Source organism: Gigantopelta aegis, chromosome 6 (genome assembly GCF_016097555.1).
Source record: "Gigantopelta aegis isolate Gae_Host chromosome 6, Gae_host_genome, whole genome shotgun sequence".
Lineage (NCBI taxonomy): Eukaryota > Metazoa > Mollusca > Gastropoda > Neomphalida > Peltospiridae > Gigantopelta > Gigantopelta aegis.
In genome coordinates, this window is record NC_054704.1 from 49,243,766 (window position 1) to 49,387,621 (window position 143,856).

Consider the following 143,856-nt stretch of genomic DNA (forward strand, 5'->3'; position numbering starts at 1 on the left):
AACAAGAATGCACTTGTCTGGGTAAAAAATTTTGTGTGATAAACATGGTATTATGGGGTGGAGAAAGTGTAAAAGAAGCATTACCCACCTACAGCACTCACTATTTTATTAATTTTAATTTCTTACACTAGTGTTGACACTGGTATATACAAGTTTTATAACCTACGTGATTCAAAGCCAGCAACACAGCAACACATATGCATACATCCACACACATACATCCACACACACAAACACCACATACACATCTGTGAGCAATGACTAAACCTTCGATTCAAAAGAATACTGAACCAAAAATATGTGATTACTGAACAAGTGAAAGACCCTACTTTTCAAACACTAAGCCTATTTTAATAGTCTATTTACCAAATGAATTTTATCAGGAAAAAATATCAAATATGCATGCTTCTTTTGTTGTTCAATGTAATATTGAATTACATGACAAATACTGGATGAAGACAAATTATGTTTTATATACCAAGAAAGATGACATTTCACATACATGTACACACAGGGTCTTTTTTCATTTGTTTTAAAAGCCCCAAGCTTATCATTATACAAAAATAAATATAAAAGTAACAACACACACATATAAAAAGCAGTGGCAAAACATTATATATGAAAATTAAATATAGAAACAACTGATACCCGAGTACATAAGAGAAGGTGGTAGAACAAAGGAATTAAAAGTCAGATGGTGGTAAGAGGGGAAATTTAAATAATAATAATAATAAATATGAAAGAAACTGATGATTGCCATTCCAAAATGTTTTTATGATACTATGATAATGAAAGATTGAAGATATCCTAAAGGATATTTCCTATATTTAGAAAGCACACACTACAGACACACAGACATACATGACAGGAAAAATACAGGAGTGAAAGAAGACAATAACTCTAGACAGAAATGTAGACCTTTCTGAATCTGACGCAAACTAAATGACAAAAACCTTTGGCAAACCCAGACTATTAGCAAATCCTTTCCCCAAAATACCTAGATCATAAATCAGCATCTTTGAAAAAAGAAAAGGCTGGTGTGCTGCAATTCAAACCAACATTTCCACATTTGGTAAAATAAAGGATGTACAGCAAGATGGTTCTTGTTCACGTATTATGCAATAAGCTGCCTAAATTCTGTCCAAATCAGAGGTAAAATCACACCACAGGCACGGAGGAAAATCATTGACGACAAAAACACCACTCTGTGGATTGCCCACCAAGGCTCAGTTTTGAAGACAAAGAACACAGCATACAAGGCCACAGCAAAGAAATGTCCAATCAACACATGAGGTTTAGGCCTCATTCTGAAATAAAATGAAGATTTCTGTCAGAATACTAAATGTAGAGAACAAATAACATGAAATTGAATATCTCACCTATCACATATAGAGATCACGTAAAACAATATTCTATTCACTCCTTCCCCTACATATGAACACAAAATACTTGTGGCAAAATGATTTGGTATTGCAAAATGATTTTTTTTTCTTTTGTGGAACTGCTCTCTTTATTTGAAATTTCTCAACTGATTTCTCACAAGATATTGTTAAAAGAGAAGTACAGGAACTAATGTCAATGCTGCTTCATTTCGTAATTGCTAAAGAATGACAAAGCTATTTTACAGTGGATACATCTTGGCTACTGCTACGAGACAATGGGAACAGGTTAACCAACTTGGATTTAATGAGAAAATTCACTAAAATGTTTGAATGAATCACACTTTAACTGGTAAGTTAGGGGAACTCACTTAGTATTCTCTACATATACACCGGCCTCGGTGGCATAGTGGTTAGGCCATCGGTCTACAGGCTGGTAGGTACTGGGTTCGGATCCCAGTCGAGGCATGGCATTTTTAATCCATATACCGACTCCAAACCCTGAGTGAGTGCTCCGCAAGGCTCAATGGGTAGGTGTAAACCACTTGCACCGACCAGTGATCCATAACTGGTTCAACAAAGGCCATGGTTTGTGCTATCCTGCCTGTGGGAAGCGCAAATAAAAGATCCTTTGCTGCTAATCGGAAGAGTAGCCCATGTAGTGGCGACAGCGGGTTTCCTCTCAAAATATGTGTGGTCCTTAACCATATGTCTGACGCCATATAACCGTAAATAAAATGTGTTGAGTGCGTCGTTAAATAAAACATTTCTTTTTCTTTCTCTACATATACTTACACTGACAGAAGACCAATTGGTCCATCTACACATTCACCACCAAGTTGGAAGTAAGCAAAACAGGCCCTTTTCAGTCGATACAAATGTTCTACAAAAGATAAAGGATGTTAGTATACACACACAAAAACTCCTAAAGAAAGATTTCCTACATTATTTTCTTTTAGAGAGTTGTGTGACAGTGCTTGAAAATGTTAATATGTTTCAAACATATAAAGTACTTACTGAAACAAACCAATTGAAATTTTCAGACAATATAGTGTTGTCATTTATAGTTTAACTGTTTGTAACACTATCTAGTTTTTCTCACCAATATTTGTAATATAAATCCCTGTTATTTAAGTATTTAGATTAAATAGACAAGAAATCATAGCAAATACAAAATTTTACAACAATTATGAGACCTAAAATAAACATCAAATACACAGTAGATCTGTTATACATAAAATATTAATAGTCATCAATAATGCAATTCAAATAACTAAACCTACCATCCTTTGCAGCAAACAGTTCATACAGAGCTTGCGCCAAAATGTTCACAACGAACGAATGGTTGTTTTTTCGTCTCCAGTGAAACTGTCGCATCATCTTCATTGTCTGACCATAGTCTGACAAGTCTTTAACAGGCTTCATCAAATCCTTCAGAATGACGGCGTCATTGAAAACTACGCTCATCCCACCTCCTGTCAGAGGGTGTCTCATGTTCATGGCATCACCAAGGATAAGAACACCAGGCCGTTCCAAGGGAGATGCTGGCAGGAAACTGTTTGGCATCGTACGAACACGGTCATTAACAATAGCATCCTTAAATGGTTCTTGCACATGATCTAAAAAAAAAAATAGCAAGAATTTTGTGGAATTAAATGTCATGGCTGCCATAAACTGATTCTGTGAATAAAGAAATAATTTGAGACCAATTAATCAAGTTTCTAAAAATGGGGAAAAAAATAAATAATAATAATAAAAAAAATATTAAATTTTAAAATAAAGAACAAAATTTAAAGAAGTTCCTACATGTGATTTGATGGTCCTGTATGCATCTGAATGCAAGATATGATTTGGACAAGGATTTACTGTTATGTGCAATAGACCATGAAAGGTAGTAACAGTGACCTGGTAATAGTATGCGACAAACTGCCATCCCATGTTGTTCCTACATGTGAGGTTTGATTGTCCTGTATGCATGTGTATGCAAGATATGGTCCGAACAAGGATTTACTGTTATGTGCAATAGATCGTGAAAAGTAGATCAAAGTGACCTAGTAATAGAATGCAACAAACCGCCATCCCATGTTGTTCCTACATGTGAGGTATGATGGTCCTGTATGCATCTGTATTCAAGATATGGTCCGGACAAGAAAAAGTTAACAGACGGATGTATGTACGGACGGATGAACAACACCATACCATAATATGAGCCATCATTGATGGGCATATAAAAAGTAGTTTTAAAATTCCAGTTATGCTTTAAAAAATTATTATATTACCTGGCAATTGAGGAGCAACTTCTTCCAACAGGTATCCTTTGAGGTCTTTTGGCATTCCTCCCTTTATATCGACAAGAACACGTGTCTGATCAGACGAGATCTGGTAAATGAGAACAGGACTGGGCTGTGCCAGGACCAGCTCTGCATGGTTGTCCTTAATTTGTGGGCAGTCCTTCATCAATGTACCAACAAAGTGCGAGGTTATCTTCACAGTCTCACCAACAAGTTCTTTACGAAATTTAGAAAAGCAACCGTCGGCAACGATAGTGAGAGGAGCAAACACTTCCTGAAATAAAAATCATATTAACAAAATATGTTATGAGAATTGGTACACAATAGTACACAGGCATTGGAAAATGTTACCAGTTGACAGGATGGGTTAGATATTAATTTGCCTGGGGGTGAAGGTGGAGTGGGGTATGCGCCAATGCATAATCTTCATCAGAAGGTAGTGCCCCCTTCTCCCACCTTCCAACATCTATGCAGTAAGTAAGATTAAAATATATTTTCATCAATGATATAATAAAGAATATAAATGTGTTGATATTATAAAACAAGAAAATCAAATTTAAAACGCTCAACAATTTAAATAAATTGTGTGATATTTTTTCTCTCTTTGTAACAGCAGTTAATTATAGTTCATCATAAACACTGACCATATTAGACAGATTGAGATTTTTAGCAAGCCTTATAAAGTGTTCAGATTTAATCAACACTCAAATTTTAATCTTTTTTTTTTTTATTCAGAGCAGGTAAAACATATTCACTTTAAAAACGTTTCCCGAAAACTCCTGAAAATACTGCATATACAATGCTCACCTTTATCTTATCTGAATCCTTGTCTCTGTACTGCACACCAACAACTATGCCGTTATCTTCGATCAATTTGCTGGCTGTCCCCTCAATGTATGTGACACTGAAAAAGTATATCAAGTATGCATGAAATATGATAGATTAATAAAATTATATATTATTTTATCCCCATCAACCAGTTAATAGAAAATGTTTATTTGTGGTACCTACTGGCTATTATTTAGATCACTGAAAGAGTCAAGATCGGTTTTTAAAAAGGATACTTTATTTTTAAACTGTAAACAAGGAAGCACTGAAAATAATTTAGGAAAACTGAAAATACATGCATGTAAATATAAATGTTAACATTCCAGGTATAAATATTGTACATGTAAGTTCATTCATATTTCTTTTTGCGATGAACAGAAAAAAAGAAAAGCATTTACAATATACTGTTTCTGAAGTAAAGTGACGTCACCATATATTTTGCTAAATTTATTAATTAAAACAGTACCGTATGCTGTTTGCCATTTGAAATACACCAATAAGCTCCAAAATCAATACCGCGAGCAGATTTAAAGTTATAATGTAAAATTAAGTTGTTATCAATTCTTAATAATTAATACTTACTTTTTCTCCTTTCTTGCAGCTTCTCTGAGAGCCATAATAAATTTTCCATGGTGAAAAGCACAACCTGTAAATGTAGCACTATTCTCATCTTTCGGATAGGGGATGTGAACCTTTGCTCCAGTTTCTGTGTCATGGATTACATATCCCTTCATTTTGTGAGCATCAAAACCTTCAACACAATCTGTAAGCATAAAGAAACCACAACTATAGTATTTCAATTACCTGTTCTAAAACCAAATATATCCTAATTAGTTATACCAACTGGGTAAACAAACAACTAGTGAACCCAACTAAGACTTAAATCAAACCTGTGGACAAAACACACTTTCAGCTATACATTGGAAAATACACATTTGATCAATGATATAACAGGGCTCGAAATAGCAACCTGCTAAAAACAAAAAAGAGGTCCAGTTTATATACCTAGCAGTTGAAATATATTTTCACTTAAAGCTACAAAAAAATAGCAGGTCGTTTTTCAAGAGAGCGATGTATGTACTATTCTGTGATATTTTAATTCCACAATGCATTAAAATATATCTCGGAGGTGGAGAGAAAACACTGTTCTAATAGAAGCAGGCCTCTATATTACAAATTGGTTGCATATGCGACTATTTTTTTCATTTAGCGACTGAAAAATGACATACTATCTATATAAAAAATACCAGTAGGCGCCATCTGGCTCCCAGATGGAAAAGTTAACTTAGAGGACTGAATGCGAGTCAAAAACTGTAAGCTATATATACTTAAAAAGTTAATTTAAGATACCCCCTCCCCCAACAAAGAAGATATAATATGAACACACAAAATATTGACAAACCTCCTAGACCAAGCTTCTTCAAAGCTTGTAGACCCCCAGGCTGCAATAACTCGCCAACTATTCGATCTGGCTCTTTAAGATCTCTTTCAATTATTGTGACACGCCGACCATCTCGAGCAAGTACAGTACCCATAGTTGAACCAAGGACTCCTGACCCAATAATAATAACTTCTGGCTCACTGCCAGAAAATGTGTGACTGGGTTGACCATGAGAATACTGAAGACAAAAAAAAAAAAAAAAATGTATTAATATATATTTGACTATAGAAATATCTGCATTACTGGTGCCATTTATATTTTTATAGTAAATTAAAAAAACAAAAGCATAATTTCTTAGCCTTTCCCACATTTGTAACATGGTTTTTGAGAATTTAAAAAAAAGGAGAGTAAATCTCAAAAAACTAATTAAATATGGGAAGAACAAATCTGAAGGTACACATGCATTTCACATTTTAAATATTAGACAAAATATTGAAAATCTTCCCTCAGGTATACCTGAGTATTCTACCACCAGAGGCATTTTTAGAGAAATAAACATTCAGTAAAATCTGAGGTGGTGGTGGTGGGCATGCGTCATCTGGGAGTCATTAGGATAGTTAGCACAGAATGACCAGAGGGCCTAACCAACTACAAAATACATATAGGGTGTTTGTTGTGGGTTTTATTTTTACTTACAATTTTATTATTTCTTGTACATACTGGCACACTTAAAACTGTACAAAATATTCAAAAGTTATATGGGTAGTCAGGTCTGATATTATATACAACATAAATTTTGTCCATTAAATTAATTGAACATTTAATATTTATTGTATGTACCTTTGATACTTTTCTCCACCACTGCACAGCTACACAGATAATCACCACTGCTACTGCCCAAGGCAGCATGTTCCCATATCCAGGCAACAACTCCATCAGTTTCGGTTTGCAATTACAAAAACACTCAACCTACATTAAAAAAAAACCCCACATGTATATAAATGGTTGGTTCAAAAGCAAAATGTTAATTCAAAACATATCTTATTAACATTCCTATATGGGATATTTGGTGATTATTGCTGATGCTACTGGAGCAAAATTATTACCGAGTGGAATTTTCAATAACAGGGGGTGGGACAGCCCAGTGGTAAAGTGCTTGCTTTATGCGCGGTCAGTCTAGGATCGATGCCTGTCATTAAGCATATTGGGCTATTTCTCGTTCCAGCCAGTGCACCACAACTGGTATATCAAAGGCCATGGAATGTGCTATCCTGTCTATGGGATGGTGCATATAAAAGATCCCTTGCTATGAACAGAAAAATGGAGCAGGTTTCCTCTCTAATGACTGACATCCAATGGCTGATGCTCTAGTGGTGTCGTTAAACAGGTGAGAAATCCAGCGCAATGATTAAGCTGAAGGTATCTTTATTCTGATGTAGACCTCTTTCTGTCTCTAAAGCAACTGAACATAAGATATAAACAGGGGTGCAAAAATTGAAACTATTTAACTATAGTCTGCCGGATCAGAACCATTTAAAATTTACTAGCCCGCCAGAATTTCTACTAGTCTGCCAACCTATAGAAAATATACTTTTGTTTAGCAATATTTTAATATATATATATTTATATATTTAATGACAAAAACATTAAGACCACTTGGTAAGTTAACAACATCACATGGCAAACGAACGAAATCAAACCTCAAATCTTGACCGACACATTTGTATATAGATTTACAAAATTCAAGCGACATACAGCAGGTATTCAGTAGAAGAATCTATTCAAAACACACCAGCAACAGACTTTCAATGTAAACAGATATCTCTTTGACAGGCCCCGTTTCCTGGGAATTAGGCTAGGCTAAATTGGAACCATTTTTGTTGGTGAAAACGAAACCAATTTGGCTATAATGACTATAAAATGGCGATAATTTCAATGTATTGGTGAAATTGATTGCATTCCACAGACTTCTAGCTACCTGCTAATACTTCTATCTCCCCTATATAGACATAAAAATAAAACGAAATAATAAATGATTTAGCCATACATTTAAATGTCCAATTGGTTCCATTTTCGTTTGGGGCCAGAATGTTCCGCTTGCACAGTTCGGAACTCCCAAGTTGTCAATGCGATGCATGTATGACATCCTAAAGCGTTTGTTTAAATGGTTTGGAATTCTTGCATGGCTGATACGGAGTCGCGGATTCAATGTAAGATTATAAGTTTTTAATATAAAACTAAATAAATAAATAAAATTATAATACAATGAATCAGAAAAAGACAGTTCGGCTGTTGGACCGATAGTTGCATTTTTCAACTCGTCCGTCAGAATTTTTACTCACATTTGGCGAGCGGACGATTACTTTCTGCACCCCTGATAAAATAGACAAATAATATTAAAATAACTATTATATAATATGCATCTTTATAGACAAATATTTGGTCTATTTTGCTCATAGCAAAGACCATTATATATTAATTTAATACTAGTAAACAAAGAATAAATAATGAATGGACATCTGTCTACAGAGCTCACCCCTAGGTAGCACCGTAATTTCATATTATTCACACTATAAAAAAATAAGGTTAAATTAAAATTAACTTTTTAAGTTTGTCACATCATGTTATGGAATCCATGATCATGATGGATTATGATGCCTATCAACAGTTCGTTTTGTGACTTTTTTAATATGTACTTCTATTAATTTACAGATATTTCTACATAAGGAACTGTTATTTATATACAACAAACCTGTACACCTTACATAGCAGCAATGACACTCGTCTGACAACTAGGATCACCAAAATAACAGCTACATGACAAATCACACACACTTTGTGGTCCCATTCGTCTGCTGATTTCGTATTGCTCAATCAAGAACAAGAAAAACTATAACTGCGGATGTAACAAACAAGAAAATTAAATAAAGTAGCGGTTTTTGTTGGTATTTAGGAATATTTTCCTTAAAATATATAGATTTACAACTTTGATTGAAAAGGTTGATTTTTTTCTTCAGATTTTAAGCAAATTATTTAATTTAAAATATTCAGTGCGCAATATGTCAAAAGAAAAATATGTCGGAAGCTATTTTTAAGTTTGAAGCGCGAAGTGTCCCCAGTTCTGCTTCTGATAGGTAATCATAAAACAAAAGGCCATTTTTGGCCCTGAGGTTTTTAAAATTTATTGTAAATCATTTCCTCGAATAAAATAGTGTTTGTGAATAACCACATGTTTTTAAAACTGTATATTAAAGCCAATGAAAACAATGAAAACACCGTAAACGTGCTTTGTAGCAGCCATTTAATGATTAATCCATTTCCATACAAAACGTGTAGTGTGGACACAGCTGTTCAAAGTGTACCAAAGACATATTTTTTTACAAGCGAGAAATGGATGACAAAGGTTAACAATTAACTATTAAATTTGGTACCAAATCAAGCTTCTAATGATTGAAACCACTATTCATTAATGCGTCGATGGATATCCTGTTTCATTGAGAACCTATTTTGGTGAATGAGTTGATTGTGTGCCAGCATGAAGATTTGTAACATTCACAGACATTTTTGTAAATAAAGTTAAATAAGCATTTTTCCCCTTTTGGTGTATTCAATTTGCATGGTGATAACTGATTGTGGATTATAAAATATGTTCTATTCATAAATGAAACCTAACCCTAATATTCATAATATAAATATTAAAATAAAATATTTTAAAATAAACATGTTTTCTCCTTTTTTTGTCCGATTTTAATTTGAACTTTAAAAAAAGTTCTATTTTAATTATATTTTTTATATCGCAAGTCTTACTTAAAAATACTAAAATATCTTTAAACTTTAGTCAAATATGACTAGGGTTAGACTTAGGACTACCAGGTGATGTTCCCTCGTTATATCAATACAATTGGGGTGGGATAACAGGCAGATATTTTTCTGATTAAATACATTTGTTAAAACTGAAAATAATTTTTTTATTTTTAAAGCAATGGAAATACCCTTAAATGGTAGACTAATGCTGGTCTCTATAACAATTACTTCTCAGAGGTATACATGTGCATTTTAAAAAATATACAGGGCGCAATACTGCGAATGAAACACTCCCCTATGTGAGTGAAATTCTGTTATAGCGATTTAAATTTGCAAAACACTCATGTTTGTAAAATACCAGTAATGTAAGCAAAGTATATAAAACAAAGAACATGAAAACGGTGAACAAATGAGTGTTCTATTTCATTTAAAATGTCAGTCAGAATTTTTACCATGCCATGTTAGCATGTTGGGTCTGGAATACTTGGGCAATGTGTCCCCCAGGATTTGAGTTCAGAAGGTTGGCAAAATAATTTGGAAGCGAGAATGCTGGGGATAGCCTCTCCCGAATTTTTTTTTTAATTCAGTTGTCTTTAGATGCATTCTGGAGTACATAATATATGAGTGTTATGTACACATTATAGAAGTCTAAAAGAAAGATACATGTCAAGACATATTTTTGTAATGTTTATTATTATTTTGATAATGTCAAATCTTTGATGAGAAGGTTTTTTTTTAATGAGAAGTATATATATATTTAAAAGTATGTATTATTCGCTATAAGCACAAATACATAATATATAGGCCTACTGTTGATTATTTAACTCAACACAAGTTACATAAAAAGGTATCACTGATTAAAAAAAAAGATAAGCAAGCACAAGTACTTGCACATAATATATAATCTTAATAGTGAATTATTTAACTAGTAGTTATTATTTTATTTTTTGCTTATACTGAAAGTGAAAAATAAACAAATCTGGCTGGATCTGCGGACGATTTTGTCCTGATAAAAACTTACGGAAATTAATATGACGGAAATTGGGCGCCATTTTATAATTCTTGAAATTAACACATCTTTACGTTTTTCAATTTTGACAACTGAGACGAAACATGCTTAAAATGTTATTCTCTTGTCGGATTAATCACTGAGGTCAGTCCTTATTTTGTGAGGTTACAGTTTTTATGGTCCCAGCAAGAAATTTGCGGGTTCTGTGCAAGATCTGAACGAGATCTATCGCACATGCAGACATGTCAGGTTTAAGGGAATCGAATGCTGTGATTGGCCGAAATACTTTACGGGTCATTGGGATTACCAGGAAGGTATGAAAACTTTTATATGTGTACCATTAAAAAAATCGAAATGCACCACAGTTTGCAAATTGGGAAACACTGCACCGAACCGTGAGCCTAAAACCGCAGTTTTCGGTAACATCGAATAATCGTCCCATCCGTAGTAGGGGACATGCACATGTATTGCTTTAGCAGTACTCTCAGAATGCTTGTTTTTATTTAATTTTTAACAGTTAGAATCTGTCCTGGTCAAAACACCTTGTTAAAAGTGGGATTCATGTTTAATAATTATTTGTGAATTTGAAGCCTGAGGGCAAGACCTAGAAGGGGGAAAATTAAGCCATGTTTTAAAAATCATCTCTACTTCTACTTAGTTTTCATATTATATCATTAGCTAGTTTAACAAGGTTATGCATTTCATAATGTTCAGTTCCTTGTTTCTGCCTGGGGATGGGTGAAATTAACTAAAGTTGTACATGTGAATATATAGAAATAATTTTAAACTGTAATTGTTTCATAACTACCAGCCCATTTCCATCTAAATTTAGTGGGCAGCTTAAAAATGGGTGTTGTGCATCTAGGCATATGAGACAAAAATGATGGAAGCATTCGGGCAAAATGAACTGATCTGAAAACCTTTCACTAGGTATTTTCATCATTCTACTCACAATATTAATTGTAATCCATATGAAAATGCATAATGATGATTCATTTTGAACCCTATAATAGCTATATATTGGTAATATAAACGTTATATGAATAAAAGTTATTCCGATTCGGACATTTTAATTTAATTCAAGCAAAAATGGGAACCTAAAACACCTATGGTGTCATGCACTCCATGAGTCTGGTATGTGGTGCGAATTTACTCAGATGACCGTTTAGGTCGAAGGGTCTGAGCAGTGTTTCTGCCAGAAAGAAAATTTTGGTATGGCGCTATAGAATTGAATGCAACCACAGTCAACAAGGGGTATGGGGTGGGGGGCCTCCTCCAGAAAGAAAAGGGTTAACTTTAGGGTTAGGGTTCGGAAAATCATCCAGTAATGCTAAGAGTAATTAATTTTGTCAAAAGGTTAACTTAAAATTTTTTTAAATTTGCAAACAAATTTGGGTATGGTGCCATGTATGTACATTGGCATTGCTGAATGCAAATAAGTCATTTGTGAGGGCTACCGTAATTTCACACGTATAGCCCGCTGCACCTGATAAGCCACATTGTGTAATAAAGGGTTATTGAGTAAAAAAGATGATCAGATAGCCTGCTCCGACACATAGCCTGCATTAGCTTGAGCAGTTAACGCCTGATGATAAAAACACCAGCCATTGTCAGCCAATGATCTTAATAACCGATATGCGCTTGTAGCTTGCATTTATATTTTGCTATGAGTGTAACTTACACTGGCAAATTAGTGAACACAATTAGTGAGTTGTTTTCACCTTTGCAATGCTATGTCTGAATTCGTATCATTTGTGATTGATTAGGTTAGATGTAGATACAGCTGGTGCAGTTTATGTGTTCGTCAATATAAACAGTTCAATTAAATTTTGACATACCTTGCATTTTTTTGTGGGTTTTTTTGTTTCAACACCGGAGAAGACGCTTTTGACAATAAATTGTTATTGAGTTAAAAAAAAAAGATTGTATAACCCGCAGCAGCAGATAAGCCACATGGGGGCAATTTTGAATGTTGAACATATAGCCCGTGGGCTATACACGTGAAATTACGGTATATTTGTGTTTTATGTTTCAGTGGCAGCGGAGAAGGAGATGACATAGACGTTTTTTCTGTTGGTAGTCCTGGCGACACAATGCCAGTCTCGCCTGTGAAACCTCCCAAGAGTCCCACAAAACAGGCGGGCAAGAAGAAAGGAAGGCCGCCGGCAGGGTCATCATCCAAGTCGAAAGCTCGGGTGGTGCACACCGCAACTCGTACCCTGTATACTGCTGGCAGACCTCCATGGTACAACTTCATGGGGCAGATGACCAACACCTTTGTGATAGGTACATCATCTATAATTACATAATACATGGGTGCTAATACATACATAGTATACTCCTTGCTCACGATATCGCAGGTTCCACGATACCGCAGCATTTACATTTTTGCAGTTTAGCACGCGCAATGCCCTCAGGTGGCACATTTGTTACTAGAAATGTAATGACAGACAACACATCGTTTTGTCTGTTTACAAATTTGAAGAAATGTCAAAATTTTGGTTAAGTATTCATGGTTTTACTGTTTGATCATAAAATTACTGACGCCCCATGCTTATAAGTATCCCCAGTACTTAACATACATGCATACAATTCTGTCCAGACAGCTATCCGACTGTCTGGTTGTTGACAATCAAAACGAGGCTATACACGGTCACAGTGTTACTATATTTAGAACGCGCGGCCTCTTAAAAATATGGAAATATTTAAGGGCCATGCCTATATTTATTGACAATTTAAACAAAACACATAACTTTTAATATGTTCTATTCTTGATTTCACTCGATAAATATTGATTATATAACTGCTGAATGTTACTAATATGATGAACAATTTTAAAAAATGCCCACACTGTCTTGCAGAAGAAGAATAATTGTTATTACCGACTTTTCCATGGAAAATATAAATATGTTACTACAATTGAAAAATGAAACATTTTAAGTTGACTTTTCTTCATTGTTGTGTTGAAGTTTGTTTACTAGACATTACTACAAATGAGTTTACAAAAAGAGCCATTTTTGACCCGTGCAGTCCACCGTATTGTAATGTTTGCGATTACTGCGATATCGTGGTAACCTCCCTTGAACGGAAGCCAGTGCTATGGTGTACATGTACTTCCATCAACTGTTTTAATGTTAGAACTGCATTTATTTGTCAACACAATGGCATGGACATATGCAGATCTATATAGCAAAAATTGCAACCCAAGTATATTTACCTTCATATATGTTAGTGCATTTCTTTATTTCTTCCAAATGGTTAAGTACCGCGATATCGTAGTACCCCAGTATACAGTCAATATATTTGTTTAATTGCATATTCCCATTCCATGATGTTTGCTTAGTATGGTATATTATTTTATAACATTTTCCGAATATATGGATCTAATTGAAAAAAAGAAATAACAAAGTCTAAGGTGGGGTAAAGCTTTTTCTTGCAGATGGAAATAAATGATTGAAAATGTGTGTGCCGGTTTCATATTTTAGATTCTATGAAAGGCAAACATTAAAGTTGTTATTTACACCACAGCTATCTGAATTAATACAGGAAATTCTTCATACTATACCAGGTGCCAGGTGTGACTTTATTCTGGAGGTAACAGCTTAATTGTCAGTCAGTCCCAGAATAAAACATATTACATAAGAAGATTACTGCATTTCCATCAAATATTTTTAAAAGCAATACACAGGTGAACAAATATGTTTTTTATGTGCAGCTATTTAATTGTAAACAGGGGTAAAAAATTTCCCCCAAAAGAGACGAAATCTTTATTGACACATACTTACTGCATGGCCTTTTAGCTTGCCAAAAGTATCATCTTCTATCAGTGGGTCATCGCATGTCTTTATGCTTGTCAAATATGATGGCCTGGAATCAAATCACAGTCCAGGCCGATATGACAACAAAGCTTAATAGTTAATTGATTGAATGCATTGTAGCTAATCACAAGTATCCGCTTTGAGGAAATGTTGTTTTAGAATTTTACAAATGCCACGGTAACAACAGACGGTCTACATGGGAGTTTTGCTATCTAGTACATGTACTTCATTTGAATTATGAATCTAGTATATTATTTAATTGGTTTAAACAGTTAATTTGTTATTATTAACTCAAGTAAAATAAGTAGTTTGGGGATTGGCCAGCATGCCTCTCTGTCTACATTTTACTATGAAAAATATTTAAAAAAATATTAATTAATTGCATCACTCACTTAACTGGACTTAAAATTAGCACAAACCCCCTCCCCCAACTTGATGGTCTTAAGCAAAATAAGCAAGGTTGACTATCTTTTATGTCTTTTACAGGAAATGCTGGAAAAGTATGAAAATTATATTAACTTTCTTCGGTACCTGGAAGACATTTTGGGACAAGTGTGAACATTTTCCAGTTTTGACACTGTACACTAGCTGTTTTGTTTTCAATCTGATCAAGTTTATAAGAGAAAACATTAAGGTCTAGTCCAGAAATAAGTAAGTTAGGCATGTACATGTACCATGTATGTTTCTTTCTTTTCAATGGATTTGTGTGTGAAGATGTAAATTTTGCAGTATTGTACACACGCATTAGTGGGATTGTAGTTGCATTACAGCCACTTTGTGACAAATGCAGGTATTTGTGGAGGCAGTGCGTCTGGTAAGACAACGGTTGCTCGCAAGATAATTGAAGCTCTTGATGTTCCATGGGTCAGCCTTCTCAGCATGGATTCATTTTATAAGGTAACATTCAGTATAAAAAGGCATTTAAATCTGCCTGCCTCGACATAATCAACCAATGTGTCCTAGCCTTTTCAGTAATGTTCAGTAGAAAAAGTCATTTATATCTGCCAGCCTCGACATAATGAACCAATGTGTCCTAGCCTTTTCAGTAATGTTCAGTAGAAAAAGTCATTTATATCTGCCAGCCTCGACATAATGAACCAATGTGTCCTAGCCTTTTCAGTAATGTTCAGTAGAAAAAGTCATTTATATCTGCCAGCCTTGACACAATGAACCAGTGTGTCCTAGCCTTTTCAGTAATGTTCAGTAGAAAAAGTCATTTATATCTGCCAGCTTTGACATATGATTATGAAAGTAGAATATATGTGTTAACATTGTGATGGCAAACCATGGTCAGCATTAAACCGCCAATCGGTTGCATGGTGAATTGTTACATTTTAAAATTAGAAGTTTCAAACTTAAGGGCCCAAACTTTATAAGTTTATTCATATATTCAAAAAATGCTTTTTTTTCCTATATTGTTTCAGACAGATTTTTGAGCATTTCATTTTAGCACATGGCAGTAGTCAAATTTTAACTTACTGGTTACATAAATATTTAATTCACATAACTGAGCAATTGGTTACCTAAGTAAAAATCATGTGAATCGACTTCTGGTTGCCTAATATTTTGAAATATTGTCCCATGTAATACACCCTAATGTGCTATGGTCAGAAGTGGAATCGCTGTTCAGTGATTATCTGTGTATGATTTAATATATGTATTTTAAAATAAGTTTAGTGATAGTTATATGTGTTCTAATTAATCTGTACTTTTTTTTTATATGTCTACAGAATTTCACTTTTAACATGTAGTAAACTGAATCTCATCAGTGTTTACATAATTTGTGTAATGTATATTGAATATTTAACAGTCATTTAAATGTTTGACTAGGTGCTGAACCAAGAACAACACGAACAAGCTGCCACCAACGAATACAACTTTGATCATCCGGACGCCTTTGATTTTGAACTGCTTGTGGAAACCTTGTCTCGTTTGAGGGAAGGAAAAAATGTTGAAGTTCCAATTTATAACTTTTCTACACATGCCAGAGAATCTCACATGGTTTGTCAAAAAAACCTCTTTAGTTTTGATAGTGCTATTTATAAAGCAGTGCTTAAAAATAGCCGTTGATTCAGGACCTTAGCTATATTTAAATTGTCATAATTTCAAGCCCTGAAAATGTGTTTTTTGTTTTGTTTTTTTATAATTATTGCCACATTAATAAATTTATCCATGGGGGGACAAACTCACTACATTTTTCTGTTAGTAGCAACGGATCTTTTATATGCACCATCCCACAGATAGGGTAGCACATAACACGGCCTTTGATATACCAGTCATGATGCACTGGCTGGAACGAGAAAAAACCCAATGGTATTTTAACTGAATACTATTACTTTTGGATCGACTGCTTTATGTATTGACACAGGGATTTATTTGCTGTGGATTCTAACATTGAAAGAGAATGTCTTTAGTAGATGTTGAAGACTTATTTTGTTGTTAACATATTGCACTGTAGACTAATAAAGAAATCATTTGCAATCAAGTTGATTAAAGAAGGATAACTGTTCTGAAAGCGAAAAAGTTTTTAGTGATTCCTCATAATTTCATTAATGGCGATCATTCTAAACTCTTTTAGAGGAAGCAGATTCATAATTTATGAAGCTGGATATACATGTGAAGTGCTATGATAAAATGATCAAGTGTTAAGATTTATAGAGTGCAGTCTTTAAAACATTTTAAGACTAAAAGCACAAACATCATCCTTTACACCTAGTTTATGGTATGGATGAGAATATTATTTTGATCCATTACCGTGGGCCAGGATCTGGTTCAGTCGGTAGAGCACTCGCCTGAAGTGTTTTAAGTCGTAGGATTGAACCCTTTCTTGGAATTTTCTTTTTGTCCATCTTGGCCATTGATTGCTCCACGATTGGTATATCAAAGGCAGTGTAGGAAAGTGCTTATAAAATATTCTTTGCTGCTAATGGAAAATTAGAAGGTTTGACATCCAATAGCCCATCTTGTTGCTAATGAATAAGTACAAGTTTTTTTTTTTTTTTTTTTTTTTTTTTTTAAATCCCACTGCTTCCTTTTCTTTCACTCCTTATTTCTCCCAATCTGGCAACTCCTTCCATATTTCAACTTCTTTTGCTGTCTATCTCCACATCCCAGTCCTTGTCTCTCCAACCGCAGCAGGTGCTTGTCTCTTGTGGCTATCCATGCCACACACCTGTCATTCCCCATCAGCTTTTAGCTGTGGGCTTAGTCTGACCACTTCAGAGAGTGTTCAGTAGTTACTACTGGCATTGTTAAGAGGCACTTGAAACCACCTACTATGCTTCCTACTACCTGCGGTCGTAAAGGACGAGGATGCCAGGTGGTTGCAGGGAAGTACACAGAGACTGCACCCATGGAGGAAGTTGAGACAGGTAAGTGATGGTGTGGACAGCTCAAAAGACAGAGTGGGAGGAATAAGTACAAGTACCCTCTGAGGGCAAACACATTGGTTTAGGGTGTATACTACCAAATCAAATCCCATAGACGACAATAGTGGCTAAAACTCCTACCTGCAGCATATCAATTGAAATAAACACTATGGATATAAATACTACCACCCGTCACCCTTAAAGTGAATCAGAAAAATTGGGGAGTCAAGCTGCTCATTTCTGAGATAACGGGTAGCGTCTATGACTACCCTAGTTCTGGACAAAATTTGAGTACTTTTTTTACAGGTACCCCATACATGTTTCAAGCACAAGGCTACTTGACACAGTGGTACTAGATGAAATAAAATTGCATACATTTTTTGCCCAGATAAAACTATTTCTTTTACAACCAACACACTCACATTTATCACCAATCACAGGACATGTGGTGTTCACTTTTCTGTGAAAAGTTGGATGCACCTCGAATTTGACCCAGCCGGAAGTTATTTGGTTTAGTACTGTAGGTTCTAATTAAATGGGGGTGATACTGTCTGGATCATTAGACAAAACTTAATTTTTGAATAGAGTAATATGTTTGAAACTTGATAGTTACTTGTGTTTTTCCTTCTGTTCCATTGTCAATTGTGCAGTGTTTTTATTAACTGTTGAAATTTCATGTAAGTATTTGTTTTAATTTTTCAGAAAACTATATACGGTGCTAATGTTGTCATTTTTGAAGGTATCATGAGTTTTGTATGCAAAGAGCTTTTACAGGTAGGTTCATTTAAAAATTAAACTAGAAACAAAAATTGTAAAATAGTCTGTATATTCCTTTATAATAGTTTGTTACGGAATGTTTGTGATATACATGTAATGATTTATCATTGCTGCTGATAATCCCCCCACTCATCCAAGCATTCGTAGAATGTTGTGTATGAGGAGGATTATTTGAGTAACGAAGCCGAGTGGCTTCAAGGGTTAAATCTGCATTTACCTGCTACTTACTACCGCACAAGTAACATTTAAAGCACAGAAAAAACCACGTAATCATAGTACTATATAACCAACGCACTATGAAACTGAATATCTGTAAACTATAGCATTGATTTCTCTCTCTCCAGCCCCATAAGGGAAACCTACAAAAAGAAAATTATTTTGATAAAACCAGATCAACAAAATTATCAGGTACCACATCTCTCAAATAAAACTTTCTGAATGTATCAACCCTAGACCAATTAGCAGTAGTCCTAATTACATTCCTAGAAACACCAGCATGGTGAGCTGCTGACACTGAGGTCGCTCTAACAGAATGAGCCTTAAACTGCTCTGTGTCAATTCCTGCCAAACACAAACCCTGACAGATCCACATAGAGAGTTGATGAAGATATGCTTTTGAAAGTTTTAAAAGACACTAAAAGATTTCCTCTTATCTTTAACCTGATTTAAATTAAAAACAAGATTCCTTACGACACACATATGCAATTTAATAATAAGCAGAGATTTTCCTGCATGAGATGTCTTCAAGACATTCTGAATTGGTTAAAGCATTACCCCATCTTTAAAAAACATGTCATCTACTGACATTGACACCAAAATCTGACTGCTGGGCTGTAACTAATACAATGTAGACAATGTAGAGGCCACATACTTCGTATGAAATCCAATAATTTTGCTACATCCCATGTGAAAGTATAACAAGCTCTTGGGGTTTCTCAATATAAACAGCCTTCATAACTAGAAATAAGATGACAATCTTTGAAGTCAAAACCCATAACAGACAACGTCTGACTAACTGCTGACCTGTGAGTGTTGACAACACTACAGGAACAACCATAAGCACTCAATCCTGATAAATAATTTATAAAATTGTGGGTAGATGGTCTAAAAGGATTAATCTGCTGTTTACAACAACAAAATACCCATCTTTTCCAGGCATTATTGTATTGATTATTTGTTGATTTTCTCCATGAGCTGACCACCATACTGGCAGCCTTTTCTGAAAATCCTCGATTAATGAGTTTCTACCTGACACAGTACATGCGATCAACCGCAGTGTCTTTTGAAGGTGATGCAACACATTGTTTTGTGGTAAAATCAAAACAAATTTGCCTGCTGGTAACAAAATAGGATTTCGGATCACCATGTTGAGAACAACTGGAAACCAACCCTGTGTTGACCACAAAGAAACAATCAAAATCACCTCTGGAGAATGGTCGTCTTTAATTTTTTTTAGAACTTGTGGAATCAAACTGAAAGGAGGAAAAGCATAAAATTTTATATTGTTCCAAGACAGGGTAAAAGCATCACATGCAATCGCACTGGGATCAGGATGCCAAGCCACATACCTTCCCACCTGTGCAATCAAATGAGATGCAAACATCGACATCTGGTACAAAGACATAATCACAAATTGCACTAAAAATTTCGACATCTAACATCCATTCTTTGGAATCCTTAAAATTTCTAAATAGAAATTCAGTCAAAACATTTTCAGCCCCAGGAACAAACACTGCTGAAAGATAAATCTGTCGACTCTGAGCTCATAGTCAGATTTCTTTGCTTAAATTATGTAATGACAAAACTCTACGATCTAGATTATTAATGTAAGCAACTGCTGTTGTATTGTCAGATTTAACACAAACACATATGTGTACATGACAGCTCCCTACACAAACTCTCCAAAGCCAAAAAACCCAGCTTTGAGTTCCAAAAAATTAATGTGCCTATCCTGGTGAGATGTACTCCACCGTCCACTAGCTGACCTATCATTCAGGGAATACACAGCCCCCCCCCCAACCAAGTAAACTGGCATCTGTTTGTAAGACAATGTCAACACTATTCGGTCTAATGGGTCTCCCATTCTCTTTCTCTACATTTGATTTCCACCATAAAATTTTTGCTCTAGCTTCTTTGCTCAAAACCATTAAAGAATCAAAAGACTTACTGGACTGAAGTGCTAAAACTTTATCTTTAACCAGATATCGATAAAAAAGGAGTCCCATGTGAACTGCTACAGTGGCCGATAATTAATAGACGTCCAATAAGACTAGCTACCATCCGAATAGTGAAATAGTCACAAATCTCCAAAACCATTTGACCTTTTTCACCTGACAAATAAATTTTAAATGCCACTGAATTAATGACATAACCCAAGAAACAAATTTCTTGACTTGGTTTCAAAACTGATTTCTGGTAATTTACTTTGAAACCCAAAGTCTGCAATATGTTCACCATACGACTGGTAGAAGCTGTAGTATCATCCTGACTACATACCAATGAATCATCAATGTAATAAAAGCAGAATATCCCCAAACTTCTAAGAAAGAAAAAAATTGGCTTCATGACCTTCGTAAAGACCCGAGGTGCTGAAGAAAGGCCAAATGGAAGAGCATTAAATTCATACAGAAGTCCTCTCCCGAAAAATCTCAAATATTTCTTGTAATCCTGATGTATCGGAATACTAAAATAAGCATCCTGAAGATCGACTGATGTGAAAAAACAATTTCTACTAATTGAATCAAACACCAACCTCAAAGTTTCTTGTTTAAAATGATACCATATTTGACTGGGAATAAGCCCAGGGGGCCAAGACAACTCATTTGTAGTGTTGTTGGGGGTGGGCTTATTTCCAGACATGGGGCCAATTTTGTTTTAAAAAATTCCAAAGTTCACTAATGAGTAAAAGAACCTGAAAATTATCGATAAATAAAACAAAGCGGAAATAAATTTCATTTCTACATCCAAAGAATATTGTTTTTTCATTTATTTCACAGCGTTGTATGAACACTCACATAATCCAGCACAAAATACAGTACACAAAGTGAAAGTACATAATCACATGTCAAGTTCATCCTGGTCCCACCCAACAAACTTGATGTCCTCGGTGTCATCATCCTCATCGTCGAAATCAACTCCAGATTCGATCTCTTCATGCCTCGATTTCCAGTCCAACATTGTCGACCAAGTGAGAACTTAGCAGATAGTTTCTGCTTTCATGCAATGGTAGAGAAATCCTACAGGACTTTAAAGCCCCCGGATGGTTCTCTCCTCAACAGCTTCCCACGCGGCACTTATCCAGTCTATAATGTTCTGTCTTGTCGGTTGCACATAATTCCCTCTGCAGTTCCGTTTTGCCGACTTGAACCACTCGCACCACTATTGCTTTATTTTATCTTTGAACACCTTGTTTACGTGAGTATCCATTGGCTGGACAAATCCCGTGCAGCCTGAAAAATAAATATTGAATACTATAAACCATCTGTTTACTGCTTCACGCAATTAATGCATTTAAATAATGCTAATTAATGCATCATCAAAATAATAAGACTGACCATCCCCAGCACACACACACACACACACACACAAATCATTACTGGTTAATTTGATTAAAGTCCATAACATACTTAATAGTAGACGACGATTAAAACCGCTGTGGATAAATAAAAAAAACCTGCAACAAACATTGACCAGTTTCCCACTAAATTAAAAATAGAATGTATAAATTAATACTATAAATAAAATAACAAAATACTTTAATTTTAATTTGTATGAATAACCAAAAAAAAAAAAAATGTATATACCTCCTGGTACTGTAACTATGTCGGTCTCGTACTCCTCAAAATGATCTGTTGATGACGTGTAGCTTGTATGCATCCAGTATGAGGAGTCATCGAGTATCATCGTTGTTTGGTCCCCAGACATGTCGAATGAAATGGAGTACTTTCGCTGTTGTCATCCAACCGTTCTCCGTAGCAGTAATCAGTACATTGTCTGGCACTTTCAACGTGGGTAGCACTTGTGTGCCGATATCACCATTTTTCTCCTTGAAGATGATCAAAGCTTTCCGTTTGTCCCCATTAGCACTCTCTGTCAAAGCTACTGTACACCCTTTCTTAGCACCGCAGGTGTGAGAGATTCACACAGTCTGCTCCTTTCACCTCATTTGTGTATTTCGGTACAGTGTCAAATCTAACCATCCATATTCGCTATTTTGTAATCTGTGTAGTCCCATTTCTGTCTTAAAGCGCGGATTGCTGAATGAAAACTGGAAATTTTCTCCTTATAATCACTCGGGATCTTTTGTGCGTCATTTGTCCCCCGTCTGATTCCCACCGAATATCGCTGCTTCCTCCTAAATAGCCACCTGTTCGATGCCTGGAAATTCTATACTCTAAGCTGACTGGCAACTTATCTGGCCTTGCTTTGCAGAAAGTAGTTGGACACGCATCTACCTTCTGCCCGCTCATCCTTGAACAATTTGAAGACAGCTTGGTCCATTTCTGTACTCTTTGCTTCCACTCCACTACCAATATATTTTGGTTTGCTGTCTTAATAAAAACAGGACAAAATTTACCATTTTTCTTTTCTACTAAGAAAATATTTGAAATAAATTCCCCCTGTTTATGAGAAACTTGAGAAATTGCTCTCTTCAAACGTAAAGTTTCAACCTGATCTGTAAATAACTTCTCTTGGTTAGAAAAATTGATAGCTCTTGGCAAAACATTTTGAAAAGGAAGGCTGTTAAACTCAATTCTATAACCACAAACTGTCTGGGTAATCCAAACGTCTGAAGTCAATTTTTTCCATTCATCAGTAAAACTGGCTGAACGTCCTGCCCATAAAATCGAGTTCACCATTTACCTTTTCTACTTTACTCGCACTGGACCATTGTTTACTGGACCACTGTACCATGGCCGTCTGGTGTTGTAGCTTGGCCTCCTGTACCATGGCCGTCTGGTGTTGTAGCTCGGCCTCATGTACCATGGCCATCTGGTGTTGTAGCTCGGCCTCCTGTACCATGGCCGTCAGGTGTTGTAGCTCGGCCTCATGTACCATGGCCGTCTGGTGTTGTAGCTCGGCCTCATGTACCATGGCCGTCTGGTGTTGTAGCTCGGCCTCATGTACCATGGCCGTCTGGTGTTGTAGCTCGGCCTCATGTACCATGGCCGTCTGGTGTTGTAGCTCGGCCTCCTGTACCATGGCCGTCTGGTGTTGTAGCTCGGCCTCCTGTACCATGGCCGTCTGGTGTTGTAGCTCGGCCTCCTGTACCATGGCCGTCTGGTGTTGTAGCTCGGCCTCATGTACCATGGCCGTGTGGGGTTGTAGCTCGGCCTCATGTACCATGGCCGTGTGGGGTTGTAGCTCGGCCTCATGTACCATGGCCGTCTGGTATTGTAGCTCGGCTTCCTGTACCATGGCCGTCTGGGGTTGTAGCTCGGCCTCATGTACCATGGCCGTGTGGGGTTGTAGTTCGGCCTCATGTACCATGGCCGTGTGGGGTTGTAGCTCGGCCTCATGTACCATGGCCGTCTGGTGTTGTAGCTCGGTCTCCTGTACCATGGCCGTCTGGTGTTGTAGCTCGGCCTCATGTACCATGGCCGTCTGGTGTTGTAGCTTGGCCTCCTGTACCATGGTCTTCTGGTGTTGTAGCTCGGCCTCCTGTACCATGGCCGTCTGGTGTTGTAGCTCGGCCTCCTGTACCATGGCCGTCTGGTGTTGTAGCTCGGCCTCCTGTACCATGGCCGTCTGGTGTTGTAGCTCGGCCTCCTGTACCATGGTCTTCTGGTTTTGTAGCTTGGCCTCATGTACCATGGCCGTCTGGTGTTGTAGCTTGGCCTCCTGTACCATGGCCGTCTGGTGTTGTAGCTTGGCCTCCTGTACCATGGCCGTCTGTACCATGGCCGTCTGGTGTTGTAGCTTGGCCTCCTGTACCATGGCCGTCTGGTGTTGTAGCTTGGCCTCCTGTACCATGGCCGTCTGATGTTGTAGCTGGGCCTCCTGTACCATGGCCGTCTGGTGTTGTAGTTTGGCCTCCTGTACCATGGCCGTCTGGTGTTGTAGCTTGGCCTCCTGTACCATGGCCATCTGGTGTTGTAGCTCGACCTCCTGTACCATGGTCTTCTGGTGTTGTAGCTCGGCCTCCTGTACCATGGCCGTCTGGTGTTGTAGCTTGGCCTACTGTACCATGGCCGTCTGGTGTTGTAGCTTGGCCTCCTGTACCATGGCCGTCTGGTGTTGTAGCTCGGCCTCCTGTACCATGGTCTTCTGGTGTTGTAGCTCGGCCTCCTGTACCATGGCCATCTGGTGTTGTAGCTTGGCCTCCTGTACCATGGCAGTCTGGTGTTGTAGCTTGGCCTCCTGTACCATGGCCGTCTGGTGTTGTAGCTTGGCCTCATGTACCATGGTCTTCTGGTGTTGTAGCTTGGCCTCCTGTACCATGGCCGTCTGATGTTGTAGCTGGGCCTCCTGTACCATGGCCGTCTGGTGTTGTAGTTTGGCCTCCTGTACCATGGCCGTCTGGTGTTGTAGCTTGGCCTCCTGTACCATGGCCATCTGGTGTTGTAGCTCGACCTCCTGTACCATGGTCTTCTGGTGTTGTAGCTCGGCCTCCTGTACCATGGTCTTCTGGTCACTCGAACCCTGTATGATCTCTGACTGCGATCTAAAAAAACAAGATCACCCTTTATGTCCCCGTACCATGGTCTTCTGGTCACTCGAACCCTGTATGATCTCTGACTGCGATCTAAAAAAACAAGATCACCCTTTATGTCCCCGTACCATGGTCTTCTGGTCACTCGAACCCTGTATGATCTCTGACTGCGATCTAAAAAAACAAGATCACCCTTTATGTCCCCGTACCATGGTCTTCTGGTCACTCGAACCCTGTATGATCTCTGACTGCGATCTAAAAAAACAAGATCACCCTTTATGTCCCCGTATGACACTGTATCTACTGGCTCCAACAGCCTTGCTAAAATCATTCAATTCTCTTATCTTGGAGACAACATCGTCCCCAAAAAGCTTATCCGTAATTGGATTATCCGAGTTACGCAAACTACCAAGTGACTGAGGTAGCCATGGACGTAAAAATGCCTCCTTTTCTGCAAAAGTTCACAAAATACATTTCCAAAAATAGTGACAGCATCCACCAGCAGTGGCTGAGCCTGTAATAATGGGACAAACCCAACACCAGATAAACTTTGAATTGACTGAACAGCCTTGTCTTGTGATTTAACAATGTTTGGCAACCCAAAATTCTTCGAAATATGATTATTTACCCAAGGGGGAATCAAACGGTTACAATTTTCTGGAATCTTATATTCCCCAGACACATCAGAAATATCGGCTTTCTTGCGACATACTGCGTTAACAACATTGGCTATTGAATCTGGAACACTGGGACCAAAATCACCATCTGCATAAGCTTTAAGCAACTCGAACTCAAACTCATCATCTGGTACTTGCATATCATTATTACCAAAAAATGCCTCTGACACTTGCTCCGCTCCCCCGTAGGAAAATCATCATCATAACCATAATTTACAATAGGTTGGCCTACATCATCACCATAACTCTGATCTGTTGCGCTGAAGACTTCTCTACTAGAAGGTGGAATCTCACCATCATCAACAAAATTAACCCCATCACCATAGGGTCTATCAAATACATTCTGATTTGACAAATTATGTTTGTCTTTAACTTTTTGTACCGTACCTGAATCACCTGTCAACCTAGACTCTACGAGTCCCCTTACCATATCCTCTAATTTTAATAAACCCAACGACTCTTTTAATTCCTCTACATCTACTAAAGTTTTCAGTTTTTTAACAGGCTTAACCTTACCTCCAGTTCCCAATTCTCCATACAACTGTTGACTACGACAACATTTCTGTCGGGACAGGACTGGTGCTGGATCAAACTACTCTGTCATCTCTCTCAATGGAAATGCGCATCAGACAATCCTGTGTTTTGCATGTCATTGCTGTACGCAGCCTGGTTTTAATCAGGTTTTGACGCTGGATACTGGCAGCACACAGCTACTGTTGAGCAACAATGCAACATTTGGAAACAGGCTAACTAGAGCTGCATCCTTCAACAGATCAGTTGGTGTTGCCTGACAGTGGTTTCTTTTTGTGTGTACTTTAAACCCACTCACTCACCAACTTATTGGGGTTCATGGCACCATCAAAATGTCTTGAAAGAATACTGAGCTCAGAAACTCCATAAGAACCCAAGTTGTTATATGCAATTCCATGTTAGGGAGACTTTATGCAACATTCGGTCATGATGTTGGCGATGTTTTGCTGGTGTTTGAACAGACCTGCATCTCACTTTAGACGTTGATAGACTAATCCCGGCCAATATTGGCTCATTACAGTCAATAATTGATACAAATTCCCTCAACAGTGGACCTCAGGTGTGGGAATTCTCCTCGGATCAGCGGTTTTCCTCTCGTGGAACATTGCGTTTACTCGCATTTTAATCGTCCTTGCCCCCGGACCCCTCTAGATTAATTCTTTTTTTACAGTTCACCAATTCCCACCCCTGCATATGGAATGTGTCAACAACAGATGTCACTGCAGGGTTCATCTTGCCATAAACCAAATCACATCACTAAAAACTTGTTGAGCCATGCGACCTGATAAAATATGTCACGTACTTCAGTGGTGAGATGGTAAAGTACGGCGAAACATTGGTCAGGGCATTCGTCATAGAGAGCCATTGGACTTTGTGCATTTGTAGAGGCCTGATTTTGGGGTCGTCAAGAAAGTCTTGCCACATGGCCAATTGCATTAACTGTTTTGGTAAAAGTCTGACAAAAATCGCTGGTTCCATCCACATAATTTCTTTTACAACTTTTGCACTATCAACGACAGCTTGTGCCAACCGGTGTGTGACACAATGCATTTCATTGATATATAGCGAATACACTTTTAACAATGACGCTATACCGCCCTCTTTCCCCAACATCACTGCTGCACCATCTGACCAAAACCCAAATACGTTTCTCATGTTAATTTCATTTGCTTGGAGAAAACTGACGATTTTTGCAGTTAATGAAACTGCATCACACGATGTCAACTTCAGCAGCTGAACATACCGCACACACGTTGACCCCTCCTTTACGTACGTTGCATATATTATAAGGTGCTTTTCGGTTCCCAAATCTGTGCTTTCGTCGACCATTATCCCGATTGCTTTACTCGATTTCAGATCAAACAAAGGAGAAAAATATGTATGATGTAATTTTAAATAATAATACCAAATTAAATTTGTATAACTTACGTTTAAATTAAACTGTTTAATTAACATTGATTTACATGTACGTTCAGTGTGCATTTGACTGGTTTGTATTAATATACGTGGAGTATATTTTATGGTGAAGAATACCAAACTATAATTAATGGCAAATTTACCTTTGATAATGGTTTCCTTGATGATATCCAATGCAATGGTGATAAACTCAGTTGCAGTCCGCCGGTCTTAATACCTCGATGTTGTTATTACACTGTCAGTAAGTCGGGAGTTCCAATTCAGTGATTCGTACTTTTCTAGTGGTAACCAGCCTCGGTGGCATCGTGGCAGGCCATCGGTCTACAGGCTGGTAGGTACTGGGTTCGGATCCCAGTCGAGGCATGGCATTTTTAATCCAGATACCGTCTCCAAACCCTGAGTGAGTGCTCCGCAAGGCTCAATGGGTAGGTATAAACCACTTGCACCGACCAGTGATCCATAACTGGTTCAACAAAGGCCATGGTTTGTGCTATCCTGCCTGTGGGAAGCGCAAATAAAAGATCCCTTGCTGCCAATCGGAAGAGTAGCCCATGTAGTGGCGACAGTGGGTTTCCTCTCAAAATCTGTGTGGTCCTTCACCATATGTCTGACGCCATATAACCGTAAATAAAATGTGTTGAGTGCGTCGTTAAATAAAACACTTCTTTGTTTCTTTCTTTCTAGCAGTAAATCCTCAAATGCCAACAGGTAACTATTTCGTATCGGTGTTGTCATGACGGCGTCTGCTATTTCTGTGGATTTTATCGGGATACTTTCAATTGGTTTTGGCAATTTGATTGTATTCAGCAGTCAAGTGGTCTCTTGATTTGGCATGGTCTGTTAAAGCTGACATCCTGTAGTTTTTGGATCCATTGTTGACGAAACTATTCTTCATTTTATGCAACGTGCATGTGGTACACTGTATAACAGCTCCATCATCACAGATTAGCCACTTAAATTGCTTCAACCACGCCGACTGAAAAGATCGAACTTTAAATTTCTTCTTAGCTGGGGAAGAAACTATGTCCGTAGCCTCTGTGTCGTCCGTATCTACCTCTTGTTTTCGTTTTATATTCTTATTTACCCACGTAAACAATGCCATATTGATATTTTGGTAAAAATCACAAGAATCAGCTTTTCCCAGCAAAATAGTATATACACATTAAACTTAAACTATAGGCATACCTGCAGCATATTAATATTCACATAAATAGTATCCCCTTTGATTAAAAATATCCTGTATTGAACTCTAGGTCTTTGTTTTAATTCATGCATACTTCCTTCATTCATTGTTACCACTAAATGGGATCATCGCTAATAATTAAACCTTTAATATCATGACCATTTGTGACCGATAGGTTTTAGTCCTATTCCCATTGATATTGTTATTTTGTTAATTATGCGCTTGCTTCATGATCACACAGATATTAAACATTACTGCCCTACTTAACAAAACTTATTTTAATCGTGTACCGATCCATACCTGAGTAGGAACAAATTGAGAAGCAACACAAATAGCACATTCACTATGTTCAACGTTTCTATTTTCAGTCATTGATAGGAAAACAAAACATGACTAACAGATTTGTATTAAATCCGTGACCAGTTTAAGTGTATTATGACTCAAAATAAATACCTATTGATGAAGTAGGTAAGTAATGAGTTGCAGTAACATTGATAACAAATTAAAGTTGTTTCCAATAATAAAAATGGACAGATGCTTTGGACCAAAAAAAATAACAAAAGTGGGACCGGCAAACACATGTTGTGAATCAGTCCGAGACCGGTAAAAAGGGCATTTCCTTGATGTTTGTTTGTTTTGGGTTTTTTGTTTATCATCATAAACTAGTTGCAGTAAATGAAAATAGTGAAGTAGATGAATAATAATAATAATAATAGATTTTTATTTCAGATCAGAGATCCATAGAACATACATAAACATCACATACAAAACTGATTACATAATATACAGCAGCTTGTGCCAGCAATTTACACATACAGATTTGACGTACACAGTTGTACACCGCAGGGGGGCAAGTAGGTCATTTGAAGTTGTTTCGATTCTGCTCTTCAGCGAATATGCTGTTGAGCGAAGTAAAGCGCCAAAGCTTTTTACTCGATGACTGACAAACATCTTGCTGGCACTGTATGGTCGTCGTTGTCCGAACATCCATCGGTATGCATTATTATAACATATGTTAAGATCCTTCATGGTATCCTGCGTAAATTTCACACATAATGCACCCGCGTACAAATTACTACAATAATGCTGAAGAATGCTGTCTTCACAGTAAGGATGCCTTTGGATTAAACCAACATTATGGATGAGTGCAGTCATGTTATCGTCTCTCAAAAACAAATCTGCAATATCATTTGCCACTTCTGCTGTTATTGCTGCTTGTTCATTTGACTGCAGTTCATTCTGTTGTTTTCTTGTTTTCAGTTGATGGATATAAAGGTTTTTGTGGACACAGACTCTGATATCAGACTAGCGAGGCGATTAATGAGGGACATATCGGACCGTGGACGAGGCCTTGCAGGTGTTTTGAAACAGTATAACAACTTTGTCAAGCCTGCGTTCGAACACTACATTGAGCCAACAATGTCATGTGCAGACATCATTGTTCCAAGAGGTACATACCGTATATCGCTTTGCATTAGCCAACTTTTCAAGCCTCTAAATATCATCATGAGAAGAGGACAGATACGTGGAGTCGACAAACAAATGTCTAAAAAAAAATTACAACAAAATATCGGCATGTACGAAAATACGATGCTAACGAAAACTCATCAGTCAGTTTAGGCTTCAAAATTTTACCGTTGCATTATTTAACCAGTATTTTTAACACATTAAGCGTCCATTTGTTTGATACACAATAAAAATTATGTTTTATTTGAGAAATAAAATAAAATTTATTTAATTTTTATCATGCTATCAATTTCTGGCAAAAGCCACTCACAAGTAGTATCAATATTTGGAGCCATATATGTCAGTTGATTGGAACGGTCATTAAGAATTTTTATGACCACCAATATTTTGTCCTCAATTGCAGATTTAATTGGTCAGAACTGATGATTTTTACCTGTCATTCTTGATTCTGCAGTTTCTAATAAATTATTATAAACTATGTTTTATTAGAGCTATCACCACTTATAAAAAGAACAGAAGAGGTAGTGTTCATCATTGCAATTATCTGTTGTGGGTATTAAAAAATATTTACACTGCCGTATAAAAGTGAAAGGTTCACCAAAACAAATTCCCGCAATTGACTGTTGCATGAGAACGATATCATCTCGATTGGATATATCAATATTTTTGCCTGTTTCAACTACATAAAAGTTGAGTTGACTAAGAAGTAACAAGGATCCCTTAGCAAACTAAGGGATCAGCTAATACTCGGAATATATACGGTATATAATTATCAAGAATACATGTGTATATATATATATATATATATATATATATATATATATATATTCTGGCAGTAGGAAGTACAATTTTAATACTTATCATTCAATTTGTAGTAATTAAAAAAAAAAAAAAATCTTTCTTTCCAACTTAACCTGAGCTCAAATTAATGGCAAATTGTTATTTCGTATCCGGAACAGGTAACAGGTACTCACTGGAGCTAGTCCTATTTTAGTGTTACTGAAAATGAAGATACTTGAAAATAAAAACATCTTTGTCCTTTATTTTTGTGAGTCAGTTCTTTTCGACTGGTCTATTAGTGACCATGATATGTGCTATGCTGTCTGGAAGAGTATACAGAAAAAAATCACTAGCTAAATACAGGCTGGAGCATTGGTAAACAGAAATTTGATAATACACTACTGGAAAGACAAAAAGGAATCATGCAAATAGTTACTGCAGTCAAAACCTTCAATCCATACTGACAGTCAATTCGACACTACTGACATTCAGTCCCACATTACCGCTGTATGAAATGCAGACATAACTATGCTAGTAGTAAATTAAATTTGGGCTGCAATTTACGAGTTCCCTTATTTCTTTCCACAGATGCAAACAAAATGCACTTGACTCTACAATATTGTGAAATGTTTCATGATTAAATATATATGACAAAATAACACAGGGTTAAAAATGTTTTCCTAAATTAAATATGTGAATGGCTTTTAAATATACTCTCTTTTTTTTTTTTTTCAGGAGGCGAGAATGATGTTGCTATTGACCTGATTGTGAGACATGTTCATACACAGTTGCTCAAGGTGAGTATAATTGTTTGCCAGCGGCCTGTCCCATTTTAATGTAAATATACTGATGGAAAGAAATAAGGGAACACATCGAATTGTAGACCAAATGTATTTCACTACTAGCGTAGTAATGTCTGTATTTCTTACCAAGTTGTAATGTGGGATTGAATGTCTGTAGTGTTGAATGTGCTGCCTATATGTTCTCGGTCAACTTCTGACAATATGAATTGATTTTTGATGCAGTCATTATTTCTTGTTGCTATCTGTGTGATCCTTTATTTCTTTCCATCAGTATACTTTTTGTAGTTAGCTCCTACCAGTTCAGAAAGCAGGATGTTAAAACTTTACATGTCATCACAGACATAGACTTTATAGTGCTAGTTAATATTGTTTCGCTTATGACAAAAGTTGTATAAGAAGAAATAACAGCTGTTATTTTATTCCAACTAGTGCATAGCTTGTACAGTTATATTTAGATCTATTATTGCTAGTTTTTAAGCTAAGTTGACCAAGGCCCATGCTTATAAAACTTTTTTAGAGTCCCAACTCAATCTTTAATGACATCTTACGCATACAAGTTTGTAGAGTCTTATTAGAGTCTTGAGTCTAGACTAAAAGTTTTATAAGCACGAGACCATCTTCTGTTTAGATATACTACTCAAAAGAATTTAAGGGTCAAAAATTTATACACCAAAAATTTAATTTATTGTTCCATATTTACAAAAAAACACAAATAAACGTCACTGTATACAAGAAAGTCACATGACATGCTGTCAAAGTTGAAGGTTGTCAAACATGGATTTTACACATTAGAACATTCGTTTAATAGTGTGTGAATACACTCGACACATCGTTGCCTCATGCTGTTGATCAGACGTCTGAAGAACTCTTGGGGAATGGCCTGCCACTCTGCCATAAGAAGTTGACCCAGATCATGAAGGTTGGCCGGAGGGGCATGGTTATCCCGAACTCATTCGTCCCAGGCGTGCTCTATTGGGGCCAAGTCAGGCGAATATGCTGGCCAATCCATCCTGGCGATACCTTGTTGTCTGAGAAAGTCCGTTACCACCCTGGCGTGGTGGGGTCTGGCATTGTCATCCTGCAGAACTGCCCCGCCGCCAATCTGCTGAAGGCCTGGGAGAACCAATGGCCGGATAATCTCATTCAGATAGCGGATTCCATTCAGATTGCCATCCACCACATAGAGGGGGGTCCTGTGGTGGATAAAGATGCCGCCCCACACCATGACGCTGCCACCACCGAACCGGTGACGTTGTCTAACGTTAACGTCAGCGAAGCGCTCCCCAGGACATCTGTAGACACGAACCCGACCGTCGTTGAACTGGAGACTAAACCTGGACTCATCAGTGAACATCACTCGACCCCACTGAACACGTTGCCACCGCAGATGAAGCATGCACCAGTGACGTCTGGCCGTTCTGTGAAGTGGTAGGAGTGGTGGTCGAACAGCCTGGCGACGGCAGCGTAGATTATTGGCTCTCAGACGATTGCGTATGGTTTGATCAGACACTCGAGTTCCAGTCGCAGTCCGCAGATTGTCACGTAATCGGCGTGCAGTGGTTGTGCGTTGATGTAGAGCCATATTGGTGATGTAGCGGTCCTCTCTATTTGTAGTGCTTCGGGGTCTTCCCGAACGTGGACGATTTCGAACAGAATTCGTTGCTTGGTACCGTTGCCACAGTAGGCCAACGACACTCTGACTGACACCAAGTCTCAGAGCAACATTTCAAGCAATAGCCCTTCCTCGATCTTTGATAGTCAGTTGACGTCGTACCATTGTCGAATTTGGAGTGTGCACCGTACACGAACGCAAGCTCCAATTATACGGAAATTCAGCATTGGGAACAGCAGACCTTTCGCTTTCGCCCTAATTTACGTGCAAATGTAAGCATGTTTTTCGCCATTAGAACTAGTCGACAGTGTCAATGACAGTGGATTTTAATTCATTTATGGGTTGCTTACACCCACTTTTGTCAAAATGGAACAATACCATGCGTGACATTATGGTCTAGCTAATATAATTGACATTCAGAAAATAATGTCGAAAATATCGTCTGACCCTTAAATTCTTTTGAGTAGTATACATTGCTTAATTAAAAAGATGAATGTTGTTTTTTAAATTTTAATTTTTATCCATTAATATTTAGGCAAGTTTTTTTAATAGAAATATTGTTGCCAACATCCAAGTTAAAATATTGCTTTGATAAATAAATTATATTGCTATTTTAATGTTGTTGGTGTGTTTTTTTACAATTTGTTTAGGTTTTTTTACCATCATTGCTATATTACATTTTATTTTATTCTTTGTAGAGAGGTTATAAGCTTAGATCTAAACTGGCTCAGGTAACCATGAATGGAGACGCTATGCCTAACAGTTTATATGTATTGGAAAGCACCTCACAAGTTCAGGGACTTCACACATTTATTAGGTAACCAACATTACGTGGAACTAAGTCAGGTGTTTGAGTCGCCATTTGTCAATTCAACAATACTTTCTTATTATATGGCCAAACAAAATAATAGTTGTTCCGATTACCAGACCGACCCTAGAAACACTGTGACTCTAAACTGTTTTTTAAAAAATCACAACAAAAAGCTGACTTGCCGAGTCTAAATTGATATCACTAACAAGCAGATTTTGTTTGTTTAACTTTTGCAAAATATTCGATTGTGTTCAGTTTGAAGTTTATCACAGCTGTGTTTTGAAATTCCAAAAAATATTAAAACAGAAAGTAGAAATTTCTATTAAGAATATGTTTTATACTTTGGACCGTAAAATAAAATATAATCCTATATCATTCATTTCTTTGCCATTTTCATCACAAAATGAACCCACAAAAGTCTCTGATCCAAGCTGAATACTTTGTAGGACCTAAAGTTGAAAACATTGGTGCACACATGGAAACATGCTTATTCATATGACAATCTGTTTTCTTTGTGTGTATTGTAATGTTAATTTGTTTAAACTTTATTTTATTGTTGGATGTCACCTACCTACCTTAATTTGTCTGGCTTATGTAATCGGAACCACACATATTATTCTATTTGGCCTGAGTAAGCTACTTTGAAGTTTGGCATGTTTAAGTTTAAGCCTTTATTTTGTTGTGAGAGTGGAATTAACTTGGAGCACTGCCTAAGGAGTGATGGGTCACTGGATCGCTTGCCCTCAGTGGACTCTGGGTGGGTGGAGGGAGGTTCCTGTCTGAACCAGTGCTCCATTACTAGTACACCAAAATCCATGGAATGTACTGTCCTGTCTTTTGGAATGTGTATATAAAATGTGCTTTACTGCTTTTTACTGTGTGGTGACAGTGAGGTTTTTTATCTTTAGACATGTTGTAATAACTATTATAGTTTTTAATGTGTTGAGGTGTCATTAAACAACGGTCACTAGAGCACATTGAATCATCGGCTATTGGATGTCAAACATGGTAATTCTGACCCGTAGTCATCCTACAAAACCCGCTACATTTTTGCTAATGCAACAAGTGATATTTTATGTGTCTTTTCCCACAGACAGGAAAGCACATACCACAGCCTTTGACCAGTTGTGGTGCACTGGTTATAACGAGAAAAAAGCCAATCAGCTGAATGGATCCACCAAGATAGATTGATCCTGCAATGCAAGCACCTCAAGCGAATACTCAAAAAACTAAGCTAAATCCTGCCCCCTCCTCTCTCCCCCCACCATTAAAATGAATTCTGGATGTGGAACCCATGCTGGATTTAGCTCAGTCTATGAACACTCGCCTGAGGTGCTTTGGTCATGGGATGGAACCTCCTATGCAGACCCATTACAGTGTGTGCTTTACTGTCTGTGTGAAAGTGCATATAAACAATCATTTGCTACCAATGGCAAAGTGTAACAGATTTCTTCTGAAGACTACGTATCAAAATTACCATTTTGACATGCAGTAGCTGTTGATTAATGAATATACTCTAGTGGTGTCGTTAAACAAAACAAACTTTAACTTTTCTTTAAGGCTGATAGCATTTTATTCAAATAAGGTGCTGAATCATTTCAGTGAAAATAATCATTCTTAAAGTGCTGTGCCAGATGTATGTATTGAGCTATATCAATCAAGATATTATTTAATATGATTAGAAAAAAAGAAGAAAAAAAATGTAAAAAAATTATATACTGGTATATTTTCCATTTAAAAATATTCCCCTGAAAAACAGAACCAGCTGAATTCGTTTCGGGAATTTCCGTAAGATTTGATCCGTGATGTCACGAAGGGAACTCCTTTCGATAGTCAGCGCCATTGTTCATTGCTTCTTTTGTGTTTATTATGGTTAAACGGCGTGTTGTTGGCGGCTGTAGCAATACAAAAGCCGATAAATTTAGTCTTCACACATTTCCTAGTAACGTTGCTGTGAGAAAGCTGTGTGAATTTGATTAAAAAACGTGGAAATACTGGACAGGAAGAAAATGCCGGAGACCGTTGCGACAGCAGACACTTTAGTTTTGATTCGTCCAAACTGGCTTGTCGGCTTAAGCGAGATATGGGAATACCATGTGTTATGGCTTTTAAAAAAAGATGCCGTACCAACAATTTTTCTGCGACACAAAACAAATGACAACAAGCCAACGCCATCCACACCGAAACGACCTTGGGGTGCATATCGTCAATGTCCCAAATTGCGTTATGCTTTCAACTCCGGTCAGTTTGTTTTCTCATGCACGGTTCGTGCAATCATCGAGATCCGATTTGTTGTCATTTGCATCTCGTTCATTTGTGAGATTTTTCTTTACAGTTCGAGAACATTAAAACAATAAAGTACAGACAAGTAGTATCTATAGCCTAGTACGTCCCATCCTACAAAAATGTAGGGGGTTTTTTGGTAAAAAAAAAAAAAAAAAAAAAGAAGCTAATTTTGTATGCATCTTAGAAAACAATCGGCTCAGAAATAAATGACTTGTAAATTCCATTTTATGAAAAAAGGCGTTCCCTGTAAAACAGACTATAAATACATTAAATTAATTTTACTATACCTCCCACAGAGAAAACCTTTTTTCATACTATGGAATGTGCTATAAGTTATTTCTGAGCAGACTGTTTTCACAACTGCACACAAAAAAATAGTATTGTTTTGTTATTTCCAAATCACTTTTACTTCTTTTTTTTATGTCAAACTAAGGCCACATTAAAAAAAAGTTGGTTAGCGTCCTTTTTTTTCAAAAGTTTGGGGAGGGAGGGAGGTTGTTTTTTTTTTTTTTTTTTGGTAATACTTTCCATTGAGTTTTATTGATGAAATAAAGACTGCTTTGTCCTCAAAATGATTTCATTTCTTCACTCTTCTCACAGATTTACAAACATTGCCCAAATCACTATGAAACAGGGTTTGGGTGATGTTTACAGTGCATTCAATTTAGTAAATCATTGCTTTAATACCTGGTCCCAGGTGCCTCACCTGTAGTAGATATCCTGCTAAGTGACCCACTTCTAGTCTACCTGGGACCAGGTTAGACATGATTTACTAAGTAGGATGCACTGTATTATGTCCTAGCTCGTCAGTGAAAGAGAATCCAGCATGACATGGGGAAACAGACCAACACAATGCCCTTGGCACCTTGAAACTATTGAGCATGTTGAACATGATTTCTGCCATGCTTTGGTACTGGCTTTGCAGTGCAAATGTTACATTGAGGGTATTGCCCTGCTTTTTCAACCAAATTTTCTTCAGTACCACAGTGGATGCAGAGCATTTCATAGCAGAACGGCGCCAAATTTGAATGTGAAAAGATCGTCTTTTATGATTTTTTTCAAAATAAAAAATAAAAAAAGTTTCGGGTCGGGTGTGTTTCATAGGGGCGGGCGGGGACGCTAACCAACTTTATTTTTTTATGTGGCCTAAACTGAAATTATTCACACACAAAAAATCTTCATAGATGGATGGGACGGACTAAAAGTCGTTTTTGTTTATTTTTAAAATTAAAATAAGATATTTATTTCTGAGCAGATTGTTTTCACAACTGCACACAAAAAATAGTATTGTTTTGTTATTTCCAAAACACTTTTACTTTTTTTTTTTTACGTCAAACTAAACTGAATTATTCACACAAAAACATCTTCATAGAGGGATGGGACGGTCTAAAAGTTGTTTTTGTTTATTTCTTAAAATCATCTTTTCTACTACATCACAAGTATTAGAACATACAGTGTAGCAAAATAATTCGCACGAAAAGCTAAAGATCAAAACAAGAATAAAAGTTGTAAATTAGTGGTAAGCTGTCTCCACGACCATTTTCATCGTCATCTGTCAGGCCGGTGGTTCGTCGAAAGATGTTCCAGGTTCAAACTGATACGGCATTATTTGTTGTGTTGCACAAATATTAGTCCAGTCGTCATTACTACACTATTCATCATCGAAAGAAGAATCGCATGATCAAGCTTGGCAGTCGCTGTCGGTCCCACTTTCGCTTGCGCTGGAAGTCATCTCGTGGTATGTTTCTGTGAAGCGCGTTCCCTTTGTGACGTCACGGCTATTTACAGGCAAATGTTTTTACCGAGAATTTTACTCGGTCGTTTCCGGCAGTGTTCTACAGAAGTGATGTTTTAATACTTTTATGGGGCATTTTCGTAATTATTGATTTACATATCGGTGTAAAATATTATTGCAATGAATTAAGAAAGCATTTAATTGTGGAATTTGAAATTTTAGTGTATGGTCTGGCACAGCACTTTAAGAACTACATGTATGTCTTAAAATCTGTGTCTAACAATGTGCAAGGGGTAGTTTGTATGCTATAGACTACTTACTAATAGGGCATCATATTCCATTGCCTTTGATATGCTATTCATTCGTTTGGTTGGAATAAGAATGTCATGTTGATTGTCAACCTGCAATATTTAGAAAATGTCCACAGCAAAAAAACATGCTGGTAAAAAAAGATAAAATTTAATGTCATCCGCAGCAAAAAACATGCCATGGAGAATTAAAAACTCACTGGCAATTGCAGGGGTTGAATGGCAAAATGACCATAACTGAATTGAACTTGAATTGTGGTTGCCTCGTCCAAATCAACCATGCAAGTAGATGTGATTAGCTAATTGATAATTTCACTGTGTGTTCAGTTTTGCAATAAGCATAAGAAAGTCAAAACATATCAGTTAAATAGCATTAACAGTTTTATGATATTATCTAATGTTATACATAAAGTTATGTCATGAAATATTAGCTTTTTGTAAGTCCTCACTGAATTTGCTAATATTTGATATAGTTCATGATTTGCAGTGGTGTTTAATTTTTTCAGTGCATGTTGGAGGCGTAATAGACAAGGTTCGTACGCGCCTGGAAAACCCTTAAAAATAAACTAATGTATTCCAGTGCTTGAATACCCTTGAAAATCATCTTGTGGTCTGGAAAACCCTTGAAAATGATAAATTGATGTCAAATAAAATATAAACGCCTAAAACGGAGGCTTTATTTACTTTATTTAACATGTAATTAAATTATTTGTTTCATTTCCGTGGCACAATCAAATGCCAATCATCCGGCCAATCAATGTTTACCGGCTCAGTTGACGTGTGAATGTTTGTTGTTGTTTTTTTATCTCGCGATGCGAGAATCACGCGGCCACAAGATCCAAGCGACAGCTTTGCCATATTGGAAAAGAAAGTTTGTCACTTTTTGCCGCTGGGTATTTAGCAAGTTCAGGGAGCGTGTCAAGTTAATGAATCTGTTGTAAACCCACAAAGATGGTTGGCACTTGCGTGTTTAACGACCTGTGGAAACTCGGTAAGGTCCTGGAATTTTGGTAAAGTTGACCTGGAAAGTGCTTGAAAAACCCTTGAATTTTGACTTCCTTTAAGTGTATGAACCCTGAATAGAAAAATTTGTTCCGTATTAGTTGGCTGGTGTTTATGTTTTCCGCTTTATATTTGTAGAAACAAAGACACCCCTCGGGATGAGTTCATCTTCTATTCGAAAAGACTGATGCGTCTTCTGTTTGAATTAGCCAGATCTTTGCTTCCTTTTAAGGTTAACATACAAATATTAGCAAAAATTAAGGCAGTGTGTAATTTTTAGAAATTATTAAATCCCAAAGCCCCTGTAGTAATAGTTTTTCCCCTTATTCCAGCAAATGTTCCATCACTAAGTCATTAAATGCAGTAGCGTAACCCAGTGGTAAAAGCATTGGTGGGTCCATTGGGCTATTTCTTGTTCCAGCCAATGCTCCATAATTGGTGTATCAAAGGCCATGGTATGTACTACCCTCTCTGTGGGATGGTGCATATCAAAAAGAGTAGCCCATGAAGTGGTAACAGCAGGTTTCATTTCTCAATATCTGTGTGGTTCTTAACCATATGTCTGACCTTAAATAAAATTTGTTGAGTGCGTTGTTAAATAAAACATTTCCTTCCTTCCTAAATGCAGTAGTGTATGTATTGTTTCTTGGGAAAGTGTATATAAAAGGCACCTTGCTGTTAATTGATAATAAGAATAACATATATAAAAGGCTGGTAGATACTGTAATTGTGTCCCACTTGAGGTGTGTATGTGTGTGGGTGGGTGGGTGGGTTTAATTCCAGTACCAGCTGCAGACGTCAGTGGGGAGGTGTAAAACTACATACACTGAATTTCACCCATTTGACAGGTGTGGTTATGGGTGTGCCTCTCCCAAGTAGTTTGTGATTACCCACCAGATTACTACAGGTTATTCTATCCTGGGTTCAGGTTTTTTCAGATAGCTTCACTGACAGCAAATCATGCCAGTCACTTTGTCTCATGTTGAAATGAAAAAACATAAATTTGTGATGTCTGAAAAAAGGTTTTCATCTATGTGTTAAATGTTGTGTTTTTATTTTTTTATTTTTTTAAAAATAATAATAACATGGTGACAGCAGATTTTTCAGTAATTATTTTTAGATCAAACAGCCTGTCAAGTTCTGCCTGTACTTCACAACTGTTAATGAAAAACCTTAGTATCTGCAGTATTGGCAACAGCAGATTTTGATACTGCAGTTTCAATATTTGGTTAATATATCTTAGTTTGTTAAAAAAAAAGTCTTATTACCTTGAAAAAAAAAGAAATATATAGATATATATATTAAATATTTCATTTCAGACAGTAAAACTGGAATCGGGCCATAATCCACCATATGCAGGGAAACGGCTGGCTGCTGTTAAGGTAACTACAGTTCTCCATAATGGATTGTACCATGTAGAAATATCTTACCTTTTCACAGATGTATTTGTTCAAATTGTGTATGTTTTAGCACAGTGCTAGTAGTGGAAGAATTCAGTTAGATACAACGTACGTGTTTTACTGCTATACTTAGTTCATGAGAAGCAAAGAATGGTACCGAACAGAACTTGAATGTTTATAATTATTTCCAACATTTTCATCCAGTTCTGAGTACACCAATACTTTTCAGCAATTAGATTAAATGGCATGGACTTGGAATTTATACACACTGCTGTTAATTAATTTGTTATAAATTGATTGATATTTTAGTTATCTGGAGTGTCGATCTTGCGAGCCGGTGAAACCATGGAACAAGCTCTTTGTGAGGTTTATAAGGAAGTGAATATTGGGAAAATATTAATCCAGACAAACTTTGACACAGGTGAACCAGAGGTATGATTTTAAAAAAACTCAAATTTCTTTTAAATATGTTAAAAGTTAAAGTTAAATTTATTTTGTTAAACTACACCATTATAGCATATTAATTTATTAATCATCGGCTACTGGATGTCAAATACTTAGTAATTTTGACATATAGTCTTAGAAGTAAACCCGCTACATTTTCCCATTAATAGCAAGATATCTTTTATATGCACCATCCCACAGACAGGATAGTACATACCATAGCCTTTCATATATTTAACATGGTTAAATGTCCAAACAATCTTCAATCACTAGTTAGTCCAATAATTAATATTTTGCTACAATGATTTTGCTGCCATTATTTTGTTTTGTCATGAACCATACTTCCAGTAATCCGTTAAGAATCTGATGCTTGTTGCTGGATATGATAATTGGAATTTGTCGCTCACCTTCCAAACAACATACCGGTACTGTTTATTTGTCCTTGTTTATTTCGAGATGGTATATGAAAGGCCATGGTATGTGCTATCCAGTCTGTGGGATGGTGCATGTATAAGATCCCTTGCTGCTAATAGAAAAATGTAGCGGGTTTCCTCTCTAAGATAAATGTCATAATTACCAGATATATGACATCCAATAACTGATGATTGATAAAAAAAGGTGCTCTAATGGTGTCATTAAACAAAACAAACTTTTATATTTATTTCAAGAGGGGATTCTATCTCAGTCCTTAAAACATATAAAAGATGCTTTGCTGCTAATGGGAAAAAGCAGCAAGTTTCCTCTAAAGACTAAAGATTAATTAATCAGGGTCTTCTAGTGTTATTCTGAAAACAACCTTTACCTTCATTTTTTTCAGCTGCACTACCTGAGACTTCCGAAAGACATTAAAGATCACTACATTATGTTGTTGGATGCCACAGTGGCGACGGGGGCGGCGGCCATGATGGCAATCCGCGTGTTGCTCGACCACGATGTGCCAGAGGAAAACATCACACTGTGTTCTTTGTTGATGGCAAAGTCAGGTAAATGTCCATAGATAACATGAAGCACATTTCTACCTTGGTAATAGCTCAGTCGGTCTGGGCCCCCGTTTTATCAAAGCGATCTTGGCGCTTGGTGCTACAATTATTTTAAATACCTAACTACCGTATATGCTATTACGGTGATTTAAGCACTAAGATCGCTTTGTAAAATGGTCAGATGGTCTACCAGGATCTTGGTTTGGGCTTCAGAATATTTAAGCTGCAGTAACCCAACTTATTATTTTAACACTGGGTTAGGTGGGTGGGCATGTAATAATTTCATTAATTTGTTGTTTTTCTAATATTCATTGAGTAAAAAAGCATTATTGTATAATGTATTACATTGATTTTTATTTATTAATCAGGGATCGTAGCGATCTTTAATTTCCTTTGAAAAAAAGTATTGTTAGGTCTTTGAAAGTCTTTGAATTGTAATAAAAGTCTTTAAAAGTCTTGCAAATCATAGCCAAAGCAATGATGATATCTTTTACAGCTGTACGCACTTGATATTTTCCAGTTACAAGGTTTAATATGTCTTTATGCATGTAAAAAAGCTCAATTTTTTTCCCCATGGACAGCGAACTGATTTGGTATTTTTATCGCATTCTATTGTCTTTGTCCACTGTATAAAAGTCTGAAAATGGCAGGTAAAAGTCTTTGAAAGTCTCTGAATTTGTTTGGTCTTTAGGGCTATGAGCCCTGTTACGTTGACTTGACTAGACACATCACAAAACTGATGGGTTGAGAGATGGATAATGGGGTGGATGTTCTTGTTGGGGTTCAGTTATAAATTCGCCACTCCATGCCTCAGCCATCAACTAAATTAAGTATATAAAACTTAAGTGTCTATACTTAAGTCTCTGATAAAGAGAATGGACTCCAACAGCATTCAAATTTCTATTACTAGTAAAGGAAGGAAATGTTTTATTTAACGATGCGCTCAACACATTTTATTTACGGTTATATGGCATCGGACATATGGTTAAGGACCACACAGATATTGAGGAAGGAAACCAGCTGTCGCCACTTCATGGGCTACTCTTTTCGATTAGCAGCAAGGGATCTTTTATATGCACCATCCCATAGACAGGATAGCACATACCACGGCCTTTGATGTACCAGTAGCGCTGCACTGGCTGGAGCGAGAAATAGCGCAATGGGCCAACTAACGAGGATCGATCCCAAACCGACTGTGCATCAAACGAGTACATTACCACTGGGCTACGCTTCGCCCCCCCCCCTTCCCCCCCCCCCCCCCCCCCCCCCCCCCCCGTTACTAGTAATTAAATTTGTTACCCCTTTTTAAGCATGTCATTATATGGATTCCCATACTGTACATTTTACACTGACCTTAAACAGGACTAACTCTGGGTGGGCAGAAAATTTTGCAAAAATATTTTTTTATCTTGAATAATTCCAGAAAGTCAGTTATTTTCTAATAAAATATCTATTATTACATGAAATTATTTTGCCAAATTAAAATAAAATTCACCAATTGTTTTTGAAATTCGCAGTTGGCGAATTTGGGGAGTGCCTGCGCTAGCCCTGCTTAAATAGTGCTAACATACTGACTGGTAAGTACTCAAAATGTTTAATATTGCAGGTGTGTACTCGGTTGCATATGCCTTTCCGAAAGTGAAAATTGTTACAACAGCAGTGGACAATGTCGTGAACGAGAAATTCCATATTCTACCAGGCATAGGTTTGTATCCAGTTATATGGAGTATTTATCAAAGATATTTTCAGTATTTGTTAGAGAAAGAGATTGATCCCCATCGGTGGGCCCATTGGGCTATTTCTCTCTCCAGCCAGTGTACCATGGGCATCGGACCACCCTATTCTAGAACCTCTGCTTTCTAAGACAATGTGTTAAAATTACCAAATGTTTGACATCCAGTAGCCGATGATTAATGCATCAATGTACTCTAGTGGTATTGTTAAACAAAACCATATGTATGAGACAGAGTGAGTGACAGAAAAGACAACGAAATGAAATGTGTTCAGGATATTTTTAAATTATAGCAATGACACCACTAGAGCACATTGATTTATTAATCATTGGCTATTGGATGTCAAACATTTGGTAATTTTTGACATATAGTCTAAGAGGAAACGCACTACATTTTACCATTAGTTGCAATGGAACTTTTATACGCACCATCTCACAAACAGGATAGCACATACAGGGGTTACTGCTGCCACATGTGCTACTCTTATAAAAAAGCAGCAAGGGATATTTTTAGATGCACGTTTCCATAGACAGAAGAGTTAATGCCCTATCCTTTGATATACCTATTAAGAAGTACTGGTTTGGATGGGGGTGGGCACTTGAGTTCATTTCACCTCCGTGAGCACTCTACCACTAAGTTACATCCTGCCCCAAAACAACGGGGGGGAAAAGGGGTAAAGGGTTGAGTGTGACAGTTAATAATATTAAATTTATATCTGTGGTATTTTAATTGCATGCATCACTTGATTTTAATAGCATATATAAATTATTGGACAAAAGTAATTTCAGTTATAAAAGGTGTTTTTATATATATATATATATATATGTATGTATATATATATATATATATATGTATGTATGTATGTATGTATGTATGTATCTATATCTATATCTATATCTATATCTATCAGGGATGTCATTAATAGCCGGCACCCGGTATCGAACTTCCAATAAACAATGCTTGTCGACTTTTTGTTGATTAATGGCCGCCTATAATTTGATTTTCACCGGCGATTTTTATTATTAATGACATCACTGTGTGTATATGTGTGTGTGTGTGTGTGTGTGTATATATATATATATATATATATATATGCATGTTAGATATATATATGCATGTTAGATATATATATGCATGCATACATATATCATATATATGCATGCATACATACATACATACATATATATATATTTTTTGTTTTTTCAGGTAACTTTGGTGATCGCTATTTTGGGACGGACTTAGTAACAGAATCTTACTGAATAATTCTGGACTTGCTATCAGGATAGTTCATGGGACCAAAGATCTCTCTCGTCCATCCACTGTTGCTGTGATGTATTCGTAACATCATTGTCCGTTGCCATTTCATTTTCATATCATTTAGATTGTCAGTATCAATGGCCTTGATTTATTCCTTAACGTCAGTTACCATGATGCATTCATAAAGAGTGCCATCAGTTAACATGATATACTCATATACTCAATGCTGCCACCTGTCGTGATGTATTCCTATTTAGTGTATCAGGGATCATGATATATTCATAACGTACAGATCAGTTGCTATATAGTATTTGATATATTGATAACCATTGCCATGTAATTGCCAGTCCATCGCTCTAATTTTTTCTGATGTGTGTGCAACATTATTACATTGATATCAGTTGCCAAGTTGTATTTACAACATTACAGCACGGATGTCGGCTGTCACAATATATTCTTTACATTGGTATTGATTATCTGTGACATGGTCATAAAATCTGTTCGTTGATGTCAACTTAATCTCTTCATTGATGCATCTTTGGATGATAGTAAACAAAATGTTTGTTGGTGAAAGATGCATGTTAATGTTATGTTCCCAACTGTTTTTCTAAACAACATAAAAATGGTGAGATTAATTGATGAATAACAGAAACTCATGTGACTGTCACACAGGTATGCTTCAATCAGATGTTAATAAGCCAAAATATGTAATGGAGAATGTACAAGGAGATGTAGATTCATGAAAAATAATTCACGAGCCCCATAATTAATTGCTTTTTTCATGAATCTACACTTCCGAGTGCATTCTCCAACTTAATCCATTACTCATTAAAACAAATTACGTCATTGCTAAATTAACTTCTATTTTATCTTTTATAATGAAAATATTGGTTAAAATGGCAAAGAACATTTACAAAACTAATAACCCCAAACCTGTAGGATCCTTTTGGACCTGACCTGAATGATTCAGTCAGGAAATCCCCAGCAGTGGATGGCTGGTGTCAAGTATAATCTCTGATTTCCGATTTAGTTTCCGACAAGCTTCGTTGTGTTCCACTAGAATATATTACTCTCACTGGTATCAGGTTTAAAAGGCTTAAATTACATATTTATTTGATGATGCATATGCTTGGCCTCGTGGGCTAAAGCATTGTACTTTTTTTACAGTGAATATGTTCTGTCAGTAGTGGGTTCGAATCCCTGACCTGAATGCATAAAAAGTTCAAATCGTATTGTTTCGCAGGTGTTAATTCTTGAAAAATAATCTATACTTAGAACAATAGTGTGACGTCTCAGGTATGGATTAATATAAGATATAACACATTAAGTTGTAATGAAGTAAAATTGGCATTTTTTAAGGTCCTGTTGCAATTTTCTAGGTTGGCAAAAAAGTTTATTTTTTTTCATTTGTTTTGCAAGAAGAAACTATGTTTAAATTAGAAATGCTGTGAAAACAATTGGCGACTTAATTCATATGCATTTTCTGTGACAATCATAGGTATTCTTAAATTAGCTTCCAGTTATTGTTCACTGTTTTCTTTTATTTTACATAGCATTTCAAGAGATATGCAATTGTGGAAAAAACAAAGTAGCCAGTTGTGATCCAGTAGTAAGCTACTGATCAGCTTAATTAACAAAATTTTGTCTTGTAACTATTACTGACCTTATGGTAATGTCATTCAAGCCTTGAAATAAGCGGTCGGTCACGGTCATTGTCCGGTACAAATTTGTAACTTGTCAGTAACAATGTCGATTGCATCGGTCACCATGTCCGAAGCTCGCATTGTAGTAAAAGCCGTTGTTTTGGAGTCGAATACACTTAATGCACTGATTAAAAAACAAATTGATTACGAATGAAAAAAACACAAATGTGTACCAGTGGGATTCGAACCGGTTCGCGGGGCACTTGACAGTCCAACATGAAGTTCATCTACAGTCTGTGTACCTGTTTAATAGGATTTTTCATAGTCTCGATTTTGTGGGAACTTACATTGTGAAAAGTGATGTCACGCATATTAGTAATTGACCTTTCGTACTTAGTATATACTTCCTGTGGCGTTTTCGTTTAAAGTTTGCAATTCAATTGCCTCGTGGTTAACAATTAAAAGATGTTGAACAAAATAACTCCAGTCTTTGCTGTAAAAGAACAGACAGGTACCGATAATGACAAAACAACTGCCCCTGTTTCCAGTATCCGCTCAATGCGGCCTCCGATTAAATCGTGCCCCGGAAATTCCCAAACAAATATCTTGCGGAGTAGGATCTTAAAATCTAGCACTGAACTAAAATGGTAAAAGGAGGATTTAGTTAATACAAATGCCTCTTTGTGGCTACAGTTTGAAGAAAACACCGAAGGCGAGGATACACTTATGATGTGTTCGCTCTGCAAAAAATTTCCAAAAGAAATGCAGTATAATTACGATTTTTCGGACGCATGGATCAAAGGGTCCACAAATCCATGTATCAAATGCTAAAAATCACTTGGCAACCAAAAATATAGAATATTACCACAAACAAGACACTGATGACATTGAAAAAAATGGATGAGTCTGAGTCAGATCATCATGAATATGAAAGTTCAACACAAAGTGATAGTGACAGCAGTTTCATGGGTTTCTTAAGCCCTATCCTAACCGGCCGCAAGCGATGCGAGCGATTATTGCCGCATCCTAACTGCGTGCGCGCGACGCGGCATATAAAGGTGTCGCACGCGTGCGGTTAGGATACGACAATTGAAATCCATGATTTCTAAAATTATAGCTTGCGGCCGGTTAGGATACAGCTTTACCAGAGGACATATATTAATAGACTAGTAAGTATGTAACAATAATAAATGTTATCATTTGGTGACTATTGCCTTAATTGCTGCATTGGTTATTTAGTAATTAAATATATCAATTATTATTTCATTTTTATTTACAATGTTTTGTGACAGGTACAATTTCTTTTATGTCGGGCACAAATTGATTGGTGCAGGACATTGTGTCAGGTACACCAATTTTTTTTATTTCAAGGCTTGTCATTCAAGTAAGCATCGTTTTGTTAGCTACTGTGTGGATAGCGAGAATATTACATGAGTGTCCAGTTCATATTATATTTATGACATGAGTGCCTAAATTTCTAATATACCCCAAGCAATAGATATAATATGAGCTGAATGCAAATGGCATTGGAATATTTTAAGCCATCCCATTGGCTGTTGGGATGTTAGGGCCAGTGTAATTTCTTAGGTGGAAAATGCTATTTGTTTGTGGCCAGGCTAAGTATTCATAAAAAGAGAAGAAAAGAAAAGTTTTCTGTAGTTTTATTTTCAGAAACAAATTGTGGAGAAAAAATGGAAATAAAAATTTGGGCTGAGTGACTATAGAAGCCTTTCAAGGACCTAATGAAATAGCCAGTGTACATCACTGGCGTACGTCATATTGAATGTAAATGACAATTAGCTTTTTCATGGATAAATGTGGTTGGTTAGATGACAAAAACTGGAAAAGTCTCCATCAAATTTGTTTGTGTGCGCATGGGTGGGTTGGTGTGTGCATGCATGCATGCATCAAAGCTCTGATGAATGTTATGTTTTGTGCAATAATATGTTGCTTCACAGCGCAGGTGTGGTTTGGTGTCCTGTGTTTTTTATTCCCATTACTTGGCATTTTAAGAAATATACAGTAACCTTTACAACTGTACACATTTGATTCATCAAAATGTATCAGCATCCACTTTATACTAGAGGAGAAAACATTACTGATCAGTGCTTCTTTCTCTGTCTATGTGGATTGAATATTATGTTGTCTGGTTAAAAAGTGAGCATTTAAATATGTATGTATATACGTATGTGTTCCAAATATTTTTTTATAAGTGACACTTCCACAACTTCTACTCAGGTTACAGTGTTACCTTTCAGTCTGTAACTACATTCTGAAAGCACTGCCATTTTCAAAATGTTTTTTTATTTGTTACACGACTGTGTATGGTGCCATTCTTTGTCATTGTAAAGATGTAAAGTATGGATTCTCAGTTTAAAAATCATTTTCATGTTGGATTAACAGGATAAAAAAAGAAAAAAAAGAGGTCAGATTGAGCAGGGTATTTCAATGTTGTAATCAAATATCATCATTCAATGTTGTATCTAATTATTTAGATTCTGCATTTATGGTGCTCTTTAACAATTATGTAATGTATCATTTGGCTGTATTATACCCTTCCTCTCCCCACCCCAATATAACGTTTTCAAGAATTCCTCCCTTTTCTTCCCCATCCCTGTCTAAAATTGTAACACTTGACAATCCCACCTGTCCATTTTTAGAGATGACAAAAAGTTTCTAGATTTTTTCAGAATTCCAGATTTTTAATAGTCTGTATAGTGTTTCTAGTTTTTTTGCTATTTGTCCAAAATGTTCCGTATTTCCATCAAAACTTACAATATGGTTTTTGCTGGTACTTTGCATGCGTTCTGAATGGGGGCCTCCATTTTAGACCATCGTACAACCCTAACCCTAGGGCCAAGATCGGTACACAAACATTAATATTAAAATTTGCTGATTTAAAAAAAAGAGTAAAATTCTGTAACCCACTTTTATCTCTGCATTTTACTGTTACTTAAACATAATTTGACAGTCATTAAGTTTGAGGGGTTTTTTTAATTATCTGTTTGTTTGATATTAATAAGTAAATTTAAAAAATCATATTAATCTAAAAATTGGCCGTTACTGTGTGAATAAAAGTGACACACAACCCCTCCATTTTTAATGCATCTGATATTTCTTACCTCCCTCTTCCTGCTCCAACCACAAGCATTACATAATTGTTGAACTGTCCTGTTTGAACATTGAGCTAGAAAGTTTGAATCTCAACCTAATCAGTACTATTTGCATGGACTTAAGGATCTGAGTTGAGCTCTGAAATCAAACATTTGTAAACTCGGGGACTGTCATAATGCTGGTATTGTCTTCATCTTCAGTGTGAAGTTTAACAAAGGGAATGAAGTGGTCTGTTCTAAAGCTTCCCATTTCATATTTAACAATCCACATTAGCTACTTACATAACTGTTAGTAAGAACAGCATTAATTTATAGGTAACTTTTTGTAAATGGTAGAACTTTTAAATATTGAGCCATTTAAGTAAAACTAGTTAGTAATAATACATTGTTTTGTTAACTTTTGAATTCTCAGATTTCAGTACTGTGGTAAACACGTGTTTGCAATCACACTATGTCTATAGGTGATTTTCATATTAACTGATATGTGTATTGAAGTAAGCTTACATAACTGGTATATGTTTTACTATCCTCTGTTTTTATTGTGCTATATATACTTTTTTTCGGTGAAATGTGCACCAATTGTAAAATCTTTAATAAATAAGTGTATTCAGGGGAGATAATATTATATTGTGTTATAGATGGCGCCACCTGCATCAGACTAGCTTAAGGTTTTGTAAAGTGAAGTCACAGTTGTTGTGTTGATAAAAAAGAAAAAAAATTCATCAAAAATGTTGTTTCTAGATAACTTGTTGGATGTTACTGCTGCCTATAAACTTATGTGATAGTAGACATCTCTTTACTACATGACATTAACCTCAGTAATGTGTTTTTTATCTGCATATTAACACTATTTGTAAATTGATTGACATTGCTAACCTACACTTAATACTTGATTTGGCTTTGGACATGTTTGTTTCAAGTGTGGTGCGTTGACACTGTTTGTAAATGAACTGATATTGCTACGTTATGCTTGATACTTGGTTTGACCTGGGCCGAGTATCAAGCATGCTGATTATTCGTGGTTAGACAGTTATTTGTCGAAGTATCAAGTCTGCTGGTTATTCCTGATTGAACAGTATTTGGCTAAGTTCCGTGTATGCCGATTGTTTGTGATGAGACAGTATTTACAAACTACTATGACTGCTATCTTTGGCAAACAGCTTAAGACTTGCACTCATAGCGAGATCTTTGCTAGCTTGATGTATTTTGGTTAATTATATAAATGTTTAGATTACAATTAGATGTGACTGGATAATAAAGAAATTTCAGGACTACCTAGCCTAGATGAATGAATGAATGAATGAATGTTTAATGAAACCCAAGCACAAAAAATACGTTGATTGTTCATTCTATAAAATGACGGACTGCAGTAAAATAAAGAATCTGGGTTAGGTAATATAGCATAATATCCAGTTAAGATAGAAATGGACCTTTTTTAGACAAGTTAAGTAATTGTCTGCCCTTCCCAACTAATTATGGCTTTGGTCTTGCATTTAAAATTATATATCTGGCTAATAAAAAAGGTACAGGTCGTTTTTGGGTTGTCATTTTAGCTGGACTATTGCCTAAACTATTGCATAAGTTGATGTATTTTTAGGATGTGTGTTTCAAGTTTAACGTCAAAAGAAATTGAAGTATTTTCTTTCATTCCTGTGGGTTTGGACCAATCTCATTTGATTTAAAACAAAATAATGTTTCCACCACAGTATGCATTTCTTTATTTTGATCTCACATCATGCTACGGCAATGGTAGGAAAATCAGTGTGCATGTGTGAGTTGCTTGTATGTGGAGTGCTTGTATATGGTGGTGGTGTGTGTGCGCGCGCACGCATGTGTATGGTTTAATTAACATAATGCTTACATCTAGTAAGGTTCTAGCACATTTACTCTAGGGATATTTTTTATTCACAGGACAAGGTATCGTACATAGGCGGATGGTTCCATTATTGCTAGGCAAGCTATACGTGTACACTTGTATTGCTCTGAATGACTTTTACTTTTTGTTATGCTACCATAACTCAACATTTTAAAGCTGGTACAGGAAGATTTCTGTAAAAAATTTTTTTTTGACATGTACTTTATAATTGTTTTTATGAATTTTGTTTTTTGTTTTGTCTCCACATTAGAATGTATGTGGGTGATGCTATGTGTTAGCAGGGTGTTTGTAAAATGCTGTATTGTTTTGTGTCTCAAGAACCAAGTAGATTGTTGTCTACGATGGGAAAAACCCAGTGAGGAGAAAAAGTTGCAATTTTTTTTGTAATGCAATAGCAGCTTATTGTTTATAGTGCAATTAGTGTTTTTTTAGAAAATGTTTTAATTTCTTTGTTATTTTTTTCTTTGTTGCCTCAATTTTATTTTTTGATATAATGTTCGCCTACTAAACTGGTATAATTTTTTTTATTTCATTTAGTCCTCTTTTTTTTCTCTTTTCTTTTCTTTCTCTTTTTTTTTTTAATCATTAAATGTTATCATTATGTAAACCGCTAATATTGTGCAGAAGCTAGTGCAATGCTGTTCACCTTTTTAACCCTTATTATGTTTTAACCAGTATTATTTGTTTCTGGTTGTGTTTTTTAAGGGTTTGTTGTCAGAAGAATGACAGTTTTTTCACATTAACAAAAGTAGTCACTCTGGTAACGTTTCTTTTCTCCTTTTGTTTTTTTGTCCCTCGATTATTTTGTCACTGCACTTGACTGGTTCAGTGTGTAATGTTTCTCCTTTTTTTCTTTCTCTTGTGTTTTTTTTAAAGTTATATTCTTAATGATGAAATTTAAATGCTTTTATTGTTCACAGAAAATTGGTATGTCATTGTGCATGAATTCCAACCAGTAGTTAGAAATTCCTCTATTAATCAGTCAATTTAAGTATTTTGTTTGGGTTCTGCCATAGCTACTAGAAAAGTTGCTATTTTAGATCTTTTAAAAAAATGCTTAAATAGGACTTGGGAGTTATTATGTTTGCTTTAGTATTATTTTTTATCGATAAAATAATTGCTAGAATAGACCATGGCATTGCAATGTTTTATTTGTTCAATATAAACAATATTTCTGATTTTTGGAATGCGATTTTCAAATGGGCAAGTGCCTATATTAACGTCTTTTTCCCTATGTCTGCATTATTCTCTTCGCATTAGATAGTGTTACAACGATGTGCTGTGCTAGTTCCCTAAAAAAATAATATCCTACAGTTAGAACTTGTTTTGTGATTTTACCCCAGTTGCATTCTTTAGTCCCTCACTATACTGGTCTCATAATAACATATACTTGTATGCTGAACACCAAAAGAAACGCATATCAGGGTTATGATTACAGATGCTCAATTCTGTGAAATGATAAACAGTATATCATTGTGTATTTCTTCTGAATCTCAATATGTGTTGATCCCTATTTTAAAAAACACAAAACTTAAGGTTTTAGCTGAAAATTATATTCACATTTCTTTTGGTGTTTGGTATACATGAAATATACTGTACATACTAATAATATACTATTCATACTGTACTACCATATACATATATTAATATTGTACTGAAAATAGCACTGTTTCACTGGTGCTGTATTGGTAAAATTAATATGTGGTCGACATAATTATCTGCAATATACTCTTTATGTTGGTGATAGACCTGTAGTCCTTCCAAACAGGGAACGCCTTTTGTCATGCTATGGAATTTACTACAAGTTGTTTAGTTCTGAGCCAAGTTATTTATTTCTGAGAGGTTTAAAAAAAAAAATTATTCAAAACAATTTTACTGTTCTAATTACGTCAAACAAAACTGAAATTATTTACAAAAAACATTTTTGTATGAGGATGGGACGGACTGCAATTAATTCTCAATTGAAAGTTTGTGTGTTTACTAATAGATGCAACTAGGGTAAGATTAGAATAAGTTAAGACAGAGGCATGTTGCTAAATTAAAACTAGTGGCAGTTTAGAATTCCCGTTCTGTATTCTACAATAATTGATTACAGTTATTTTGTAGAGTGAATCTTTGTTCATTTTAGAATGTCGGTGCCCAATCAAAAAGTGACTAGTCAAATATTTACCTCATTTTGGTTTTGGCACAGGAAAATTACAAGCTGTAGGATACAGTCCCACCTGTTTACTAGTATATTCGACAATCAGGAGACCTCTATAACCGTCATCTTTGTCAGACAGTGGTCTTTGTATGCGAGTTTCAAGTTCTGCTATTTAAACAATTGTTATTAGGTTTCTTTTTATAACAGGTTCAGCTGTGTGTAATTATATGTGTTTGTCTTTTTGTTTGTTTTATTACTGTACTTTTTGTGCATCATTAAATGAAGTTTAAATGTCAGAATTAGACACATGTAACTACCAAGTAATGTTTATCTTCTAATATTATTGTATTAGTAGTGGTGATAGTAGTAATAATGTTCTAACTTCACAGGAAAGGTTAACTGAATATACTACAGATCTAAAATCTTTTTGAATGTCATTACTAATGAAATATATGTTTATATGATTCGAATTTAATGGTAGTTAATGTTGTCGGTATTAGAGTTTTAATTGTTTTGGGGTTTTACATAATCCTGGCATTAATAAATGTAAATCTTCTTTTTTTGTCCATTTAAAAATATAGTATATTTTTAAAAGCAACACCTGATAAAAGTAAAAATAAACTGAACAGACTATAGTTGGCCTTCAGCTAATTCAGTTTTTAGGATTACAGAACTGACGTGTTATTTTTACAGGAATTCCACATACGTTTAAGGACAAGAAGCTTAATGTTTTGTTTTGTTGTGGAATGAATCTGCAATTCTCACAATCACGAATATGCTTACATGTCACATTAATGAACAAGCCAAATTTCCATTGTCAAATTGTGATTAAATTATTTTTATATTGTATAATTATTAAGATATTGCTTATATCATGGAAATTTCTAATTAATATGTTTTCAGAAATATTCCATGAAAATGTACCTGATTTCTGTGCAAGATAACAGCTATGAAATCTGATGTACATTTGAACTTTATTGGTCGAAGTGTATGTATATGATTCTCAATTTTTTGGATATGGGGAATTTTATGTTTAGTGCTATTGTATTGCTGCAGATGGGGCCAATAAACATGTACCGGTATTAAAATTGTGTTTTTATTTTTTAATACATATTTTGGATAGAGAAAAAGACATTGCAATGTTGGTAATATTTATAAAATAGAAGTATTAGTTCCTTTACCAGTCCAACTATAGGGGACTATAGGGAAAGAGTTCGCCCAGTACCCCTCTATATCAAAGGCTCTAAAGACTAACCCCAACCCTATACCTAAAACTACCCAAACCATTGATTTAGAGGGGGGGGTGTTTACGGATCGAACCCATGCCGACTACAGGTTTTGTCTTATCTTGTCCCATATTTATTTTTACTTATAATTTTCAGGACTTTTTTTTTTCTGCACCGATTCGATATTGAACTTGAATTTTGTGCATAGCTTTATCAGGTACTGCTTCAAATCCAGTTTGATTTTACGGTGATTTACACATTTTTTTTTGACAGAGTTATGGCTCTTGAACTTGGGAGATACAAAAAATTGTTTTCCCAGACTTGTTTTTTGCAGGGCCCCCAAGATATTGACCTGAAATTATGTATAAATCAGGTTTTACTGTTTATGGTGATTTACCCATTTTTCATTGTTATGGGCCTTGAGCTTAGGAGATAAGAAAATTTGTTGGGGCCCAGTAGGGAAGCTGGAAGGGTTTAGCAGTACTCAGAATGCTGGTTTACACAATTGTATAACTACAGTGAAAGGTGATGTGCAAAATTCTGCAAAGACATGAATATTGACTTGAATGAAAGATACCATGCATTTTTAGGCTGATCCAGTGGAAAACACTTGTTCTTTGGAAGCTTTTTATTTGAATGATTTATTTAAGGAATCACATTTTGATGAATAACCATAACACATTGGAGATGAATTATCTAAAATTTTATTGTATATGCGAGGTGAATAATTATCAAATTTTTTATTGTGGTCTGCAACATGTTGGAAAAAATATACAACAATTAATAATCTCTGAACAAAAAAAACAAATCAACAATTTTGCCTTTATGAATATGTTTTAATATTTTAAATGTATGAATAACATTAAGAGTTTAATTTGTATGTATGACCACATTTGCCATTTAGTTACATTCACATTTGAAAAGAGATTTTCATTTGTCATTTTATGAATCCATCTTTCCCAAATTTTCATGTTGATGAAGTTCATATATCATCATATTTAGATGTAGAAGCTAGTTCTTTTACAATTCTCATTTTGTCTAGGTAGATGTCAGTGAAGTCTGTGCACAGAGTCGATGAATGATCACATTTACATATAAAAGTTCAGAATGCTTTCAAAATTCTCTTGCTGTCCAGACCGCATTTCAGGTTCCCCATGTTCCATGACATATTTCTAAAACGAAGAGCAAAATATATAGTATTATAGTGATTATACTGCAAAAGAAATGTCCAAATCTAAGTTGTTTATAAGTAGAAGAAATTTCCAATGAAAACTTGATAAGGAGAAAAAAATCAAGTGGATCATTTAAATTATTTTGCATTTATTAATTCTACTGCAGAATTCAACAATTTCTGCCCTTATTATCATTTTGTATAGATAGAAAAAATGTATGTATTTATCATGTATGCATTTATCATATTCTTATACTTAACTGTGTTTGACACCCAATAGCTGATATATAATTTTGTGCTGTTGAACATCCATTTGTTTGTTTGTTCGTTTGCTCGTTCGTTTATGCATTTATACCTGGAATTAAGGGATGTTTGAAGTGGTCTTCAAAGGTGATATATACAAGGTGCTTTTCATAGCAGGTGTGACTGTATTTTTATGGATTAATGACTTTATGCAGGGATTTGTTTATATGCATTTTTCATAAACAGGACTACATACCATGGTCTTTGGTGTACCAGTTGTGGAGCACTGGTTGGAACTGGTGGGGGGGAGGGGGGGAGGGGAACAGTCCATTAAGGGCAATCGATCATATGTCCCACCATATCTCAGGCAAACACTCTACCACTGAGCTTCTTCCCACCTCTGAATATATAACAAAGTCCAGGCCATCATAATTCAAAATACTGGTAGTGATATTTTAAAATAATGTGCCTTCTATGTTTTGTTTAATGGATGGATCCACTGTCCTTGGGAGGGAGTGCAACTTAAAAAAGGTCACCGCTGAAGGGTCAGGTTTTTTTGCTTGTTTAATATGTCGAACCTCAAGTTCTTCAAATGATGCATCTCCTTTAGCAATCTTTGCTCCAATTCCATTTTTGTAACTGCTGTATCTCTCCTTGATACATTTCGCCATTACTCCATCTTCAATAACCTTGGCTGCAATTTTCAAACCTTTGGCAAAGGTGTCCATAGCTCCTGCAACAAAAACAGTTATTGAAAAATACTTTATTAACATTTTAAAAATGTTTTTTAGGCAACATTTTTAGATTCTGGTACATGCTTGTGTACATGTATATACTACTCACCATTTGCTAGGATATACTAATTACATGCCATGATAAACAATTTGTGCACCACTTAAATTTATGCAACATGTGATCACTATATGCAGTTTGGATGTCCCATAGTAATACATGACTACATCAGACAGAATTAATGCAGTAAATTTACTTGATATATTTTCCCCAAACATTGCTACTGAAAGATGAGAGGTATATATAAAAATTAATATAAAAACCAAAAAACATTCAGTACACGATTTTGTTTATTAATATATTTTTTTTTGTTCATTCATTGATAAATTGTTCATTCATTTGTTCATTCATTATTTTACTACTGTGATGTCAGTAATTTATCAAAACAATATTCTGTGAACTCTGAAATACAGAAACTTTGTAAGTATGAAATTCTGCCATCAGTCCCACTGACTCTCGCCTTACTTTATATTTTAACTAACCAATGTGAGAGATGAACATGTCTCTCAAGTCGGTTGATTCTCGTCTCACTTTACAGTCGAAGTTCAGTCCACCAGGTTCTATTCCTCCTTGGCTGATTACAACCTGAAAATTAGTTTAAAAAAATACTTAGTTAAATAGATAATAATATATGAGTGGCTGTTAGATACCATTTATCTCACGAGTTGCCATATCCCCCCTCCCTCTCCTTTTTCATGTTACTGTATTTTAACACCTGAAATTCACAATCTTCTCTGAAGAGAATATTACCCCGAACCCACTGTAAAAAGGTTCGGACCCTCAAATACATGTATTTCAATCCCACAGACCGTTGAACTGACAGTGCCCCTCCCCCTCCCACACACACTTTCAAATACAAACAGTGCCGAGTTTGTTGAAAATTATATACAAACGATTCCTCTCTGCTTACTAATAAGAGTAGAGTATGTGCTGGTAGCATATATCTTCTTTCACGGTCTAGCTAGTCTCAGTCTCTATGTGTTAAATAGAGAATAATATACTCTTCAAAAGAAGAAACGCAAAACCACATTGTCGTAACATTTGGAGAATTGATTTAATTATTGAATGGTGAGTCCGATAATTACCAAATGTTGCAGGATTGTTCACAATTCACTCTAGTCCATTGTGAGTAAGTGATAGGACACACCACCAAGGTCAAGGTCATCTGGAGTCAATACCGGGTGTGGCCTCCGCGTGTGTTGACAACTGCCTGGCACCGCCTGCCCATTGAAGCAACCAGAGTACGGATGACGTCCCGGGGGATGGTGGCCCACTCGGCCTGCAAGGCTGCTGCCAGCTCGGGCAGGGTCTGGGGCTGTGGTTGTCGCTGTCGGAGGCGTCGGTCCAACTCGTCCCATAGATGCTCAATTGGGTTCAAATCCGGTGATATCGATGGCCAAGGAAGGACATTAATGTTGTTGTTCTGTAGGAAAGCCATTGTGAGATGAGCTGTGTGAGGCCTGGCGTTGTCATGTTGGAACACTGCGTTGGCGTTGGCCATAACTGGAACGATGTGTGGCCGGAGGATCTGGTCAATGTAGCCCTGTGCATTCAGGTTGCCCTGCACGTGGACCAGGTCAGTTCTGCCAGTGTGTGAGATGGCTGCCCACACCATGACACTACCCCCGCCGAATCTGTCCACTTCCTGCACGCAGTTTGCCGCATAACGTTCACCACGACGCCTATACACGCGACATCTTCCATCATGACGTCGGAGCAGAAATCGGGACTCGTCACTGAACCACACCTGTCTCCATCGCAGTTGAGGCCATTGTCGATGAATCTGGCACCACTGCAGTCGGAGTCGACGGTGTTGTGGTGTTAAGATGACACCTCGAACTGAACGTCTGGCACGAATTCCTACCTCACGTGTTCCGTACGGTCTGGTCGGATATCCTGCGCAAACCTGGTATTGCTGCGGCTGTGGAGGTGGCAGTAGTCAATCGTTCCCGAAGGTGGTGTACCCGGATGTAGCGGTCCTGCCCGGGGGTAGTGACCCGTGGTCGACCGAATCTAGGGAGGTCACGTGTTGATCCATGTTGCTGGTAACGGTCCCACAGTCTGGAGATGGTGCTTGGGGACACATGGAATGCCCTGGCAACGGCCGTTCTGGATTCACCTGCGTCTAGTCGGCCGATGGCATTGTTTCTCTGCGGTTCACTGAGACGTGGCATGTCCTGGATTGTCAACTGTCGGCCAGATACAGAGGCCAGGCAAGCGAACACCCTGCACTTTTATACTGTCGGTGTTCATGTTGCACGTGCAGACAACGCACGTGCAGTGGTGACATGGTTTGCACGTGGCTGCGTTTTTGCGAATATTCACATTTTGGAACTTTATTGTACAGTAGCTGCGTTTTATCGAATGTAACCGTGGGAATGTGTTTGGGACATGCAATGACCTTATATTCACAAAGCATGAACCGGTAGGAAACATAAAATCGGAGTTATAACCCATTTGTACCCTTTTGCGTTTCTTTTTTTGAAGAGTATACATGAGTGGCTGTTAGATACCATTTATCTCACGACAAGTTATTTTAAAATGTATCTAATGAGCAAAAGTGACTTTGATATGTTTTTAAACAACTTGTGAGATAAATGGTATCTAACGGACACGAATATATTATTCTATTTCTTACATATCCTCAAAATCAGGTTTTAAGCAAATTTTAACATCTTTATCGACTACAAGATATTTACAACCCTTTGCACTTGTAGCTGACTTATGTGTCACAGACACATGATTGCCAGGTTAACTATACGTCACAGTGTAATCAGTTTCCACTATGCTGTTTTTTTATTGGACGTATGGCATTGGTGACCTGGTCATCACCTAGGAGCAGCCAGTCGTATGTCTTGAAATTGTTAACACAAACACACGTGCGTGTGTAAACAACTATGTGTTATCAAAAATAACGCATGGTGTTCTCACCAAAAGGGTGTGTAAGAAAGCATGTTACATTTTATACCTCACAAGGACATGTCTGTGTTATGCAGTTTATATAAAAGAGTATTAAAAAGTGGCCTTTTAAGATAGGTGGCTGTTTAATGCAGGTCAGTTTGTACTATATCAGATGATTTGGGAGTACCAAAATATGGTCTATAAACAGGTGGCTGTGTAATATAGGTGATTGCTAAAACAGGTTTTACTATTCAGGAATCTGAATATATATTTGCTTTTGCTTATAAACCTAGAGTCTGAACTTTACTAAAATTTCTTTTAAGATTTTTGTTTGCTTTTTGGAATTTCCTCGTTTTTTTTTAAAGACAGAAACCAAAGTGCATTGCATTTAATATCATTACAATTGAAACACTAATTTCCATCACTGAAAAACTTATATTGTTTTACTTTTTAATTATATATTGTATAGAAAACTAACAAATTCTTAAATATCATTTATATTCACATATTTTATCATTTAACCTGAAAAGTATGTAATGTTTTTGTTTCTTCTTTTTTTGTCTAATGATAATGTTACCATTCAACAGCATAAGCTCATTACAATAACAGATCTTTGTCCAACCAACCTTCATAACATGTGATGCATGTTTGTGGTCCATAGGGAACTGGTCTGTGTCCCAGCCTAGGTCTGGCGATCCCGTGTTGGAGTCGATGGAACCAAGTAAGCCAAACCTGATGGAAATACAATGCTACTGCAGACACATGTACATGTATTGATAGTACAATTTAATGTGTTAATATTTACTGTAATACTATTTTTACAGGTAGGATATTCAGCTGTCATATTCTTCCAGCTTTTGTTTCAGATTGACATTTAGATGCCTTAAATCAACATTTACATGTATTTACTATTCATCCTTCAGCTTAAAAACATATTTTAAAGATGCATCTTTTTTTCAACGTAATTAAAAATATACATTATATTTCATTCAGATATGTACCTTTCATATAATAAATACTTTATTCTGGTGTAACAATTTCAGTTTTTAAAAAGTTAAATCTGGATGAAATAGAAAAACTGTTGCTGCTAGTTGTAAAACCTTATAGCATTTTTTTCCTTCTCAAAAAACCGGCCTCGGTGGCGTCGTGGTTAGGCCATCGGTCTACAGGCTGGTAGGTACTGGGTTCGGATCCCAGTCGAGGCATGGGATTTTTAATCCAGATACCGACTCCAAACCCTGAGTGAGTGCTCCGCAAGGCTCAGTGGGTAGGTGTAAACCACTTGCACCGACCAGTGATCCATAACTGGTTCAACAAAGGCCATGGTTTGTGCTATCCTGCCTGTGGGAAGCGCAAATAAAAGATCCCTTGCTGCCTGTCGTAAAAAGAGTAGCCTATGTGGCGACAGCGGGTTTCCTCTAAAAAAAAGTGTCAGAATGACCATATGTTTGACGTCCAATAGCCGATGATAAGATAAAAAATCAATGTGCTCTAGTGGCGTCCTTAAATAAAACAAACTTTACTTTTACTTTTTCCTTCTCAAAATGGCTGTTGCTGCACATTTCTAAATTGATAAAAAATCTTACTTATGTTTTGTGTTTTTCACAGAGGCTTACACATGTTTACAGAAATGATTAACTTACGCTGATGCTAGTACAACGTCATGTTCATAGGCATGGCCAGCAAGTGTGGTGTGATTCGGCTCAATATTCAGCTGAAAGTATTAGCATTCAGTAAAAGTAGTGTATTTTAGTGAGACCAAGTGTCTGAGTAACCATATGCTACATTGTAGATATCAAATAGATGTAATTTCAAATATACTGAGATGTGATGAGACATACATTCGTTTTTTTATATATATATACTAGTGATATTTTAATCATCTATTATAATCAAACATTGATTGGTTGGCTCTACCAATATGATGGTTGATTATAAAAGTCCATAAATGTGATGGTTGATTATAAAAGTCCATAAATGTGATGGTTGATTATAAAAGTCCATAAATGTGATGGTTGATTATAAAAGTCCATAAATGTGATGGTTGATTATAAAAGTCCATAAATGTGATGGTTGATTATAAAAGTCCATAAATGTGATGGTTGATTATAAAAGTTCATAAATGTGATGGTTGATTATAAAAGTCCATAATTGATTGTGTTGTAAAATGTTAACTGCAATTGTTGATTATTCCATAAATGTGAAGTTGATTATAAAAATAATTGATTGTGTTGTTTTTTTTTTTTGAAGTGATGTAAATGGGTTGGGTTTTTTTTTGGGGGGGGGGGTTTCAAGTATAACTAAAAGAAAAAGATATTAAATTGTTATTAAATTAAAAGTTAAATTGGTTATTTGTAGGATGTCCTGGTGAGTACAACATGATCCTTATAGTTTAAATCCTTCTCAAGCTCATATTATTGTAACCGATTAATTATATAATCAGAAGTTGATCGGTTGGTGCAAGCCGCTTATAGCTGATGATTGGAGATGTCCTTTACTACTACAATTTTGACTATCTAAATGCAAACATTATGGGGAAAATTATTTCATCTCATGATGATGATAACTCGTTAATGGCATACCTTGAAATCTTTATCCAGTCCATAGTTCTTCAGAAAACCAATCACAGTCATAGCATCTGGCAAAAGAATTGAAAACACATTTGTATTAGGTACTACAAGTTAAAAAAGATGCTATGCAAATTATAATTTATAACACTAGTACATAGAAATAGGTTAACGGTTTAGTTTATTTAGTACTTGGACATATGACCATTTGACCACAGACATACTAAAAAGAATCATGGCTCTGTAATATTGGGTTCTTTTCCAGCTAAACAAGCACTTCTAACCTAACATGGCACCTTATCTTATCCACATACATTCAATAGTTATGATCTACATTTTTGACACACTGTGTTACTGATAACTCACCATAATCATACTGGTGTTTTGTGGGCTCCTTGGGTTTTGGTTCAATAAGCAGTGTTCCCGTAAACCCTATTTTCTTCTTATATGCTGCAAACAGAATCATGAACTATTTAACATTAGCTGTTACTCATTGACTATCTTCAAATTCTACAATACAAAATGTATTTTTACTTGAAACCTTGTGAGAATTGATAAATTTGCAAAAAAACCTCATCATGATAAAGAAAAGAATGCCCCCCTAACTCCAAAAGATATTTGGTATTAAATCTGAATGACAAAAACATAATATTTAAAATTGCATTTGCATAAAGAAAGTCAAAAGAATGTTTTGACAAGGTTGTGTTGCCTTTCATGAATCACTTTCAGATGATTCATCTATAGAAAGACTGCCACTCCCATGATAGTTGGAATATGTCATAAGCACAGTTTATAGTTGTCATTATTTGCTTTAATCTAAACTATAAAAATTGTTTCCACTATTAAAATAGTTGAATATGTCATAAGCAAAGTTTATAGTTGCTTTTATGTAAACAATAAAAATTGTTTACACCAAAAAGATGAAATAGTTTGCACACTATTAAAATAGTGTATATCTCCCTTTTAACCAATGATGTGTTATTTCTGCAAAACTGATGGTCGATAATTTTACTGATGACAAGATATGACATTTTTTATAGGGATACATTGATTCAGTTTGGTCTTCATATAGTTTAGACAATCAAAATATAATAACAGCCAAATAAGTATTCATGTATCGTTTCTCAAAACACGAAAACCATTACCCAATGCCATTTTAAAGAACATGGCCATGTGGTCCAGCTCTGACCTCACATCGGTGTTGAGAAGAGAATGGAAACCTTCTCGTCCTCCCCAGAACACTGTAACAAGACAAGCATTTATACAGGTGAATTTCAAATTAAAGGCATACTGTCACAGATTTTAAGGACCATATTTCAATAATAAATAATAAATCAAAATTACATTAATTTTTACAGACCAAACCTAGCTATTGCATTACTTTAACTACACCATGATGGAGTGAAATCCATGTCAACCCTCTCAGCAATGTTAGTTTTTGAATTATGGACCATTGCCATAATTCAATTATTTTTACAAAATATCTTTAATAAGTGGAGTATGGTGGTTACGTAGATTGTTGAATAAAGTACATTTAGGGACAAATCAAATACATATATATTTTAAGTAATACTTTGTTAGGCCATGTAATATGTCAGTGGTCTGACAATATGCCTTTAAAAGTAAAATAATTTAAATAAACCAACTTGAAAACAATAAATTCTTTATTATTATTTCATTCTTTTAAAAAATTTTTAAAGATTAAAGAGCCAAATTTTACAAAGTTTGTTTTTGACTTGCTACATTTAGGGGCAGAATTTAGCTCAGTCAGTTGAGTGCTCGCTTGAGGTGCTTGCATAATGGGATTGAACCACCTCAGTGGATCCATTCAACTGATTTGAGTTTTTTCTCATTCCAACCAGTGTACCACAACTGGTTAAAGGTTGTGGTATGTGCTTTCCTGTCTGGAAAAAGTGTATAAAAGATCCCTTGCTGCATTAGGAAAAATATAGCTGGTTTCCTGTTGACTACAGGTCAGAATTACAAAATGTTTGACTTCCAATAGTCGATCGGCCTCGGTGGCGTCGTGGTAGGCCATCAGTCTACAGGCTGGTAGGTACTGGGTTCGGATCCCAGTCGAGGCATGGGATTTTTAATCCAGATACTGACTCCAAACCCTGAGTGAGTGCTCCGCAAGGCTCAATGGGTTGGTGTAAACCACTTGCACCGACTAGTGATCCATAACTGGTTCAACAAAGGCCATGGTTTGTGCTATCCTGCCTGTGGGAAGCGCAAATAAAAGATCCCTTGCTGCTAATCGGAAGAGTAGCTCATGTAGTGGCAACAGCGGGTTTCCTCTCAAAATCTGTGTGGTCCTTAACCACATGTCTGACGCCATATAACCGTCAATAAAATATGTTGAGTGCATCATTAAATAAAACATTTCTTTCTTTCTTTCTTTTTTCCAATAGCCGATGATTAATTAAACAATGTATTCTAGTGCTGTCATTAAACAAAACAAACAAACTTTTGCATACATTTACCCTGTATGAACAATGCTTAAACACTTGTCTTTAAATATAAAAAAAAACCCTTGCTTCGTAAATTCAGCCCAAAATGTTTGGAATGTACTAATAAAGAAAGTTATTTCTAGGTACAGTGAAACCTCTCAAGACCGGACCCTCTGTAAACCGGAATTCCATCAAAACCAGACGTTTTACAGAGTCCCTCTTTAAAAACTAGTACAGAACTTAACCTCTCTAAAGCGGATCTCTCAATACCAGACATTTATATTGGTACCATGGGTGTCCGGTTTAGAGGGATTTTACTGTTTGTATTTTACATAATTTATAAATATATTTTAAATTTAAGCTGCAATCCTATGTGCAACATGATAAATAACTGATTCTGATTAACTGTCTCAAACTCAGAACTTTAGTTAAGTATATAACTATTATAAGTGTAGCTCACCAAAGTTCTCAGCATTGAGTTTCTTGGCCACTTCCATACATTTCTTTACCTGAGCAGCAGCACAGGCAAACACATGGGCGTCAGGATTAGTGCTGGCACCATTCATGTACCTATGAAGTGTTAATAAATATTGTGCAAACACTATATAATTATAACAAAAGTTTTCCGTAAAATGAATTGGACATTGAAACACCGTAAATGGGGTGGGGGGTGGGGAGGGGTAGAGTGATAAATGTGTATAAATCTTTTAGTGTTCATGCTCACAAGTCACAAAATTTATAAGCATGCAGTATTTTAATTGCAGATACCAATGGTTATTAACAAAATTTACACATTGCCAGTGTGCGCTAAGGTGCATTGTACAAGATACAGAAATATTTATTTTTTATAAATGTTTATTTTGTTTAACGACACCACTAGAGCACATTGATTTATTAATCATCAGCTATTGGATGTCAAACATATGGTTGTTTTGACACAGTCAAAGAAATGAAACCCGCTATGTTTTTCCATTCACTAATACTTATTTATTCCGACATATCTCTGTTCTCATTGTATTGATACTTGTACATGAATGTGTATTATTATTTAGAAAATCACAATTGATTATTTTAAGTGTGTGTGGTTAATAAAGAAGTACAATTCTTGAATTAATTGCCATGTGGTAGCCTTCTGGTACCTGAACGACCATTCTAAGCTTATTTTGATGCCTGATATTTTTAGTTGTCATTTTTCTTGCAGTTTATTGTACTGATAACATATAAGGTAAGAAAAGTTAGGAATTTAAATAACCGTATATATTGTGTATATTGTATCACTTATTTATGCAGTATACAGGGCCGTAGTTAGGATTTTTTGTTTTGGGGAGGGGGCCAACTGAGTAGTTAATAGTCTAAAACTCCTTAACCGGTTAAAAAGAGAATTTTGTTTCTATAATTTTTTCCAGATTTTTTTCCGCTAGCTACGGCCCTGGTATATATTGAGAGAGATTGGGTAAGTGCATAGATATATTAATATACATGTATTCTGACAACAGAAATTTTGAATACTTAATAAAATAAATCACCTTGGGTGTGCAAAAAGGTTTGATGTGGCCCACAGCAGTTTCACTCCAGTCTTAGTCTGTAATTGCTGAACTAGTTCAACAATCTCATCTAAATTCTTGTTCGTCTCAGCAAGGTTGTTTCCTTCAGGGGCAATATCTCTAAGAGACAAGAATAAAATAAATCTTATAAATATACAATATACTAATATCAGTACAGCATCATTATTTAATAATATACTGTCATTCTTATTGCTTAATTTTAGTATTGCTTACTTTCAACATTATTAAGGTTAAATCAGGTCATGATATTCAATTTTAAAAGAAAACCTTAAAAGGATTACAAATGTCATGGCACATATAACCGTTTTAGCCTCTGGTGTAATATTCTAAACAAATATTATCACTGAAATTACATTAAGATATTAGTCATCAGTATTGTTAAAATTTTATTTCATTGACCATAAGTCTTAACAAAAAATATAGCAAAGCTTTAGTTTCCAGATCATCACTGTGAAGTTGTCAAACAGATGTCTTTAAGTTAATAACCCACATACGTATATGGAAACAGCAGGTATGTTAGAAAATAACAAATCTACAAACCTGTCGTGGAATGTCCAGTGTTTGATGCCAAGTTTTGTGAAGAACTCGAACGCCGCTCTTACTCGTCTCTTGGCATTCGCCATGCTGTTGCTGCCATCATCCCAAGGTCTTTTTAGGGTCGGGAACCCAAACGGATCAGCTCCTGGTTAAACGTATATACAATGTACTGTATACAGCAAAATAATGTGAGTAATAGTGTTGAGTGAATATAGTTGCCTCTATCCATCTGTTTCAAATAGTCTTAAACCATCCTACTATTCTTACAATTTTTTTAATATAACAGTACAATCTGGCCTGTATTTAAGAGGCCCTTTTTGGTACTCTTTTTCTGGACCAATTGAGAACAATATTCGTCTGTAGTCTCATATACATTCTATATATATAATGGTCTGTAGTCTCATATACATTCTATATATATAATAGTTGTTAGTATTAAAAATATACGGCATCAAACAACTCACAAGTGCTAGGAATATGTTGTCCAGTTAGGCTATTTTAAAGGAACATTCCATAAGTTTGGATTAATATAACCTTTTAAATGCTTTTCTGAATTTTCCAAAATTGAAGAGTGAGCCGGATGAACGTAAGCTCGTATGTTTGTGATAATTATATAGATAATAATAAATACCAATATAAATTGAGACATATTTACACATTTTCACTGAACTGACAATTTACAAGGACATAACAAATTGAAAAATATTAATTACCTGTCCCTCTGAAGGTATGCCAAAAGCAGACAGAAAATCTCAACCATTCCTCTATAGTTCGGCCCATAATTACCTAAGAAAACCAAAACTGTGTTGTTTAAAAATATTTTCACAGAAAAACTCTTTATAAACGTCGCAAGATTACTTAAACTTAAAATTAGGCAAGCAGCAACCATGCTTTAATTAGATTATTTAAGTATTTAATTAAAATTGCGTGCATGTTTAAGATAAAAGTAAGTTAGTTAAAAGAGATTGGTATTTCTCCTTTACATTATCTTATTATAATAGCCCTATTAGAAGTATTTGAACATTTTTTTTAACACTGTAGTCTGTACACGGATATCTTAGGAAGGAAGGAAATGTTTTATTTAACGACACACTCAACACATTTTATTTACGGTTATTTGTCGTCGGACACAGATATTGAGAGAGAAAACCCGCTGTCGCTACTTTATGGGCTACTCTTTCTCGATTAGCAGCAAGGGATCTTTTATATGCACCATCCCACAGACATGATAGCACATACCACGGCCTTTGATATACCAGTCGTGGTGCACTGGCTGGAACGAGAAATAGCCAAATGGGACCACCGACGGGGATCGATCCTAGACCGACTGGGCATCAGGCGAGCGCTTTACCACTGGGCTACGTCCCGCCCCTCGGAGATCTTAGATGCTCAGCAGCGGTAATACATGAAGAATTATTAATTTTGAAAAAAACCTAGAGATTCATTGCCTGTGAAGGCCGTGTCTGTTAGTTAAAACTTGGGAAGCGTTGACGCTTTTATATTCATTAATTAACATTATAAATAGGATGGAGCCTGAGAGAGGTCGGCATGTCCCCTTCACCCCAACTTACTGCCCTGTGTTTTGATGTGCTTGACAAGCAAATACCTGGGTAACTTTCGTTTCGCAATCAACGCACGCTCAGAGTTCAAAAGTGTTAAGTTTAAGTAAACAATCATCAACAAAAAAACAGTAAGCAGGATACAGATAGATAGAATTGACAAAATGATCATCCAAGTCTTTACTATTACGTGTTTTAACATAGTACAAGTATGAAAAAGTTACAGTTTGTTTTGTTAAACGACATCACTATCTAAAGCACACTGATGTATTAATAATCGGTATTGGATGTCAAACATTTTGACATATAGTCTGAGAGAAAAATCCGCTAAATTTTTCCATTAGTAGCAAGGGCTCTTTTATACGCACTATCCCAAAGACAGGATAGCACATTCCACGACGTTTGATATAGTAATCGTGGTGAACTGGCTGGAACGAGAAATAGTTAGCCCAATGGGCCCACAGACGGGGATCGAACCCCAGAGCGCATTTCTCCTTTACATTATCTTATTATAATAGCCCTATTAGAAGTATTTGAACATTTTTTTTAACACTGTAGTCTGTACACGGATATCTTAGGATGGAAGGAAATGTTTTATTTAACGACACACTCAACACATTTTATTTACGGTTATTTGGCGTCGGACACACAGATATTGAGAGAGAAAACCCGCTGTCGCTACTTTATGGGCTACTCTTTCTCGATTAGCAGCAAGGGATCTTTTATATGCACCATCCCACAGACATGATAGCACATACCACGGCCTTTGATATACCAGTCGTGGTGCACTGGCTGGAACGAGAAATAGCCAAATGGGACCACCGACGGGGATCGATCCTAGACCGACCACGTATCAGGCGAGCGCTTTACCACTGGGCTACGTCCCGCCCCTCGGAGATCTTAGATGCTCAGCAGCGGTAATACATGAAGAATTATTAATTTTGAAAAAAACCTAGAGATTCATTGCCTGTGAAGGCCGTGTCTGTTAGTTAAAACTTAGGAAGCGTTGACGCTTTTGTATTCATTAATTAACATTATAAATTGTTTTTTCTATCATTTAAAAAAATAATAGGTTGGAGCATGAGAAAGGTCGGCATGTCCCTTTCACCCCAACTTACTGCCCTGTGTTTTGATGTGCTTGACAAGCAAATACCTGGGTAACTTTCGTTTCGCAATCAACGCACGCTCAGAGTTCAAAAGTGTTAAGTTTAAGTAAACAGTCATCAACAAAAAAGCAGTCAGCAGGATACAGATAGATAGAATTGACAAAATGATCATCCAAGTCTTTACTATTACGTGTTTTAACATAGTACAAGTATGAAAAAGTTACAGTTTGTTTTGTTAAACGACATCACTATCTAAAGCACACTGATGTATTAATAATCGGTATTGGATGTCAAACATTTTGACATATAGTCTGAGAGAAAAATCCGCTACATTTTTCCATTAGTAGCAAGGGATCTTTTATACGCACTATCCCAAAGACAGGACAGCACATTCCACGACGTTTGATATAGTAATCGTGGTGAACTGGCTGGAACGAGAAATAGTTAGCCCAATGGGCCCACAGACGGGGATCGAACCCCAGAGCGCATCAGGCTAGCGCTCTCAAGGATAATGTAAATATATAGAGGATATTTCATGTTTTTCGTCAAATATGATTTATATCTCGTCGAGTGAAGTTTGCAATCATATCTCACGAGTCGCGCTTGCACGACGAGTGTGATATGATTGCAAACTTCACGAGATACATAAATCATATCTGACAAAAAACATGAAATTTTCTATTTATTATATAACTTTTAGCAATTTACCTTTATTTTTAAAATGCCAGCAGCAAAATAGACCCAGCTTTCTTACAGTGAAAATAACACTTTCTACAGTGACGATAACAATAGTGAAATTTTTACTCTAAAATGTGTTATCGTCACTGAGTGACTGATAACACTTTTATTCCACTGATATTTTAAGATATTTCACTAAATGTTATATAATAAATATATTTCTTACACACCCGTGAGAACATCATTCGTTATTTTTGATAACACATACTTCTTTACACATGTACGTATTAACCATTTCAAGACATACGACTGGCTGCTGCTAGGTGATGACCAGGTTATCAATGGCATACATCCAATGAAAAAACAGCACTATCGAAATCGATTACACTGTGACGTATCGTTAACCTGTTAATCATTTGTCTATGACGCGTAAGTTAGCTGCAAGTGTAAAGGCTGTAAATAACTTTTAGTCGAAAAAGATGTAAAACTTTGCTTAAAACCTGGTTTTTGAGGGTATGTTAAAAATAGAATAATACAGTCGTGTCCGTTAGATACCATTTATCTTACAACTCGTTGTTTTAAAACGTATCAAACTCGCTTTCGCTCGTTAGTTACATTTTAAAACAACTCGTTGTAAGATGAATGGTATCAAACGGCCACTCGTGTATTATTCTCTATATATGGTTGCATGAGCGGAAGTGTCATACGGAATTTATGAAACGAGTTTAGGAATATTTTATTCTCTGAGCGGGAGCAAGGGATATAAAACATTTTCCAAATAAGTTTTATAATTATGTATGGCATTTCGACGAATGTTATAATTTATTTATTATTCACAAAACTAGGATTTATAATTTAAACAAAAACCCCGTTAAATATGATTACAATCGCTTCACAATCGATGTTAATAACATTCAGCGGTGTCAATTACAGTGACGTTGAATGCTATCAATATCATAGCCGCGACTGTCGTAAGCTTTCAGCTACTACAACAACTACAATGACGTAAGAAGTGTGTCATAACAGTTTTCAATATATTATTATGACCCATGCCATAAAGATAGCGTGTGTGTGTGTGTGTGTGGGGGGGGGTGTACGATATCAATGTAACCGTTTATTGTAGACCATATGGATAGTAAACTGTAATACATGTATAAACATTAATATACACGTGTATTTTCATCATATATTTATTTTTACATGATGGCTAAAACATACCATAGCCTTTTATATACCAGACAGTCGTGGTGCACTAGTTGGGACGGGGGAATACTATCTGAGAATGAGGTGATTCGATCCTACGATGCAAGATGTAGAACTATTTTTTAAAACACAATATCTCCAACGATAACTTATTATTATCATACAGACATTATATCTTGACTAAATATACCAGATTGCGTGCATTTAGCCTGAACCTAGTAAATGCAGTACATTACAAGTTGTTGTTACTACCTCAGTTGGGTTATACTGCTTAAATACCAAGGTCTCTGAAGGACCCGCCATCGACTTTGAAAGGTATCTTGGGAATGCCTGCAAATAAATAAATAAATAAAAGCAAAAGAAAGGAATTATATTAATGAAGAACATTTTAGCATATTTTCTGTTTCTGTTACTTTGACATGCCGGAGACACACACACACACACACACACACACACACACACGCAAACACACGCCACACAGAAAGAGAGAGAGAGAGAGAGAGAGAGAGAGAGAGAGAGAGAGAGAGAGAGAGAGAGAGAGAGAGAGAGAGAGATAAGGGGTGGAAGGGGACAGCTTTCGTCACATAGGTTACCCCTACCAAAAATCAGCAAGGAATATTTTATATGACAACATATACCACGATCATTGAAACACGAAGTACGGGTTAAGACGAGTTAACTGATGAACATCAATTTTATGATCCATCGCACCTTAGGCATGCGCTATACCATTGAGATAACCCCCCCCCCCCCCCCCCCCCCTCCACTCCGCGAGCGTTTCCCAAAAGATAATAAATAAAGATCGGACCACAGACCACGTTATGTCGCGAACTACACTTTCAGTATCTGTTCATAAAGGCGTAGACAAAATCTGCTGTAATTTAATTAATAATTAAGATGAATTTTTTATGATGAAAGTTTAAATTAACTCTTATATTATAAAAAAAATTTAAATGTAATACAAAATGTCCGTTTTTCAAAATGTCATTTTAATCATTGACAAATGAAACTGACGAAAAATTTGAACTTATTCTTTTCAAATGGAATACATTTTTTTACTATACACAGTTTTCTAAGAAAAGTGTATTGAAAACATACATGTACCTTCTGCCAATTTTGAGTAAGCTAATGCAATGTGGGGGCAGTAGATGTATTTTTAAATATTGTAAGCAAGGTACAAAAAATACTTGTTAATTAAATTATGCATTTAATTGTCGTTAAAGAACACTCCTTTATGATATATATGCATGACTGATACATAGTATACTTGGTGACACTGCGTTCATATCAGTAATACGATAGTATAGATACAATGACTGCTACACCTCTTACACACACACATACACACACACACACACACAGAGAGAGAGAGAGAGAGAGAGAGAGAGAGAGAGAGAGAGAGAGAGAGAGAGAGAGAGAGAGAGAGAGAGAGAGAGAGAGAGAGAGAGAGAGAGAGAGAGAGAGAGAGAGAGAGAGAGAGAGATACAAAAAGAGAAATAGGGGGTGGTTGATGGGGACAGCTATCGCCACATAGGTTACCCCTACCGAAAATCAGCAAGGTATATTTTATATGCATTTATCTATGTACTAGACAACATATACCACGATTCTTGAAATACGATGCACTGGTTGAGACGAGTTAACTGATGAACCTCAATTTTATGATCCACCGCACCTTAGGCATGCGCTGTACCATTGAGATACCCACCCACGTTATGTCGCGAACTACACTTTCAGTATCTGTTCATGAAAGCGTAGACGAAATCTGTTGTAATTTAATTAATAATTAAGATGACATTTTTATGATGAAAGTTTAAATGAACTCTTATGTTGTAAAAGTGTTTTAAATGTAATACAAAAATGTCCTTTTCAAAATGTCATCTAATTCATTAACTGGCAAAAAATTGGAACTTATTCTTTTCATATGGGATATATTTTTTACTATATACAGTTCTTAAAGGAAAGTGTATGGAAAAAATACATGTACCTTCTGCCAATCTATCGAGTAGGGTAATTTTTTAAAAAGCCGCTATGTGGAGGCAGTAGATGTATTTTTAAATATTGTAGACCAGGTACAAGAAATACATGTTAATTAAATTATGCACTTAATTGTCGTTGAACAACACTCCTTTATGATATATGCATGACTGATACAAAGTATACTTGGTGACACTGCGTTCATATCAGTAATACGATAGTACAGATACAATGACTGTTACGCCTCTTTTACACACACACACACACACACACACACACACATACACATACACACACACACACATACACAGACACACACACACACACATACATTGTTTAACGAGACCACTAGAGCACATTGATTTATTAATGATCGGCTATATTAGATGTCAAACATTTAGTAATTTGGAATTATAGTCTTAGAGAGGAAACCCGCTACATTTGTCCATTAGTAGCAAGAGATCTGTTATATGCACCATCCCACGGACAGGATAGCATACACCACGGCCTTTGGTGCACTGGGTGGGACGAGAAATAACTCAGTGAGCCCATCGATGGGGGGGAGAGAGAGAGAGAGAGAGAGAGAGAGAGAGAGAGAGAGAGAGAGAGAGAGAGAGAGAGAGAGAGAGAGAGAGAGAGAGAGAGAGAGAGAGAGAGAAAGAGAGAGAGACAGACAGACAGACAGACAGACAGAGACAGAGACAGAAAACATGTAATCATTTTATTTTCAGTATGACCTAAATGCAAGTGTAACATTATATGGCTTGGGAAAACAATCACTTCTGTTTAATCTGATACAGGGGTCGAAACTGGCTGAAATTTTTACAGGACATTCGGTCCGGCATGTTGCAAATTCTGCAGGCCCGAATAAAAACATGCCTGACCAAACATCTATACTATAGTATGCAAGGTGTTTTTAACAGTTTCCGATCGTTCTGACCGTGTTTTCTTTTTGTGGCTGTTTTGAAGAAACTAAAAAGAAAAAACCCAGAACAGGACAGGACAAGAAAAAGGGTACGATGTATAATGCATAATTTTTTAGTGAATTTATTTTTATACGTTATCTTTTGAAATCCATTTCATAGCCTGGTGGGACGTAGCCCTCTGGTAAAGCGTTCGCCTGATGCGCGGTCGGTCTAGGACCAATCCCCGTCGGTGGGCCAATTCCAGCCAGTACACCACGACTGGTATATCAAATGCCGTGGTATGTGCTATCCTGTCTGTGGAATGATGCGTATAAAAGATCCCTTGCTACCAATGAAAACATGTAGCGGGTTTCATCTCTAAGACTATATTATATGTCAAAATTACCAAATGTTTTGACATCCAACAGCCGATGATTAGTAACTCAATGTGCTCTAGTGGTGTCGTTAAACAAAACAAACTTTAACTTTTTACAACTTGTCAATAGCGGGACAAAGATACATGAAATCTATTGTATTCATACATATTCATACGACATTACACATGGCAGTGGGCGTGTTACGGCCGCATCCTATGCGGCTTGTTTGATCATACAACGCAGCCTACGTACCTGGGAAAAACTCGGCGTCGTCAGCATCGTACTTGGTGGCGGCTGAGGTCCCAGGGTTGGCAGACGTTGGAGCAAACGAAGACATTGCTGGTCAGAACAGTCACCTCTCGAGACACTAACAAAAAAAGGCCTACACAGCCTTGCACAGCAAAGGGAGCATGACCAAGGTCACTGGACTGCGAGATACGACAGTGTAATGTGATCAGGTCACGTTGACCTCGTGTAGTTATTATTTTACATGCATGAGTTGATTGTTGTGGAGTTTCTCATGCATTTCCTTTTAACTTATTGCTCTGTGCATATATCCAATTATTAAGGTTCAAGAACGCTGTCCTGGACAAACACCTATATTGGTTATTCTTTTGTCCCAATCAACCAGTGTTCCATGACTTGTATATCGAAGGCCGTGGTATATGCTGTCCTGTCTTTGACAAAATGCCGATTCAAAACAAAAGCCGGGGCGGAAATCTAGCTCAGTCGGCAGAGGTCTCGCCCGAGGTGTTTTGGTCATAGGTCAACACCCCTTGGTGAACCTATTGGATTTTCCTCGTCCCAACAAGTACACTACCACTGGTATATCAAATACCGTGGTATGAGTTGTCATGCTTGTGGGAATGTGCATATAAAAGATAAGTTACTGCTATGAAGGCTGTATGTCAATGTGTTTTAGTAGTATCGTTGGTTTTTGCTCGTCCTAACCAGTGACCCACGACTGGTATATCAAAAACCGTGGCATGTGTTGTCCTGTCTGTGGGAAAGTGCAAATAAAATATCCCTTACTGCTAATGAAAATAATTATAACGGGTTTCTTCTAAAGACTATGTTTCACAATTACCATATGTTGGACATCCAATAACGGATGATTCATTAATCAATGTGCTCTAGTGGTGACGTTAAACAAAACAAACTTTTGTAGTAGTGTCTCTTTAAAATAATAAGAATTATAAAACACATCTTGCTGTTTTTCGGTAGGCGTAGCCTATGTGGTGGTTTGTCGTTCATTATATAGACAAAGTGTCCATGGGAATAATCATATTAATTTTTTTTTAACCAACATCTGATATAAAGTTTGTATCCGATCCATCAGTGCCCCCCCCCCCCCCCCCCCGCCCACACACACTCCCAAATTCGTTCCTACGGGCCTGTGATGCTGTCGTTAAACAATCCCGCTTTTTTCAGTTTTCTGACTAGAAGTGGCGGATCTAGGGGGGGGGGGAGAGAGGGGCGGTAGGGGCATTTATATTTTTATTTCATTTTTTATGTTGGAGAATCCGACAGAAATCCCTTCGGCCACATGTCATTGGGGCTCCCCTAAATGGATTTTCTGGATCCGCCACTGACTAATTAAGGTCTGACAGTTTGATTTTAATCATATATACTAAAACGCAAAAGAAACGCAGGTCCTGAAAATGCGAAAGAATTGCACTTTGTAAAGCAGTATCTTTGGTGGAATTGAACCTCAACTGTGTTAAAGGACATGGCACACACCCACACCGCAGTCCCACCTGCGTGTCAATTTCATTACCTGTGTGACGTCACGAATTCTCAAAACACGTTGTTTGCACGTGCTGGATCATCCGTATCATGAATCCAGTGCAAACACACTCATTGAAATGCTTATAAAGCCTACACACCTGGATTTAATCGCATAAATTCAATTTGAGTAGTGACAGACAACAGAATCACATTTTAAAAATGCCGCGACTGACGCAACTCCAGCGAGGGATGGCCATCGGGATGTTGCAAGCCGGACAGACCCGTACTGCTGTAGCCAGACAATTGGGATGTCATGTTTCGACAATCGCACGCCTTTCTCAACGTCACCAAATCACTGGATCTGTGAACGATCGACCACGCACCGGCCGCCCGAGGGTGACAACCGCAGCCCTAGACCGGTACATCCGGGTGACCCACCTTAGGAATCGGATGCTGCCAGCAGCTAACACCGCTCACCAGGTGCGTGGTCCACGTGGTCCAGTGTCCGCCGATACCGTCCGACGCCGTCTGAGGGCAGCAGGACTCCGTAACCGCCGTCCTTATGTGGGACCAATATTGACCCCTCGGCACCGCCAACAACGTCAACAGTGGGCGCAACAACATCAAAGATGGCGACGTGGCCAGTGGCAACAAGTTCTGTTTACTGATGAGAGCCGTTACAATCTTTCCAACGCTGATGGCCGAATCCGAGTATGGCGACGTCGACATGAACGTTACTCCGACTGCTGCGTTCTGCAGGCCGACCGATGGGGCGGGGGTAGTGTGATGGTGTGGGGTGGGTTCTCATTCAACCACAGAACACAACTTCATGTGTTCAGACAACGCGTTAATGCCGCCGTGTACCAAAATGACGTCATCAACAATCACGTCGTTCCCTTCTTTGCCGCTCACCCACGTGTGCGCTTGCTGCAGCAAGACAATGCCAGGCCGCACACTGCCAGGGCAACACAGGCGTTGCTGGCTCAGCACAACATCCCAACGTTTGCCGTGGCCAGCCTTATCACCGGACATGGCGCCTATCGAACACGTCTGGGATGAAATCGGACGTCGCCTTCAGGCTCGCGGACAACCTCAGAATATGCAGGTGCTGGAGGCAGCATTGGTCCATGAATGGAACTCACTCCCTCAGGCATTCTTTCAACGGCTTGTCAACTCAATGAGGAGACGTTGCACTGCCTGTTTGAATGCCCAGGGTGGTCACACGCGATACTGACTTTGACAATGCTACAGGTCGTCTCTTTCACATTTTTAACATGGACCCCCACCCTACTTTATGACATGAAACAATAGCCAAAAAGGAATTCAATCAAACATTTCCAACACCAATGTGTGCCGAATTGGTGTAGCTCCAAAATAAATGTTGAAATCTTCATTTCGTTTTGTTTTTTTAATATTTTATATCCAATTTAATGAGAACCTGCGTTTCTTTTGCGTTTTAGTATATTTACAGTAGGCCTAAGTTGCAACAGGACGTGACACGCGTTACAAACAATATGCTGAGTTGTTATCCGGTTTCCCTTTTCCTGTCACTGGTCTCTTCGTGACATGCATATTATGTTTTAAAAGCAAACAGAACATTTCGTGGATTTTTGTTAGTAAATACAATACACTTTACTTCAGGAAATTCAGTGTTGTCGTAAAGTGCGGATGCAAGACTGTCGCTTCAGTTGTTATTGTAAGAGGGACTAGAATCAGTCACGCACATAGGTGTGTCATTAAAGGACTGCTAAAATAAGTATTTAGGTAAACATTATATGAGAAAAGAATACTGAAATAAAAAAACTGTTTACCAAATATATTCAAATCCCCCAACCACCCACCGAAAAAAACCCACTTTGCAAATGTAAAATTTTGTAACTAAAAAACATTGGGGGCGGGACGTAGACCAGTGGTACAGTGCTCGCCTGATGCTCGATCGATCTAGGATCGATTTCCGGGTAGCGTCTACTCATATCTTAAAAAGAAAATCCTTTGGTTTTTGCAGAAATTGTGTATCGATTTGTATATGTGTAGGCGCATATGCAGGCGGAGGGTTTTGGAGTCGAAAGCCCTTCCTGCGCAAGGAAATTTTCTTCTTTTTTCTCCAATATATTTTCAGGGGGAGCATGATTCGACCCCCCCCCCCCCTCCCCCCACCTACAAACTTCGCTTGTCAAAATTAAGACCCCTCTGCTATCATCCCTACACACGCGCTTGGGGCGATACCCAAAATGGCCTCACCAAACAGTCTAAACTATATAGGGGGAGGAAGTACAAAATGAACAAGAGTATCTTCTACAGCTGGACAAAAAGGGAGACTTCTAAACTAAAAACCGGCCTCGGTGGCGTCGTGGGAGGCCATCGGTGTACAGGCTGGTAGGTACTGGGTTCGGATCCCAGTCGAGGCATGGGATTTTTAATCCAGATACCGACTCCAAACCCTGAGTGAGTGCTCCGCAAGGCTCAATGGGTAGGTGTAAACCACTTGCACCGACCAGTGATCCATAACTGGTTCAACAAAGGCCATGGTTTGTGCTATCCTGCCTGTGGGAAGCGCAAATAAAAGATCCCTTGCTGCTAATCGGAAGAGTAGCCCATGTAGTGGCGACAGCGGGTTTCCTCTCAAAATCTGTGTGGTCCTTAACCATGTGTCTGACGCCATATAACCGTAAATAAAATTTCTTTCTTTCTAAACTAAAAAAAATAACTTTTTCATACTTTTCGGGTTGAAGACAGCTGGACCTCCTCCCGCACCTCTAACCCCTTTCCTCCAGAGTTACTGCCCGCTTTAAACCCTACCATTAACGTACAGTTAATCACTGCAGCCAGTATAACGATTTACGATCATTAATAAACTCAAAAACTGTTAATTAAAAAAAAAACACTAAAAAAAAACACCCCATAAAACCACACAAAAAACCCGCACCAAAAAAACCCCTTGATGCGCGGTCAATCTAGGATCGATCCCTGTCTGTGGCCCAAAGGACTATTTCTCGTTCCAGCCAGTACACCACGACTGATATATCAAATGCCGTGGTATGTGCTATCCTGTCTGTGGGATGGTGCATATAAAAGATCCCTTGCTACAAATAGAAAAATGTAGCGGGTTTATGTCGAAATAACCAAATGTTTGACATTTAACAGCCGATGATTAATATAGCAATGTACTCTAGTGGTGTCGTTAAACAAAAAAGACTCTCTTCTGGCGAGAAATCCCGGGAGATAAATGTTTTGACTGGTTAAATGAATAGAGACGTCACAAAGATAAAGCAAATATCAAGCTCGGATTTGAAAGTACATCGAGTACAGTAAACATTGATTTAACCTAAACAGCATGCTGGTGCATGATGCAGGAGTTAGATCGAATGAATGAGTGAATGAACGGGTAGATGATCCAGTAAACAAACAAATGAACGAATATATATGGATGGATGGAAGGATGGTTGGATGGATGGATGAATGGAAAGATGAATGGAAAGATGTTTAAAAGAGTTTTGTTTTTGTTGGTTACATAAAAATCTGGATTTCCATATCTTACCTTTATGCCCGGCGCAGACGAGCGTTTTTTAACGCATACGTCTGCGTTAAAAAACGCAGACGGGTGCGTCTCGTGTGCGCCAACCTGCGATTCGTTCCTGCGATCCACTGACGATTTCTTTAATTAATTAATTTATTTATACTTTACTCTAGGAAAAATAACAAAGATTAAATGTAATTTATTAATACATTTTAAAACATAATAAACTTTATTTAAAACATTATGTACAATATACTATTGCGATATAAATCTTTCTTATTTCACAATTGTTTGTTTTAATTATTATTATTAGGCATAGTACAATGAATGCAATAATTTATATTTTTTAATTTCATCTATTTAGAAATGTCATTAATTACACATGCCTAGTCTTTGTTTCAAAGATGAGCAGTTGGAAATTATTTGTGTTGAAACATTTACATCTTAATAATTTTTAATGGTCGGGTCTGTTTTCACAGTTCTATTCATCACTGAAACCAATAATGGTTAATATCGTTATATGCTGATATATGACATTGGATTGTTGGTTTTTTCATAAATGTGAACGCAACGCAGACGCAAGTAGGCGCACACGTGCGTTTTTAGACGGATGCGGCAGGAGACGGATGCGTTTGTGCGTCTAAAATCATATTTCAAAAATCGACGCAGCGCTAAAAAACGCAACGCAGAGGGGGTCGCACAGAATGCGCTTTTACTGCGTTCGTACGGATGCGTTTTTTAACGCAAGACGCATGCGTTAAAAAACGCTCGTCTGCGCCGGGCATTACAGGCCCGGTATGGAAAGATCTTTAACAGAGTTTTGTTTTTGTTGTTTACATAAAAATCTGGATTTCCATCTTACCGTTACAGGCCCGAATGCAGAGTGTGTGTGTGTGTGTGTGGGGGGGGGGGGGGGGGCGGGTTTTTTCATCGACTTTACATACATTTTTGGGGCTGTCGAATACATTATCGATCGCCAAGTTTAGATACCATGCCTGGGTGAGATATTGAGGCCTTCCCCAGAAAACTTTAAAAATTAAATGTTTGAAATGCCGTTTCAAGACATTTGTTTTGCCCTGGTCTCAGTCGCTGGCTATCCAGAGGTTGGGACCAGGGTGGACGTGCCTGAAACCTCTGATGGGCACGTTAATAGGGTTCCACGATCCACTTTTTAATTTGTTGGTGCCATGACCAGAATGTCAAATACGTATATGACATATGTTATCTGATACGCATTCAGATTTCAAGAAATATTAATTTAAAAAAATAGATTTAATGTTTTAAAGTGGGGAAGTGGGTACAAACATATCTTTAAATTTGAAACAGCACACGCCCCACTCTTTACCCTTCCTACGCTAGTGTTAGTAGGTCTATTGTTTCTTTTTATTATTCTATTTTAATATTAAACAATGATACGATATATGTCCAGTTTAGGACTTTAAATTCATAAACAGGACATACCAGTATGGACAATGTTGAGTGCCTTGCTGAAGCCGATAACCTACAAGCGAACAATAACGTTAACACTATATAGCCTACACGGATCTTGAAGCAAAATACCAATGCTATAATCATATTAGCGAGAAATAATTGTGTTCACGATCTCTGATTGGTTAGCTTAGTACTTTGGAAATATCAATAGTATATGACCCGGATACTACAAATTCCAGGTGTGTGTATCGAACATAATATTGACTTGACCTGAATACAGAACCAAACACATGGTCGAGAAGTTCAAATTCGTCTCATGGAGGAGAAGTAGAAGAAGAAATGTTTTATTTAAAAGAAAGAAAGAAATGTTTTATTTAACGACGCACTCAACACATTTTATTTACGGTTATATGACGTCAGACATATGGTTAAGGACCACACAGATTTTGAGAGGAAACCCGCTGTCGCCATTACATGGGCTACTCTTCCGATTGGCAGCAAGGGATCTTTTATTTGCGCTTCCCACAGGCAGGATAGCACAAACCATGGCCTTTGTCGAACCAGTTATGGATCACTGGTCGGTGCAAGTGGTTTACACCTACCCATTGAGCCTTGCGGGTTTGGAGTCGGTATCTGGATTAAAAATCCCATGCCTCGACTGGGATCCGAACCCAGTACCTACCAGCCTGTAGACCGATGGCCTGCCACGACGCCACCGAGGCCGGTGCCGTGGTATGTATTATCCTGTGCATATAAAAGATCCCCTGCTGCTCTATCTATATGGTCCTTAAACATATGCCTGACGCCATATAACCGTAAATAAAATGTGTTGAGTGCGTCGTTAAAGAAAACATTTCCTTCCTTTCTTCCATGGGCCCATTGGACTATTTCTCATTCCAGCCAGTGCACCACGACTGGCATATCAAAGGCCGTGGTATGTACTACCCTGTCTGTGGGATGGTGCATATAAAAGATCCCTTGCTGCTTATCGAAAAAGAGTAGCCCATGAAGTGGCGACACCGGGTTTCCTCTCTCAATATTTGTGTGGTTCTTAACTATATATGTCTGACGCCATATAACCGTAAATGAAATGTGCTGAGTGCGTCGTTAAATACAAAAATGTCCTTCCTCCCTTCCTTCCAATAGCCAACGATTAATAAATCAATGTACTCTAGTGGTGTCGTTAAACATATATTCCTTTCCTTTTCTTCCATCATAATCAACAGCCAATCTGCGCTCTAAGTAAATGTCAGTGTGAACATCATGCCGTTTTCCTGTTTATCGACATGTCCGCGTGTTCGTTATTTAATCAAACCGGCAGGTAACACACACAATCTACCAGCAGTCACCTGAACTTCGAACCTACAGGTACTTGCCCGCTTTATATTTAAATCGCTTACAGTCACTGTGAATTGTGTTTATGCAAGGCCACATTGTGGGGTTTGTCAGGAAACGCAATGACGTGAGGCCACGTGACTGAGAAGGAATAAACGTATATATAAAACACGTGCATGGAAGGCTGTCGCTTAATTCTGAGAGACAAAAAGGTAAACAATGTTTACAGTAGACTGACAGCGAAAATTGATCAACTTTGAGTGGAGATTTGTTTTGTTTCATTGGCCAGAACTTTACACTGCTAATACAACAAAAGAAGAAAGCAGACGATACAGTAAATATGAATTGGCGAAACATGTTGATAACGTTCATGCGACGAGGAAAAGTCGACACAGTTGGAATAATTGACTTGGAAGAATCAAATCTGCACATATTGGTCTGCACTGCAAACTGGGAAGCCAAGAACGCCGAAATCCTCGGCTTGGTTGGAGTCATCTCCAGTCCTTACTCCGCCATGACGAAGCTGAAGTTCTGTAACACGATCTACACGTGCTTTCGACCCGATGATGACGTAGAGACGGTTGTTGGACGAGCAGACGATAAAATTCTAGTGGCTGTCAAGTGTGAACATTGTCTCGTTGTTGGTCTCAAGGATCTGGAAGCCCCAGGTTCGTGTCTCTACGAAGTGACAGAGTTGAGCAAACATCTTCGATTGAAGGGGTTTTGAGATCTGTTCTCCCATGTTTCTTGATCTCACTAAAATACTTAATCGTTACACCATTGTGCAATATGTGAACATGCTATTAATTGCTACAGCAAGGAAATCCGCCCAGTTTCTTTGGATCTGGTCCTCTACAAATACGACTTTACAATAGTGCTTGTGACTGTTATTTTTAAGTATACATTTTAGTGCATAACTTTATATTTACACATGACTTAAATGTGATACTTTTAAATATTATCAGTGCATTAGAAAACCATGAATGACATTGACAACGGCTACTGTGGAAGACCTACATGTATACCTGACTGGTGATTTAATGCAAGACTTTTATGTTGACTTTCAACAAATGCATGCTTCTTTCCAATTTTTTAAAACAATATTTTATTTGTATTTTTTTTTTTATAATACATTAAAGGTATAAAGAACAAAATAATTTTCAAAATCATTTCACACACACACACACAAATGTTTTCTGTTCTGTGAAGTTTATATCAGCACCACAGGATGACCAAAGAATTAATTTGTTTTTGGATGTCAAATATCTGGTAATTTTGACATAGTCTTAGAGAGGAAACCCACTACATTTGTCCATTAGTAGCAAGGGATCTTTTATATGCACAATCACACAAACATGATGGCACATACCACTGCCTTTGATATACCAGTCAAGATGCACTGTCGCAAATGATGACCAGGATGACTAAGTAACCATCAGACATGATATTGGTATATTACTGGTATTATATATACAATGCTTTTGTTTTGTTTAACAACATCACTAGAGCACATTAATTTATTAATCATTGGCTTCTGGATATAAAGCATTTGGTAATTTTGACATATAGTCTCAGAGGAAACCTACATTTTTCCATTAGTGGCAAGGAATCTTTTATAATTATGCACAATCCCACAGACAAAGTAGCACATACCACAGCCTTTGATATACCAGTTGTGGTGCACAAGCTGGAACGAGAAATAGCCCAATGGATATATACAATGATACATGATACTGGTATTGTATATATAATGTGATGAATGAAGCAATACCATGAAAATGGGGACCAGAATCTGGTAAGTCCTATAACCACTAACTTCTTTCACGGTTTGTCCCATAGTTCTTTGAAAAGAAAGGAATGTTTGTTTAGTGTTAAACCTTCATTTAATGGGCGCCATTAGATATCCATGTTTAACATGATAAAGGTGATACTTGGTTTCGTGCTATTACTTTATGCAATTGTCTTCCCATGAAGAGGCTGGAACACCCCATGATCTTTAATAGAATCACCAATTGGAAAGTGAGTCATGGACAACTGTATCAGCCATAAAGAAAACGAGGCCAGAGTAAATAGCCATTTGGACAGTTATGGCGCATCATAACTGTGCCACTTGCTCTCTTGCAGTCAATGAAATGAAATGTTTCATTTAACGACGCACTCAACACATTTTATTTACGGTATTATGGAATAGGACATATGGTTAAGGACCACACAGATACTGAGGGAGGAAACCCACTGTCACCACTTTATGGGCTACTCTTTTTCGATTAGCAGTAAGGGATGTTTTATATACACCATCCCATACAGGATAGCACATACCACAGCCCTTGATGTACCAGTCATGGTGCACTAGCTGGAGCGAGATATAGCCCAACAGGCCCACTGACGAGGTTTGATCCTAAACCAACCGCGCATCAAGCGAGCACTTTACCACTGGACTATGTCTCGCCCTCTCTTACAGTCAAAGTACTCGGGGCTACCATTTATCAGACTCATGGAGTGCTCGACACTCATTTTTGGAGGGTGTCAGAATGACCAAAATTCATGATTTTATTTATCCATGGGTCAATGAAACTTCCCACCAAATCTGGTTGGAAATTGTCTAGTTGTTGTGAAGAAATTACCATATTCACCATTTTGTTTCTACATGGGACAATGAAGCTTCCCACCAAATTTAACTGGAAATGGTCTAGTTGAAGATATATGAAGAAATTAAGTTTCTCTACACATGTACGTTTCTCTACATAAATATAGTAAACTTCACCCTCATCCTGGGGACGAACTGGAGATCTGACATTGAAAACATTCACAGATTAGATATTTAAATTATCTGTTGACATTTACACACACACACACACACACATCTATATATATGAAGCTATGTGGTTACAGCATTTCTGGAAGTAGAGATGTTGTTTTTTCAAAATTGGCATAATTGTTCCCTTTTGGGCCCCACCTCTCAAGTTACTGTGTTAGTCAGAATGTTCCCCAAGTGCTAAGGAATAAAATTTGCTTGGAATTGGTCAAGTAGTTTGAGAAGACATAGAAGAATTTTTTTTTGAAGGACTTATTTCCCCCCTTTCAGGCCCCTTGAGCCTCAAAAACACAAAATTCACAAATTTGTGTCTCAATGTGCCATAGAAGCTTCCCACAAAATTCGAATGGAATTGATCAAGTAGTTTTGAAGATATCTAAAATGTGAAAAATTAACACCCAGAGCACATTGGATATTGCACCACAACGGCTGAAAACGAATCACAGTAACTTGTGGCTTTGGTTCAGGTGACCTAAAAAATCAAAACGTAACAACAAAGAACTTAAAAAAATAAAAAAAATAAAAAACCCACAAAAAATTCCAATTACCCCCTCTTTCATCCCAAGAACCTTTACTTAAGTAAATAAGACACAAACAAAAGAGCTGAAGACTAAGTTTATCTTAATACTCGTAACTATGACCAACACAGGTTATACATTTGTTTGTAATGAAATACGGAGGCAAACAACCATAAACATCACACCAATTTATAACTATATGCAGTTCCAAGAAGCGAATACAAAAGTAAAGAAAATATAGGTTATCTGTCAAAAACAAAACAAGTGTTAATGAAAATATAATGAAGGAATACACAACAGAGATATATTGTGTGGCTTATAAAATAAATATATATCTATTTTTATATCCTGAGAAATAATTGCCATTTTTATACTGTACTGTTGTGTAACTGAAATCCATACCTCCACCCCCACCCCCACCCCCAAAACAAAAGAAGAATTGAATTCTTAGACATAGCTGACAACTGATAATTTCTGAAGATCCTATTATAGCTTCGGCTTCACATATATATTATCTTTAAAAGTGGCAGACCCTAGTTTAAACACTATGGTATATTTTTGACTATTAAAGCTGTTTTTAAGAAATGAAACCAGACATTATTTAGATTTGATGTTTAGATTATCTGGTCATCTTGGTGTTTCTAAAACATGTACCCCGAAATGCATCTTTCATATTGTTGAAAGAGAAGAAAACATTACGGATATGTAAGCCTATTTTTAAAGAGTATTTCCCCATTTCAACATCACAGAATCTCGTTTCACTATATTGTAACTTTATCCAAATGTGATACAGGTTCGCAGATTAACCAAATGTGGTGTCCATTTTTAGGGACTGAAACTATGGTCTGCGGCTTTAAAGGCAGCCTATCACAGTAGTTAGCCTACTAAATGGCCAACAAAATACTGCCTTAAAACATAACATTTAATGAAAGTTAAATTATTCAACTAGCTACATACATGTGGTCATCATATCCCTATGGATATCAATATTTGGAATAAGCAGTTATAAATAAGAATTTTAAATCAATTAATCCAAGCTAGTCTAACTTTAGTTGGTCAAATGCGACCAGGCCTCACATGAGATCAAAATCATAGAACGAAGTCACTTCTCTCTCAAACTTTTGATAGGGCAAAGTTTTTAACAGGAGGGAGACTTAAAAAAATAAAATATGCAAAAAGAGTTATATTAACCCAATACAGTCAAACCTGTCCTAAACGGCAACAATAAGTAGTCAAAAGCGACCACTTAAGACAAGTGGCTGCTAAATACAGGTGAAACTTTTACTGTTTGTAATTTTGTTCTTTTCTTTTTTTACTGTCAAGACTGCTAATTGATGGAAGTCCTCTAAAGTTTTCTAAAAATCACCTTTCCACATGTAACCTTCTTCAAAAATAATGAAATGTAACTGAAAAACACTAATTTAACCATTTGGAATTCAATACTTCACAAGTTTGTCTTCTCTTTTCATTTAATTACTACTCAATGCAGAGTATTGTCCTAGTGGATTAATCTTCCAATGTCAAGCTTAGATGGTTCCCTTCCATTCTGCCTACAACCCACTTTGCCTCCACCCATTTTGCCCACAACCCAGTATGCCTACAGTATGAAAAACGTGACATCCCCAGTTAATATTGGGACATTCTCTATTATTTTGTGTCTCAAACCAATATAAAAACATTGTATTATATAAACAATTAAGATTACAATGAACATAAGTAATGTAATTGGGGCTTAGTTGCGCAAAGGTGATTTCATGCTCTTTATGGTGATTAGTAGTAGTTCAAAGATCCCATTTTAATAGTTTAATTGTTTTTGTTGTGTTGCGTAACTTTTTAACATGCTCATATACCGCAGAGGTTTCGAGCATTTTTATGTCATGTCATGTCATAGGGTTTTAGTGCACTAGCATTTTTATTGTGTAATGTTATTTTTATACATAGGGACCATACATGGAATGTTCCACTTTTAACTGGGGATGTCATCGTTTCATACTGAGAGTAGGCAAAATGGGAGGACACTGGTTCTTTCTTAATTGATACAAGGTGGAGATGTCAGACTGAATGGTTACAGCACCTTATTGCTGTTTAATTTCACAGTTTTAATTTACAGTGGCCGCTTAACATAGGCATTTTAACGACTTGGGATCCAATTTAGGTGGCCGCTAGGTGCGCAAGACAAGTGACCATTTATTACATGTGCATTTACATTAAAAATCTTTTAGTAGGGAAAATGGCCACTTACTGCAGGAGACCACTGATTATGGTATCCTCCCATTTCTTACACACCTCATAACAACATAGGTCATGGTTGAGTGAAATGCTAATCCTATACCTTCTACCTAGTATGCAATAATGTTAATATTCTATTAACAATTAAGATACAAGAATGGAACATATATTTACATTTATTTATTACAAATTATCTATTTACTATCATATGTGATGACAATCGGTCAGACATTATTAGGCTACCATAAAAACACAAATTATCATATATGTAAGTATCATAAACTACAGATTCAATGTCTGTTAAAATTAAAGATGCAATATCATAGTTGCAAGTTGCACATTTTGCTAAACATATATACATAAAACCCCTGCCGACAACTATGTTAGCTTGTCTGTGTTATTTTTACATTATTTCGAGTTTCATTTCTGATTTGTACTGGCCATATATGCAATATTCACACTGTAAATGTTTATCACATGCGCTTGGATTTTTTATAGTTTAAACATGTTATTTTCCCCGATTTACAGTATGCATATCAATTTACAAATGTATTATGTACCAATGTGATTGGTTTGATGGAATAAAGTTTAATTGAATTGAACAGTTGAACTGACTAGACTGTTCCACTAAGGTTATAGGGGTTTGCTTAATTAGTCCCTAAGCTGACTGTAAGAACTGGGAATATGCAGGTGTAACAAATGGGATGTGTAACAAATGGGAGACAACCCTGATTATAGGTGGCTGTTAGGACAGGTCTGCCTGTATTAGTTTATAATATTGACATCTTTGTTTGTATGTTTAATTTATTCATTATGAAAAAATCTGTGTGAAATTAGTTAATCATTCCCATTTGTTTTTGACGTAATTTTTTTTTTTCAATATATTTTCCAGTGAAGCATAACCCATCCTCCCTAAAACATTCGCTCACCATTCATCCGTGATTGTGTACAATGCAAGTGGTCACCATTTCAAAAAAGCAACAATGATTTTGCCTTACAGTGACTAGCAATGTGAAGTGTAGCTAGTGAAAGCGTTGTTTCGGCTCACTTCGCCCACTCGCGTAATCCCCAGCAACACTGCCAAGATATAATTGTACAATGAACTTATCAGTGACATACACAAGTAATATACTTCATGATTTCTGTGATTATAAATTAAGGTTGACCAATGTCCAAATCAGTATGTTAACTGTTGCCATACAAATAACATAAATAACATGAACAAATAGAAGGCACAATCACTGGAAACTAAACAAAAGAATTGTCAGATATATGCAAGTCATTACTTAAACAGAGGAACTAGTAAGTGGCGAAGGCTTAGTATTTTGGTACATGTGCGCTTAATCCATTTGATTTTCAAAATTAGCAATAAAATGTTTCAAACAGAAGAATACATGTACAGATGAATATGCTACAATGAACACCTTGTACAACAACTACCCATCTATAGAGACTACTTCAATTATGTCCTTTCCATACAACCTCAAAATTTAGACATGTCACCCAGTGCCATAGCGTGGGTTGCCAGTGCCTGGGGCAAGGCAGGTATTGCACCCCCTAACCAACGGACCGTTAACACTCCCAGAGTCCCTTCCACCAGTCCAGAATTTTGTGTCCAGGCAACCGCCCCCATGGCCCCACCTATGCTATGCCACTGAATTATCACCCACTTGCTTCTGGCTGAGACAAAGCAACAATTTCAGTGTTACAGTAAGACTAGTAAAGTATGAGATAACAATGTTCAGTCACTTGTGATCGAAGTGGACTCAGGATTAAAAACAGATTAGCGCAAGGATCAAAGAAAGAAAGAAGTATTTTATTTAACGACGCACTCAACACATTTTATTTACGGTTATATGGCGTCAGACATATGGTTAAGGACCACACATATTTTGAGAGGAAACCCGCTGTCGCCACTACATGGGCTACTCTTCCGATTGGCAGCAAGGGATCTTTTATTTGCGCTTCCCACAGGCAGGATAGCACAAACCATGGCCTTTGTTGAACCAGTTATGGATCACTGGTCGGTGCAAGTGGTTTACACCTACCCATTGAGCCTTGCGGAGCACTCACTCAGGGTTTGGAGTCGGTATCTGGATTAAAAATTCCACGCCTCGACTGGGATCCGAACCCAGTACCTACCAGCCTGTAGACCGATGGCCTGCCACGACGCCACCGAGGCCGATCGCAAGGATCAGGGCACATGAATGATCCAAAATAGTCACCAGTTTAAAAAACCCTATAAAGTTAACATTCAACATGGTTGCCAAAAAGAATTCAACCATTAATAAAACATGGTTAATTTGGAGCCAATTTTTAAAAATATCTCAGGCACACAACACATTGCTGAGGTACTTATCTCATTTATAATTTTTTACATTTTTTTTTTTTTGGATTTCAAATTATGCAAATATTTTATTTAAAGTAAAAAGTATATGCTTATTCAACAATTCACATCATAAAAGTATAAATACATAGAAATGTCACATTTATTCACGACAGTCATAATTAACAACACACATTAATACAGAATAAAAAGTTAAATATTTCACAACTGTTACAGTAAACTACAAATGCTAAATAAAACAACTAATTATAACAAAGGTGAATGCTTTCGTATATATACAATTGTAATTGTCTGTCAACGTATGTCTCTGACAAATTTAATAATCATTTGTAAATCAGAAACAATAGAATTCATGTTTAAGCCACAACACACCAATGTTTCAATTTATGTCTTGAAAACCAACAAAGAATACATTTTTATCTGGTCATCCTCCATGTAAAACCAAATTAAACTTTTCTCCAATCCAACCGACAGACACCAAAAAAAAAAGAAGAAGAAAGCTAGATTTACTTTTAACCAGATAGGCTGGGCAGTAAACCACATTTAATATATATATTATACATACATGTACTTTTTAAAAATAATTAATGATTGTTATTATTATTGTTATAATTAGTAAGAAGGCCTCAGGGGAGAATAATCTAGAACTAACTGAGCTACGTTCTATAAATAAAGATTTTATTATTATTATTATGATGATTAAATCATTATTAAACACCAATGATACCCTAAAGTAACATTTCTCAACTGATGTGTATAGGGTTCTACCTAGAAATTTATTAGGAATGGAAATAGCCAATAAATTATTGTTCTTTAAAACATGACTTTATAACCTGACAGTACTATAAGTGGTTAATGACAGCAATTACGGTAAGCAGCAACAATGCTGGTCGGTAGTTTGAAGTGCCAGTCATGCCAGACCAGCATCAACCACAACCCTTTGTGGACTTTATTATGCTTTGATGCCGACAAATGTGTGCAGCGACATTTTAAAAATACATGTTTCAAGTTTTCATTATTATATTTCAACTATGCTTCGAAATGCTAAGCCACATTTGAGTGTGCCACCGGACAGAAATTGTTGAAAAACACTTCTCTACAAAAATGGGCTCATTTACATGATAATCAACAATAAGAAAAAAAAAACCCTACTCACATGTTTTATTCTTATTCAGTTTGACATATTTAACTTTATTAATGAAAATTAAACAATATGGTACGTTACAAGCATTTAATGACCCAATGTTAAAATGCACATAAACCAAAGTCCAATAGTATGCATATAAATATTAAAAGGATTTAAAATGTTTATATTTTTTCGTTGTGGTAGAAATAAGCAGAATTTTTCACTAGTCCACCGGACAAACACATTCAAAAATCTACTTGTCTGCCAATATTTTCACTTGTTCAAATATAAAAGGAATGTGATAGTCGAGAACAAGGATGATGTTTTTGATTGCTCAAAATGAAACTCATTGAACATTTTCACTTGTCCACTGGACAACCATTGAAGTACATTTTACTTGTCAGAGCTGAGTTTTATTTGTCAGGATAAACGGACAAGTGCTTATTTCGAATGCTAAATAACTGTCAACCTGTAGCTGTTTATACCATTTAAATATTGGTAGTTGGCTTTCAGTGCAGACAAGAATAAAATACTCTGCACAATAAGGTGCCCTCAAACTTAACATACTAAGTGACTAATAAGTAAAACTAGATATGAAAAAGTGTCTGTCAGTTGTCTTGCTTAGTATTAATGGTGTGTAAATATACCATTAAATATAAAATATAAAGAACTATTTTAGAATTTAAAAAAAAAAAAAATGTTATTCATGCATGGTGGGGCAACTAGAAGCTATATACAAACCTATAGCAAGTTACATGCTCAAAGAGCACCAAAATGTTTTCTTGATACTATACATGTAGCTGATGATTTGGTAGACTAGTAAGACAGTCAATTAAGACAGGTGGCTGTTTAATACAGGTCACCCACCAAGAACCATATTAGACAGGAGAATTGTAAAGTGGTTTCTTAACTTAGCATAAACTTTGCCAGATTATTTTTATTTAATGAGAAGGAATAGCCACAAAGAAAATGGCCTTCAACTCTACCAGTATTTTGATCCTTTTCTAGATCACCCTGTATGTGGTTTTACCAAATAATGAATGTAATGTAAATAATTGTGAACATGGTTCTGAGCAAGTTGGGATAAAACAGTTGACTTAATTAACTGTCACAGATGACGCTACAGATGAATCCTCCAATGTTGAAGACTTTTTAACCTGGAAAAAAAGAAATTATACATATATTTATTACCTTTTAGATAAATTTCATGCATTTTGATTGGTCAATAGCTAATGCATACCACAAGTACACCGTGTCATTTGCAGGAAAATTCAGGATTTGCCCGGGGTATACGAAATGTCATGTGATTAGATGGACTGGTTGTATGAAAATACAAACTGCGGATGAAACAGATAAAATTTTCTCCAACATGCCTCACTAATTAAATTTGTTAAAAGTCTTGAATTCATTATGAATGAGAATACAACTCGGTCAAATGTATTTTTACTAGTTTTTAAAAAGATTTTTTTAGCATGTTTGGCAAACATTTTTTGCTAGATTGTAGTTTTTCGCGTATTAAAAGCTAATGCTAGAATATAGCATTTCGTAATCAGTTACCGTGTTAGAACTTCTGCTAATTATCACAAACACATTTTAAGTAATAATATGACATGCTTTTTTACATGTTCTACAAGTTAGTACAATATGACAAATATTTTTGTTTGGCTGCAGGTGTTCAATTTTGTTTTCCCAATATGATTACAACACAATTATAAATGTTTAAAACACGCAAGATAATAAGTCACTAAGTTATCTCCCTTTACAAAACAGGGTTCGAAATGGTTTCAGGGTAAACAACCCGGAATCCTTGTTGACACTCTTAATACCCAAACAGCTAACAAAAAAGCAGTAAATACCTTGCATAGTTATTTGTTAACACAAAAAATCCAATACATTAAATTCAAACTCAAAATGTGTGTGTACTTTATTTAAAAGTTTGACTGTTTTAGTGTAATTTTAGTTTAATTATAAAACAAAGATCTAAAAGGTAATAAATTTGTTGCAATTTTTTTGACAGGGCGTGCAGGATTGTACGCCCTGTCAAAAAAATGAGTAATATATATATATATATATATATATATATATATATATATATATATTTTTATATATATATACAGTCATCTCCACTTATTTGCACATCGGTTTATAGCATAATTCGGTTAATCGACTATTTTCACCCAACACGGAACCATTTGCCCTTATAACACTACAAAACATCCGGTTAATTGCACAGACTACAGGCTATATATCGGTTATTTGCACATATAAATAATGTTTTTTTTTGTTTTGTTTTTGTGCTAAATTAATGTCACAAATGACTGAGAATGTCTATCAAACTTTGGCAAAAAAACTCAAATAAATCACCGATTAATCTGTTTTGTTTGAGCTCACTGTGTGGTAAGCCGACTGTAATTGCTGTTTACAGAGTCGATGTGTGACATGCAAATGAGATGGTGTGCACGTTACTACTGGTGAATCACAATACCCGACTACAAGATTTAAGAATGACATAATTAAATTGAATAAACCTAAGACCTATTGCAATATATTGCTGTTAATCAGAGGCCATCTCAATAACAGGTAACTCTCCAACTATTATTTTTAGAAGTACCGCCTGTGCGCTTGTACGCATGCGCACTCAACTATTGAGGCCCTATTCGATTGACGTGTTCAGGGCAATCATTGTTCTGTATCAATTATTACGTTATGTTGACAAGCCTTGTTAATAATTAAAAGATTACAGATCAATCGTCCTAGGCGGTTATGTTTTTAATAAATGTGACTGAGAAAGGGTTGTTGTTCACTTATTCATTAGATGCAGTGTACGCTATATCTGTAAACGCAAAAGAAACGATTTATCACTTGCTTCCCAGAAAATGTAGCGGGGAAAAGAAAAGACTGGTGGGGGAGGTCGTCAAAAAAAACAAACACAACAAAGACCGTTATTTATGGATCGTCCCTAAGTTTCTGCTATATTGTTAGACACCAATCAGTCGGACCGCACCATGAAGGTCAGTCAATTGTGTTAGACCGGTCATGCATGCAATGCAGACTGCTGGAACTGATAACGACTCACTAGCCGAGCTTAACTTTAATTGCTTAACAATTGCAAAGTCATTATTTGGGGATCACAAATATATACCAAAGCTTGCCATATCTTTTGGGATGGAAAGAACACCATACCAACAAATTCATACAAGTTCACGTAATTCTATTTGGTCAATCGGTAATTCCGGAAACTGACGTCATTTTGTAAACACGTGCACCGATGAAACGTGAACTTTTTTATGGTTCTGTTGTTTCAAGTTTATCTCATTAACTACATGGCTAATACACTTTGTTTACACTTGTGGATGGTCAGTGTTTTTTTTTTTTAATGCACAAAGTTTGTATTTTTAGAAAACGTCGCCCAGTGATGGACGTTGTTGGTTTTTTTAAAAATTATTTCTGGCCTGGCAGATTAAAACAAAAACGTCATGCTAATTATATATATATATATCGATAGATATATTTTTTTACATTTATATATATCCAACTGCATGTGACATGTGTTAACTGTAATAGTTCCGGTATGAAGTACCGCATTATGCTAGACTGTCTCCCATGCCACTTTGTAGTTGGATGGCTGTTACAAAGTGAAAGTCGGTACTCTATCGGTTAATCGACTAACCCGGTTAATTGCATAAAATCGAGTAGCACCGAGGGTATGCAAATAAGCGGGTTTGACTGTATATATATATATAGAAAAAAAAAAAAAACTTCCGCTAACTTTGCTTAAACATAACTTGATGAAAACAAACCGGGGGAATAATTGTTATATATGCGTTTAAAGAGTGTTCCATGATGCATCGTTTGGTACAAAAATCATGGCCACAGGTTAACAGAAACTGGGAGAAATTTTGACCAAGTGTGGTAGGGGTTAAAAAAAAAAACACCCACTTAATAACGGGTATGACCACCTCTTGAATTGACCACTGCAGTGCATCGCAGGTGCATAGAATTGACTAAAGTGTTGATTTTTGCCTGTGGAATATTGTCCATTCCTGAATGAGCGTTTGACGAAGTTCGTTGACGTTAGCGGGTGGGTTGGGACGACGCCTCAATCGTCTGTCCAGACTATCCCAGACATGCTCGATGGGGTTGAGATCAGGACTTTTAGAGGGCCAGTCATCAATGAAATCAATGTTATTTGTCCTAAGAAAATTTACAGTGTCTCTAGCTGTATGAGAGGTGGCATTATCATGCTGAAAAATCGAGATGTTGGCATTGTTATAGAACAGAGGAATGACGTGATGAGCGAGAATGTCATCGCGGTAACGTTGAGCATTTAAATTGCCATCAATGACTACTAGTGGTGAACGATAACCATGGGCAATGGCTGCCCAGACCATGACACAACCCCCACCCCCAAAACGATCTCGTTCAAGAACACAACAGTCAGCATAGCGTTCATTTCTCCTACGGTAGACACGCACCCTGCCATCACCACGTTGTAAAGAAAATCTGGATTCATCCGAAAAAAGAACGGTATTCCAGCGTCGCCGTATCCAACAAGTGTGTACACGTGCCCAATTAAGATAATTTAGACGATGACGTTGCGTTAAAACGCATCTGACGTAAGGACGTCGTGCATGTAAACCGTTCTCCTGCAGACGATTATGAACAGTTTGCCCACTGATTTGGTTATTATGAAGCCCAGGTGTGTTAGCAGCAGTAGCAGTGGCAGTTTGGAATCGATTTCGCAAATGCGTGTTCATGATATAGCGGTATTGACCACGCGTTGTAACACGCGGACGTCCACGACGTGGCAAGTCGTTGGTGCTTCCTGTCGTTCGAAATCTTACGCGAAGATTTCGTATCGCTCGACTACAACTCCCAGCATGCCTTGCAATGTCTTCTGTCGACATGCCAGCATCAAGCATGCCAATCGCCCATTCGCGTAAATTATTGGGTATTCTTGGCATACTAAAAATGCTACAATGTAAAAAACGTTAATTTTTTTTACAAATTTTGAAGCGTTTTCGTTCACTTGACAACAATGTCAGTAAGAGAAGTAAAACAAATTGACCGAATACTACACGGGACATGTCGAACCATGCATGCACGTGCAAATTGAATTTCACGTTGTCGACGATTAACAGTGCAAACATAATCGATAAAATTCATAAATCCTGATAATACAGCTCAAGGCTAATACTACCTATATAATTTCATTACACAATGAATTCTTTAACACAACAAATACTATATGTACAAATCGGAAGTTTCTTTTTTTGTTCAGTATATATATATATATATATATATATATATATATATATATATATATATATATATGTGTGTGGCTGCACGACAAAAGGTGCCGGATGTCGCGCATTGTAATATCGCGTAACAGCCAATTACAATAAAATACATGAATTTTTTTTTTTTTTTCCTTTTTAGCACAAACAGTTTTTAAAACAACTTAACTTTCATACTAATACATAGTTTTTCCTAAAATAAAACAATAAAACATGTTATTTGGTGATTGTGTACAACCTGTCAAATTCTAATTGTCTTTAATTACGCAAGAATTAATCACTTATTTGGCCGAGTTTATTATAAAACTTGGACTTTTCAACGCCAAGTATTGCATGCCACTGGAAAGGTCGTGAACTCTACTTTCTAAAGATAGCAAGTGCGCAGATATATTTGTCATGTAGGAGTAATGCGCATTGAGACAATTTCCGTGGCAAAATTCAACAATTACTTTTTCCCAAACTACGAAATAAGAAAAACGTGCGATCGTCTGTTCAATTTATGAAGTAAAAATGCATTTGAAGTAGTACTAAGACTGTATATGTTGTAATGCGAGACGTGAAACGTATTTAAATCGAGCTAAATCGAGACGAGCATGTAAAAAAACAAGTGCCTGCTCGATTCACGGTATCAATTGAGAAAATGGCGGCGCCCGTGAGACCAGCATGTGTAATAACAAAGGAAGCTGAGGTGGCTCGCCAGTTGATTTCGCTGTTAAACATCAATGCCAGTATGAGAAACATTGCTTCTGACGATGTGTTACAAGACATTATTATGGACTACTTTGTAATTAGGGATCAGAGTGAGTCGGAATCGGATTTCGAATCAAACTAATCAAACGAATCTATTTACTGAAATCGAGGTGGTCATCGGGCTCATTACCCTGGCCGTGTTACAACCTGGTATGTGAGAACTTACTGTATGTTCAAAGCTGGAGAACTATTGACTTATGTTTGACTAAATATTCCTGTCTAATCATAGCATTCATATTTGGTGTGAGCACTGATAGTTTCTCATTTTATTGATGGTGGATACTATTGTGCATTTTGTTTTTTTTGTTTTTAAAATGTATAATGGAGGTTCAATATAAATTCTTGTCAATGGCATATACTGTTAAAACAAATATTACGTGGTTACAGAGTACAGAATAACTTGGTTGGCATATATTATTATTATTAATGAAGATTTCAAGCAATAATGAATCAGGTTTTTTGTGTAAAACTTCGGACTTCATTTTCTCAAAGATGGTCCTTTGAAAAAAATCATAATTGTCTGTACAAAAAGTTCAATATTTCGGAAAGTTTTCATCAGATTTTCATAATTAAAACAGAATTATGCTCTGTAGAATGTGCTTTATCTTATTCCTTCAAAAACACCTTCTTCTTTTTTTTGACCATGTGGCACCTTTTGTCATGCAGCCACACACACATATATATATATATATATATATATATATATATATATATCATATCATATCTTACATTTTCAGCGCAATCAAAGTATGTGATATTTTTCAGATCACATACATTGTGTACTTTAAGAATTTGATAACTTTGCAAATTAGATGTAAATTAGTCGAGGTCTCGGCACTAGGTTTATTGACCTTTAAGCAAACATACTCGGGTGACACTCCATTATAGACGTATGCATTCATAATCATCAAATAAAAACATTTTAATGGCAATTTGACACTGACACCTGTCCAGCATTCAGAAAACAAAAAACGTTAGGCATAACTTTATTTTGATGTAAGGACATCCAAAATGACGTCATTTGAGTTTGACGTCATTTCCATTCAAAAATACACCATGCCACATATTCTTACGTCATTTGAATATCTAGTAATGGCGGACTGGAATTAAAATTGCTTGTACAGTTTACAAAAACACGTTGTATTAAGCTTGATGTAATACAATTTTTATTCCTAATATATGATATTGACGATACTGAAAAACACTCTGGTAATAATCTATATATATATATATATATATATATATATATACATATATACATATATACATATATACATACATACATTGAGGCCAGAAAGGATTTAATTATCCCCTGCGCCTGTGCGTTAATATCTATGTATGTAATAGTCAACCTCGACATACATACAATATATAAATATTCATACATCAATACATACTAGCCAGTGCCAGGTCTGCCCACTGTTTCATGCACGTAAGCGGAATCGACCGCGTAGATTGTAGGCCCCATGCATATGGTTGAGTTAAAGAAGCTTCCTTCGATAGCTCAGAGTGTATCGTGGTTAGTCTTGCAATTTGCGGGCAAATCGGTGCCACAGGTTCGAGTCCCAGCAACGGCATGGGACAATTTTTGAGGCCAGAAAGGATTTAATTATCCCCTGCGCCAGTGCGTTAATATCTATGTATGTAATAGTCAACCTCGACATACATACAATATATAAATATTCATACATCAATACATACATACATACATACATAGATACAGTCAAACCCGCTTATTTGCATACCCTCGGTGCTGCTCGATTTTGTGCAATTAACCGGGTTAGTCGATTAACCGATAGAGTACCGACTTTCACTTTGTAACAGCCATCCAACTACAAAGTGGCATGGGAGACAGTCTAGCATAATGCGGTACTTCATACCGGAACTATTACAGTTAACACATGTCACATGCAGTTGGATATATATAAATGTAAAAATATATATCTATTGATATACATATAATTAGCATGACGTTTTTGTTTTAATCCAGAAATCATTTTAAAAAAACCAAAAACCAACAACGTCCGTTTTCTAAAAACACAAACTTTGTGCATTAAAAAAAACCCCACTGACCATCCACTAGTGTAAACAAAGTGTATTAGCCATTTAGTTAATTAGATAAACTTCAAACAACAGAACCATCAAAAAGTTCACGTTTCATCGGTGCACGAGTTTACAAAATGACGTCAGTTTCCGGAATTACCGGGCTGTTGATTGACCGAATGCGCCGTACCATAGAATTACGTGAACTTGTATGAATTTGCTGGTATGGTGTTCTTTCCATCCCAAAAGATATGGCAAGCTTTGGTATTATTTGTGATCCCCAAATAATGACTTTGCTATTGTTAAGTAATTAAAGTTAAGCTCGGCTAGTGAGTCGTTATCAGTTCCAGCAGCCTGCATTGCATGCATGACCAGTCTAACACCATTGACTGACCTTCATGGCGCGGTCCGACTGATTGGTGTCTAACAATATAGCAGAAACTTAGGGACGATCCATAAATAACGGTCTTTGTTATGTTTGTTTTTTGACGACCTCCCCCACCAGTCTTTTTTTTTTCGCTACATTTTCCGGGAAGCAAGTGATAAATCGTTTCTTTTGCGTTTTAACAGATATAGCGTACACTGCATCTAATGAATAAGTGAAAAACAACCCTTTCTCGGTCACATTTATTAAAAACATAACCGCCTAGGACGATTGATCTGTAATCTTTTAATTACTAACAAGGCTTCTCAACATAACGTAATTGATACAGAACAATGATTGCCCTGAACACGTCAATCGAATAGGGCCTCAATAGTTGAGTGCGCATGCGTACAAGCGCACAGGCGGTACTTCTAAAAATAATAGTCAGAGAGTTACCTGTTATTGAGATGGCCGCTGATTAACAGCAATATATTGCAAACAAAACATTAGGTCTTAGGTTTATTCAACTTAATTATGTCATTCTTAAATCTTGTAGTCAGGTATTGTGATTCACCAGTAGTAACGTGCACACCATCTCATTTGCATGCCACACGTCGACTCTGTAAACAGCGATTACAGTCGGCTTGCCACACAGTGAGCTCAAACAAAACAGATTAATCGGTGATTTATTTGAGTTTTTTTGCCAAAGTTTGATAGACTTTCTCAGTCATTTGTGACATTAATTTAGCACACAAAAAAAAAAATCGTTATTTATATGTGCAAATAACCGATATATAGCCTGTAGTCTGTGCAATTAACCGGATGTTTTGTAGTGTTATAAGGGCAAATGGTTCAGTGTTGGGTGAAAATAGTCGATTAACCGAATTATGCTATAAACCGATGTATATATATATATATATAAAAAACCCAGTGATATTTACATGAGTGGATCTATTTACAGTAAACTGTATCTTTTTTAAGATTGGGTTCAGCCAGATACACATGTTGTAGAGGATGTACTATTCAAAGCTGTCCTTACACAGCTATTAAAATGGAGGAAGGAACGAATATTTTATTTAATGACGCAAACTCAACAATTTAATTACGGTTATATGGCATCGATATGGTTACGGACAACCTATATAAGGACAGAGGAAACTCGCTGCCACGCAATGGGCTACTCTTTCCGATTAACTGCAAAGCATCTTTTATATGCAGCAGCAAGCTTTAGACAAGGTTCAAAACCAAGCTCTGCGAATCATAACGGGATCCATGAAGTCTACACCCATTAAAGACATGGAAAAAAATGCAGCAATACAACCCCTTGGTGAGAGGAGAGATGCCAAGATCATGATCCAGGCAGAGAAATTCAGGTACCTGCCCAATCATCCAATGAAACAAAGAATGGATGGTCTGACAAAGAATCGTCTCAAACGTAGCAGTTTCATCCACCAAAGCAGAAGACTTACTAGAGAACACCAAGCTAACCCGTTACCAAAGACACTTCCATTTTGCCCAACAGATCTTCCACAACCATGGAATGATGAACAAGCCAATCTACAGATCAGCATGTCTGTCCCACAGTTGGCTTCAGCAGACTCCCAAAACGACCTGGTCAAACGGTCACTGGCAATGGCTATGATCAGTGACCGGTACCCAGAAGAATCTTGGATCCATGCATACACTGATGGTTCGTCAACAAATGCTGTGGCCAATGGAGGGGCAGGCATATTTATCAAGCTCCCTTCAAGAAATACCCTAACTGCAAAAGTACCAACCGGCACCCACAGTTCCAACTACAATGCAGAAACCCATGCACTTATTCAGGCTGCTACAATGATCAAGGATGCAAAAGAAGACTGTCAACAAGTTGTCTTCCTCACAGATGCTCTCTCAGTCCTACAAGCCTTGCAAGGGGAAAAACTTCCTCACCTGAATGAAGCCATGCAAGAGGTAGCAAAGGAAAGACGAGTAGCTCTACAGTGGATCCCAGCACATTGTGGGATTCCAGGAAATGAGGAAGCAGACAGGCTAGCCAAGCTAGGAGCTAATCATGTACAGCCCAGCAACAACATTAGCTTCTCAGAGAAGAAAACCTTGATAAAGGCAGCCAACAGACCCAGGACAGAACAAGATGATTACCACCTTCTCAGTCGCTTGGAACAAGTAACTCTGTTGAGACTCCGGACAGGCCACAACCGACTGAATGCTCACATGTTCAGAAAGTTTAAACTTGCAGCAACACCAACCTGCAGTTGTGGCCTGGAAGACCAAACAGCAGAACACATCTTACAGGCGTGTTCAATTCATCAAGACCTGAGACAAGCTGAGTGGCCAATCGAAACTGCCATACACACCAAACTCTATGGAAAGAGAGGCGAACTGGAAAAAACAGCTCATTTTATCTTACAGACTGGACTATTGGTCTAAATTGTGAAAGAGAAAAAAAAAAAAATGCAGCATCCCATAGACAGAATAGAACACTTCAGCCTTTATTACATCAGTTGTAGAGCACTGGCTGGAATGAGAAATAGACCAATGGTACCACCGATGGGGATCAATCCTAAACTAACCACGCATCAGGTCAGTGCTTTACCACTGGGCCACATCCCATCCCTCTTGTAAAATGAAGTATTTAATACGTACATCAGAAGCTTGTATTGATGCATCGTCACCTACAGGGTACACTCGTTCATACTTTCTCCTGTGCATGCTGTCCACCTCGGAAAGATACCAAGTACCCGGAAACAGAGTTTCAACTGGACCCACCGGGATGTATGGAGCTGCAAGACAAACATCATAAACTTGAAATATACTGATGAAAAAAAATAAAGGAACACATGGTATTTAAGAGCAAAATTTTCTTTTCTTAATGTTTGTATAAAATACAGAGATGTAACGTGGGACTAGGACTACATGTCAGTAGGTAGTACTAAACAAATAACTTCCGGCTGGGTCAAAGTTCGAGGTGCACCCAACTTTTGATAGAGAAATATACTGAAGGAAAAAAATAAGGGAATACATGGTATTTGAGAACAAAACTTTATTCACTACTGAAGTAGCTACGTCTGTATAAAATACAGAGATGTAATATAGCACTGAAAGTCAGTAACACAGTTAACTTTGTGACATTGTGGACAAGGGATTTAGTTACAGTCAATACTATTAGGCTCTTATTATTTATGTGTTCCCTTATTTATTTTTATTTATTTATTTTAAATTTACACTTTGTTTGTTTAACAACACCAATAGAGCACATTTACTTATTAATCATCAGCTATTGGATGTCAAACATTTGGTAATATTTTTATAATTATTTTAAAAAAAAATATGTTTCCTCATTTCTTTCCATCAGTATATGTGACACATCTGACAACTAAATGGAAAGGAATATTTGCTTAATGACATATCTCAGCAGAATTTTGGGGTATGGTTATACGAACACTTGGTCATGAGTTATGGAAGTAGTCGGAGGAAATCAAGCTTTCTGCGAGTACTGCTAAAGCAATACATATCCCCTGTCGGGCTCAACACATTGTCATATATCATAACTTTAAGGATCATAACTCTGTGAAAAACAGCTAAACCGCTATGAAACTTGATCTGTAACAGTACATTGTACAGCTATACACAAAATTTCAGCTCAATATCTTGAGGCATTCCAAACAAAATGTCCGGAATGTTGTTTCTCTGATATCTTTGTATCAAGGGCCATAACTCCATCAAAAATGGGTATCATCAGAAAAGTCAAATTTGATCTGTGACAGTACATGCTAAAGCTATGCACAAAATTTCAGCTCAATATTTTGAGGCATTCCCCAAAAAAGGTCAGGAAAACTATATGCGAGACAGACAAATGGACAGACAGACAGACAGAGACTAAACCTACAGTCCTCTGCAGCATTGACAAAGTAACAATGCAGAAATAGCCTTAGCTGTCAGTGATCCCACTGGTGAAATGAACTTAATGGTTTTTTTTACCTAAGTGATGTGTCTGCTCTCGCAGTTTCATGGTCTTGTCAAAATCGACAGGATCAACTTTCATTCGGCCATCCAAGCGGGATTTCAAGTCGCTAAGGCTGGTGACGAGTTTGTGAATGCCTGAACTGGGTGACAAATCATCTGTCACACGAACAGAAAACATAGACGAGGCCAGGCCAGAACCGTATGAAAACAGGACGGCTCTCTTCCCAGCTATCTGTTCCACAGTGTGACTGAAATAATAAAGAGAAAAATTTCTTTTCAAATAAATTCCTTGTACAATTCTGACAACACTGTTAAATTATTATTATTATTATTATTTTTTTTTTTTTAATTTATTTCCCCAGATCATTTTGGCAAAGTCAAGGTTGGGGTGCCTTGCCTCAATGCCGTACAGAATTTATATGCATAGAAAATATTCAAATATATTCAACATACGCACACATTTAAATAGATATATAAAATGTACACAGTTTGTTTAATTGTACAGTACATTAATTTTTTTTATAAACTAAATCATGGATATTAAAATGCACTCAATATACACCCGTAAGCTATTTATTATGGTTATTTGTTCTGAGGACAGGCTAGTACAGAGAAAACAAGGTTGAAAAAAAAGAAGAAAAAAAATGTGGTTGTAGTATTACAAAGGTGGACAACGATGAGAAAAACAAAGGAAAAAAAGAAGAGAAAAGACAAAAAAAAAGAAGAGAGAGAAGATATTAGTTAGTTTGAAATATCGTGATTGTAACACTATCATAATAGAGATGGAGTAATGAGATTTAAAAATAGAGATAAAAAAACCCAAGAATTATAATACAGGCTATGAAAACAAAAAACACGAAAATGTATGCTGAACAAATTTTTTTAATATCTTTATGAAAAGTGTATTAAAACAATTGATTCCAAGAGTTTAAAAAAGTATGTACACTAAGATAACTTTTTAAATACCCCCCCCCCCCCAAAAAAAAAGTCAGATAAAGTTCTTTAAATAACTAAAATGTCATTTCCAATTTATTTATTATATAAAAAATACTACTACTAGTTTACATAAAATACTAGTCATTTTAATTCGTGTTACATTTAAAAAAAAAAAAAAAGCTAAACATTTTAATTTTACCCGATGTATGGAGGACAAGTGGTTAAAACACAAACACATATAAAACATTATGTATGTTATGCAAAGTATTAAAAGTATCCATTTTAACAATAGTACTCTAATACATAATTCGGGCAAAATACCTGAAGAAACTTAAGGTTACTTACTGGCTAATGAAGGAGGCCAAACCACCATATAAGGAAGGTGTGTACATGTTGCCAACTTGGTTGGCAAGCATAAGTGATGGTTTCGTTTTCTTCTCAAATATCGGTTTACTAGCGTTCACAAATGCCGTCTCCACAGACTTGTCAAAATATGATCCCTCTAACTTGACTTCTCTGCAAAATTAAAAAAAGAAAATCATTAAAATGTATTTTTATTGCAAAATATTTATTTTTTGTTTTTAAATAATACATGAAATAATTATATTTATGTTATAAATCACCACTGTAATTGATCTCATGGTTTAAGGGGTGCAACTGCTGGGAGTTATAAAATTTATCTCTCTACCTTTTTTAAAAATGTATTTTTCGAAAGACACACTTTGTTAAAAATATAAATACCATAAACAATCTTAGTCATTAATTGCAGTGATTTTGTGCAACTTTTGTAAAAAGTTTCAGTATTTTGTATGTTCACTGTAACCAATATTTTCAATCACAAAATTGTCATCACATGCATTTTGATTACTGTATAAATCCTGTTTGCAATAACTGTCCAGGGCCCCGTTCCGCAAAGCGATCTTAGCCCTAAGATCACCTTAAGTGCAGAGCTACCTTATGCACTAAGGTGATCTTAGTGCTAAGATTGCTTCATGGAATGGTGCCCTGGTACACACAGCTTTTGACGATGGCTGACAAAATATAAAGATGTAATGTGTGTGCGGACACTATCAAGGACATGTTGATGGATTTCCATACAAAATGGACACAATCTTGGTCATGAAAAATAAAGTTATGAGGCATCTATCAAGTTTAATCCCAATCCAGTCTACTTATAAATTGTAGTATAACATGACAGCCCCCCCCCCCCCCCCCCCCCCAAAAGTACCTTGGGGTCCAGTGTCTGAACAGAACAGAGATAACTTTATTATTCTTAAGGTCACCATTTGGTGCCCTAAGACTTGTTTAAACTAATAAAAAAGGACAGAGGGCAGATGTAATGTATACGCACTATAATGTATATACACGTAAATGTGAAATACTTCAAATCTCTGAAGTGCAGTACATATATATTAAAAAACACATGTTATTGCAAAAGACCAAGAAAATACCTACTTGAATCCTTCAAGGCCAGCATATTTTCCACTGAAGTCTGGATTTGGATCATTCAGGAAATCATTGAGCATAAGTCGAGCAAGAGATTTCTGTACCAGCTTACAGTAAGGTGAATGAAAAAGAAATGCATCTACTGAATCCAGAGTGCTTGGTCCAGCTATAATAGAAAAAACAGGAAGAAATAATCTAAATGGTAATTATCTTGAGAATGAAATAAATGGCAACGGAAAGACATGTTTGGTTAAATGGTCATGATCCTCATAACTGATGGAAACTAGCACATTCATTTTTAGCTCATCTGGTTTGTCCTCAGTTGCTTTATTATTTACAGAAGTTCAACACAGTGTTTTGGTGTAACAGTATGCGAAAACAATCACTAGAGGTTGGATACAGGACAAATGTGTCCTCTGAAATATATTTCATGTAACCAGATGTGAAGAAATTAACATGTCAAGCTAAAAACAAAGTTTAGTAAGAACTAACCTGCAATGTTGTAAGAAGTATAAGTACTTTAACACCCTTTAAGTAATAGATCTCTATTAGGCGTCTGATTGTAAAATGAACTTAAAAAAATAAACAAGTTTGTTATTAAAGTTAAAATGTGAAATAAAAGTTAAAAGAAGGGAAATAGGTAAGTTTGTTGTGAATGTTACAAGGGGAAAAGACAAGTTTGTTGTGAAAGATATCTAAGAAATAGACAAGTTTATTGTTTAAGTTACAAGGTAAATAGACAAGTTTACTGTTTAAGTTACAAGGTAAATAGACAAGTTTACTGTTTAAGTTACAAGGTAAATAGACAAGTTTACTGTTTAAGTTACAAGGTAAATAGACAAGCTTACTGTTTAAGTTACAAGGTAAATAGACAAGCTTACTGTTTAAGTTACAAGGTAAATAGACAAGCTTACTGTTTAAGTTACAAGGTAAATAGACAAGCTTACTGTTTAAGTTACAAGGTAAATAGACAAGTTTACTGTTTAAGTTACAAGGTAAATAGACAAGTTTACTGTTTAAGTTACAAGGTAAATAGACAAGTTTACTGTTTAAGTTACAAGGTAAATAGACGTTTATTGTTTAAGTTACAAGGTAAATAGACAAGTTTACTGTTTAAGTTACAAGGTAAATAGACACGTTTATTGTTTAAGTTACCAGTTAGACCAGCTGTCCTTGCTTTTGCACTGTATATCTGAAAGCATTTGTCGAGTGAGTGCAGGTAACACTGGATCGACAGCTTCCCATCCACCACAGGGTACTCAGATGCCATGTCTGGTTTGTAGAAGTCATACACATGCTGCATGTGAGTTCCTCTGATACCTGGAAACAAGTCAAATGTTTAACAAAAGTACCGGTAAGGTACATGATATGCCCATCAAGAGTTTGATGGAAAACTGTATCTATTTTAATGAATATGTTACGGATTTGATTCAATTGTAATTATGTGAATTTTTTGCAATGGGATGGATGAACAGTTTGTTTTGGACTAACCACCATCCCAAGTTGTTCCTACATGTGGTTTGATGGTCCAGTATGCATCTGTATGCATGATATGATCTAGACAAGGATTTACTGTTATGTGCAGTAAACCATGAAAAGTAGGTCACAGTGAACCATCCAAAGTTGTTCTTACGTGTAATGTTGTTTGATGGTCCTGTATGCATCTGTATTCAAGATATAATCCGGACAAGGATTTACTATTATATGCAGTAGACCATGAAAAGTAAGTCACAGTGACCTAGTAATAGTATGCGACACACTGCCATCCCAAGTTGTTCCTACATGTGAGGGATTGATGGTCCTGTATGCATCTGTATGCAAGATATGATACGGACAAGCATTTACTGTTATGTGCAGTATACCGTGAAAACTAGGTCATACTCACTTAGTAATAGTATGCGACACACTGCCATCCCAAGTTGTTCCTATATGTGAGGTTTGATAGTCCTGTATGCATGAGTACGCAAGATATGGTCCGGACAAGAAAACGTTAACAGACGGATGCACGGACAACACCAAACCATAATATGACCCATAGATGGGCATATAAAAATGGGATAAAAAGGATTTAAATCAATCTCCCCAAAACTCTAAAGATTATTCAGAAGTGTCAGTGAAGCTTTTAATACATGTAGTTCTTGATACCAAGCAACTTTGTTGTGTTATTAGCTGTATGTTTCTAGCTTACTACCAATAAGTACCTATAAATGATTCTATGGACTCTCCCCACCACCCACCCCCCATGTCCAGTGATACAATATTTTAAGTTACCTCTATCCAGGATAAGACTAGCATTTGGCCCAACAAGCATAGCCACTGCCCCTGCACCTCCAGTGCATCTTGCATTCCCTGTAGCGTAGACAGCAATATCTCCAGCAACCACAACTGCATAGCGGCCTGCAAAAACCAACCAACAAACATCCTAGTTATCTATGCATGAGGTGTCTAGCATACATTAATTATCAAGAAAACATTTCACTACATTAATCAGTGGCGTAGGAAGGAAGGAAATGTTTTATTTAACGACGCACTCAACACATTTTATTTACGGTTATATGGCGTCAGTGGTGTAGGAAGATGCCAAAAAGTGGGGCGGGGGGCGGGGCACACTTTTACACTATTATAAAGCAAATATAAAGCAAAACATCTGAAAAGGGGGGGGGGGCAGACACATGCCACCTTGCTCCCCCCCTCTTCCTATGCCAGTGTTAATTTCAGACTTTGTGCTTAACAGTTTATTTGATCATTGATTAAATTTGTGTTTTTAAACAATATGTATTCAATAAATGAAGTGTGCCTACATGTATATAAATGCCTCTCCATGTGATGACGTTACATATTGTATAAAATTAAACAAATGATAAAACATAAAATAAATTTACAACAAAATAACAAAAGTGGAGATGGAGGGAGAATATCTACAATATCTGGTACACAATTATTTCCTCTTAATCTCAAAATGTTTCATCCAGTACTTTTAACAGTAGTCTGTTACAAAGAATACCAAAACAGGATACATGTATATTCAATGTCACAATAAACAGCTGTTACTAATACTACCAATGCTCGTAATCTATGGATTAATGCAAATACAGTGAAAACTCTCAAAATCGGACCCTCTGTAAACCGGTTCCCCCCCAAACCGGACATTTTTAACGGTTCATTTTTTAAAAATCAGTACATAACTTAACCTCTCTAAACCAGATACCCCTAGAAACTGGACATTTTATTTGGTCCCGAGGGTGTCCGGTTTAGAGGGGTTTCACTGTATATCATATGTAATTTGTATTATATAATGTTTCCCCTATATGTACTGGTTGTCTTTTATTTCTTTTGCAAACTAAAATATTTTATACTATATATAAATATACAAAAATAGCAGTAGGTGCCATCTGGTTCCTAGACGGAAATGTTAACATAGAGGGCTGTATTAAATATTCAGTATATTATGACATACCATCCCAGGAACTCGATTCAATCCAGTTGATTGCATTAAAGAGAGCCGATGTACCACCATAACAGGCATTCGTTGTATCGATACCTTCAACGTTCGAGTTACCGCTGTTCTCAAAAAGCTGCATTAAAATAGTCTTCACACTTTTTGATTTATCTATCAATGTTTCTGTGCCCACTTCTAACCTCCCAATATCTGAGTACGAAATGCTGTTTTTGTCCATCAGTTTCTGCACAACCGTAAGACACAGCGTGCTGATGTCCTCGCGGTCTGTACAGAAACCCATCTTTGACTGGCCCAGTCCAATTGTGTACTTCCCCGTGGAGACACCATCAAACTGTTCCAGCTCAGTCTGGTCCACGTACTGTGATGGGAAGTACACCTCCATAGCAACAATCCCAACATCTTCAGGCCAACCCTGGTGATCTTTGGCTGAGAAACTAGGCATTCTTCTTAGTAGTTTGAAGATTTCACCTAAAAGAGTAAACCAAAAACAAATATGAGCCATCACATAGAAAAACAAACAACTTGGTAATATATTGCAAATAACAGGTACCGTAGTAACACTAAAAAACTAAATCTCAGGTATTAGCACTTTATCCTATGGTAACAATAACTATATCTTGGTTTCTAACGTCATGCTAAGTGGTAGGTTTTTGCATGTGATAACTCATATTTTGTCTATAATTTTCTAATAAATCAGTCATAACTTTTAGGTTACCAGATTCATATTTAATTTTAACGTCTTTATGGGTTACCAGATATTACTAATTTCAATGCCTCTGGTAAGCAGAATTTGTATCTCAAACTGATTCTGCTATGTGTTATCAAGGGCAGATCCAGGATTTCGTGAGAGGTGGGTGGGTGAGGCACATGTAGAGAAATAATACTTCCTGGTCAATATTTTTGCCAGCTAAGAAATATTTGGGTATGGCACTATGAAACTGAATACTGAATGCAACCACAGTTGATAGGGGTTATGGTTCAGGGATAGGGTTAAAAAAAAATCATACAGTAATGATAAGAGTCATTAAGTTTGTCGAAAGGTCAAATTAAATTTTTTTTTTTTAAATCTGCCAAAAGATGTGGTTATGGTGCCATACCCATTTTACCCTCTGAACAACCTTTCGGTAAGTAATACATAATTTTTCACCAATACCAAATTCAAGGGTCCACTCATAAAGCCCACTGATTAAAACAAAACTTGAAAATGATAACTGTTCATTATGTGTGCTTCCAATATCTATAAAAAGGTTTAGAATTGCCGAAGGCAAAAGCTACATCTACCCAGTTCAGCAAGCCATTTTTCACTAATGTTTGTTACTATTTTGACTGTTTCCCGAAATGGTCAATCGGTTTAACTTAGTTTGACACCCAATAGCCGATGTATTTTTTTTGCTGGGGTGTCGTTAAACATTCATTCATTCATTCATTCATTCATTCGGTTTAACTAGCCCGAGTACTCTGCCATTCGAGAACTAAACAGACATTTAGACGGTTATTGTAATGTACAGGCAGAATGTGTTATTTACGGCGGGGAATATTTGTTATGACGTCAACCTCAGGAGGACTTATGATGTCAACGGGATGACGTCACTAACTTTTGGTGTCGGCGGTTTGGAAAGAAAATAGAAAACAGCTGTTCTTACTGGCAGGGCCGTAAATCAATTCATATAAACACTGATTTTATTAAGAAAAGGATACATTGTGCAGGCGAGACCTGAGAAAATTAATTATTATAGTTTATTTTTATTTCTCCGTAGACTGTTTTTATACTAGTCTACGAGTTACTTTATAATTCTACTGCAGAGATATTAATCATTATAACCAATAAATGTAATTTAATTATAAACAGTGTGTTATTCTATCCACTCAGAATGATTGGTAAACTGTGCTTGTGGGTGGGTAGGGTGGTTTGGCGGGGAGAGAAACCCACCACGCTACCTGTAGATATTTATAACCTCCCTCATACCCCCTAAACCGTCACAGTTATGATAGCTCTCACAGTTATGATAGCTCAGTCAGAAATTACTCTATAGTGAAAACACAAAATGGCTGACTACCTCAAGGTAGACTCTAGTACAACAAAAATTCTAAGTTTGATGCTAAATACATTGATCATTTTTGAGTTTGCTGATAACAAATATTCCACTTATTCACTACTACTACACACATTACAGGAAGAAACCTGTCAGCTCCTACACATTCAACTGGAACATTCTTCCTGTAGTGTGTGTAAAATACTTGAGCAGGGTAAAATCTTAAAATATAGGCTTTACTGAATGTGCAACATTAATAAAACACCATCCCATTTGGCAACATCATTTGTTGCTGCTGTACATGCTAGAACATCTGGGAAGGGATCAACGGTCACTATAATTGGTTGTGGTAATCCACTATGACAACAAAGTCCATCTTATTTTGTCTTTTCACCTTGTACTAGTGATACAGTCAGTAAAAAAAGGCTGGTCATTTTGAAGAATTTTAACAAAACCCGTCCTTATTTTTTTTTTTAATGGCAATAGATTTGTAAATGCTGTAAGCCAATTATTCCAGCCAGGGGATCACTATGTGAGTTTGTGTTATCATGTGACAAGGTTTATGAAATCACGTGAAATTTTTGAAATCACCAATTCTTGTTTTAAATGACAACATCCTAAATGTTGGTTCAGTTACTGCATCTTCAAAGCTAGTGCACGGGGCACATTAAGGCAATACTTTTCTTAACATGCACAGCGAGTTACTTCCCTCTATGTAGCAAATTTAAAATGGCATGGATATTTTTTAAGGTTGTCGTTGAAGATTTATTTTGTTAATAATGATGCAAGTACTTCAATCAGGATTTTGTGAGTACAGTAGGTTATACATATATTTGACTTGTGTGTCCATTTGTTGCACTATTTCGGTTCAGAAACAGTTGAAACATGGTGCCACAAGTTTTTAATACCAGCTATATTAAGGGAATTTAAGGAGATAAAACCACACTTACACATATCTCTGGATTACTTCAAGAGTAAAAATTCTGATGGACAAGTTAAAAAATGCAACTACCAGTCCGACGGGCAATCTGTCTTTTTGATTTTGTTTGACATATGATGCTGATCACTTACCAGGTGTTCTTATTAATGTTTTGTCAATATATCTATATATATCATTTGAAGTGAAGACACTGTATATTATATTATTATTAATAATATATTATTCTATAGACTGGTGGACTTGTGGGCTAGTAAATTTTAGTTGGTTCTGGTCTGGCAAGCTAGTGAAATATGTTCCATTTCTGCACCCCTGCAACTGTAATGCTGATAATTTAAATAAACCTCTGAACACCAGTTTACTTTCATTTGCTAGACCTGCTACCTAATGACAAATGCCATTAGGTACAAGGTCTAACATTGTTACTACTATATAAATTATAATTATGCTAGGTGATTGACATGTCTTGTTTTTCATTTTGTGCAGTTTGATATTATTGTTCATGTCTGTATGAGTCACATACAGAAATAAATGATTGATTGATGAATGATATTGTTCCCCATGAGCAAAATCAAGGCAATCAATCTCCTGAAATGGTGCTAGGCGAGCAATCACATGAAGTAGTTTCAAATAAAATGCATTAAAGATTGTAATGCAAGGTGATCAATTTGTCACTATCCTAAAACTTTCCAGATCACTCCCTCTCATCTCCACACTCGCCTTTACTCAAAATTACTGGTGAAGATTGAAACACCGCAACCAAATTAAATGAAACATAACTAATACAATGACAGTTCTTTCAATTAAACATAAACTTAAAGACTGATTAAACATTATTATAGCTAGTTTATATACTTACGACAACCATAAAAACTTTAAAACATACAAAATGTTTGTAAAAACACTCTGAGATCATCAGCTGTCTGCTAACATCAAAACACCGGAAGTACACGTGCTTTGGCTTTGCGAGCTAACAGCCAATTGAAAGGTTTCTTACTAATATAACTGCAATCGGCTCACGTTATCGTGCGATGGCCAAGCACCAATGAAGGACCCCGACAACCTGTTATCGCACATGATTACGAATGGTTCGAAGTGTCGGCCTGGCGACCATGAGCAGCAGGGTTAAACATTGGTCACGCCATAGCGACGATATGACAAATCAAGTAAACTGTATGGACCCTTCAGACTGCTCATGAAAGTTATGTGCAATGAAACTTGAACACTGCGTTGTCAAAATGTTTTTTTCTTTCTGGCAAAATGGGGTCACAGCGACTCAGCCTCTAGCACTGGAGTGGGGTAGGGGGATCTATATTTTTTAAATCTTTATTTATTTAGAGTCGGGAGGGGCGTTTTCGTTTCGGTTCCCTTCAGTTTGAAACACGCACACTCATAAAAATAAAAATTATACATGGGCCACATATCATGGGTGAACCAGTTTCGGTGAGCATAAGTATTCGGCTCTAAACTATCTCAATATTTATAAACAGACCGTTTTATTCTAATACATTTTTAGTAGTATTTCCACGCTTCAAATAAGCAGTAAACTGGCCGTTATGTAGCAATTTTCACCGCACGTGAGTCAAACACTAGTTAGGAGTACATAATCATAGGTCGAGTGCGTAGGGTCGATGCTCCGCACCATGGAACGTACAGGCAGGGTGGAGATGGGCAGTAAACTAATTTAGATCTGGTTATAGTTGGTCAAGTCCCTTCCTTCGGTAATCGTTTGATTTGGGGGTGTATAATCGGTTCGAGTTCATAGTGTCGCTACCCCGCCTCAGAGGAATGCCAGCTGGTTGGGAGTTTGACCCATGTCTCTGTTTTATGACTGCCGGTTTTTGACAGGAGCCCATTATTATTAGCGTCACCCCCCCCCCCCCCCCCCCCCCCCCGCCAACCGGCCGTCTGTCATCCGATTTGGAGTGCATATCGTGGTCGAGTGCTTAGGGTGGCTGCTCCGCCTCGGGCAACTGTTGGCGTGGGGGTGGTGGTGGTGGACTGCATTAGAGTTTAGGTGCACCATCCCACAGACAGGGTAATACATACCACGGCCTTTGATATAGGGCCTACCAGTCTTGGTGCACTGGCACCGGCCTCGGTGGCGTCGTGGTTAGGCCATCGGTCTACAGGCTGGTAGGTACTGGGTTCGGATCCCAGTCGAGGCATGGGCTTTTTAATCCAAAAAACCATTTGGGGGAGGGGGGGAAACCACAATGACATGTGGCTGAAGAACATAAACATTCCCGAAGGGATTCCTCGGATTCTCCAACGTAAACAATAAAAAAATAAAATAAAAATATGACTGTCTTAAAATTTAGTGGGTGGGCGGGCCCCCGGCCCCCCCCCCCCTCCGACCCGCCACTGAAAACAATCTACACCCAGAACATCGTTCAACTCACTCCGCACGTCAACAATACTTACAAAACTGAAAGGAAACCACTGACGTATTTGACTATTTGGCTCTTCTAGGCCATTATTATGGTTTTCGCCCCTCCTCCCCCGCCCCCAAACCAGTGGCGGATCCAGAAAATCCATTATTGGGGGGTGGGTGGGGTGGGGGCAGTGACATGAGGTGGAATGCCAAGGGAACTTTGGCGGAGGTTTGGAAGGGGATTGTAAAAAAAATGAAAATTAATATATAATAAAATTATAACTATCACACAATTTGGGGGGGGGGGGGTCTGGGCCCCCTAGATCCGCCCTGTAATCATATTATTAGGATACTCAAAGAATGCTCGTTTTACAGCACCTTTATACATGAAATAGAGTACTGTTAAAAGAGATAACCGTTATAACAGTTGAGGCTGCTGTAACTTTTAGAATATTAAATATTTTCTGTACCTCCAAAGTGTTTTTGTTTTTCCTAAATAATAATAATAATAATAATAATAATAATGTATAGGCTATAAGGTACGTGTGCAGAAAATTATGCAGGAGGGCTATACTGTTGCGATCGGAGTTTCTACGGCGTTCAAGTCGTGCTTGCGTGAAAAATATATTGAAAAAAAAAACAACCCCAGAAGAAAGTTCGCATGGGGGGGGGGGGGTCAACCGCCAAAACCCTCCCCCGCACACGCACCTGTGGCGTAACGTGACATTTATTCGTTTCCACATAAGGCTTAAAAAGTTTGGATTGTGAATTCGTAGGTGATTATGCACTCAAAAATAAATCTTACATGACAAAATGTTTGAAAACAAATCTATTCAAGCAACGAACAACGTTTAAATTAACTGAAATATCAACAACGCTGTAACTTTAAATAAATACACGTACATGTATGTGAAGAGGACCACCCATTATAAAGAAAGAAATGTTTTATTTAACGACGCACTCAACAAATTGTATTTACGGTTATATGGCGTCAGACGTGGAGGAAACCCGCTGTCGCCACTTCATGGGCTACTCTTTTCGATTAGCAGCAAGGGATCTTTTATATGCACCATCCCACAGACGGCCTTTGATATACCAGTCGTGGTGCACTGGCTGGAACGAGAAATGGCTCAACGTTGATCGATCCCAGACCGACCGCACATCGAACGAGCGCTGTACCTCTGGGCTACGTACCGCCCCTACCCCTTATAAAAGCAAATTTTCTTCTCTTTAAATTTTTAAAATATATTTTCGAGAATCACCCCCCCCCCCCCGCCCCAGAAACTTCGCTCGCCACACTGTAGACCCCTGCATAGTTTCTTACCTAGCTAGTTGTACATATGTCCACCCTTAATGTATATTACATACGCACACTTACCTTCTGATAACCAGTAATATATTAATTTGTAAGTACCTTTTTGACAATTTAAGTGTAGTTAGGTTAAGCTGATAACTGAACAAGTGTTGAACTCGAGACGATGATATATAGAGATAGTGTGTTCACGAGCCTGGATTAATTTGTACGTCGAGCGTCTGGCTCCAGCTGTCGTGGTATTACAATGACGATGTGTAACACGTTGCCAAACATGTTGCATACCGGGCTGTTCTCTTACAGGACAGCACTGGCAACACATTTCAGCAAAGTAACATGCTTACATAATTGCCAAAACTCGTTTAGGAAATGTTTTATTTAACGACGCGCGCAACACATTTTATTTACGGTTATATGGCGTCAGGCATATGGTTAAGGACCACACAGATATAGAGAGGAAACCCGCTGTCGCCACTTCATGGGTTACTCTTTTCGATTAGCAATAAGGGATCTTTTATATGCACCATCCCACAGACAGGATAACACATACCACGGCCTTTGATGTACCAGTCGTGGTGTACTGGCTGGAGCGAGAAATAGCCCAATGAGCCCACCGACGAGGATCGATCCCAGACCGACCGCGCATCAAGCGAACGCTTTACCATTGGGCTACGTTCCGCCCCTAAACTCGTTTAGAGTCTGCTAGCTATTTCTAAAAGCGCTCATACAATAATGGTTATTACTTAGGCGTCGAAGGCGTTGCCCCCTCCCACCCACGGAGTTCAAAGGCGATCTAGATATGGCACTGAATGAATTAGGGGGGATTGGGGGGGGGGGGGTCCCTTCGTCAGCTCAGAAGAATATGACTAGAGTTGATTAGAAACAATCTAAATTAATAGATTAATAGTACTAAGCAAGTGGTTTTATATTAAGAAAACATTAAAATCTTACAACGTTTTTTAAAAAAAAAACACACAAAAAACAACACGAATCTAAAGAACAAAAGTGAGTTAGACACGCTTTCGAGTTAAAAGATAAATATATTTAACGGATACGAGTGTAGTATTCTATTTCTTACATATCTTCAAAAACGAAATTTAAAAGAAAGTTAAATGTATTTTCTAACTAAAACTTATTTACATTGGTTGGTGTGGCTTTTGGTGCGTCCGAGTCACTGCAGTGGAGCAATCGGATGTCTTTAAATCCTCAAGAATCATTGATACACCGATACACACGCGCGCGCGCGCACACACACACACACACGGTCGAACCTGTTCTAGCGGCCACTTGTAATCAGAGGTCGCCTAACGCAAGCGGCTACTCTTTCCCCGAGCAAATAATTTTTAATGTAAATGCACTCGTAATAAGTAGTCACCTGTCTAACGCAGCCAGTGGCCACCTAAATTGGATCCCAAAATGCTAATACCAGTATAAGTGGCCACGTTCAGTAAATGTCTACTGTTCTACTATGCAATCTTCATACCTTCATACCTTCACGGATCTATTCAGTCCGACACTCCCACTTTGTATCAATTAAGAAATCTATGTCGGATGATTAAATATAAAAACAAAAATGTCTCTCTTTTTTAAGTTGAATAGCGGAAAAAGTGTGTAATGCTGAATTTAGAATTTTTTTTCACAAAATCAGTTTATTATCTTGGGTATAGATGGTAAAATTTACAAGTTGATACATGTCTTGCAATACAAACCGTAATGTCACCCCCCCCAAAAAAAAAACCCCAACCCCCCCCCAAAACACCCCCAACAAAACAAAACAAAACAACCACACACCAAAACCCCCCCACCAAAACAACAACCAGAGATTAACAAGTTGATACATGGCTTGCAATAAAAAAAAACGTAGTCACCCCCAAACCCCCCCCCCAAACAAACAAACAACAACACCCCCCCCCCACCACCAAAAACATAATAAAAAAAATAGCCTAAATAATAAAAAAATCCCAATCCAACCCAAAACAACTCAGCATTACGTACTAAACGATGGTCGTACCGCATCTTTCTATTATGCTAAGCGCACACCGGCCAGACAAGACGGTCTTGTCGGCGATAACGCCAACTCGAAAAAAAATCGGCGCTCAATAAAATTGGGGTGGAAATACTTTTGTGCGATTGCGAATAGAGTTTCGAACATGTCCGTCCCGGGGCCTGTCTCTGGATAGCCAGTGACAGAAAAAATTAAGGGGACAATTTTGAAATTTACATCCAAAAATTAAAAAGTGCGCCTTTAAAATTTTGATGCGCATCTCGAAATAATTTAATTAATAAAACAAAATTCTGCTCATTAAATTTGGTCACTAGATTAGATCGGGCGATCAAAAAGAAATTAGATAGATAACTAGTTTAACGTGTTCGTGCACCACCAGGGCCTCGAACACGCTCATCCCGAGTCCGACCTCCGATAAGATCGGTGGCCTGACTCGGGATGGGGAGGGCAAGGGTAGTGTTGAAAACGGGCAGAATTTTGAAAATAGCAATTACTAAAAAAGTTAGTAGAATAAAAAAAAAATGTTACGAGCCAAAAATAAAAAGAATTGACTGCTCGGCGAATATTTATATAATTTTGAGCATTTTAGGACAGTCCAAAAATAAATAAGAGAAAGAAGAGAGGATCGGACTATTTAAAGGAGAGGACAATTAAGGCATTTGGCCTGGTATGCATATTCAACGATATATAATGCACATTATTGCTTAATATCAACAAGTATAATCGTATAGTTAATTAATAAAACGGTTAAATGTGACGGCTATTATATTTAACGGGCGCAGCCATTTTGTACCATCCCAGTGAATACGCCCTCTGGCGAGCTAGTGGTTACGTAATACCTAACGTGTCACGTCAGGAATTAGTATTCGAACTGAAGAAACAAAACATACCTGCTTTTTGCGAATGCATCGCAATGTTCTGTAATAATAGTCATCCCAGTAAGCCAACAACAATTTTATATTATTTTTCAATACAAAATAAACTACCATTGTCAAAGTGTTGAAATAACTGTATTATGGCTTACTTAAATTAATTCATGTACTGAAATAATAATCGGAGTGTTTTCTTGGTTAATTGGTATTTTCTTTCCGTGGCCTGTACCTGTGGTTCCTGATTGGCTGGTGTACATATAGACGGTCCCAAGACACTGTGTCTAGACACACTAAAAAGACGTGCCTCTTTTATTAAGATCACAGGGTATTGTGTGGTAACCGCACGGATACCCCTCCAATCGCAATGGGCATTATCAGCCGCCTGCTTTATTACTGTAATTCTGTAAAACCCTCTATTAAGTGGACTTTCCCATCTAAAATCACAAAACTGACCAATTACGTCGTCCCAAAGAAAAGAAAAGTATCATTTGGGTATCGTGAGTGGTCGTTTTTGCTCGAACGTTCCCTACCCAGGGCCGTACCCTGACCAAAATCCATGGGGGGGGGGGGGGGGGGGGGGGCACTAAATTTTATAAATAATTTTTAACATACTATAAAGATTAAACATTTCTATGCTATTACTGGAGATATATATATAAAAAAAAAAGGACAAGATTCCCCGGAGGGTACGGCCCTGCTACCAATAGGCCTAATAATATGCATTTTTTCTTTGGATTTTAAAAAAAAGAAAAATACTATAACTCCAATTCGTTCTATTCATGCAAATTGAAATATATTTAGTGAAATAGTTTATTATACTATCAAGTCATTTATGTTGTTTTACAAATCAGGTTAATGAAAGCGAAGCGCCTTGTAAATTAATGCGTTTGTTTACACTGTGCATAAGAGGAGATGGACGGAGCTGACGTCACTTCGCCCCAAGCTATACTACCGGTCGTCACAAAAAAGAAACAAAACGGCTGCCCCCAGTTAGCAGGAATAATCATGGCTTTTTATCAACTCTAAAATTACGCGTTTTTCGTTTGTTAAAGTGTCAGTATGTGTTGGTGGTCCGGGTATGCATCTTTCCAACACATAAGGCTCTTGTTTGAGTTGACCCTACCTTTAATAATATATTAAAAAAAGAAGTAATTGCGACATAAAATTTTGAACGAAGGTCTAAAAGTTTAAAATCCGATCTATATGTCCTGAGAAAGGTTGACGTCTACGGCGAGCTGACGAGGAGTCCGGTGGTAAAGTTCGGGACTTCGTGCTTCCTGTCCATGATAGCTGGTATGATCTGGTGGTAGCCGACGCCGAAGATAGCCTTGAGGATCCTGTGGATGGTCTGGCTATCCATCTCTCGTAGCAGGATCGCTTGTAGGTAGCAGTCTCGGCGACGGTGGGTCACAAGGAGTCCCGAGTGACCTTCCTTGGTCCGGAGATGGTGAAGTTCGAAGTCTGTTCCATCCTGTTATGGTCTCCAGGCCTGGTTGAGAAATTTCCCCATCAGCTTGCCGGAGTCGGTGGTGTCCCCCCCCCCCCCCCCCGCACGCAATGCCGCGGAATGCTGGCTTGATCTTCTTGACTTGAAGCTTCCATGCGTCTTCCGTCCGGGCTGGGGGGGGGGGGGGGTAAGTTGGCGGCTCGGCGGCTTGTCCGTGTCTGGCTAGATGGCAGGTGTAGTGGCCTTACGCTTCGCCGCAGCAACAACAACAGGGTCCCTTGGCTGCTCAACGGGAGCGGTCGGTAAAATTGACCGCTGCACCGGTACAGGCGTAGAAGTCGACGTAGGAGGCGGTGGCGGCGACTGAATCATGGCGGTGTTCAGTAGGCCTGCCGTAACGTCTAAGATGGTCTCCGCTGGTGGCGTCGTCCTCCTCTTCGGCGAAGTTGTAATGGGGGGGGGGGGGGGGCGGCGACGCAGACGGGAACCGCCGCTGGTGGTTGAGCCGCCCGCTTTGGTCCCTCCTGAGCCGCCCCTGGCGCACGAACCTTCCTCCTTCCTCCTCTTCTTGCCTTCTTCCTGGAGTCCGCGTCGCCGTAAACCAAAGTCACGGTCTCCCGTGACCCGGTGTATGCTACGCGGAACTCCACAAGCATTCCGAAGCTTGCCATAAGTCCCCCCAGATGAGGGGGGGGGGGGGGGGCAAGTTAAGAGCGCACGGTGAAACGTCTAGCTTCATAGCGATCTAACAGCGGAATGGAATACTTTTGTGTTGTTCAAAATGGCGCGATTTGCGAGAAAACTGCTTCTGCTTCGTATTTCACTTCTTGCTATGCTGGTGGTACGGAGGCGGCGTCGTCGACAACAGTCGAAAAGGAAAGTGTGGGTGCGGTCACGCATTTTAATGAGAAGAAGATCCATAAATATTATAAGACTCTAATCCCTGGGTTAAAACACCATAAGATCCCAGCATATACTAACATTTTTAAAATATCCCCTGACATTTTTGAATGCTTAGCAAATTCTATCTCCCCAGTAGTAGAGAAGTCTGACACAAACTACAGAGCAGCTATTCAGAATTGAACCAGGCCGCCATCATGACTGATATCACCAGGGGCGTAGGCTAAGGGAGTTCGGGGGGTTCAATATTTTAATCGGCCCAAAACAAGTGATTAGTGACGTCAATTTAGTCGGCTGCTAGCACACACCAACCCGACAAGACGATCGAGTTGGCATTATCGCCGACTAGACCGTCTTGTCGGGCCGGTGTGCGCTTAGCATTAGGGATAAAAGCTCTTCTTTATTCCTTCGAGAGTAACTTTTACCCCAACGTTTCGAAATCTCTTTTTTTATGTCTATTCAGATTCCTGTATCCACTATGGAGTAATTTCATATTTTGTTGGTGTCGTACTGTCGAACGATATCGTTTCATTCTTCGGTTGGTAGTGGGCATGTTGTAACCTGGTATTTGGGGCGGACATAGGGTCGAATGGTTTTATATTTAGTTTTGTTTCTGTTGTGACAAGTGTTCTCGCTGCTTCATTTAAGCGGGGCGGCCGGCCCGCTATTGCATTTTGCCGCCCCGCTTTCGTGTTTTGCCACCCCCTTTATTTTTCTCCATCCCTCTTTATTTTTCCGCATCCTACTATATTTTACCTAATCCAGCTCCGCTATTTCATACTGGACACTTTTTTCCACACTGAAAAAAAAAAATCGATCAGTCGGCACACTCGACATCAAAGAAAACAAGCCGCGGTGTGGAAAAACTTCAGTAGCTTACGATAGTTACCGTAACGTAATTTAACACTATTTTGTATACTAACATTTTTATTTTTGCAGCGCGCAATATTAAAACAAGGGGTATGTCTTTTCGCAAAGTCGACGAATACCCAACGATAGGCCTACACGTAGCCAAAGTACACGGGCTAGCCTATACGGTAACCATGTTTCCCACCCCTTTTTTTTCTTTTTCTCTTCTGGTTTTTTTGGGGTGGGGTGGGGGTGGAAGGGGGGGGGTATGGGCTTCCGCCCTCCTTTAATTTTTACTTAGCGAGAATATTATGTAGGCTTACATTTCCTTCTGCTCTTTTTCCATTTCCCTCAACTTCAAAATATGGTCATAAATTTGATTTTCAGATTATTTTCTAAAAAACAATCCACTGCATCCTTTCTGTAACTTGTGCTAACTGGATCAGATTCAGTGTCATTCTGCTCACTGGTGTTATCATCATATAAGTGTTTGATTCTATGTTCAGTGTTATTGTCAACATCTACTGGACTGTATTTATCATATTCATCCAATACAGTTAAAGTTAAAGTTAGAGAACATTGATTTATTAATCATCGGCTATTGGAATGAATGAATGAATGAATGAATGGATGAATGTTTAACGACACCCCAGCACGAAAAATACATCGGCTATTGGGTGTCAAACTATGGTAATGCAAACAAAGTGATGATCAACATCAATATAAAAATTCAAGATTTAAATAAAAACATTGTAAAGAACTGTGCAAAAACACAAATATCACAGATAGATACTGACTTTTACTCAAAATTTCAATTGTATCTCGAAGAAAACAAGGGGATTTGTGCTGTATTGGCCATTCTCAAAGACAATGTTACACCCCTGCACCACGGTGAGGTTACAGCACACGCAGGGGCGGCTATTGGATGTCAAACATTTGGTAATATTGACCTATAGTCTTACAGAGAAAACCCGCTACATTTTTCATTAGTAGCAACGGATGTTTTATATGAACCATCCCACAGACAGGATAGCACATACCACGGCCTTTGATATGCCAGTCGTTGTGCATTGGATGGGACGAGAAATGGCCCAATGGCTCCTCCGACGGGGATCGATCCCAGACCTACCGCGCATCAGGCGGGCGCTTTTCCACTGGACTACGTCCCGCTCGTCGTCTAATAAAGATACTGTCCCTTCCGTTTCCACTGTTCTTAGTTTTGGTCTTCTATTTTGAATTCCAAAATGTGCCTCAAAGAGTAGGCCTACTTCAGGCTCTTGTAAAATTAAAATATACATCTGTAAGGAAAGAAAACCAACTCCTTCTATACAAATGATGTGAAGTGAGTAAAGTGAACAGATATTATAATAATTTAATAATTATTACACACACGCACGCACATACACACACAGCAATAATAATAATAATAATAATAATAATAATAATAAAATTGGTTGAGGGAGAAACAACCTTTCGAGAATTGATCTACTATACCTCCGCATGTTAATCTCTAGGCCAGCTTATGCAATGACATCATGACGTATAATAAGAGTATATAAATGAAACGTTTCTTTTACCGTACCGCAATGTGTGTGCAGACGACAGTAAATTTATTTGCAAACGATGGTAAAATAAATATCTAAACATGTAGTATTGTTACAGATATATATATGTTCTGTGGACTACAATCAACACCACTATTTCTACTCCTATTTCTACTTATAATCTAAATACTGAAAACTAAATAATTTATATATATTTTGTAGGAAATTATTTAGTTTTCAGTATTTAGATTATAAATAGAAATAGGAGTAGAAATGGTGGTGTTGATTGTAGTCCACAGAACAGGTAGGCCTAACCGAGTGGTAGACCCGTGCAACCCGATACGATCCTAATTTGATGTTTGGTCTAACTTATGAATATTGAATATAACTTCTGGAAAAGTTGCTGAACTTTATGTTATGTACGTTATAAAAACGTGTGATACTTATATACCATATCGATATATAGGACTTCTCCCTATGCTTGTAAATGTGTATCAAAGTACTGATGGTATCACTAATGATCTCGACCGATGTTCTCAGGTACAAAATACAAAATAGTAACCAAACACTATTGTACATATATAAAATTTACAAATCCGATATTCAGAAGGCATTTGGTTATATGTCAGTTTCACACAAAAGACGATGAGAATTTAAAGGGACACGCCCTAGTTGTTAACCATTACGCCGTTTTTTTTCGCTATTAAACGCATTTTCTCACAAATAAAATTGCACTTTACTTAAATTTTATTTTTTAGAATATACATTTCCATTCACCTGAAGTGTTTTTTGGTAATCCTGGTAATCCTGGTGTTTGTAATACCACAAAATGCATTTTTCGTATTTCTTAAAAACGCACGTGCGTCTGAGAAAAAACCGTTGAGCAGACAAGGTCTAATCAATTTTGGTTCGGTTTGCTTTCTCGTGCACGGTTCGCGCAATCAACATCCGATTTGTTGTCGTTTGCTTGTCGTTCATTTGTGAGGTTTTTCTTCACAGTTCGTGAACATTTTCATTAACAATAAAGTTCAGACAAGTAAGTATCTCAATACAAAACGTTACAAACCCTTAAAACCAATAATTTTACTAAGTCTTACGATATCTGGAGAGGGGATACAACCTTGCGGGGGTTGGGGGCACAAGCTATATTGTTACCTTTATTTAAATAGAGTAGGACAAAAAAAACCCTTACATTTTCGTCGTGGGGAGGGGAAGTGCCTCCCCACATCTGGTTCCTACAGACTGTACTACTACTACTACTACTACTACTACTACTACTACTACTACTACTACCACTACCACTACCACTACCACTACTACCACTACCAACAATAATAAACGGCGCATCTAATTGCTAATAACAATAGGTTAGCCACTAGTACCCGGTACCGAATAGCAAATGTAGGCTAATTGCGGTTTATATATATAATTTATTATTTCAAACACTGTAGTATAGTCAACATGGTCAGTGACGGACTATCATTGTCGTCTTATTCCGATTCAAGTATCATGATTGCTGCAGCAGCCACTTCAACAGAAGCACCCACGTTGGTAAAGTGACTTTCTGTTCCAAACTCATTCCTTTCGCTGTCCAGGACAGAACAGGTGGAACATGCCCAGGAGAGGTGAAAGGAACGCACCCCAAGTCTGTGTGCACTCTGGGAAATTTGTCGTGACATAGGCATTTCTGTGCTTCGAGCGACATCTACCGGTGACATCAGAATACTAACTTTCAAAATTATTTCAAGTAATTGGGTCACGGGGATTCCCATGGTATTTATCGATATAAAACCTGCTTTTCCACTCTATTTTATAAAAACGTGATCTAAGTGTGTTACAGTTTTGTAGATTAACCAAAATTAGAATTAATTTTCGCGGACTGAAACTAGGGCGTGCGACTTTAACCTCAGTTTACACAAAGCAATCTGTAATATTGATGTTGAAATGAATGATACATAATTTTCATACAGAAAAGCTGAGTTGTCAACATATGAACAAAACACATCTTTATTTACACTCAGATCACACAACTAGTGATACATGAGCATATAGTTACAGTATGTGCAATATAATAATACAGCAGTTTTACATATATAATATAATAATACAAGATTAACGTGGGGATATAAATGTTCTTATAATGTTATCTAAAAATGTACAAGTATTATTTAATAAAGTAATATTCGTGCTACAGAATAGATCATGATATTTAATAGCATTTGGTCTTATATAGTAATATTTTGGTATGTACTTGCATCTTTCGTTTCGGAAAAAAATAGCATTCAAATAGAAAGTGATATTCGTCACCAACAACATCGTGACATAAACAATATTTCGGTTCACACCTGGGAATATTTTCCCATCTACCAACTTCTACCGGGATCCTGTGATTAGCAGTGCGATAATTAGTGAAAATAGACCTATGCTTTGTATTTAAAAATAATAAATATGGTTCCAAATTTATGATTTTTTCAAAGATCCTATAGTCAGTACCTTTGCTTGAATGATAAATGTTGTCTCTCCATAACTGCAAGTACTGGTCTTTAAAGTCTCTCAAGAATAATATCGCTAACTTTTCCATAATTAACTAAATTTTGAGATAACCATACGTAAGCAAATCCAGTTTCATTAAAAATATTTTCCACCAAATTAAACCATTTATATACATGTGTTCCATAAACACAATCAGATAAAAGGGCATTGTATATTCTAAAGGATAGCTTATTTTTATTATCACTGTTTAACTTCCTACACCAATGGTTAATCATTCTACCTTTTACATAAACAAGTGGGAACCTTCCAAGCTCATCGTAAATCATATAAAGTGGTGTGCTATGTTTCACACCAAGAATACTTCGCAAAAATAGTATATGTACACTTTCAATAATAGAATAATTTTCAAAACCCCATGTCTCACAGTAATAAAGTAAAATAGGTAAAATAGTCTGGTCGAAAAGTTTAAGCTGACAGTCAATTGGTAAGTTGAGGTTACTTATTCGAGATTTAAGTAAAAAACAGCTTTAATGACTTGTTCTTTAATACATTTCTTTGTTAGTGAGTATGTACAGTTCTTTGAAAAACACAACCCTAGGTACTTATAACAATCAGTAACTTCTAGTATGTTATCGAATAGTTTAAAAACTGGGTGTCTACGACTCAACCTACTTACTCAACAGTAAGTGATGCAGTCCAATACAGCAACATGCTCAACAGGAATGACAAAAACAGTTTCCACAACTACGTAACTAACATGCTCAAGAAAAACACTTGCTATAGCAGAAATCAGCGTTATTTTAAAGAAACCGAAAACACTAAAGAAAATAATAACTGAACAATTACAACATAACTACAGACAACATTATCTACAGAAACTGAAAAAAATCTGAAAAACTTGTATTTTGCAAGCATATTACACAACCATATAGACTTGCAACATATCTAGAAAAACTTGTATTTTACAAGCATATTACACAACCATATAGACTTGCAACATATCTGGAAAAACTTAACAACTGTAATCTAAGACGACATTCCACCAAAATAAGAATACTTTCTAATAAAGAACAATAACTTCATTAATCAGACAGCGCCTTCTCCAATGGATACAGTATCATTAGTAGTTGGTCCAAAACAAACTGTTCATCCATCCCATTGCGAAAAGTTCACATAATTAGAATTGAATCATACTCGTAACATTGATTAATATATATGGTTTTCCCATTTAACTCCTGACGGGCGTATCATGTACCTTACAGGTATGAAAGGAATGCAAGTCTGTAGGAACCGAGGTCTCCCCGGACTCTATCTTCTAGGAATACATGTCCTAGGATTAACATAACCAGGACGTACATTCCTTGGGAATACTGGTCTGACTGCCAGGATTTCTAGTCCGAGTCGGACTTGCATTCCCGGATAACCCAAATACAAGTCCGATGGCTTACATCGAAAATATAATGCAATGAAAACAAAACTAAAAACAGTTAATTTTTTAATTATTATTAAATTTATTCAGTGAATTTGGCCATTTTAGCAGCTGGTGCTTCCTGCCATTCTTTAAAATTCACACCATTAATACCGCTTTTCAGCGCTAGTCCATCCATAGTCAACAGATAGGTTCCACTTTTTGTTAACCCTCTAATTATGTATGGCCCTAGCCAAGGCCTCTCATCTTTGCCTCCTTTGCGATACTGTCGCCGCCGGGTTTTTAAAAAAACACTTTAGTACCGACAGACAAGTCCTGAAAAAATACAATAAATATTTTAGACATGTATGACAAGAGCTTTGTTGATACTGCAATTATAACCTGCTAATGTAGACACATAAACATTATCCGTTAGATATGTGTATTTAAAAATATTTTAATTCGGTTTTTCCAATTAACATGTCCTATCAAAGAAATATGCAGTATTATCTCTTCACTAGTTGTTTCAAGATTTAAGAACATAAATAATATTCGTTACGTTTTATCTTTTTAAAAAAACACTATAGTGTTAATTTATATTTTTCAATACACCCACGAACGATGACTCACAATTTATAGTTTATCTACCTATACTTAATCAAACAGTTACAAAAACCCTATGACCTGACCTCAAACAGTCATTTCTCAATTTGTTATAAACGCTTTCAAACCTGTTGAGAAACACGTCTTTGGTCGTAATTTCTTTTCTGTCGATGTTGTGCTTCCTTGATATTTGTGACTGCCTTCTTTCCAACGACGTTAGCCATATTCAAAACTCTTACTGATTTCAGCCTGGAAAGTTTCGTTGGGGTCTGGTTGCTCCGTCACTTCGTTGTCGGAATCACAAACATCATTTGGTAAAACTGGTTCCCTATAATATAAATATATGTTGAAGGGTTTATGTTTTATTTAACGACGCACTCAAAACATTTTATTTATGGTTATACTGGTGTCAGACATATGGTTAAGGACCACAAAGTTAATGACAGATGAAATCCGCTGCCGCCACTCCATGGGTTACTCCTACCGAAAAAGCAGAAAGGAATCTTAAATGCATTTCCCATATACAGGACAGTACATACCACGGCCTTTGGTATACCAGTCGTGGAGCACTGGTTGGAACTACAAAAACCCAATGGGTTGAGGAGGTTCAATTCCAAACAATAACTGCATTTACTTAAGAACCAATTTAGAGTTATCTCATTACCATTACCATTGGGTGTATCTTTGAAGAGCTCACCTTCCGTACCGTAAAAAGGGGGAAAACTTGGTGCTTGCATGCTTTGATGTGTTGTAGCCAAAGACAACTTGTGGGATCAGAGTATCCCATTCCGCATCCTCGTCCAACTTTAACAGCATGTTCTCCAACGTTTGATTGAACTTCTCTGAAATAAAAATAATAGGAGCCTTGCCTTAGGAAAAACATACATTAAGACGTCGTAGGTAGTAATGCTGCATAGAAAATGTATAATATATATAAACTTTGATGTCTAGCAAGTAGCAACTTGTAAACATTTATTGAGGGGCTGTAACAGTTTATTATGTTAAATTATATAGGTTCAGTTTCAATTGTAGCGTTGTATGCGTTGACACCAGATAGAGATCTACCTGTCAGTCCATTGCATTGCGGGTGGTAGGCTGTGGTTCGACGATGAATAATGTTTAGCGCATCCGTAATGCCATCAACCACATCCAGGGGCGTAACGTGAGCTGGACCTGGGGGGGGGGGGTCGAATATGAACCAAGTGGACCTTTTCTATTTTGTTTTTGCACCACCAGAAACTCCATATGTATAAACCTGTATGTTTTAGTTCTGAAAGCGGACCATTTGCTTCAGCGCGGGGGGGGGGGGGGGGGGGGGGGGGGGGGGGGGGGGGGGGTGGGTGGAGAGGGGGGGTCCGTCCGAACCCCCCCGAACCCCCAGCCTACGCCCCTGACATCATTGTTAAATTTACGACCCTGGTCGCTAATGAGCTTGTGGAGGAAACCAAAACTACAAATGAAATCATGAACATGAATTACGTGCTATAAATATGACATGTACAAATCATGACAATTTCCATATGTTCAGTGTGAAATTGTTAAAAAAATTATATGAAACTAAACTTAGACGTAAGTGCAAAAAACTATATAAATATATATGTGTGTGCATGTGCGTGTGTGCGTGTTAAAGTGAGAAATACAAATGTTGTTTCAATGTTGTTAATTATAATTATTAACAATTGTACAAAATAATGTAAAAATTAGTTTACCATTAGAATAGCTCCATTAAAAATTGGGCCACACCCGATGCATGTTTGGTTGGTAGAGCCTTTGCCTGTGCCCACTTGGTGTAGTAACAGGTGACTATGCCATGGGTCATATAAGGACAACATTATTATTAATATTTTCAAGTGTCTTAACAATTGTTTATAGATTTTTTTAAATTTATAGATGTATAGCATTCACACATTTAGTATAAAATTCACACATTTAGTATAAAATTAATTTTATACATCGATAAATTCCAAACAAATTATGAACATTTGTTATACAACTTACTGATCCCCAGGCTTGTGGCTTTGTAACTGGAATAGGCTGTAACGGTGGGGCGACTTTGTTGGCCTTTCTATTAACCCTCTGGCATCTCTCGCAAGTCTGAAGATTTGGCCACCAATAGCGTTTCTGTATTTTGTCCAAGTCCTATCGCGGCCAAAGTGTCCACCTAAAAACAAAAATATTTTTTGTTTTGTTTTACTTATGATGTAATGTATTGTAATGAATGGATGATTGAATGAATGTTTAACGAAACCCCACTAATGAAAAACAACCACATCGGCAAGTGGATTCCAAACAAAGCAAGCATATGTAAATTATTATTTACATTCAAGTAAACGTACATTTGAACACTTTAAAACGGCATAAAGAGGTGTGGGGGGAAATATATATGACAGGTATATATATAAGTGTGTGTGTGTGTGTGTGTGTGGATGTGTGTGTGTATGTGTGTATGTGTGTGTGTGTGTGTGCGTGTGTTCGTGTGTGTGAACTTGACATTAACTTGCTGCAAGTACATACCCAATGGGCTCGAATGCATGGCATTCAGAGCTTCATCAATAGCATCAGTTGTCATTTGAACTTTTCACCAGTTTTCCTGCGTATCGGACGTTGAGCCACTATTAGGAAGGATGTCTGTCGATGGTCGTTTTTTTTTTTACTGTTTTATCAACCTGAAAATAAGTACTAATATCTTTTAAAAACACCAAAATATCTTAGGTGATGTATTTTAGATTATATCATAAATGACATATGTACTTTAAAGCATGTTAATGGCATTATTAAAGAAAGGGCACATATGGGTAGAGATGAAAGTCTAGAAGTTTCAGGAATGAAATACAAGCGAATAAGGAGTACTAGGAATACAGGTATCACGGACTAAGAGTACTAGGAATAAAAGTCCCACGGACTAAGAGTACTAGGAATAAAAGTCCATCGGACTTGATCTTCCAGGAACACATGTCCCGCAGGCTAGAATTCCGAGGAACGGAGGTCCGACGGACAAAATATTAAAAATTATACAATGTACACGAAGTATAAGATGGTGTAAAAACATAAACTTGTTAAAAACAATAACTTATATTAATTTACTTTGAAGTTGTCCTTTGCAGTGCGTCGAATGGCACGCTTCTTCGAATGACTTATTCTTTTTCATATTCTCCACTTTGTAAATCTCTGAAATCTTCGGCTTGTTGCGTTTTTACAGTCGTCCGACATATTGAATGCACGAACATGTTTGTACAAATTATCTGTTTTATATACGTTCGGCAGAAGCAAGATGCACGTACTTGTTTTATCTTCCAATGAAAATGTAACGCGGTTACAAACATGCGCTCACGTGTTAAATGGACGAGCCTATTGCTTTAAAAAATTACTTGATTTTAAAGGAAAAAAATATGTGCGACATAGAGATTTGAACCAACAACAATCTGAATCTGAAACGTACAGTTATTCACAACACTACGAGAGAAGGCCGCTAGAAGCCAAATTTTAACGCATGCCTTTCAGACAACTCGTGCACACCGTGGAATATAACACACGGACGTCTATTAATATGTCGGACTAGTATTTCTGTCACTGCACTGCACTGTAGAAGGAATTTAAGTCCGGTAGGAATACAAGTCCTAAGCTTACTATATGTAAAAAATATTAAAATAAATCCGGAATGCAAGTCTGGGTAGGACTAATATTCCCAAGGAATGAAAGTCCGATAGGACCATTGTTCCTACGGACTTGCGTTCCTTTTACACCGGTACTCTTGTTAACATTTCGTCAGCAACACTGAACACCCCACCCAGGCCAAGTAAGATCCGGTCACTGATTGGTCGCAGCTGTCAATTCGATCACGTGATTTGTCGCCTAGCTAGCTGCTCTTCCGGTTTGCGTTCCTAAAATGACACAGACGGGTTCATCAACAATAATTGTATCACAATCTGAAACACAACATCATGATCCTGTCAGTGTTTTCTTTTAATTTTTCATTTCAGTATCATTCATGTTGGTATCTTTGCTATCTAGAAGTGGTTCTTCAAATTAATAATATTTTTTATTGAAGCACATTTCTAATGCTTACTTAAACATTTTCGTATAAAACCTGAAATATGAATAGTTCGTGTTTGGGCTACCTAAAGCAAATTTGGGCCACTGAAAATGAAATTTTAGTGGGCCAAATATTGTTTTTGAGGCCACCATATTTTCTGGCGAGTTTCTTGCCCTGCAACAGTGTATATGACATTCTGCATTGCAATTTAAACATTATTCAAATTACGAGAGGGGCGGGACATAGCCCAGTAGTAAAACACTCACCTGGGCTGAGTGCAGCCAGATTGAGCAGAAATGTCCTCTATACTGGTTTATTTCGCGAACTTGGGCTTGATCTGGGATTGACCTCCATTGGTGGGCTCATTGGGCCATTTCTTGTTCCAGCTGGTGATCCACTGGTTTAACAAAGGCTGTGGTATGTACTGTCCTGTTTGGGATAATGCACATAAAAGATCCTTTGCTGCCAATCGAAAAAAAGTAGCCTATGGAGTGGTGGCAGCGGGTTTCCTCTCTAATTATCTCTGTGGTCCTTAAAGGAGGGGACAATTACGGCATTTGGCCTGGTATGCATATTCAACGATATATAATGCACATTATTGCTTAATATCAACAAGTATAATCGTATAGTTAATTAATAAAACGGTTAAATGTGACGGCTATTATATATATAACGGGCGCAGCCATTTTGTACCATCCCAGTGGCGAGCTGGTGGTTACGTAATACCTAACGTGTCACGTCAGGAATTAGTCTTCGAAATGAAGAAACAAAACATACCTGATTTTTGAAGATGCATCGCAATGTTCTGTAATAATATCCATCCTAGTAAGCCAGCACCAATTATATATTATTTTTCAATACAAAATAAACCACCATTGTCAAAGCGTGGAAATAACTGTATTATGTTTCGTACATAAATTAGCCCACGTACTGAAACAATAATCGGAGTGTTTTCTTGGTTAATTGGTATTTTCTTTCCGTGGCCTGTACCTGTGGTTCCTGATTGGCAGGTGTATATTTAGACGGTCCCCAGACACTGTGTCTAGACACACTAAAAATACGTGCCTCCTTTATGAAGATCACAGGGTATTGTGTGGTAACAGCACGGATACACCTCAAATCGCAATAGACATTACCAACCGCCCTGCTTTATTACTGTAAGTAATTATGTCTGCAACATGAATGTACTAGAAGACGAATATCACTTTGTTCTAGTTTGTCCGTTCTACTATACTATAAGAGATAAATATATTAAAACTTATTATTATAATAAACCATCAACTCTGAAATTAACACAACTACTGTCCACCGATAACTCAAGAGAGTTAATTAAACTGTGTAAATACTTGATAACTGCTACCACACATAGAACAGACAACCTTGATTTATGAGTATGTTTTTATTTATGTATTTATTTCATTACTGTATTTTACTATCGACTGTGATAACTTTTAATAGGTCTATCCTGTAGACCTCACCATTCCCCGCAATGTGTACAATGTATTATTTTATTGTAAATATGTTTGTATGCCTATAAAATGTATATTTTTTGGCAAATAATAAACTACTGTATGTAAAACCCTTGATTAAGTAGACTTTCCCATCTAAAATCACAAAACTGACCAATTACGTCGTCCCAAAGAAAAGAAAAGTATCACTTGGGTATCGTGAGTGGTCGTTTTTGCTCGAACGAGCCCTACCAATAGGCCTAATAGTATGCATTTTTTCTTTGGATTTAAAAATAAACAAATACTATAATTCCATTTCGTTCTATTGATGTAACCTGAAATATATTTAGTTAAATAGTTTATTATACTATCAAGTCATTTATGTTGTTTTACAAGTCAGGTTGATGAAAGCGAAGCGCCTTGTCGTAAATTAGAGCGTTTGTTTACACTATGCATAGAGAAGATGGACGGAACTGACGTCACTTGGCCTCAGACCACAATTAATTTCACTATGTTTTCTCATGTAGCCCCAGTGGCTGTAGGACTTTTATTAATTTCACCAGGCCATTAGCATTTCACAGGAAACATTACCTGCCTGGGCCCAATGAACACTCAAAAGGACGACCTCTGTTGTCCAGCTCTTTTTTGCGTTATATCAATGTAAACAAACACACGTGGGCTAAGGAACCGAATCACACCCATTTCTGTGCATTTTACACAAATTTTGCATGACTTCAAGGTGCTCTGGGGGACAGTATGCAGTATCCAGTGTAAACCAAGTGCACATATTCACTAACTGTCAAACCCAGTGTAACAATCCAGTATACAAAGCAGCTCCCCAGCCATTAATCACATAACATAACTCTAGTCTCATGCCTATCAGACCAAAATTGTTTTCACCATGATGGCATTTAAATACATATGTCAAGTTGCATACAGGCAATAAAAAGAATATTTGATACCAAATATGGCTATTGGAGCCTGTGAAATGGCGGACTGCATGTGCCGCAAATTATTCCAAATAGTGGACTAGTAATTATGCAATAACTTTAAAAGTTACAGGCATTTTTCTGAACAACAAAAAGAAGCTTGCTCCTTATTGTGTTCTCTGCAATTGAAATATAGCAGTTGGCAGGAATATGATTTTTTCAACAACAAAAAAATTCAATTTAATTTAAATTGATACATTTTCAACAAACAAAAAAATCCCACAAAGTTTTTTTTTTTAAAAACAAATTTTTTTTTAAAACTGTAAAATTTTGGATACTGCACAGTCAACATATGCCAATTACAAATTAGGACTGCTCGAGTGTCATTCTGGTTAGGGTAATTAGCAAGGTGTCTGCACACCGTAACAGGCCACACCTGAATGCAGAGGAAATGGCACCCGCCTGCAAAGATGCAGTACAGAATATACAGTGAACCAAAAAAGCTGTCAACTGCCACTGCACTGAAATATTTTAATGTATCAGAACTGAAGGTGACATCACACATGACCTGATATATATAAGGGTGGACATGCATACCACAATAAGTATTTCACTGTTTTATACACTACGAGTCACATCCATGGAAGGCAATACAAGACGAAAGACACAGTTCAAGAAGGGACATACACCTTGGAATAAGGATAAAACTCTGCTGCATGAACATGCAAGTCCAGAATCTCACACTGAGAACTTGCGACCAGTAGTCCGGATGAATCTAGACGAGTTTGCCTTGGTTACGAAGTCGAGTTCCACTTAGCCATCATCTCCACTCCAGATTGCGAAGGTGCGTCACAGCCAGTCCGCCTGCTACGTCCCATTAGGAGTACATGTACTGCGTCTGAAATGAAAGAAGAACAACAGTCTAAAGACAAAGAAGGCATGATAATAATGGACAATGATAGAATGGTAGATGCATGGAATGCAGCGTTCAGATACCACTCAACAGCTTCCCCTAAGTGCGACGAGCCTGAAATGCAAATATTAAAAGAGGTTAAGTGGGGTCTTTGTTGGAAAGTCACACTACACTGTATGAAATGTGACTTCACTGCTCCTGAAAGCAAATTGTACAATGAGGTGAAGACAAATAAACCTGGCCCAAATGCAGCAAAAACTAATGTGGGTCTTGCTATTGGTCTCCAAGATACTCCCGTCGGCAATACGAGAGCAAGAGTGCTATTGGCAAGCATGGACATTCCACCACCGTGTCGGAGCAGCATGCAGAGAACATCATACAAGGTATCAACGGCTGTAACAGATCTAAATGAAAAAGATATGGCACAAAAAGTTGAGCTACTGAAAGACATTAACATGAAACGTGGAAATGAACGTCATGAAATTAACATAGCCATGGATGGGAGATACAACTCCTCGACAATAACAAGTCGGAAGAAACCGGGCCAGAATGCATCACAAGCTATAGGACTTGCGTGTTAAACAATGACTGAAAGAAAATTCATTGTAAGTGCCTGCTTCCAGAATAAACTTTATTGGACCGGAGCCTGGTTAAGAAACAAAGGTATTCATGTGACGTGTCCCGGTGGTCATCCTGACTGCACAACAAACTTGCCGCCATTTGCTCCGCTGTCAGAATACGAGATGGGAAAAGATATTGGAACAGACTTGGCTCTACAAGGTATTCTCATAAAATACGTCACAACAGATGGAGATTCCAGATCATCTGCTGGAGTTGATAGTGCTTTGAAACTTCTAGATCCAATGTGGAAAGTACAGCGGCTAGCTGATCCAACCCACTTAGGTCAGAGTCAGTTTCGTAAGTGTTACAAAGCTAACTTCAGTCCCGACATGTTTACTGGGTCCACCCGTGAACAAAAGCGTGAAGCACAGAAGGTATTCTGCCAGGATATGAAAGCAAGGTGCAGTTTAATTCTTAAGGAACTGATGAAACTACACACTGGTGATATCAGTATACTGAAACGAAATTTACCAAAGGTCCTGCAATCGACACTTTCGTGCTACGGTGGTGACTGTTCAAAGTGTTCGCGGTACTCAGTCGTCTGCAGTGAAGGAATAACGAACAACTGGTGGCACGGATCCATGTTCCTGGGTACACACAGAATCACAAAGCTGAATATGAATGACAAAATGTTAGTACTGGAACTTCTGAAGATTAAACTAAGTCTTTCAGCTGTAGAGCAAATGAAACTGTATACAGACACACAGAAATGTGAGGCTGCGAACCGTTCTCTCAGTGTTTCCTTACCTAAGAATGTGAACTATTCACGAACGATGACTGGGAGAGCTGCATCCACCATCCACAGGCTGAACAACGCCCCGGGAACATCGACGATAGAAAAGTGCAAGTACTGTGGCATCGAACTGTCAGCTCGGGTGAGGCGTTCATTGCATCAGATGGACAAAGAGTCGGACCATCAAAAAAGATATCAAAACAATCCAAGGTGGTTAAAAGGCACTTAGTTCAGCAAGGAAGTAAAATTAGAGATCACTTACAATATAGAAAATTGCACAGAGATCAACAAGCCGACTACAAGAAAAGATTATTAGATATTGACAGTCAAAGAGCAGATAACTCCTGTGACCAGCGTTATTCAAAGTAATTTTTGTCACAAAGTTTCAAGTGATACATATAATATAGGAACTATCAGTTTGCATGATAGCATTTCTGCTGTGGACATGAACCCTAGACATTGAAGATTGACTTTAAACAATAAAAAAAACAGTAATGTGAATAAATGTATGCTTTTGAATAAATGTATCATGTGATATTTATATGTGATTTTAAATTAACCTTTGTTATTGTTTTACATTCTTATATGTTATGCATTCTGAGATGCAAGAGGCAGGTGGTATTGTCCATGTCCCTGACAGACATCCCTGTTCACACATTGTACGCGCGAGATGTTAATTACATGTGGCTCAGCAGATAAGTGATCTTTAAACATACAAAGACGGTTGTGCACAGGTGACTGATGTCACTGCCAACTATGTCCATCTCCTTATTAAAGACCATGCCACTTAATCTGTGAGCATTTACTGTACGATACTGGCCTGTGATTGGTGATTTGAATTTAATAGCACCATATCCATTTGGTGGGGGGGGGGGGGGGGGGGGGGGGGGGGGGGGGGGGGGGGCATTACATATTATACATTCACCATTTGGCCCAGGATCACATTTTGAAAAAATTACCCTCTGGTATTTTTGAAAGAAAGCCTCCATTTTGACTTATTCAGTTAACCTTAATACTGAAAGTGAGGCTGTCACAGGGTGTAGGGATACATTCTGATTGAAAAGAATGACATATGACCTGATAGGGGTACAATGCAGGTCAAATCATGTTATAATTTGTGAAATTACAAATTTCAATATATAAATATAATAAAATTTAATTTAATTAAAAAAATATATATGTTCATCACCCAAACTGATATCTTGACAATAAGCATGTACATTTTGAGTCCTGTAACTGTCATAGTTACCTCACAATTAGGTATCAAAGTGTGTCACCCTGTGTCAAACATCCTACTATATCAGGCCTCGGACCACAATTAATTTCACTATGTTTTCTCATGTAGCCCCAGTGGCTGTAGCACTTTTATTAATTTCACCAGGCCATTAGCATTTCACAGGAAACATTACCTGCCTGGGCCCAATGAACACTCAAAAGGACAACCTCTGTTGTCCAGCTCTTTACCGCGTTATATCAATGTAAACAAACACACGTGGGCTAAGGGACCGAATCACACCCATTTCTGTGCATTTTACACAAATTTTGCATGACTTCAAGGTGCTCTGGGGGGACAGTATGCAGTATCCAGTGTAAACCGAGTGCACATATTCACTAAATGCATCCTTGTACCTGTCAAACCCAGTGTAACAATCCAGTATACAAAGCAGCTCCCCAGCCATTAATCACATAACAAGAAAACTATATTTTCTCGCATTCGTTTCCAAAGGGGTGGATAACTCTAGTCTGATGCCACTTCGCCCCAAGTTATACCACCGGACGTCACAAAAACGAAACAAAATCGATAAAAATAACTTTTTTTTCTTTCTTCAAAGAACATTTGTAATAATTGTAAGCGCGGTTTCTTTTTTATAACTAATGCTTTTAAATTATTTTTCTTATTTAAAATAATTAAAATACTTTTAAATAATTTTGTGAAAAACAAATGTATTGAGTGTTATTCGGCATTCAGTGTTTTATTTGTTAGTTATCATATTTGTTATCATATTTTAACATCTGCAAATACATCAACGTTCATTATATCATTTACTTCCTTCATCTGGGTTATCTCTTCTTTTTTTGTTATTTACTTACTTTTATAATATACACAAAATAAATGTATCACAGGCGTCGGAAGATGCCAACAAAAGGGGTGACAGTTGTATATTAATTCGTCATTCAACTGGGGATGTGTAGTTTTCAGTTTAGAGGTAGGCAGGGAAGCGCACGCTTCTTACAATATTAAAGGGACATTCCTGAATTTGCTGCAATGTTTTAAGATGTTATCGACTAATAAAATATTTCTACGATTAAACTTACATATTAAATATATTTTCTTGTTTAGAATATTAGTGGCTGTATATTAAAAGTGTTTCTGATCGTTCTAATATTTGTACTTGGTTAATTTTCATTTTATTTCCTAAACAATATTTTTTCGTACGTACGAAATTATTTGAAGACAAAATCCAGTTTGGGCTTCTTACAAATATTAAGACGACCAGAAACACATTGAATATACAGACACTGATATTCTAAAGCAGAAAATATATTTAATATGTAAGTTTAATCGTAGAAATATTTTATTAGTCGGAAACATCTTACAATGCAGCAAACTCAGGAATGTCCCTTTAAAGATATTGTGTTGTTCATTTAATACACTATTACTGTTATCAGCAGATGTTGTGTTGTTCAGTAGGAAAGGTTGAGATGTATATGACAGAGTACTCGCCTGGTGTACGATGGGTCACAAGATCGACTGCCCTCAGTGGACTTGCCATTGAGGTTTGATCCTACGATAAAGACGCTTCAGAGGAACGCTCTATCAGTTGGGCTACGTCCATAAGCGCGACTCGTGAGATATGATTGCAAACTTCACTCGATGAGATATAAATCATATTTGACAAGAAACATGAAATATCCTCTATATATTCCTGAGTTTGCTGCAATGTTTTAAGATGTTATCGAGTAATAAAATATTTCGACGATTAAACTTACATATTAAATATATTTTCTTGTTTAGAATATTAGTGGCTGTATATTAAACGTGTTTCTGATCGTTCTAATATTTGTACTAGGTTAATTTTCATTTTATTTCCAAAAAAATATTTGGGCGTACGAAATTATTTGAAGACAAAATCCAGTTTGGGCTTCTTACAAATATTAAGACAACCAGAAACATATTGAATATACAGACACCGATATTCTAAACCAGAAAATATATTTAATATGTAAGTTTAATCGTAGAAATACTTTATTAGACGGAAACATCTTACAATGCAGTAAACTCGGGAATGTCCCTTTAATAGCAATAACAACAATAGCATAAAATAAACTATCTCTTCTGAGATAATACAAACTGTGCAAACATCTTACTCTCAGTTAACTATCACACCATAATTAAATTAACATTGGAAAATCATTAGTATTTAGTTGTAAGAAATAATATTAATTACATTACCATTTAGACATTAGAACTGAATTTAATATACATCATCTATTACTTAATTACTTTAGATAAATATAGTTGCAGAAGAGTTATTTTACGTATTAATACACCGAACAAGATCCCTCAGTGTTTATGCTAAAGATTACGTAACTAGAAGCGACGCACTCAACACATTTTATTTACGGTTATATGGCGTTGGACATATGGTTAAGAACGACACAGATATTGAGAGAGGAAACCCGCTGTCGCCACTTCATGGGCTACTCTTTGCAATTATCAGCAAGGGATCTTTTATATACACCATCCCATAGACAGGATATCACATACCACGGCCTTTCATGTACCAGTCGTGGTGCACTGGCTTGAGCGAGCACCAAGACAGAATACCAGCTTACAGTAGACCCAAGCTTGAAAGTTTAGAACAAAGGACAGACGCAGCGCAAGAATGCAAGTGCTATTGTCAGGTGATTGTGCAAGATTCATGTTTGTGTTTTTAATCAACATTTCACAGGTTAACAAACTGACTGAAATTTAGCACCTGGAATAAAAGGAAGGAACTGTTTTATTTAATGACGCACTCAACACATTTTATTTACGTATATATGGCGTCGGACATATAGTTATGGATATTGAGAGAGGAAATCCGCTGTCGCTACTTCATGGGCTACTCTTTTTCGATTAGCAGCAAGGGATCTTTTATATGAATCATCCCACAGACAGGATAGCACATACCACGGCCTTTGATGTACCAGTCGTGGTGCACTGGCTCTATATTAAAGTAAATGATTAAATTAAACGAGTACTATCATTTTTAGAATTACCTGGAAGAGACATTGGATTAATTAGGTATAGTAAACATTAAAACATAACATACAATGATTGCCTGTAAATAACAATAATTTAATTAGTTACAGGACACATATTACAAACATTATAAAATACCATTATATACAGATAAAACTCTTAGTTTTATTCGCGATGCGACAAGACGTGTCTTTGTGCTCGCTGCAGTTAGGGGAGGACTGATAGAAACATATTGAGAGCTACTTGAGTATTGCGTCGCGTACACTAGGTCAGGGTCAGGGGCCGAGTGAGCAACCAGCCAAGCCATTTTTTTCTTTTAGAGTCAGACAGCCGCCGCAACTAGTTTTGGGACAAGATGGCCAGTGGTCCCTAGAGGTCAGCAAACTACACCAGCGCTACCACCATCTTGTCAAGACGAATGTAGAGAACGTCAGAAGGGTGTTCAGTGTGCCGAAGCACGGCTTTTACAAGCCGTTGCCAACTGGTCCTGCCACGAGAGACTACGCGTTTCACAAAGTTAGTCTCGAGGATGGACGTCCAGCTCTGTGCCTTACTGTGAGACAGGAGGCCTCTACCATCAAGGGCTGCTGCTAGCTTCAATGGGCAACGCGACGATTCATAGGATCTTCAAGATCATCTGTGGTGTTGATTATCCGGCCATCGTCAAGCTAGTAGCATCAACCGTCTACCAGCAGTACATGTCTCAGCTAGACACCTCCAACTTCTTTAGATCACCCTAGACGACATCCTCACTACCAACATTCTTTGCCTCCGTGAGTATGGACTATTGTCAGACTTAAACCTTTTGGGCCGTTATTTCAAAAACCTTGTTTATTTAAATTTTTTGTAAATAGTCTGACACCCTTTGCTTTTGACAGTCCGTCTAAATTCCTCAAATCACCTTCAAACTTTGGATGAGCAGTCTATTTTTTGTTTTTGGCCTCAATTTTGACCAGACATGGTTATTCTCAACTTTACTAACTTTTTCCAAATTTCAGCCCACCTCAAACTGCCACCCTCCTGTGCCTGAATTAGTCACTGGCGGTGTCAGAGGCTAAGTCCGGGTTGGGCGTGCCTGAACCTT

At 37.1% G+C, this 143,856-nt stretch overlaps 5 protein-coding genes across 5 annotated transcripts; 1 reads left to right on the forward strand and 4 right to left on the reverse strand.

Moving 5' to 3' along the window:
• Positions 1–512: 512 nt before the first annotated feature.
• Positions 513–8,726, reverse strand: LOC121375040 (squalene monooxygenase-like). Its single transcript, XM_041502250.1, has 10 exons — positions 8,645–8,726; positions 8,222–8,253; positions 6,720–6,848; positions 5,901–6,117; positions 5,081–5,261; positions 4,478–4,574; positions 3,659–3,944; positions 2,663–2,998; positions 2,175–2,262; positions 513–1,307 (listed from the first exon to the last, which is right to left on the reverse strand). The coding sequence occupies exons 3-10, from the start codon at positions 6,813–6,815 to the stop codon at positions 1,115–1,117; spliced, it is 1,494 nt and encodes a 497-aa protein (XP_041358184.1). The 5' UTR covers positions 6,816–6,848; positions 8,222–8,253; positions 8,645–8,726; the 3' UTR covers positions 513–1,114.
• A 236-nt stretch (positions 8,727–8,962) lies between these two features.
• Positions 8,963–52,214, forward strand: LOC121374219 (uridine-cytidine kinase-like 1). The gene is made up of 14 exons (XM_041501215.1): positions 8,963–9,013; positions 12,728–12,978; positions 15,301–15,407; positions 16,341–16,511; positions 18,581–18,652; positions 30,375–30,564; positions 32,097–32,158; positions 34,475–34,593; positions 40,057–40,150; positions 41,238–41,300; positions 41,628–41,750; positions 42,580–42,745; positions 44,349–44,447; positions 45,682–52,214. Exons 2-14 carry the CDS (start codon positions 12,786–12,788, stop codon positions 45,732–45,734), a joined length of 1,512 nt encoding a protein of 503 aa, XP_041357149.1. The 5' UTR covers positions 8,963–9,013; positions 12,728–12,785; the 3' UTR covers positions 45,735–52,214.
• A 4,334-nt stretch (positions 52,215–56,548) lies between these two features.
• Positions 56,549–76,422, reverse strand: LOC121376074 (xylose isomerase-like). Its single transcript, XM_041503855.1, is given in 15 exon segments — positions 56,549–56,905; positions 57,726–57,880; positions 58,422–58,524; positions 61,467–61,572; positions 62,484–62,554; positions 63,423–63,478; positions 63,774–63,857; positions 64,553–64,648; positions 66,318–66,427; positions 67,384–67,521; positions 67,963–68,104; positions 68,673–68,745; positions 72,758–72,805; positions 72,807–72,835; positions 76,017–76,422. Coding segments are annotated over 15 exon segments (1,380 nt in total). The 5' UTR covers positions 76,102–76,422; the 3' UTR covers positions 56,549–56,821.
• Positions 76,423–91,812: 15,390 nt separating this feature from the next.
• On the reverse strand, positions 91,813–114,971 carry LOC121374114 (hydroxymethylglutaryl-CoA synthase 1-like). The gene is made up of 9 exons (XM_041501049.1): positions 114,902–114,971; positions 111,070–111,540; positions 109,884–110,009; positions 108,768–108,932; positions 107,622–107,778; positions 106,512–106,682; positions 105,246–105,478; positions 103,911–104,047; positions 91,813–93,967 (listed from the first exon to the last, which is right to left on the reverse strand). Exons 2-9 carry the CDS (start codon positions 111,512–111,514, stop codon positions 93,908–93,910), a joined length of 1,494 nt encoding a protein of 497 aa, XP_041356983.1. The 5' UTR covers positions 111,515–111,540; positions 114,902–114,971; the 3' UTR covers positions 91,813–93,907.
• Positions 114,972–129,380: 14,409 nt separating this feature from the next.
• On the reverse strand, positions 129,381–132,497 carry LOC121374875. Its single transcript, XM_041501988.1, has 5 exons — positions 132,364–132,497; positions 131,848–132,010; positions 130,547–130,691; positions 129,978–130,177; positions 129,381–129,582 (listed from the first exon to the last, which is right to left on the reverse strand). Exons 1-4 carry the CDS (start codon positions 132,416–132,418, stop codon positions 130,157–130,159), a joined length of 384 nt encoding a protein of 127 aa, XP_041357922.1. The 5' UTR covers positions 132,419–132,497; the 3' UTR covers positions 129,381–129,582; positions 129,978–130,156.
• Positions 132,498–143,856: the final 11,359 nt, after the last annotated feature.

What these genes read in the sequence shown, in the direction of transcription:
- LOC121375040 (XM_041502250.1), bottom strand. Translation starts at nt 6,815, where the DNA reads ATGGAGTTGTTGCCTGGATATGGGAACATGCTGCCTTGGGCAGTAGCA. An exon ending in AGGATTCAGATAAGATAAAG is followed by an intron (nt 3,945 to 4,477) that starts GTGAGCATTGTA and finishes TTTTTATTTCAG; the next exon opens with GAAGTGTTTGCTCCTCTCAC. An exon ending in CCAATTGGTCTTCTGTCAGT is followed by an intron (nt 1,308 to 2,174) that starts GTAAGTATATGT and finishes ATTTTATTTCAG; the next exon opens with AATGAGGCCTAAACCTCATG.
- LOC121374875 (XM_041501988.1), bottom strand. Translation starts at nt 132,418, where the DNA reads ATGACAACTGATGCTATTGATGAAGCTCTGAATGCCATGCATTCGAGC. An exon ending in AGCCACAAGCCTGGGGATCA is followed by an intron (nt 130,692 to 131,847) that starts GTAAGTTGTATA and finishes TTTTTATTTCAG; the next exon opens with AGAAGTTCAATCAAACGTTG. An exon ending in CCCTTTTTACGGTACGGAAG is followed by an intron (nt 130,178 to 130,546) that starts GTGAGCTCTTCA and finishes TTTATATTATAG; the next exon opens with GGAACCAGTTTTACCAAATG.
- LOC121374219 (XM_041501215.1), top strand. Translation starts at nt 12,786, where the DNA reads ATGCCAGTCTCGCCTGTGAAACCTCCCAAGAGTCCCACAAAACAGGCG. An exon ending in GACCAACACCTTTGTGATAG is followed by an intron (nt 12,979 to 15,300) that starts GTACATCATCTA and finishes TGACAAATGCAG; the next exon opens with GTATTTGTGGAGGCAGTGCG. An exon ending in CCATATTCTACCAGGCATAG is followed by an intron (nt 44,448 to 45,681) that starts GTTTGTATCCAG and finishes TTGTTTTTTCAG; the next exon opens with GTAACTTTGGTGATCGCTAT.
- LOC121374114 (XM_041501049.1), bottom strand. Translation starts at nt 111,514, where the DNA reads ATGCCTAGTTTCTCAGCCAAAGATCACCAGGGTTGGCCTGAAGATGTT. An exon ending in TGAATCGAGTTCCTGGGATG is followed by an intron (nt 110,010 to 111,069) that starts GTATGTCATAAT and finishes TGGTTTTTGCAG; the next exon opens with GCCGCTATGCAGTTGTGGTT. An exon ending in TTGGCCTCCTTCATTAGCCA is followed by an intron (nt 105,479 to 106,511) that starts GTAAGTAACCTT and finishes TTATTATTTCAG; the next exon opens with TCACACTGTGGAACAGATAG.